At 38.5% G+C, this 144,179-nt stretch overlaps 2 protein-coding genes across 3 annotated transcripts; one reads left to right on the forward strand and one right to left on the reverse strand.

Annotated features, from left to right (window-relative positions):
* Window positions 1-2,476: 2,476 nt before the first annotated feature.
* On the reverse strand, window positions 2,477-28,997 carry Nmrk1 (nicotinamide riboside kinase 1). 2 transcript variants are annotated; one of them, XM_074052069.1, is made up of 10 exons: window positions 28,770-28,997; window positions 24,859-24,922; window positions 19,948-20,025; window positions 19,053-19,143; window positions 18,615-18,663; window positions 12,721-12,868; window positions 12,574-12,645; window positions 11,533-11,642; window positions 8,667-8,750; window positions 2,477-3,374 (listed from the first exon to the last, which is right to left on the reverse strand). In XM_074052069.1, the coding sequence occupies exons 3-10, from the start codon at window positions 19,980-19,982 to the stop codon at window positions 3,355-3,357; spliced, it is 609 nt and encodes a 202-aa protein (XP_073908170.1). In that variant the 5' UTR covers window positions 19,983-20,025; window positions 24,859-24,922; window positions 28,770-28,997; the 3' UTR covers window positions 2,477-3,354. The 2 variants fall into 2 exon arrangements, with proteins under 2 accessions (XP_073908170.1, XP_020041819.1); XM_020186230.2 differs by lacking the exon at window positions 19,948-20,025 and having other exon boundaries at window positions 28,770-28,992.
* A 150-nt stretch (window positions 28,998-29,147) lies between these two features.
* Window positions 29,148-78,122, forward strand: Ostf1 (osteoclast stimulating factor 1). The gene is made up of 10 exons (XM_020186201.2): window positions 29,148-29,390; window positions 49,595-49,641; window positions 57,927-57,977; window positions 60,459-60,522; window positions 62,698-62,751; window positions 64,153-64,260; window positions 65,185-65,234; window positions 69,001-69,079; window positions 72,229-72,327; window positions 77,606-78,122. Exons 1-10 carry the CDS (start codon window positions 29,357-29,359, stop codon window positions 77,662-77,664), a joined length of 645 nt encoding a protein of 214 aa, XP_020041790.1. The 5' UTR covers window positions 29,148-29,356; the 3' UTR covers window positions 77,665-78,122.
* The last annotated feature ends 66,057 nt before the right edge of the window (window positions 78,123-144,179 follow it).

Here is a 144,179-nt window from a genome sequence, read left to right on the forward strand (position 1 = left end):
TTTCTTACTTCTGGAATTTTACACTTATTATCTTTGGACTGTGGTTGACCACCTCTTACTACAACCTCGAAAGAGAAAGCATACTGCAATGGGCCCTATGGGAAAGGCCCTTCCCTAATGTCCCATTTTGATTTTTCAGAGAGATGACAAACTGAGCGACTCACCACTGCAGAGATTTATGCTTCTCCCAGTTTGGAAGGAATCTTTCCTTGCCTCTTTCCCATTTCTGGCAGCTTCTGATATTCCTTAGCATTCCTTGGCTTTCAGATGCATCCACCAGTCTTGGCTAGCTTCACATGGTCTTCTTTCTGTGTGTCTCTCTGCGTTCTCTCCTCTTCTTATAAGGAAATTCGGCCTATCCTAATCCACTATGGCCTCACCTTAACTAATGACATCTGCAATAGTCTTTATTTTTAATCTTGAAGAAGACCACTAACTTCTCTAGCATCTGGAAGTAGAGCACATTATAATGCTCTTTTTTTGCAACGATGTTTCTGAACTCATGGGAATGAACCCATCAGATATACCTGCTTTGGTACGACATTTTGTTTTTGATGTTTTTTCATCTGTAGGTCATGCCACCCTGATTGGATCTCCAAAGCAGATACAGTGATTTTTATCTATTTCTGTGTGTGCAAACAGAAGTGAAGAGCCTTGTCCATATAGTGATTTTTTCTAAGCTCTCCTCCATCGAGGGAGACTAAAAGAACAGCTAGAGCCACAAACTGAGGTCAGCATAGTCAGGCTGTCGTGGAGCTTCTAGGAGCTCACCACTGCTCCATGCCTCATGGCTTACCTCATCAGCTGGCTTGCCTCCCTGACTAGGCTCCAAAAATCCAGAACAGAAAGCTTCATTTTCCCTGACACAGCTCTGGCCTTTCCAGGTCCCTTGACTTGCTCCCTTCAAGACAGGGAGGGAGGGAGAGAGAGATGATATATCCTGGAAGGCTATTTTTCTGAGGTTCTTTGATCTAAAATGAAAAAAAATGTATGTGTTCATGTCTGTGTGATGTTGAGATTATGACCTGGCTCCGGTCCCACCACTATCTAGCTGCATAGTGTTGGAGAGGTTTCGATTTCTGCACTGGGAAACAGCGTTGGAGCAGTGAATACCACTCCAATATTTTATGATAGTGGGTAATATCACAAGCTTGTCCTTAAAAGGTAAGCTGGTGGTCTTGGATCTCATCCATTATTGTAATGGTCTGTGCACTTAAATGTCAACCTTTAGCACAATGATATGTGTGTGTTTTAAGTCTTCCCCCCCCCATGTTTAATACTAAATGCTATGAAGCCTTTCTATGGCAAAATTCATCCTGAAGGGATTGGGAAAGTGAAGACTCCAGATGACCTCCTCCTTGTCAAATACTGATGCTACCTTTCTATGAGACTGACACGCTGCTTGCTGTGCCAAGAAGGCACTGATGGTATCTTTCTAAGTAGATTCTACAACACCATTAATGCTTTGATAAGAGTAACAGTGGCATGAAACAGTACAGAAGTGGAGGACTGGCATTCCTTATTTCCTAATTTAACTCTCACTGATAATAGTAAGCAAAAAATATACTTATGTCTTACCAAAATTGTTTGAATGGTTCCACTTTATTTCTGTTGTTCAGGGTTTTTACCCTCATGAAGGCAGATGTGTGTTCTTTTTTTTTTCTTTTTTTGTGATGCTGTGGTTTGAACTGAGGGCCTGCACCTTAAGTCACTCCACCAGCCCTGTTTTGTGTTGGGTTTTTTTTTTTTTCCAAGATGGGGTCTTGTGAACTATTTGCCTCGGCTGGCTTTAAACCATGATCCTCCTGATCTCTGCCTTCTGAGTAGCTAGGATTACAGGTGTGAGCCACAGGAACCCAGCACTTTTCTGAACTATTATTTTCACAAGTTGCAACAAGGAAAAAAATCAAGTACAATGACTCTCCATGGGGTGACACACTTCTATAGGGGCAGTGGGAGGGAAAGGAGCATTTCAGAAACTTTTAGAAATGAAGTTTGAATAATCATATGTACATTAAGTTTTTAACCTAAAAACAACTGCAAAAAATCTCCTGCAAATCATAAAAACTTAAGCTTGATAAAGCCATGGCCAGGGAAGATGTGCAGAAAAAGTTGTGGTGGACACTTTCAGTTGCTTCCCTATTTCCTCTCCTTCCTTGCTAAAAAGTCCTTCATTTTGTCCTGTGGCAACACTCCAAGGCAATGAGTGATTCATGACATGACCTCATGGCCCAGCTCTGATGGGAAATGAGGGTGCACAGAAGCCAGATCAAAGAAAGCCTTCGAGGCTCCATAAGGTTTCCAACTTTATTCTTAGTTAAGAATGAAGTCGTATAGCTGATAAGTGGATGAACTGTAACTCAAGTCTAGATTTTGTTTGTTTTGTATTTTGTGTAGTGCGTGGGACCCAAAGAACTTCCCAATTATCTAACAAAGTAGTTAGAAATAAAGAAATAAGGAGAATTGTCCAAATGAGTAATTGTTACAAAATATTTTATTAGGATTGAGGCAATATAGGTAATCTGTTATTAATAAACAAATGGTTGATCAGGATATAATTTATATTCCAGCACTGAAAGAGGCACCAAGAAGTCACACAATTCCCATATCCTGCATATGCTTTTCAAAGAAAGGCACCTGATGTTATATACAATTGAAGCAACTGCTTATTTTTGTGATTTTTAAACCACTAATTTTAAAAACAAAGAAAAAACGTGAAAATTGCTCTATTTGTAGCAAAGTCTCAACATAAGAGATACAATGGACAAATAAGAAACCTCCCACCAACAAAACACACAAAACTCCTGGGACTTTAGTAAGTTATTGATTTAGTCAATGTGACTACTATTCCTGGCATTACTATTATTTGCTGGTGGCGAGCAGTGTTAATTAAATTAAAAACAGAAAAAAATCACAGTGCATAATGTATAAGGTCAATGTATTGTAGTGCCTAATGTATAGATACATACACACACATATCACACCTGGATATACAACTGTACACACTCAATGGCTTATATATATTCTGGATGGTGATGTAATCCTTACTTCTTATGCTAGGTCCCAGTCACAAAAGTGACAATCACTGTTACAGAGGAACTGACTCACTATTCATAAGCATACTGTATCTATAGCATCCCTGGAGTGACAGCAAGTCATCCAGGTAGGTTCCTGTCCACTGGCATGGATACTTACTGTTCCACTTGCTGGGAAAACTGTGTATGATAAAAAAATAAACAGATAAAACAAGACCTATCACTGTACCACAGTAACTACTGCATCCTGATTAATGTTCTTAAGTATATTTCTTTGAGCTTCCTAATTCACCCTGGAGAAATTTGACTGGTGACAACTTTATGCTGTTTCTTGCAAACCTTGGGAATAAACAGAAAAAGAAATTATTATTTTTTTAGTGGTACCGGGGTTTGCATTCAGGGCCTTGTACTTACCGGGAAAGTGCTCTACTACTTGAGCCACACCTCCGTTCAAGAGGAAGAAATTAATCTCATTTTATGAAATCTTCACATGAGCAACAGTAAATCCAAGGATGTTAAGATTACAAGGATTCTAGGACCAAAAATGCCACTTTCCCCATAAAGAACAAAACTGGGTACAACTCCCATTCTTTTAAACCTTGTACCAAATTTTAAGCACATCTTAAGAAATCAGATATTCATCATAAACCTTGACTTTAGGGAAGGAAATACTTTGAAGACTAGGAGAGTATCACAAAGGATGGCTGGACACAGTAAATTCTTTTGTGGAGTGTTATTCTCTATGTGGGCAAAGAAGTATCATTACCTTTAATCTACCTTCTTAAATAAAGAATGCCTAGCTAAATACTTGATTTGGCTTAGGAACTCAAGGGAAAACTTACCATATTCTTACTATACAATTTATGTTGGAGAAAACACATTTTTTAGTGTAGCATTTCATCTTTGGAACAGGTAAAATGCAAAAATGATTATAGCCTTTTACTAAATGAGTGCTACTTCTGAGAATTTACCTCAGGGATATCATTCAAAAAGAATGCCAAAAACATGTAGACTTTCTTTTGCTCTTATTTGTGTGTATGTGTGTGTGTTTGTGGTCTAGGGACTGAATGAAGGGCCTCATGCATGTCAGACAAGTGCTCTACCATGTACAGATATTTTTATAGCAGTTATTTTATCAAGGTAAAACACTTGTGACAAAACTATCCAACACTGTGCAATCATATGTGAATGTGGACAATTACAGTAATTATAGTACTATTGTTTGATAACTAGAAATTATATTTTAAATTCAATGTAGAAAAATACCAACAGGAAAAAATACAAATACTTGACAATCAAAATTTTATTTTTTAATTTCATATGCCTTGATTTGGTACTTGTGGAGAGTGGATTATGAAAAGCCTATGAGAACCGGACACAAGCAAGGTGAGATGCAGCTTAATTGCTTTCATCTGTAGGCTGAGATGGGCACAGCCCTGGCCATAAACAGGGAAAAGCAGAACAGCTGCCTCTCCTAAGTTGTTTGTGTTCAGAGAAGCAGGAACTAAGTTTCTCCTGCTACAATGTCATGCCCCTCCCCCAGGCCACAGCTCCACCTTGTTTACCACTGTGTATAAAGAGGCTCTCTGAAGGAGAGCTTGGGGCTTTTGTTTTTTGCTTTGGGGCTTTTTGGTGTGGGAAGCTGAAGGGAAAAGGACTGTTAAAGAGGGGTTGATAGGAAGTCTGCCAAGAACTTTAACATAGGCTTTAGAAAAACTAAGCCAAAGAAAGAACTTTAACATAGGCCTTAGAAAAGCTAAGCTAAAGAAAACCCAAAGATAGAACTTTACAGTGCAAGTGTAAGGAATGAGACTTTAAGAGTTATGCATGTGCAGTTTGTAAACATGGCTGCTTGCAAGTCTGAGCACCAAGGCTTTAAGAAAGCTAAAGAGAGATGGGACAGTGCAAGCCTGGGGCAAAAGACTTTAAGAGCAATTAAGTTAAGGAACAGCTAAGAGAAAACATGGGACAGAGTAAGTCTAAGGAAAAGAGGTTTTAAGCAAGGTTTTAAAGAAGACTTTAGAAGCAAGGTTTTAAAGAACTGTAAGGAGTAAGGCCTTAAAGAATAAAGACAGAGAAAAGAAGCAATGAGGGTTGTACGTTCCAGCTGAGCACTCAACACACCTGACCCCACTTTCTGTCTGTCTATCCTGTGTCTTTTCTCCAGTTGCCCCCAGTTAGCCCCACTTAGGTTAGTAATAACCAGGAGTGAGAGAGAACTCTCGCTCCAACAAGGGAGGGAACAAGAAAACAGCGCCCCCCTCTAGGTACTAGGCATGTGACATCTTTCTTCTGCACTAAATGTCAATGTCAAGTCTTAGATTTCACTTCACTGTACAAAACAGAACTCAGCCCTCGGTCTTCTAAAGGCCATGACACTTAGCTTTGTTACATGGAAAACCCTATAAAGGTGCATAAATATTAAATATTAATTTAAAAATAGAAATAGGCATGGCTGATGAACCATGTTCTTCCAAAGTCTTGTGAAAGAGAAACTGATGTGAACACAGGTAATTTCTTCTTCCCTTCTGCTTTTATATTAAGTTTTGTTATAATGTTTTTACAGTGAGATAGAAATAAACATTTTTAAAGAGACCATCAGTGTTCCTAGGGACTAGGTTGCTTCATTGTATTGAGAGTAGGTAGTGATTAAATTTTACTTCAAACTTTAGATTTAAATTGGGAGTGAATTAAGTGTATAACTTCAAAGCCTTACTTTCTCAGGTTATTATTGTTTCATTCATAATTAAATTCAGTCTTCCTTATGCACTTTCACTATTACTACCTTATCACAATTATGATCTTATATACTTAGAATGAAAAGCTAGCCAGTTAGTTAGACAGGCTTACGAGATGAGAGCAAACCTGAAGAGTCATCGCTTTAAACAGCAGAAAGGCCACCCAGCCAGCTCAGGCCCAGACTCAGGGTTAAACCAGGCTGTGCTGAGGATCCTTCGGCCAGCTTTGCCAGAATACTGTGGCTGGAAGAACTAGGAAAGGTGATGGGCTACTACTATAAGTAGTAAATAACATGGTAAGTTATTTATGCAACAGAGAAACTACCATAAAGCTTGTGAAAGCAGATTTGCTTCCAATTTTATGTCTCTTCCAGTTTTTTTTTTCTGTTTCGTTTTTATTTTTATCCATTATCTAGAGCATAAATCAAATAGCCTTAAGTGGCATAATTGAACACTTTTTCCCTGCATCTAGGATTTAGGTAAGGGAGGAGGAAAGGGAGTCACAGGTGTGGAGATGCACTTTCTTGTGGGCTTGTGGCACCCATCAGAACATACCAGCTATTCTTAGGCCTTGGAACAGATGGCAAAGGCAGGATTTGGAATGGAATACAGTGCAATTTACCTGAGCTACACAACCAACGCTCCCTTTATCTTTATCAGCACATAGATCACATGGCTAACTCTAATGTATGACTTAAATCACTAAAGGAGGACTGGACCTGTGCACAGGCCATTATTGAGAAGACAGAGAAGTACAGGTGTCCAGCAGCTGAAACACCCATGGAAGCCTCTCACTGGGGCCAGAGAGGGGAGATGATGGCTCTCAGATGAGTGGCTCTGGCTCAGAGGCTAACATTCATGAAGGCTAGGACCCTCGTTTCCTCCTACCACTTTCCACACACTCATGCTAGTACCTTGAGCTTTGCTATGGGAGTCCTGCCTTCCATCAAACTAAAAGATCGCAGGGGTGGGCAGTTGCATCTGGCGATGTTTATTAGTTCTACTTGCAAGAAGAAACTTTAAAATGGTCCTAAAATTTTTTTCAAAGGGGATCTTGCCTACATGAAGGGCTGATGTTGAAACCAGGAGCATTCAGGATCAATGGGCTGCCTGGCAGGGCTCAGTCCCCTAGTCAGGGAGGAATTTATTGAAGACATAGGCTATCTAATTCTTACTGAGACATCCATGACATTGAATTACAGCAGTGGCTTCTCACCAAACTATTGTAACGGTCTTCACTGTTGGAGTACCTTATGCTGTCTTACCTTGACCCAGCTAATATTTTTAAGATTGCATTTTGCCTGTATTAGCCACAAGAATCTCTGGCTTTTTTGTTTGTTTGTTTGGTAAGACAGGGTCTTGTCATAAAGCTCAGGCTAGCCTTGAGATCCTCCTGAGTTCTGGGATTACAGATATGCATCACCATGCCCAGCAGAGTAATCATTTCAATTCATATGGTTCAACTCTAACAGCAGCTAGATGTCCTCCCAGCATGCTTTTTCACTTTTCTTCTTCTAGTTTCTACTAGCTGCCTGCCTTCTTTTTGTGAATTTTTCTCTCTTTTTTGGAGGTAATGGGGCTTGAACTCAGGGCCTCATGCTTGCTAGGCTTGCTAGGCAGGTGCGCTATCACTTGAGCCACTCCACCAGCCCTTAGATCAGAGGTCTTACATAGGGTCTTTAATCATAAGATACAGTGATCGATGACTTAGTCACAGCCAAATAGAGTATGCCATCTCCCTTGCCATGGCGACGTCTTTAACAAGTCATGTGATTTAAGAAGGACCAATCTAAGTCTTCCCTGGGTCTTTTCAGCAGAGCCAAAATAGAAAATTATTTAAAAAAAACCCTTTTTTGTGTCTGGGAATATGGGTCAGTCATAGAGTTTGTGCTTAGCATTCATGAGGCTCTGGGTTCAATCGCCAGCACCACACATACACAAAAAAACAAAACAAAAAACTACTTAAGGTAAAGAATTCTATACCTTAATAACATATAAATAACATATGAATCCCTTAATACATATGAATAAATTCTTTAATAATATATGAATCTCCTTGTACTCAACACTCAGATCCAGCATTTATCCATTTAAGGAAGGGCTATCTTTAACACTCCTGCTGAACCTAAGGATGCTGACAACAGATTATTATGACTGTGCTAAGAGTCTGACTTCACTGCAGCAGACCCCTGAGGACACTATTTGAGCTCCTTAATGCAGGAGAACCTGAGTCACTACCACCTTTGTGCCTTCTTTTTATTTATGCCAGATTTAGGTGAATTCCTTTCTCTCATGAAAAGAGCACTCTAAGAGGAAAACCTCAAAAAAATAAGAAATGTTTAAAATCTTGTGTTTATTTTTGAAGCATTTCCAAAACAGAAATCTTAAGGAAAACATTTAAGGGAATAAAGGAAAAGGGAAGCTCTAGGTATATTAAAATAGTCAGCATTTTGGGTATTGAGGGGGGGAGCGGGAGGGGGTGGAGTGGGTGGTAAGGGAGGGGGTGGGGGCGGGGGGAGAAATAAACCAAGCCTTGTATGCACATATGAATAATAAAAGAAAAATGAAAAAAAAAAATAGTCAGCATTTTAATTTCACTCTGCCAAAAGGATAATTTCAGGTCCATTGGCTCAGCCATCTACTAAAATTTTAAACTAAATAACATAAATATCACTAAGAGCTGAAGCAAAGGGTAAATATTTTCACAATTATAAAAACCCGACAAACAAAATAATCAAGTCTTCCAAATGCATACTGAATCTCAAAATCTGAATTATTCTCAAAGCAAAGCATGAATAAATACAATCACTCCTCATTAGCATTCTGGGGTATATAATGAACTATTTCCTGGCTCCTCTTCCTCTAGCATCCACTTTGATAGGATAATACGTACCTTTGTGCTTTGCTAGTTCTTGTATTACATCTTCATACACTTGTGAAACGAGGGCCTCTTCAGATTTTGTTCCATCTAGGTAAACTGAGAAGAGGGAAAAATGGCAGCTGAAATGCCTAACAGGCTTGCTAATAAAGGATGCTTATTTGGGCATCTGGCATCTCTTGCACATGCCAATACTTTCAATCAAAGGCTCTAGAATCATAATCTAAAAAGAAAAAGCAAATAAAGAAGCAGATCAAAGTCAGGGATAATATGTCAAGAAGTTTGGTTTGTTATAATGAAACCCACCAGTTGGTCTGAACATTATTTAAATAAAAGAGAAGGAAAGAGGGAAGAAAGAAAAGTGGAGTGACACTGTACACATGGCACTTCAGGAGACTGAACGGTGCCTGACACAGAGTGACTTGAGCAATTCTCCAACTCATGCTTCTTAAACCATGCATGGTCTGGGCTCTGTCCCAATGTACTGAATAAGAATTCTCAGAAGATACAGATTTTTAATAAAATTGGCAGAGCAGTTTTGGAGAAAAAGTAGAAATTACTTGGGATAAAAGAAGAAAGGAGCTTCTAGTAAGAAAACAGCACAGGTAGGGAGATCAGAGAGTAAGGGAGTATTGTTAAGAAATGTGGATGGCTAGTAGGAGGGGAGGCAGGAAGAGTATAGATGTGAGATTCTGAAGCCCTGGTGCCCTCAGTCTTCAGGAGCCTTGGTATCTGGCTATGTAGGTTTTGTCCCAAAGACCTGGAAACTGTAGAAGGGAGTTCGGGCAGGAATGTGGTTAAATTTGCATTTTAGATGGAAGGGGAGAAAGGGTTTTAAGAGGAGGTCCCTGCACCCAGTTGTCCAAGCCAGAGCATTGTGCACAGCTCCAACAGAGCCACCCCAGTGGAGGCCACCACAGGCTCTCATGATACAGACCTGGCCCCTTTATTCTGGGAAGCACGTGAGTTTTGAGTCCTCTGCCTTATTCCATCTTCTCTGTATTCCAGTGCTGGCCTCTGAGGGCAGGCCCACATGACCTCCAAACCCATCCATTTCCATCTCTGGCATCTCAATGTCATTGCATGCAGAACAGACTTGCATCCCTGCCTCACACACTGCAAGTCCTGCACTTTTCTTTGTTTTCTGAATAACTCCTGCTAGTTCCTGAAGCATCTGTCATCTTTGACCCCTCATTCTCCTAGACCCTCCATGTCTACTTCATCACCTACTTCCACTGAGTCCACTGCTGCACCCCCTAAATCCACCCTCCACACAGCCCAGGCTCTTAACAGGAGAATCTGTTCAATCACGTCCTGTTTAAAACCTGTCGGTAGAGAGCATCCCACTTCAGAATATGATTAAAGTCCTGACCTGGATTCTTGGCCCCTGCCTGGGTCACCTGCATCAACTCTGTCTCTTGGTCTTCTCTACCATAAATGCACCTGTCTTTTTTGGGTGCTGCTCAAAACTTCCTGTGCCAGGCCTTTTCATGTGTCCATCCCACTGTCCAGGGTGGTCCTTCATTCCTTATAACCCACCTCCTTTTTTTTTTTTTTTTTTTGCAGAGGTCAGAAAGATTTTATTTGTAGAGGCGAGAAGAGAAACACTGCATATTGAAGAATGCAGGGGAACCCGGAACCAACCTCCTTTTTTGCAGATAAACTCATTAGAGATTGGTTTAAAAGTGGCCTCTTTGAGGAAGCCTTCCTGGACAATGGACTTGGGCACTTACTCTAGGGAGAAGACCTGCTTGAGCAACTTGTGTCTATTTAGTTTTGGAGGTACAGGGCCTTATGCTTGCTAGGCAAGCACTGTACCACTTAAGCAATTCCTCCAGCCCTTTTCATTTTAATTTGTTTTTGAGGTGGGGTCTTCTCCCTAGGCTGGCCTCACACTGTGATCCTCCTACTTATACCTCCTGTGTAGCTAGGATTACAGATGTGTATCACCATACTTGTTTGTTAAGATGGAGTCTCACTAACTTTTTGCTGGGCTGGCCTAAAACCATGATTCTACCTCTAGTTCCTGAGTAGCTATCTGGGATTCTAGGTATGAGCCACCTCTCTTGGCACAGCTTGCATCTTTAGTGCTGCTTCCTGGTAGAATTTTAGGTGCATGAGAATAGCAGAGTGGGCACTGGGTTTGCCCTACTCTACTCACCTGCTATCTCCATGAAAGGTATTCAGTTAATGATGGGTGGGTGAACAACCATCTAGAAGTTGACAAGTTTTGACAGAAGCCACAGAGAAACAGAAGCAGCAGAACAAGTTATGGAGGAAGAAGTCAGAAGTGGTGGCTCATGCCTGTAATCCTAGCTACTTAGGAGGCTGAGATCAAGAGGATCATGGTTTGAGGTCAGCCTAGGCAGAACAAGTTTGTGAAACCCCATCTGAACCAATAGCTGGGCATGGTGGTGCCCACCTGTCATTTCGGCTACACAGAGGCTGAGATTGGGAGAATCAACATTAGTTGATTAGTCCAGAAAAAACAAAAATTTCATGAGACCCCATCTCAATGGAAAAAGATGGGTGTGGTGGTGTACGCCTGTCATCCAGCTATAGCAAAAAGCATAAAATAGGAGGATTGTGGTCCAAGCCCAGTCAGGCAAAAAAAGTGAAACCCTATCTCCAAAACAACCAGAGCAATAAAGGCTGGTGACATGGATCAAGTGGTAGAGTGCCTGCCTAGCAAGCATGAAGCCTTGAGTTCAAACCCCAGTACTGTCAAAAAAAAAAAAAAAAGGGCTGAGGAAGAAGGGAACCCAGAGAGTTCCTGCATGCAGTGTGTATTTATAATTCTCTGTATGAGAAAAAAATGTCCCAAATCCTTTGAGGCAAATGTCAAGAAAAGGTCTTGAATGGAGTGAGGAAAGGCTCTTACCAATCTCCCATGTGACGTCATCCTCCACTTCTTGTCTGTGTTTCAGGTACATGGGCCACACATGGCTGTCAAAGTACCCTGGGGGGTCTGGAGGCTCATAGACCCTTGTACTACCAAAACAGGGAGGAAAATTTACATTGATAGAAACACACAATTAATAAGGCAAAGTGATTAACAGCCAGGATACTGAGAAAATCAAAGATGAAATCTAAACAGGATTTAAGACTACTTGTTTTAGACTCCATGGCACTTACAAAGACAATAAAATGAATTTAGTTCTCCAACTGAAAAATTAACTTTACAATTCACTACCATTCAGAATGATTTTTTTCCTCCCTCTAGTGTTTTATAAAAGAATTAATAGTCAAGCATCAGTGTAAACAGTAATAGAGACACTGATAAGGATGGATTAAGTACTAACTACTTGGTGTTTTTTGTGCCCTAACAGAATACAGACCCACTAACTTAAAATCATTATCACCATGGAATCACTTCATTTGAGGATTTAGAAAAAAATGAGTTGAATATGTTCATTTGAGGCCCTTTTCTTGTGTTGGTGGTACTGGAGTTTGAACAAGGGCCTCAAGCTTGCTAGGCAGGTGTTCTACCATTTCAGCCAAACTCCCATCCCTATTTTGTTTTAGTTATTTTTCAGATAGGGTCTCAAGTTTTTGCCTGGACCAGCCTTGGACCTTACCTATGCCTCCTGCATAGCTGGGATGATGGGCATACATCACATGCCTAGCTTGTTGGTTGAGACGGGGTTTTGCTAACATTTTGCCCAGACTGGCCTTGAACTGCAATCCTCCCGATCTCACCTTTCTGACTTGCTGGGATTAAACCATCAGACCTGCCCTACAAGGCCCTTTTCTTAGAGAAGCACTGTGCATTATTCCAGATGGATGACAGTTTAAGGAAAACGTGCTCCTGTGTAAAACAGTTAAAGCTTGCTTTTTTTTTTTTCTGTAGTAATAAGGCTTTCTTCATTTTGCCTACATTTTGTCTTTTGAAAACTAACAAAAAGATGATTTCAAAACTCACCTCCTCCTCTTCTTACACTCCTCATATGGAATGGTCAGAAAGTAGCTTCTGTTCCATATGGTGTCAAGTGGCCTAAGATAGCAGCACATTTAGTTCACAAGACTGGTCCCTGTTGGCTCAGGACAGTATCAGAGTGGAAATGCTTACTTATAGTTAAAAAGAAGGAAACCTTCAATGATTAAAATGGGGATGTCACCAGCACTTCCTTGGCCTGTTGGTCCCACAGGGTGTCCTGGGCTTTCCATCCAGCAGGAAATAGCTGACATCATTTGTTCCATGTTAAGCGCTTCAAGCACTGAGATAAACATATAGGAACATGAAATCAATACAACAAAAAAATGTGATGCAGCTTTTTGTGATGAGGGTATATCCAGGGCTTTTAATATGTATAAAATAATACCACTTTATTTGCCCTTTAAGACCTCTTATAAACACATACTTTAGATAATCAACCTAAATCAAACATTGATAAACTGGTGTGTCTGAAACATTTTTTTATTATTATTGTTGTACTGGGGGTACACTGTGACATTACAAAAATTCTTACAATGTATTGAAACACTTCTCTCATGGAAAAATTCAAACATGGACAAATGTAGATAATAAAGCTTAATGAACCCCACGTTCTATTTCCAGCTTTGACCATCATGGATCCATATCTAATTTTGCTTTATCTATCATTTCTACCTTCTCCTGACTCTACAAGAAATAAGACAAAATATAGATGAATCTGAAATATAAATGACAAACTGTGAAAAATATCTCTAATGTATTTTTAATATCCGAAGAGCTCTATAAGAGACACAAGCAGACACAAATGTTATTTTAAACTCTAAAATGTGTATCTATCCCTTTTGGGCTTAGAACTGTGACTCTAGAAAAATAGCCTATAAAGTTGGTCTGAAAGTGTGGACTTCAGATCAGACCTGCAAGCATATTGGAAATGCAAATTCTCCACCTCTGTCCAGGACTGCTGAAGTAAATCCTCTGGGTTCAGAGATTTTTTATTGAAAAGGTTCTAAAAGTATGGATTCATTCACAGACTATTTAGATTTTCTCTTTGTTATGGTGTTAATTTTGGTAAGTGCTATTTTTCCTGGAAATTGGCAATTTCATCAAAGTTTTAAAATTTGTAAGTGTTCATAAAATCCTCATCTCATTAACTGTAGGATCTGTAGTCATATTTTCTTTCTTGCTTTTGTATTTGTAATTTGTGCCTTCTCTCTTTTTTTGATTGATTTGATCAGTTTTGTCTAACCCATTTGGAGGTCACTCGTTTCTTGAAGCTATCAGTTTAAGTCTCATATTGAATTTGAGGTTTTCCACTACTACTTCTTTGGGTACTTTCTCTTCTTATTTTAAAACTCCAATTATATGAATAATAAATCTTCTGTTGTTGTTGTACATTTCTGTTCTTTTCAGTTTTCTCTCTGTTGTTCAGAGTAATTTCTATTATTTTGTTTCCAAGATCACTGGCTATTTTCTGTCACATTTATTTTGCTACTAAGCTCATCCAGTGAGCTTTAAGATTTGTAATTGTATTTTTTAGTTCCAAAATTTCTACTTGGTTCTTTTTTAACATTTTGTATTTCTTTTTCCTTTTTTTCTTTTTGGCAGTGCTGAGGTTTGAACTCAGGGCCTCATGCTTGCTAGACAGGTTCTGTACACTGCAACCATGCCCCCAGGCCTTTTTGCTTTAGTTACTTTGTGGGTAAGATCTTGTGTTTTTGCCCAGGTTGCACTGGACTTTGATCTTCCTATTTATACCTCCTATATAAGCTGGGATGACAGGTTTCTGCCATCATGCCCAGCTTTTATTTACTGAGATGGGGTCTGGTGAACTCTTCCAGCTAGTCTAGCCTTAAGCCACAATCCTCCCAATCTCTGCCTCCCAACAAGCTAGGTATGAACAACTGCATCCAGTATTTCTTTACTGAGACATTCTAATTTTTCCCATTCTAAGCATATTTGTAATTGCTTGTTGAAGCCTTTTTATGACAGTGCTTTTTCCTTGTCAGACAATTTTGACATTTGTACCATCATGGTACTGGTAATCAAGCGACTTGGTATTTTTCTCATTCAAGTTAGATTTTCCTGGTTCTTGATGACAAAGGGTTTTCAGTTGTCTTGGAAACTTCAGTTCATTTGCTTTAAGGCTCTAGATACTATTTAATCTTTTTTTTTTTTTTTGTAGCCATTTAGTCTATTGAGGTGTAGTATGCAGAATCAGGTGTGGCCAGTCACTCTGCTGAGGTGTAGTGTGCAAGTTCAGGTGGGGGGGGTGTGGATTTCAGTTTTCCACTCCTCACTCTGCCTCTTTTGCCAGGTGTGGGGGCCTCTGTGGATGAGGCAGAGGTCAATCCACCCTGCCCTGCTGGTGCTGGGTAGGTCTAGAAGTGTATCTTCTCACCTGGCCCTGCTAACACTATGAGGGGAGTATGATTTTTCTTTTGTGTTTAGCTAGAGTAGGATGGGTAGTATTTAAAAGATATTCTATTTTGCTAGTCCACCCTTTTCTGGTCCTTTGATTATAGGAACAGGTTTCATGGTACTTTTTTGTCTCTGTGTATTGATGGTTCCATGTTGCATACCTCCCCTGCACCCCATCCTTGTACATATGGGAGGCAAAAAGAAAACTCACAGCTCACAGTCATGTCATTCCTTGAGTACCAAGGTCCTTAGTCAACTCACTGTCTTCTTTTCATCTTTCACCTTTGCTGTTTGTTGTATTGTGTCCAGGGGTTTTGATTGTAAGGGAGGACTAGTGAGAGATGGGGCTGATTCACCTTGGCTACAACTAGAAGCCCTACGAGTTCTGATAATTTTTGTTATTATTCAGTTAAAACATTTTCTGTGTTTCATTGTGATTCATCTTTTGATCCATGGACTATATAAGTGTTTTGCTTCTGATAAAATATAATGATGATTGGGACTTGCTTTAAAATACTGAAGGAGAAACTGGGTGAGGATATAGATGAAATAAAATTGGTCAATGGTTAATAATTTTTAAAGCTGTGTGTTGAATTCATGAGAGTTCATTTTACTTTTCTGTCCACTTCTGTTTGAAGTTTTCTTTAAGAAAAAGTTTTAAAAAGTGCTACTTAATTTTCAAACACTTGGGAATTTTCTACTTACCCTTTTATATTGACCTCTCATTCAGCTCACTTTGATTACACAGAATCTCTGAATTGCTTCAATCCACTGAGAATTACTAGGACTTGCTTTATGTCCTTGCATATTGTCTATTTGAGCCAACGTTCCATATGCTTTTGAGAAACAGCTCTGTCTTCTTATTGTTGTTGAGGCATGTTCATTAAGTTTGTTAACTACACTGTTTAAGTAGTATAACATTAATAATGCCTTCTGCTAGTTCCATACGAAAGGTGAAATTTGGACACAGACACACAGGGAGAACACCAATCAAAGATGAAGCAGAGATCGGGGTGAGGCAGTAGAGGCCAAGGATGATAAGATGACAGCAAACAACCAGAAGCTAGGGGAGAGAAAGGCCTGGAACAGCTTCTCCCTCACAACCCTCAAGAAACCAACACAGCCAAAACCTTCATCTCAGACTTTCAGCCTCTGTAACCATGAGAAAAACATTTCTTTGTTTGCGCCATCCAGTATGTGGTACTTGTTAATTCTAGCAAATAACTGTACAAAGGAAGTTCACCCAAATTCCCCACAAAAGTTATGGATTTGTCCATTTTCCCACTTAGTTCTGTCGATTTGTACTTAGTGTATTTTGATGTTACTAGGTACATATAAATTTAAGATCATTTTACCTTCCTGTTGATTGACCAATTTATCCTTCTTTATCCACAGAAATACTCAGACTTGAAGCTTACTTAGCCTCGATCCTCCAGCCTCCACCTCCCAAATGCTGGATCACAGGTATGTGCCACCACACCAAGTAACTGTCTGTCTTTCTGTTTCCTCACATGTAGGCTTATCTCTTTTAAGAAGCTTTAAAGAGAAATTCAGTCTGGCACTCTTTAGTGTATTTTAGTTCATTTAGCTAAATATAGCCACTGATATATTTGGGTTTAAATCTATCACCATATTTGTCTATTTGTCAATTACCCTTTGGCTTTTTTAATTGCTGTTTTTTATTTATCAGCTATATTGTAATGATCCCATTTTCTCTACAAATTTGGTAGTCACAGATTTTTAATCTATTCTTTTAGTGGGTATGAAGATGTTGACATCAGTTTGACTTACTTTAATTTGCACATTTACATGAAAAGTTCAAATTTTTCTTAGAGATATATTTCCTGGAGCTACGTAGGGATACCCAAGCTCATGCCATGACCACCTTAAGGTCTCTGAGACACAGGATTCATCAATTTATACTTTCACCTACAGTGCATAAGGGCTTTTGTTTTATTTTTATTTATCAATTTTTGGTGGCACTGGGGTTTGAACTTGGGGTCTCATGCTTGCTAGGCAGACACTCTATCACTTGAGCCACTCTGCTAGCCTGTGGTTTTTTTTTTTTTTTTTTTTTACTGAGGTCATGTCATGATCAGATAATTATCACTCTCTACTCAGCCCTAAAGAATAACAAACATCCACACTTAGCCATTTACTAGAAACTCCCCACTTGGCCTGGAAGAATGACCTGCCTTTAATCCATTATCTCAGAAGATTTTCCTGCCCAGCAAACGTTCCTGGGACTTCTCCCACTAACCTCCTAGAACCCTAGTCTGTAGTGGGTTTCTGGTGCTGGCTGGATACTCCACTTTGCCCTGTGCCAGTATCTGAGCTGTCTCCCTCCTATCTCTTCTGTGCCTCTTTCAGTGCCACAGGTAGGAATAATAATTCTTTGTCAATAGTTGAAAACTTTTTTTTTTTTTTTTTTTATGGTTTCACTCTTTCTTTGTAAAAATCTTTCTCACTTTCTTTTGGACAAGAAAACAAGGGGAGAAAGTTTATCCTCCTAGTGGCAACAACTCAACGTAAGAATGCAGTGTATTAAGGCATTCTTCTCTCTTAAAACTGTCACGTGTCTGTAAGAACTGTTACATAACATTTTTCCTACAAGGTTATCCAAGTTAAAAATAAAGAACATACTTTCATGACTTTTGAAGAGCGCTCCCTCTGTTGCTCACCTGTATAAACACTCAGTGATTACTCTGTTAATTGTGAAAGTGAAATGGTGAAAAGACTTAGCCAGAGGAAAGCCATGTCCGGAGAAAAGCCATTAATCAGGTGCCACCTTAGTTTAAAGCTGAAAGGGGTTTATGAAAAATCTGATTCCCATAGACACTAGGAAAACAGAAGGAGCCAAAGCGGGATGTGGATAAATGGTTGTGTTGACTGTGTTCACTTATGCTTCACAATGGCAACTAACAGCCATTGTTTCGCTTCTGTACCTGGGCTACCTTGCTTCGTAATGATTGTTGAACATGATTTTTGCCTTTATAAACCCTGCTTAAAGTCAGAACAGGGATGACCTCTTGGTGGTTGTGCCTCATTTGACTCTTAACAAAAGTTAAGAAGACCATTAAATATAATGCAGTATATTATCACAATATTCTCTTCAGGAAAATAAATACTTTCTGATGGACTTTAATCCTTTGGCTGCAAAACAGTGTTACCTTGGGGCAAGGGAATGAGGTAAATCCATCAGAAAAACATTCTCAAGCCTTTCTAAGCAGTGAAAAGAGAAAAGCCTCCAGGCACTGTGGACATGAGAAACCTGCCAGCCTGAAAGCTTTGTGTTTGCTCCACGTGAAATACTCTGGTAGGGTGGGGTGGGGAGGGGCAAGTACAGTTAGTTAAGTATGTGCTGAGGGCAGGGATAGCCTGGCTTTAGAAGAAAAAACTATCATCCCAATGTTCTCAGCTTGAAATATAAAACTGGAGAAAATACTTGATTTATTTAAATACATGAACATAAGTCAGAAGTCTACAAAGGCACGTTTAAAGCATAGCAATATATTTAAACTCATTTTAAGACTGCCTTCATAGGGCGTGAAGTTTGTTGGGTTTGAAAAAGAAAGTGAACACAAGCACGTTTTACAAGTTAATCTACTTACCATCATACTGCAAAAATCCATTCTTATCTGTTTCTATCTCAGATTCTGGCTGAAAAAAATAATACGATGCCAATCAAAGCAGTGTGCAGGGAAGAAATCATGCAATTCTAAAGAGGATTAAGTCTTTAATCAATGCTTTGCATCAAGATGAAGATCAAAGATCAGCACCACTGGATGGCGCCCTCTACTGGCTAAATACCATTATCACACTGAGTCTACAAAAAAGGCACCTTACTCAATATGTTTTTGAGACATAATTCAATTAACTGCCATCAAAATTTCTTTGGTTGAGTCAGGGTCTGGCTATGTAGCTCAGACTGGCCTTGAACTCTCAATCCTCCCCGCCTCAGCCTCTTGAGTGCAGAGATTTCAGTCGTGCACCACCATGCCTGGCCATATTAAACATCTTTTGCTAATTATCCCAAGATTTATTCTTACCTTGAAGAAGTGATCCTGAGATATGACACTGCAGTTTGGCAGGAATTTCTGCAAGTTCTTAGCCAATGTTGTCTTCCCACCATTTGTCACACTGACCAAAGAAAAGATAAAAAGTACCAAAAAGGAGAAGGCATTAAAAAACATGGACCATTTTAAAATGAGCTTTTTAGAAAAGGATATGGAGAACAATATTAAGCTGTTTTAAAATGAATTCTTTCATAGATACTGCTTTTTCTGCTGGTAAAACCACAGGCACTGGCAGATATGCTGTACTAAATGGTAAGAAATAAGCCTGGAAGGATGGAGAAAAGAAACTACTGAGTAAGTGAACCGGATACCATGACTTGAAAAATACAGATATTGTGTTGGAAGCAAAACATTTTTGTCTATGGAAAAAACATCTCAGAGGTCAACATGCAACACAGAGAATGTGAGTAGCACATGTTAGAGCAAGTATATAACTCTGCCTACAGTGGTTGTGGTTGTTTTAAGGCACCATGGAAAAAACAAGAGGAGTGGCTTTTCCAAGCCTGTCTGCCACGCATTCACATCTCCTGTGTGATGCCTTCTTTCCCTCTCTCTGCACCTGGGGCTAAGTGGGAGGTCCACTGTCATTTATCATGTCAGGTCAGCTATTTGTCTCCCCTGCTTGGACTGTAACATCAAGGAGAATGAGCACCTGACTAACTCATTACCTTGGGGGAAAAAAGACACTATTCCACCATCTCACCAAATGTCCATAGTACAAAACTCCTGACTGAACATCTATTTGCAAGAACCTGTGATTCATCCCAGATGAGATCAACAGTACAATGTTTATGATCTAGAAAAGGGAAAATGACCTAAAATTTATGCACCAACATTGTGTGTTGTACATAATTCAATTATTACCTACAAAGTAGAAGGAACTGGATTCACAAGATTTTCCATTTAACCTTACAAGATCCAGTTGGGTAGGATATGGACAATCTCTCTGAAAACAAGAAAAAGCAGGTGGGTGTTACCCTATGTATCAGATAGGAGAATATTTTTATGCCTTTTTCTTCTTTAACAAAAAATGCCTGGAGGCTGGGCATGGTGGCACGTGCCTATAATTCCAGCACCCAGGAGGCTGAAGTAGAAGGATCAGGAGTCTGGTGTTTTTTTAATTTATTTTATTATTCATATGTGCATACAAGGCTTGGGTCATTTCTCCCCCGTGCCCCCACCCCCTCCCTTACCACCCACTCTGCCCCCTCCCTCCCCCTCCCCCAATACCCAGCAGAAACTATTTTGCCCTTATTTCTAATTTTGTTGTAGAGAGAGTATAAGCCATAATAGGAAGGAAACAAGGGTTTTTGCTGGTTGAGATAAGGATAGCTATACAGGGAGTTGACTCACATTGATTTCCTGTGCGTGGGTGTTACCTTCTAGGTTAATTCTTTTTTATCTCACTTTTTCTCTAGTTCCTGGTCCCCTTTTCCTATTGGCCTCAGTTGCTTTTAAGGTATCTGCTTTAGTTTCTCTGCGTTAAGGGCAACAAATGCTAGCTAATTTTTTAGGTGTCTTACCTATCCTCAAATCTCCCTTGTGTGCTCTCGCTTTTATCATGTGCTCAAAGTCCAATCCCATTGTTGTGTTTGCCCTTGATCTAATGTCCACATATGAGGGAGAACATACGATTTTTGGTCTTTTGAGCCAGGCTAACCTCACTCAGAATGATGTTCTCCAATTCCATCCATTTACCAGCGAATGATAACATTTCGTTCTTCTTCATGGCTGCATAAAATTCCATTGTGTATAGATACCACATTTTCTTAATCCATTCGTTGGTGGTGGGGCATCTTGGCTGTTTCCATAACTTGGCTATTGTGAAAAGTGCTGCAATAAACATGGGTGTGCAGGTGCCTCTGGAGTAACCTGTGTCACAGTCTTTTGGGTATATCCCCAAGAGTGGTATTGCTGGATCAAATGGTAGATCAATGTTTAGCTTTTTAAGTAGCCTCCAAATTTTTTTCCAGAGTGGTTGTACTAGTCTACATTCCCACCAACAGTGTAAGAGGGTTCCTTTTTCTCCGCATCCTCGCCAACACCTGTTGTTGGTGGTGTTGCTGATGATGGCTATTCTAACAGGGGTGAGGCGGAATCTTAGTGTGGTTTTAATTTGCATTTCCTTTATTGCTAGAGATGGTGAGCATTTTTTCATGTGTTTTTTTGGCCATTTGAATTTCTTCTTTTGAGAAAGTTCTGTTTAGTTCACTTGCCCATTTCTTTATTGGTTCATTAGTTTTGGGAGAATTTAGTTTTTTAAGTTCCCTATATATTCTGGTTATCAGTCCTTTGTCTGATGTATAGCTGGCAAATATTGTCTCCCACTCTGTGGGTGTACTCTTCAGTTTAGAGACCATTTCTTTTGATGAACAGAAGCTTTTTAGCTTTATGAGGTCCCATTTATTTATGCTATCTCTTAGTTGCTGTGCTGCTGGGGTTTCGTTGAGAAAGTTCTTACCTATACCTACTAACTCCAGAGTATTTCCTACTCTTTCCTGTATCAACTTTAGAGTTTGTGGTCTGATATTAAGATCCTTGATTCATTTTGAGTTAATCTTGGTATAGGGTGATATACATGGATCTAGTTTCAGTTTTTTGCAGACTGCTAACCAGTTTTCCCAGCAGTTTTTGTTGAAGAGGCTGCTATTTCTCCATCGTATATTTTTAGCTCCTTTGTCAAAGACAAGTTGGTTATAGTTGTTTGGCTTCATATCTGGGTCCTCTATTCTGTTCCACTGGTCTTCATGTCTGTTTTTGTGCTAGTACCATGCTGTTTTTATTGTTATTGCTTTGTAATATAGTTTGAAGTCAGGTATTGTGATACCTCCAGCATTGTTCTTTTGACTGAGTATTGCCTTGGCTATTTGTGGCCTCTTGTGTTTCCATATAAATTTCACGGTAGATTTTTCGATCTCTTTAATGAATGTCATTGAAATTTTGATGGGAATTGCATTAAACATGTAGATTACTTTGGGGAGTATCGACATTTTTACTATGTTGATTCTACCAATCCATGAGCATGGGAGATCTCTCCACTTTCTATAGTCTTCCTCAATCTCTTTCTTCAGAAGTGTATAGTTTTCCTTGTAGAGGTCTTTCACATCTTTTGTTAGGTTTACACCTAGGTATTTGATTTTTTTTGAGGCTATTGTAAATGGAATTGTTTTCATACATTCTTTTTCAGTTTGCTCATTGTTAGTGTATAGAAATGCTAATGATTTTTCTATGTTGATTTTATATCCTGCTACCTTGCTATAGCTATTGATGATGTCTAGAAGCTTCTGAGTTGAGTTTTTTGGGTCTTTAAGTTATAGGATCATGTCATCTGCAAATAGGGATATTTTGACAGTTTCTTTACCTATTTGTATTCCTTTTATTCCTTCTTCTTGCCTAATTGCTCTGGCTAGGAATTCCAGTACTATGTTGAATGGGAGTGGAGATTGTGGGCATCCTTGTCTAGTTCCTGATTTTAGAGGGAATGGTTTCAGTTTTTCTCCATTAAGTATAATGCTGGATGTAGGTTTGTCATATATAGCTTTTATAATGTTGAGGTACTTTCCTTCTATTCCTAGTTTTCTTAGAGCTTTTATCATGAAATGGTGTTGGATCTTATCAAAGGATTTTCTGCATCTATTGAGATGATCAAGTGGAGGAGTCTGGTGTTTGAGGCTAGCCTGGGCTACCTAGTGAGAACCTGACTCAAAAAAAGAAAAAAAAAACAAAGAAAGCCTGTAAACCACCTTGAAAGTCCATATTTTCAAAGTTTTGGTTTCAATTAGTTAAACAGGGGTAACTTTATTACAGTCTGAACAATCTGGTTATCTTCTAAACTTACCTCTTTTGTTAAGATCATGCAGTTGGACTAACATTAATTATATCCCATCTGAGACTTAACTGGAGCCAATGAGAAATAAGTGCTCCTTTTTTATGTGATTCTTATAAGAGATAGGCTAGGAGACAGTAAGTAATAGAGGAGAGGAGAAGAAAAAGCATTTAAAAGCCCAAGCCTGGCCAAGGTATAGCTCAGAGGTACAGTACTTGCCTAGCACGTGCAAGGTGTTGGGTTTTATCTCCAGCACCACAAACAAGACAAGACCAGTGAAAGTCTGAGCCTAGGATCTACACTTGAAACACAGCCATCCTGGTCAGGTGACACCTTGGGACTCAGCCCTTCTTCCTCCTGAATCTTCATGACCTACTTCCCACTCACATGCTATCTAGTCCAAGGGGAAGAGTCCCTAGAGCATACTCATCCTTGGATCTGAGGAAGGAACATGAGTGACTATTTGGTACATCTCCCATCTTTGTTAACAATATCCAAACATATGTACATCTCCTGGTTTGGTTATTTTTTTATGTGTCAGGTAGCAAGAAGACCCAGCTTATTTGGAACATGACAGCAGGCTAGGGAGAAGTTAAAAAGAATGTTTCAAACTACTCAAACAAGGGCAGAATCCATTTTGCAACAGGTTGGTAGCAATATTCCCATATTCCAGTTGAGGAAACTAAGGACTGAAAAGTTGTTTACTAGCTGGGTGCTAGTAATTCTAGCTACTCAGGAGGCAAAGAGCAGGAGGATTGAGCCAGCCCCGGCAAATAGTTTGCAAGACCCTATCTCGAAAAGACTCTTCACACACACAAAAAAGGGATGGTGAAGTGGCTCAAGGTGTAGGCCCTGAGTTCAACACCCAGTACTGCAAAAAAAAAAAAAAGGTTACTAATAAAACTTGTTCCAGTCAAAGACTATTAAGTGATGGAGATAGGATACAAAGTCTAACTCTAGCATGGATCTTTGAGAATCTGATGGAGGTTATAAGTCCTTTCCTCAGGGGCTGAGGGATTGGCTCAGCAACATGCTCAAAGCCCTGGGTTCAATACCCATTACCAAAATGAAACAAACCTACTTCTCCCCAAAATGAGTATCTTCACATATGTATTAAATATTTGGGAGGTTCATGGGTCCCTAGAATTCCTCCAGAACACCTTGCAATCTCAGCTGAATGACAACTTCATAGGGCAGCAAGTGTATAAGCACACAGGACAGCTGTGGTGCAGTGGGTCTGGAGAAAAGATGGAAGGCAGGACAGAGGTCCTTGCAGTTGGGCATGGCAGGGGCTTCACAGAATCAGCAGCACTAGATGAAATCATGACACTTGCTAAAGAAATAGTGGGAAGGAGGCTTTCTCAGGGAGTTATAGGTATTACCTGATGCACAAGGCCAGTTTCTAGACAGTGGGCACTGAATTGGAACATTGAGAAGAGGGCAATTTTATTTACACACATGAAAAAGGAAAGTCAGACTGGATCCTGTAGTTGACTGTATGATTGCCTCCCCAGGTTCCATGCTTCTTTTTGAGGTCTACTTGGGGCTGACTCTACTTTCAACTCCACAACAAGGCCCCGCTGGCCTAAACCAATCAATGCAATCCCATCCCTTTTGCCATGGTGGCTGAGGGTATATGTACCAGGCTGGCCCAGTCAAAGGGAGATCCATGACCTAGAGAAAGAGAAATCACTTTTTTCCCCTTGTGACATGCTATAAAGAAGCATGAAATCACAAGAGGCTGCTTATAGTCCCTTGTGATCAAAAAGGAGGACAACACTAGGATGAATGTAAACAAAGGAAAGCAAAGAGAAGAGAAGGAAAAACTGTCTTTGGTGACACCGCTGAGCTTCTGAGTAGTAGAAGCTGCTTCTCTTTCCCCCACCATGTCCACATGAAAACACCATTTGGAAATCTTGAGTATCTTCTGCTGTTTGTAGCAAAACTACTTACCCACCAATTCCAATGACAAACGTTTTCATAATTAGCGTTAAAGATCACGTCTTCCTAATATTTCCTAAGATCAAAGAAAATCAAACACATATCATTTAGAAGTCTAGAGAGGAAAAAGAAGGAGTTTTGATTAAAAGTGCCACTTGAGGGGGGAAGATGACAGTGATGGCTGGGTTACCCCAGCCCCACATACCCCTGTTGTAAGAGAGCTTCCTGCCGACCTGTCACTGCAAAGTGCCAACAGCCGGTGTTGGCTAAGATCAACTGAACTGAGGAGGTCCTCATGGCCAAGCTCATACCTTTGAACTATTTTGTTTCCAGGGGTGTGGAAAGATTATGAGGTCATAGGAAAGTTTCAGACTTTCCTTAGCCAGGTCACCTTTGCATCTTTGACCTGCAGATTCAGTGACCCATTATGGTAGTGCAAAGCTGCCAACTACTCTTTCTTGGGGGAAGGGATAGGCTGGCCTTTATTCTAAGATGGTATCTTCCTTGCCTGTTTGTGACAAATGTTTGTTTTCTCTTTGAAATTATGTTGTCAGATTGGTGCCTTCACTTAGCAAAATAAAACTCATAAAAAATTTTCTTACTGGGCACTGGTGGCTCACACTTGTAGTCCTAGCTACTCAGGAGGCAGAGATCAGTAGGATCACAGTTTGAAGCCAGCCTGGGCAAATAGCTCAAGAGGCCCTATCTCAAAAAAAAAAAAAAAAAAAAATCACAAAAAAGGGTTGGTGGAGTGGTTCAAGGTGCAGACCCTGAGTTCAAACACCTGTACTGTAAAAAACAAAAAAACCCAAAAATTCTCATTCTTTTAAGGCTTGGTGGGTAATGAAGCACCATTTGAAAAGGGGGCCTTGGGAGGTGATTGAATCATAAGGGCTCTGACTTCATGGATTAATTCATTGATAGATTCATAGCTTAATGGGTTATCAGGAGGTGGGGCGGAAGCTTTAGGAGGTGGGACCTAGTTGGAGAAGTAGGTCACTGGAGGTATGCCCTTAAAGAGCATATTTTGGCCCTGGTATTCTCTCTCTGTCCTCTCTCTCTTCCCTTCTCTCTCTCTCTCTCTCTCTCTGCCACTGTGAGGCAAGCTGCTTTGCTCTACTACATACTTCGTACCACGATGCTCTCCTTCACCACAGGTTCAGAAACAAGTGAATCAAGTGACAATTGGAATGAAACCTCTCAAACTGTGAGCAAAAATAAATCTTTCTTCCTTTGAGTTGATTTTCTCAAGATAATTTGTCATATCAGTGGAAAGGTGGATAATACACTGATCCTCATCTATTTTTTGATAGTTCATTATACTATAAATTCTTAAGCATGGTAGACATACAGTCTTAGAAATCACTTAGTCCATCCCTGCATTTAGCAGAAGTAGAAACTGGCCCAGACTGGAATGACAGAGCCCGAGGTCATACAGCTAGTACACAGAAAAGCCAAACTGAAACTAAATCAATTCAGTGAACATCTTTCCATCACTCCCATCTACTGCAAAGCTCTTTATTACCGAAAGCACAGAAAGGATGTTGTATGTGTGCTAGCTGAATTGATGTATAATTGATGATATTCTTATTGCATTATTGATGGGGCATATATCTGCTAGGCACAGGGAACAGAAAGGACTACAGGTCCCCTATCTTAAATGGTACATCTGTGCATACACATGAGGCTACTTGTATCAGTTACATAGCATGTAAATAATGAGTGAGTGTGGGTATAGCTCTAGAAATAGTATTGAGAGTTACTTGGGTGGAAACTCTTGCAATTCAGAAACGAAGAATGAGATGGAGTCAAGAACCTACTTATAAAATCCTTCAGGTGGGAAGTGGAATCCCACAGTCAAATGCAAATTTTTATTTGTTTTTAAAAATCAAAACCAGCACCCCCAGCTCTGTATCAGTTAGCAGTCTGGGCCCTGTCCAAGGCAGCGGTTGGGTATATGGTAGGTATATCTCATTAGCAATGAGCAGGTGACAATGTGGGAGGGGGTAGAGAGCTGGGATGTGTAGAAACAAAGCAGGTGGATGAGGTGGGGAGTGGGTCTAGCAATTCCCAACACCATCTATTCAAAAGCAGCGTTGGACGCACAGGGCATATTCACGGGAACGCCAAGTTTGGGCCTGGCACTATTGACCTCCACATCACATGCTATTTATCTCATTGTCTGCTGCCCTCTTTGAAAACCACTTAAAAACCAAACTTAAAAAGTTTACAATCAAGGGTTGCCAGGCTTCAAATAAATGTAGCAGCAGACTTTATGAAGCAAATATAACTTTGATCAACTACAAACTAAATTATATGATGTCTCCAAGGAAACTTTCTGAACTTTCCAGTATCATCAACTCAGGACATCCTATCACAAGGACTTTTTCTTTTCTTTTCTTTTTTTTTTTTTTTTTAAGACAGGGTCTCATTATGTAGCCCAGGCTGGTCTTGAACTTGAAATCTTGCCTCAGTTGTCTGAGTGCTGGGAATACTGTCATGAGCCACCAAGCTTGACTTCTCTAAGGCATATGTCTTTTGCGCTCATGGAATAGTTACCCAGTTTATTTTCCCAGTTAGGATGGGGACCAGTATTCCCTTCCATTTCCCAGTGTGGGAGGCAAGCTTTCTTCCACAGCAGAGAGCATTTGCATATGGGGAGGAGAGCAGATAGGATAGTCAAGAGCAAACTCTAAATGACTCATTCTAACTTTCCTACACTTTTGTTTTACCCTAAATAAAATGTTGGGTCTTTTCTTCATAATTGGCATATGTTTTATGGTTATTATTAAACATGGGGCATTTTGGGTTCTAAAACTACAGAATGGTCCCATGGGACATGTCATGAGTCAGCAGATGCTCACACAGAAATAGCCTGAAAGACACAACTGCAAACAAAATGTAGTTTTCAAATGCATCTAAAGAGCAGTCTGATATTTTAAAAAGAGACTATACAACAGGTTTTCTTACTATTCTTACACAAAACAGGGCAGTCTCTTCCTACTTATGTAATCTTGCTCTCTTTTTGTAAACACAGAAATCTCCTAAGGCTAGAGTTTCTGACAACTTAATCCATGCCCCTTCTTTATTAGTCACTTTTTTTTCTTTTATTATTCATATGTGCATACAAGGCTTGGGTCATTTCTCCCCCCTGCCCCCACCCCCACTTTTTTTTTTTAAACCAACCTCTAGTAGAAACTTCGAGGTTTCATTTTAGGTAAACAGTATTTTCATCTCAACTTTTCTTTCCCTAAATATACAATAGGTTTATAGTATTGACTATGACATTTTGAGTTTATACATGCTGCCTTTCTTGTATGCTCCAACCCTATCCTCCCATGAGACTCAATCTGCTAGGTCAAGGTTGGGCAAACAGTAAAGTGCCGAAGAGTAACTATTTTCGGCTTTGTGGGCAGCTGCTCAATTCAGTGGTTGGACCAAGAAAACAGCCACAAGATAATACATAAGCAAACGAGCATGACCATCTTCTAATAAAACTTTATGGGCACTGAAATCTGAATTTCATATAATTTTCACATGCTGCAAAATTCTATTCTTTTGCTGTTTCGTCAGCCATTAAAAAAGCAGAAAAACAAAACAAAACAAAACCCCAACCTCCCCAAAGTTCTTGGAAGGCAGTACAATGAAAACAGGCGGCAGGTGGACTGTAATCTGCCAACCCCTCCCGTGAGGATCACGACCTGAATCTGTCCCTTCCTGGTCACTTTTCCCAACAAATGCGTGATCTCTTGGCGGTAGCACTTTAGGGATTACTTAGGCCAACATGAGCACACGTCCCGCCGGGTTTAGGGGCAGAGTCCCCATAGCGCTTCCCAGACGTAACCAGGTACAGGCTGCAGCTCAAGAATCCTCTGGAAACATCTCCAGGCCCCAGCGAGGCTGCACGGTGCAGACAGACTCACCTGGGGCCAATTCGATCTTCCCAACCAAAGCCGCAGAGAAGGCCCAGCGCTCGCTTGTCACTAAACGCGCCACTGACCGCCGCTAGGTATGGGGTTCCAGTCCCCATTGGGTCGGGGTGGGGCGGGGCTCCGGCGCGCAAAGGTCCGCGCGCACGCCCCTGCTAGGCCCGGCCCTTTCCCGTCGGGGGCGCGCATCCAGGCCGTCCCTAGCGCATCCAGGCCGTCCCTAGCGCCCCCGCTCTGCTCCCGCTGGTTCCGCCGCCGTGCGCGCCACCCGCGTCCCCGCCGCGGCGAAGCGGCCATCCCGGGAGCCAATCAGCGCTTGGGGAGGTGGAGGCCACTTCCTCGTCGTCTCGGAGCGCGCTCGGGAAGGTTCGGGCGGCCGCGGGGCGGGGCGGGGCACTCAGCCGAGCCTCTCGGCCTGAGTCGGCGCTTTGCGCAGCCGGGGGTGGGCGCAGCTCTTTGGAGGCCGGCGCGCCCCTTGTACCCCAGACCAAAAGGAAACTTTGGGGTGCCCGAAGTGCGAGCTGAAGGGGTGATCGTTGACTTTCGGTGTGCGGTCTCTAGGAGCCGCTCAAGGAAGCGAGATGTCGAAGCCGCCTCCCAAACCAGTCAAACCAGGTAAGAGCTGCGCTTGCCAGGCTCCCGGCCGCCGCGGTACCCCGCGCCTCCTCTCCACGGGCAGGGCGCACCGGCCATCGACCCGGCCTCGTTTCGCATTCGGATGGGAGCTCGGAGCCTGGTGGCTTTCGCTACAGAGGAGAGATTGCTTCTGATAGCAACAGCATTTCGATAATTTTTTTTTTTTTAAATCTAGTTGTAAAGGAGTTGTCTTTGAGTTTGCAGCATTTGACATTCGCCGCAACTTTTCGCCGGGGGTGATGGTAACATCCCCCTGAAACTTTCCGGGAGGACAGGGCCATTGATCTGTCTTTTAAAAAAATGAAATAAATATGTCTTGAAATGGTGTTCAGCCACTTCCTCTTTTCTCGGTGTGTCACTGTCAAGTTAGAGTTCTTGACCCGCCACCGCGAACGGGAAGTGCGCTGCTCGCTGGGTGGGGTTGGCTAGCTAGCCTCTTTCGGGGCTTTTAGGGAGAGGAATGTTTGAAATTAACCTCGGGATCTTGGGGAGAGACTTTAGGGGAGTCTGTACCCGTGCTCCTGGGGACACAGAGTAATCTCGGCTGTGACTATTGGGGTGTCACGTGCAATCCACGTCCTTTGCCTCTGCTCCGGCGATGACTGGCGTGCAGAACTTGTAGGGGCGAGAAGGCGGCTTTCCTCAAAGCGGTGCTCTTGGCTGATACTCCTCGCTCATTTTTTACTCTGCAGTTCGAATATTTTCTGTGATACCGTGAAACAAGAGAATTTAAGGGGACAGATGCATTTCAGTTCACTACCGTAATAAACGCTTAGGTGCATTCATTTGGATATGTAGGTGATGGTGGGAAACGTAGGAAATGGGAGATCCGATGACTGATGAACTCTCAGGGTTTTTTTTTCTTCCCATCTCGGGTAACTTTGGTATTGCAATGGCTGATACTTAATTCGTTTGCGTCGATGTTGAAGTAACTTTCGTTGGGAGATAAATTTTAGTGATTAAACTTTTCTCTTGATTTTTCAAGCTTGTCAACCACCAAAGCTTTCCTAATTGTCCACCTTTCTTTGCGATCGCATAGTGGCAAGATTGAGTCCCCGTTTTTGGAAATAATGTACGTATTCACACATGTGAAATACTTACCGGGGACTTAAATTTTGATCGGCTGCGTGTGAAGGAAGTGGCTGAGACTGGCTCCGTCTTAAGAGGAGGTGGGGCGTGGTTAGGGGCTGTGTTAAATGTGGAATCTGAGAAGTTCGTGATTAAAATGTGTACGTATGAGGAGGCAGCTTTCTGAACTCTAATATAAGTCAGGACCTTAAGTATTCAACAAAGCTTAGTTGTTCTTTGATGGCTAAACAAAGTTTTATTTTAAAGAATGTCCTGGGAGGCAGTGTAAGGGGTTTTCATCCCTCCAGACACATTAAGTGAAGTCTGTGTCACAACCGTAGGGTCAGGACAGGAATGTGTGTGCGTGTGTGTGCGTGCGTGCGCGCACGTGATTGTGAACGTGGGAATTCATGCACCCTTGGGTGTGGTTTAGGGATCATCCTGTTACCAACTGGGATACACTACCAGGAACCATTTTTATTGTTTGACCACTTGAGCCACTCACCCAGCCCTTTTTTGCTTTACTTATTTTTCAAATAAGGGCTTGTGTTTTTGCCAGGTTCTGGCCTTCACTGCAGTCTTTCTAGCTATGCCTTCTTCCACATATCTGGGATCACAGACATGAATTACCACACTCAGTTTATTGTTTGAGATGGAATCTTCCTAACTTTGTTGCCTGGGCTGGCCTCCAACCATGATCCTCCCAATCTTTACCTCCTGAGTAGCAGGGATTATAGGCATAGACCACCATACCTGGCCCTGCTATTTGAATTTTACTTTAACACCACACTAATTTATAAATGAGACCCAAACATAAATAAGGTTACCATAAAGGTGGGTGGGAGGTGTAGAACAGTGTTAGGGCTTTTGTCTACCATATATAAGGCCCTGGGTTTGATCCCCATCAGTGAAAAAAACTTTTTTTTTTTTTTTGGTTTAAATAATTTACAATGACAAATATTAGTGTCACTCAGACTTGAAACTATGTGCTGGGTAACTTGAAAATAGAGGTGTCCCACATTTACTGTGAGGTGAGCACTACTGGTCTCATCCCTTCTACATGTTTAGTTTATTCACTCCTCTCAACAACCTTATGAGGTCACTACCATTTTTGGTCCCATTGCACAGGTGGGGAAATAAGGCACAGAAAGGTTTGTTAACTTGTTTAAAGCCAGCAGCTGAGTGGTGGTGGTGGGTATACCAGGTAAGTTTAGAACCCAAGTGGTCTGACTCCAGAATCTGTGCACTTAGCCAAGATGCCATAAGTCATAGGTAACCATTCAAGTGAGTGGCCATGTATATGTCTTAGCTGATGGGCAGGAAGTGGAAAGGAAGGGACTTCTGGCTCTCAGCCATCTCTGGTCACTGTGTTTGGGATGGTCACCCCCTAGTTGATGCAGCAAGAAGAGTGGTGCTGCATTTTATTTTATTGTGCTGTAGGCAAGTTATATGTGTGAAAGATCTAAAGCAAACTTGGAATTGGTGAGGGTATTATTTAACTTTTGGGTTGTTGCTTTGTTTGTACCCCTGCTTCATCCCAAAAGACTTCTAAAATACAAATTAAATTTGATCTAGAGAGAGAGAGAAAAAAAGAAAAACCCAAAAGATAAAGCAAGGTCATGTAGAGGGAGGAAAGAAAGATCAGGGAAACCAAGAAGACGTTAGCTTGCAGGCATGTGTGTTACAGGTCCTATGAAGTTACTGAAGGAGGCCTGCTCATTTGCTTCTTAGTTTTATGCAGAGAGAAGACCAATTATAAGAACTCTAGTGCTTATAAAATTAAAATGTGTTACTTACTTTGAGAAGTAGTTACTTTACTGGTACTGAGATCTGAGACACCTTTCCCCCTGGGTTACCTTAAAGTGTTGGCACGAACTGGACATCACTACAAAAAATGCAGAGGGACTGTTTTCGTGGTGTTTCTTACAACTTTTTCTGAGGAGTCTAGCAAAACAATGCAGCAATGGGCAATACTGAAAGGAGAAGAGCTAGGTTGGGGTGGGGTGGAGACAAAGAACTTACAGGAAGATTTTAGTAACAAGGGACTTTAAGCTGTCATGTAGGTTAATGCATATTTTAAGGGGGACCAGCATATGCCCAGCAAGGTGACCACTCATAGAAAGGAGGCTGCCCAAGCAAGTCTGATTGGATGCTGGAGAAGGAACCCAGACACTTTTGCACTGTCCTGTGGATCCAGAATTTGTTTACTAAGCATTTCTTAATACATGTAGCTTATATTTCAGATGCAAGGGTTCCAAGGAACAATAAGATAAAGTCTCATTCCTGAGGACCCTGAGTCAATTAGGGGAGTTTATATATCTACAGATATTATCATAGATCATCCCATATCTACAACTGATTGGCTGATTTCCAGTTTGGTTTCAAAAAAAAAAAACATCTTGTAACCCAAAATAAAAGAAGTATGTTTTCTATTAGAGAAAGTTTGCCACATACAGTATAGGTAAACAGTAAATAAATATATTAATTAAAATATAAAAGTCATCTCTCTCATTTGGTGATGATTACAATTTATACTTGGTTGAAAATTCTTTTAAGTTTTTTTTTTCTGAAAATCCATTTCATTCAAAAAAGAAAAGAACAACAACGCTCCTCAAAATGCTGTCTCACCTTCAGTTTTAAATGTCTTGCTGTTGGTTAGTGTATGTTTCTGGTCATCTGTACAACCTCGCTTGTGTTCAACTGAAATACCAGTTCTTTCAGTTTGACTGCCTTGCTTATTAATTTTTTTCTTCAGCATCATTTTTGGCCGTTCCAAGTTTGCCAGTGAAACTTGCTCCTCTTAATTGTTAGAGGACCCACCACGGAACTCTTGTCTACTATGATGAGTTGCATTTCCAGTTCTTCAGCTTATTCTTTATGGGACCCATTTTCCTTCTTCTGAATCAGTGCTGCTTCTCAGTTTTATAGGGTACTCATGTTCTCAGCCACCCCCAGGAAATTAATTAGGGGAAACCTACAAAGCTTGGCAGACAATGCAAGGCAGAATTTTGGTTCTCAAGAAAACTTTTAGAGACTGTACTCACACACCTGATATAAGTATGGGCCAAAGGATACCTAATGCAATTGGACCTTAGAATCATCTCATTTTAGGCAGGTTAGATAACAGTCCATTGTAGTTGGAACATGATGCCTGACCTTGGCTATTATTGATTTTGGTGGTGAAAGTAAAGCAACATAAATATTTCATGTGTCTTTTGAAAATAAATTCATGGAATTTAGAAGAAGCAAATGTCAGTGTTCTGGGTTCTTTTGTTAGTCATAGTAAAAACATCGTAAAACTTCAAAGAAATCACACATATGCTGCTTTTAAATAACATTTTAAAGAAGAAAAGGTCTTCATTTAAAAAGATCTCAATTGTGTAATCTTCCACCAATAAGTGAGTTAACCAAAGGTGAGAGTATGGGTTTGGCTTTGAAATAGGCATATGAATTGTTTTCTCTCATTGACGTGATAGTCCATTTATACCTAATAGCAGGATAACAGTCTTAAAAAAAAATCTGGAAAACCCCAGGGTAATGACGATGGTAATCATTAACATTTATTTGCCCCTATGTGCCAGTCACAGTTTTGTATCCTTTAATTATTGACTTCCCAATGAGATGAGTCTTAATATGCCTGTGTTATGAATGAAGTGGACATAGTTGTATTCACTTGCTAATGGATAGGTGAGCACAAGATCCATTTAAAAAAAAATAGAAGAGACCATTTTTAGTGGGCTGATGTGTGAACTGTTCAGTCAAGATTCTTTGTCAAACAAATTGAAGGATCTGGGGGAAAATAATAAATATTAGTACCAAGAAAACTTCATGGTTCTTTTAAACACCCACAGGATATTCCATTGTACTTATTTAGCCTGATTGTAACTAATATACATTTCAGTTGTTTCCAGTCTTTTGCTACAACCTGGTTGCAACAGCCTTGTTTTGCCTTCATATGTAAGTCCATATGATTAAGTCCTGGATGGGCTTTGTTGTATTAGAGGGTAAATGTACTGCCATATTGTACAGTTCCAAATTGGTTGTATTGGTTAGTCTTCCAACCAAAATATGCATGCCTTAAGCAGAAATCTTACAACACGACTGATTGGAGATATCATCCAAGTGTGTCCTGAGGACTGAAAAGCCTGGGGCAAGGAGCTTGGGGAAGTTGAGATGACCCATAAGAGAGGTCATTTGAGTAGGGTCTTGGATGCTGAGTAAGAGTTTGATGGGCAGCAAAGGGGAAAATCATTCAACTCGGGCAGAAATGAAATAACACATCCTCCTGTCAACCCTGGGGTGACTGCATAGGTGCTGAGCATTTCTGAGAAGCCAGGAATAGGTAGGTGGTGCTCACACATGAACTGGAGAATTTTTTTTTTCTGAATTGACATATTGAAGTTCTAGGGTCCTCTGAAGGCTTCTCTTTACTGGGCTCTTGTCCATTTCCTGATTTTTTTTTTGTTGTTGTTGGGGCTAGGGTTTAAACTCAGGGCTTTGTGCTTACAAAGCAGGCAATTCACACTTGAGCCACGCCTCCAGTCTGTTTTACTCTGGTAATTTTTTTTTTTTGCCGGGGGTGTCTTGTGAACTATTTGCCAAGGCTGGACTTGAACTGTGATCTCAGTCTCCCAAGTAGTTAGGATTACAGGCATGAGCCACAGGTGTCCGGCTCATTTTCTGATTCTTAGTTGGGGTGGGGTCCCTCATGTCTTGACACCTGTTCTGGTATGCCCTTTTGACTGGCATCTGGACACCTGCTGCTCAATCTACCTTTATTTATTTGTTTATTTTGTGGTACTGGGGTTTGAACTCAGGGCTTTGCACTTGTTAGGCAGGTGCTCTACCCCTTAAGCCATGCCTCCAGCCCTCTATCTGCCTTTAATCCTTGTCATTTGTCTGTATTCTACTGCTTAGGCACATGCACATATTGTTTGGATATGTGCCTTTTTGATGTACTTTCATCCTACAGTGTGCCTGGGTCTCTACCTACTCTTGGATGGGTTTCTGCTCCCTTGCCTCTTCAGGCCTCATATTTAGCAAACCTGAATAGCATGATCAACTGTTGTTTCCTTTGATGTGGACACCTTAAGGTCCTAGGGCCACTTGACCTCTCTTGCTCAGAACTGTCACAGTTTTCCTCACTCACTTTGAATGGAACTTGGTTTCCTTTCCTTTCATTTCCATGGGGCCCTGAGAATGAATTCACGCCTTCTCATTTGATGAACAAATTCACCTTCAGTGTTTAAGCGATCATTGATTTATTGAAGTTCACTTTCCCAAAGTACTTACATTAAAATATAAGGTAATAATAATAATAAAAAAACAAGATTCCAAAAGGAATTCCCTATTTAAATGAATGACTCTTCTAACAATAGGACTTTAAGCATAAAGACTGTCTCGCACACAGTGAATAGTCTAGATTCAAGCTATGAACTAGAGGAAGAGACTAGTAATAGTAATGGAAAGAAAAAAAATTAGTTTTAGGATGAAGCTTTTGTCCCAATTTATAAATTAACTTGAAGGTGACCTTGATTAATTACTAGGCCACTCTGGGCCCCCAGTTTCTTCATCTTCTAAATCTGATTCTAAATCTACTTCATTGCCTTTCAACTAATTTCTCACATTTCTAAATAATTTCATTCTATGCTGCTTGCCATGGATGCCTGGAACATGTTAAGTTATTCCCTACCCATCTCCCAGATGCTTCCAGTGCTTAGCACCATGTGGATACAAACATGGGGGATTAAACTCTCTAACACTCTTCCTAAGTCCAGATTTCTGAGAGAGACAGGTGTGTGGGGGAAGTAAAGAGGGAGACGGGGATGGGGATGAGGGACAGGGCGGGCACCTAATGCATTAATAATTAGGTCTGATCCAGTTTCACTAAGGCACTGGCTACATGGGGCAGTGTTGTTTTATAGCTGATTGGACAAAGAAAACGTGGGGTGACCTTGCAGGAGTGTGTCGGGGCACCATATGCACAGACTGCAGTGAGACTGTCACACCTGTGGCTGTTCATAAAGGGCCCTGGTGACAGTGAGGATTTTTATGATTGGAAAATGTAAAGTTGATTACTCAGTAACATCAATTCTGGAGACCTGAAATCTAGGAACATATCTTTTGGTAGTTTTGAGAAATTCTCTGCAAAATATCATTCTGAATCCTCCTTTCTTGAGAACTTGTTCTTCCCTGTCTCTTTGGGAGGTGATAGTTTTAAGTCGTGGATTCAAGGTGAGAGTTTGGTTTATAGCAATTGTCAAATTTGATTCCATGGAAGAGGGTTTATAGCAATTGTCAAATTTGATTCCCTCTGACAGAGGGATGTTAAGTCATCTCCTGAAGATTCTCCACCTACCTACTACTATGCCATTTTTGTTGGTCCTATGCAAGAAATCAAAAGCTCCTCCCCCCTTCCCTGGGACCAACACTTATTTATTCTTAGAGATTCTGATATACTGGCAATTTTAAGGACATAAAATTATACAAATGAGAATAAGTTTTATTGCTTTGGCCTTAAAATTCAAAGTAAAACAATTCTTTTCATAGTTAAAATCATCATAATACTTGAGTATTAATTTTCCGCTAACTAGCCTTAAAACAAAAAGAACCACAATTTGTTAGGACAGATGGCAAAAGATACCAGGTTACTTCTGCATGTGCTCAGTGGATACAGAAATAGCAAATTCCTATGATTATTTAGAAAGCCTACAATTTAGATGACCACCACATGCTGCCAGGAGCAAGCCAGGGCCTCTAAGAGGGCTGACTTTTCCCTCTTCTGTCCTTAAGGGTGACGAGGTCATTTTCACTGTCACCCCATTCACATCTTACACAGCAAATAGTACTGCAGGATGGGGTTTGGGAGGAAGCCAGGGGCATTCCTAGAAGTTTAAGGGCAAATTCCACTCTCTCCATCTTCTGTCTCCTCCTACCTCTGTCCCTTTGCTCATAAAAAGGCAAAATCATCCTCTGGGTGTCCATCAGTAAAACAGTTTTTTTTTTGTTTTGATAACAACAGCCTATGAGCTGAGTGCAGCTTCAGGTGACTGGCCATGGGCCTTGAAGCGGCCCAGAGGTGAAGTACTGCAGGTGTAGGATACTCAGGGGCGTAGTCACTACCCTTCCCCTACGAGACCCTGAGAAAAAAGGTGACTTCTACCAGAAAGGTCCTGTAATTTACCCTGTTCTAATTACAGTCCCCAGAAAACCACAGCATTTCATTCTTCTGGCCTTGTCATTCTCTGGGGGAAATCCTGAAGGACTCTGTTCCCTTGGGTGCCTCTTCTCTCAAGTCTGAGCTGCTTTGGGAAAATACCTCTATACTTGTTTAGGTTGAGATTCCAGAGTCATTTGGACTTTCTGAGTCTTTCCGGACCCTCCTAACTTCTGTCCAGTACCTCCTTCCCATACATCTTGACTTCAGAACTAGGACTACCTAGAGCAGAACCTCACCACCTTGGGCATCTGCTGCCACGTAGCCAGGATTGAGTGAGCAGGGGGACTCCAGGTCTGGCCCTGGAGTGCCATGGCACGTGGAAGCATCTTGTGTGACGTTTTGAGGGTCACCATGCAAGCCTTGCTGCTTTTATGATGGGAGCGTGGCCTTAAGAAACACAGCAGTAAACTTTTGAAGTAATACTGTTGGATTTCAGAGAAAACGTAATCAGGGAAACAATTTCTAGCTTAAAGGCTGTTGTTTTAATGAGTAGATGATGTTTGAAGGAATGAATCCTTTGGACATCTTGCTGGGTTCTTACAGATGGCTTCTCTGAACCATTTTCCACTTTTTGGTTTTGTTATTGTTTGAGATATGGACTTTTGTAGAGTCTCTTGGATGTGCTGCATAAGTAAATTTGAATCCTTTTGTTTTCTGGATGGGGATGATTTAGTTTTCAAAGGTATTGCTGATTCTTTGCTCTCTATGATTTCCTCTTGTGATTTTTATGTTTTGTACACATCCAGATTTGTGTTATTATACAAGAGTTCTCCTTTTAAGTAGAAATAGTAAAATATTCCTAGCTTCAGATCTGGCCTCACTGTATCTATGGAGCAGCTTTGATTGAGCCCCTGGCTTAAGGTCAGTCCTCTGTGTCTAGTGATTCTTTTCTTTTTCTTACTTATTCTGTATGTCCTTGTTTCTCTGTCAGTCTGAAAGGGTTCTGTGGTGTATATTGAACATAACTTTCAGCTTTATGTTATTTTGCTAGGATGTGTCCTTATAGAGGGCTAAGACTAAGGCGAGTTAAGGTATATTCTGAGAGCATTTCGTTAATGCTAGTATACCACATATGTAAATCTGAAAAAATTTCATTTAATTTCCAAGTACTGGTTATACACATTCATGTATTAAATGTCCCTGACTGGTGTTTTTCAAATTATGATTGGTGACCCAGGAGAAGGACTTGAAGTCATGAGGAGGAGCCTGCAGAAAGGAAGGGGGTGGGGGGGAGGAGAGAAGAGCGAGGGGGAAGGAAAGTGTATTTCCTGGGTACTAATGTGAAGTATATTTCTTCTTGTGGCCTTTTAAAAAAGTTTCAGAAGGCACATATAGGTTTAGGCTGGCAAACTTTTTACTGTTCTCCTAGCAGAGGAAAAAGAATTGATTATACATACCTCCTTCTCTAATTAAGGATTTTATATACCATACTCAGTCACTGGAAATTCTATTGAAAACAGCTAAATGACAAAGCTTAAGTTCAAAATTTAAAAATAAAAAGGAGTTTAAGAAACCTCTAGCCTATGCTTCCCCCTATCCTGGTGCGGGGGTGGGGGTGGGGGGGGTGGGGGGGTGAACTCCCAGCCTAATCTTTCATCATTCTCTCTACCCCAGGTAGCAGACCTTTTGATTTACTGAATGTCTTTGACCTACCTTCCTGACCTCCAGCCCCTCTGTGTCTTTCTTTGGTCTAGTACTGCCCTACCTTGCTTCTCTTTGTGTCTTTGAACGTGTAGAAGACTTTCCTGGCTGTGTTCACTGTGTGGCCTGTATTCTGTTTTGAGTGTTCTTGCATTGCAGGGACTTATCTCTCTGATATTTTTTTTTTTTTTTTTCATGGCAAGTTCAGGGAGAAAAAGAGAACAAAGGAGGATTCATATTAATGAGTCCTCTGCTGATAAACAAAATGCAAATAACTTCTGAGTTGCCTTTAATAGGGTGTTAAAAGAGAATACATTTTCTTAGGTGTATGTGGAGTTCCTATTCACTGTAGGCTATTTAGGAAATAAAGAAGAAACAAATATGATTCATAGTTCTACCACCTAGAGATAACTTTAATTTAGTGCTTTCTTGCAGTTTTTCTTGTGTGCATATTTTTGTATAGCATAGCTGGTTAGATATTATTACCATCTTTTTTACATGCTAACAAAATATAAAGCCAATTAAAAAAACATGGCAAACCTTTTAAAATTTGTTATTATAGTAACCTGTATTTCAGCCTTTCTGTTTTTTTTCTATGGATAATTGATCATAGGCTTAAAAAATGACAAATTTAAACTCACATTTAATACCTTAGTAGCATTAAGGGCCATAATATTAGATTCTATGTTTTGATTAGCAGAAGTATTCAGGTATTTCTGCTGCAATATTATAAATGATCAATTCCCTAATACACAGAACTAAGATTTTGACATTTGTGTTTCCAGTGAGGATGAAGATACACAAATAAGTCCAAATAATGTAAAAATGCATAGTAATTAACAATAGCTGCCATTTGTAGGCACATGCAACGTGTCAGGGACTGTACTTGATATTTCATATGCATTGAAGTGTTTAGTTTCAGAACGCCAGGATTAAAAACTCAGAAAGCTGAGTGGAGTCCAGTGTTGATCCCACACCTCAGTGCATCCTGAGGGGACCCATGGCCTCAGGGTAAGCCTCTTCCCTGCCCCTTCCCAGTTGTGTGGATCTGGACTAGTTACTTGCCTTCCTAACCTCTGTTTTCTGAGCTATAAAATAGGGTTAATATATTTGCATCCCAGGATTGTTTGGAGGGTGCAATAAATTGCTGCAAGTTAGTACTTTGCATGGTAGGGCCCTTGGCAATTGTCTTGTAAATGTTAATTTAGAAAGGTAATTTCATTTTGAATGAAACATGTTAGTGTGTTAAGGGATTTCCTATCTGTAATCTTGGATCTGTAGAGGCATTTACCTGGTCAGTCATTTCAGATGGGCTGAGGGAGGCCCAGCCATCACAGATAGGTTTTGGAATCAGTATGAAGTACATTTAGAACTGTACTCCTCACACTGTGGCGTAATGTCCTGTTTTTGTTTACTTTTCTTTTTTTTTTTTTTGTCTAAATTGTTACTTTCAGGAAAAGGGGACCATCAGATAGGGATTCTTCTGTTCAAGGACAAACTGTAATATTTGAGGCTTTGGGCCACATAAAGCCTGTTGCAAATTCTGGACTTTACCATTATGTAATGCAAAAGCAGCCACAGACAATATGCAAATGAACGACTGTGTTCCAATAAAACTTTGCTCAGGGACACTGCAGTTTGAATTTCATATCATTTTCATGAATCATCAATACTATTTTTTTTTTTTTCATTTTCTCCCCAACTGTTTGAAAATGTAAAAGTACTCTTAGCTCATGGGTTGTATAAAAGCAGTCATTACTGTCATGGGTCAGCCCTTGGATTTATCCTGCAGTTCCCTTCTCCTCTTCCCTCCCTCCCTTCCTCCTTCCTCCATCCTCCCAAGTACTGCAAAAGTTTTCTTCCATTCTTGGACAAGGTCTTCTCAAACTGACTGAGAGTCTTTAGGAGCTTTTGCTCCCTGTCTCTAATGTTTAGTCAGTCAAGACATAGTTGGCAAAGAGGCTTGTCATTTGGAACCCTACTCTTTGGGACTTTTGTGTTACATAGTTAAGAAATAAAAATTGCCAGCAGGTATGATCCCTTAGTTTGTAAAAGTAACCACATTTTTTGAAAGGCACTGAAAAGAATAAGCAAATGAAAAAAAATGGATTAGAAAGGCACACTGTTAATAAACAGAACCCTCTTGTCAGAAAACACACAGGCTACTGTTCTTAAGGAGTCTGCCATTCCTGCAGCTGAAATCAAGACACATTTCAAATTCTTGGAGTTTTTTTTTGTTTTCCCTTCCCCTTTTTCTTTTTGTTTGATTGGATAGAGGAGGTGGCAGGGAAGAGGTGGTGTTAGAAAAAGAAGAAATAAAAATGTCATGTTCATGGTCTCTTCTATTTGATATGCAAGTAGAATTGAGTGAATTTGCTTTAATGAACCCCAAAATACAAAGAAGTGGGAAGAAATTTATTTGTTATATTATTCATTACATCCACAGCTCTTGGACATTGCTGTGCACCAAATCACATTGTGATTTTTTCTTTCCAAAGATTACAGCCTCTCTTTTCATTTTCAAGAGCAAGTGGGCTTTTGTGGAATGACACACATAGAAGTCTGAGCCAAGAAGTCTGTTCTGAGCTAATCACCTCGTTTATGGGTGTTGGAATCTATCCACAAAGCCCAGGGAAGGACTGTGTTGGCCCAACAGAACACAGCTGTTTCCTTTCACCTCAGGAATCCAAAGGATGGCCTTGACTCTTGGATACCATCACATAGACTCTTGTTTCGTTTTGAACAGAAAGCATGCTGTTTCATTGTGCATGTTTAATAGAATAAATGTGCCTTGTAGAAATCACATTGATTTTCACTTACCCTGAGGACTTTTTAAGGTAGTGACATTTTCTTTTTTTCATGCCCACAGGGTATAAATTAATATTTCTTTCATTCTCTTAGACAAATTTGAGAAAATATATGCACATAGTAAATCCCTATATTCTCCCTTGATCAAATAATTCTCTTCCTCTAATTCCTTTTTTTGAAAACTCTAAAATTAGTTGTACCTTTCTGCTTTGGGGGAAAATTGGAAAATATTGTTTTTTTAACATAATAGCTGAATTTTGAATTTCACAAAATAGAAGAAAAATTCTTTGTAGAGTCCTATAGCAAATCCCTAATTTTGTCATCTAGTCTAGAGCAGTGACTTCTAATTGTTTTTGGACTTTGATGTTCAGTAAGATAGATGTAGTATGTAAAAATACATGTACACATGCATACACAAGCTAATAGGGGTACAAGGAGTTCACTTTAGCCTTACATTTCTTTCAGAATCTGTCACTCAGCCTTGGCTGGCTAGCCAAATGAAGGAAGGCCCACTTCAGTGTCATGTCTGACATACTAGGATTTCTGCCTAAGCACAGATTGTAGGTTTCATAAGTAACTCTCGTGCCTAATTGTAGTAGCTGCAACAGTAATGCAAAAAAGCATGCCGCTTAGCTATGTTATGTTAACATTCATTTTTAAAACTAATAAGTACTCTAAGTATAACTTATTCTAAAGATGTACTTTCTATATTGTGATTTATATTTTGTGCTTTGTTTATTCAAATTCTCTCCATCTGAAAGTATAAATCTATATTTACTATTGGAAGAGTAAACTATTAAAATTAATTATGATTATGAGGCTGTGAACTTTATGTATAAAAATCATTAAGGAGTAATCACATCATCATTTCAATAAACGTAGAAAAGGCTTTTGACAAAATCCAACAATGCTTCATTATAAAAGTTCTGAAGGAACTAGGAAGGATCATACCTCAATGTAATAAAGCCTGTATATGGCAGATTGATAGCCAGCATTGTTCTGAAAGGGGGAAAAACTGAAAGCATTTCCTCTAAAATCAGGAAGGAGACCAGGGTGTCCACTCTCACCACCTTTATTCCACCTAGTTCTTAAGATCTTAGCCAGAGTAATAAGGCAAAAGAAATAAAAGACACGAATTGGAAAGAAAAAGTAAAACTATCTGTTTGTAGATGCTGTGATCCTATACCCAAAACACTTGAAAGACTCCACCAGAAGACTCTTAGATATGGTAAAAACTTTCAGCAAAGTACCAGAATACAAAAATCAGTAGCTTTCCAGTGCACCAATAACAGACTTGCTGAAAAAGAACTCAGGAAAACAATCCCCTTCACAACAACCTCGAAGAAATAAAAAACCTAGGCATAACTTAACCAAAGATGTTAAATACCTCTAAAAAAAAAACCCCCCAAAACTACAAAGCACAGAAGTAAGAAATTATAGAAGACTTTAGAAGATGCAAGGATCTTCTATGGTCATGGATTGGCAGAATTAATATTATTAAAATGACCATATTACCAAAAGAGATCTACAGATGCAATGCAGTCTCCATCAAAATTCTAATGACATTCTTCACAGAAATAGAAAAAAAGCAATCCTAAAATTCACATAGAAACACTAAAGACCCTGAATAGCCAAAGCAATCCTGAGCAAAATGATCCCAGCACTCAGGAAGCTGAGGCAGGAAGATATTGAGTGGAATCTCGGGGAAGAAATAACAAACAAAAGACCACTTAAAAGTAAAAGGGGGACTCTTAGAAGATAAAGGAGAGAGAGTATGGAGAATGGGAAGGTGATAAGAAAGGGTAACAGAGGGGGGAAATACATTATCTGAAGTACATTATATGCATGTATGGATATGTCATAATGAAGTCCCTTTGTACAACTAATATACACTAATAAAAATGTAAAAATTATAGATAAGGAAATAATGTTAAGGTAAGTTGCTAGTGATTCTGAGAAGTCATTGTATTCTTTGTGGGATCCCTTTCCAGGAAGTCACCTGATAGTTGTCCTTAAGCACATCTTAAGCACAGGAGATGAAGAGGAGCTAAGCTTTGACCTCAGTTTCTGTTGCACAGGAAGGAAAGTTTACTAACATACTGGCAACATCACCACAGGCAGTAGCTGTGCTGGCACAGCTGGTGCAAAAATGTCTTGCCATTTCCAGACTTCTTTTATGAAAGCTTGTCTTTAGTTTTGTGAAAGTCCCATCAGGCTTCACTTGATAGTGTCAGGAAATTATGGTTCTTGCCCTTTTACATTAAACTTTAAAAAGGGGTCTACTGGGATTTGTAATAAGCTTGTAATCATCTAATTAATCTTTTGAATAAACTTCCCGATTCATTCTAACTACATTCCAAGTAGTTCATTCTGTGCATGACATTTAGTATTACTAACTAAATAATAAACTTTAATATTTGTCCATTTCTGAGTATGCCAAAATGTATATTTGATAAATTTCTAAAATAAATATCCATTTATTCATCCATTTGTCCTTTCCCAATGAAACAAAATTTTCACAAAATCATAATTGCTTCTACTAACCACAGTGTGCTATGGTTTTTCCTGTCCTATTTAATTAAATAAAAAATCAGTTTCACAGTCTACTAATGGGTCACAACCTGCACTTATAGATGCAAGATTCACTGTTTTCTAGGAATAGTGAGACAGTTGAGGAAGGGTTATTTTAGTATGTGGCAGTTTGGTTCTGAAAAAGATGCTGGGGGTGCTTGCTTCAGCAGCACATATACTAAAATTGGAACAATACAGAGAAGCATGCAAATTCATGAAGAGTTCCATGTTTTTTGGACATTGACTTAGGAATTAATAACAGAAGACAGAGCTGGAAAATACGTACAGTGTGAGGGGGGAGAGCGTGAATAGAGGAGATGAAGGTGAGGGGAGAGATGGTGGGGGCTATCTAACCAATGTACAATGTAAGGCTATTGGAAATTGTTATAATGAGTCACCCCTGTATAATGAATAAATAAAAAATTTAAGAAAAAGATGCTGGGTAAGGTTTCTAGTTGTGTTCTTTTCTGAAAAATGCAATGGAAATCTCAAAAGTATGTTAGACTTGTGAAAAGTGAATTAATACTACTGCTGAACAATTTTCTATAGTAGCTGTGCTAAGTTTATGCTCCCACTAGCAGTCTGAGAATTCCAGTTGTCCTATATCTTTATTAACATTTAGCATTATCAGTACTATTTTTTTTATTACAGGTTGAGTGTCCCTTATCAGAAATGCTTGGAACTATAGAAGTATGTCAGATTTCAGAGCTTTTCAGATTTTGGAATATTTGCATAGATTGTATTTGACTGAACGCTCCTATCCTGAAAACCCAAAATCCTAAGTGCTCTTTCTGAAATCCAAAACTTAAGTTTAAACTTTATTTTTTAGAGCAGTTTTAAGTTCACAGCAAACAGAGTAAAAGGTATAGAGAGCTCCCACACACCTCTCCCCACCAGTGGCACATTTGTTACAATCAGTAACTGACACATCATTGTCACCCGTACTTTACAATAAGGTTCACTCTTGAACAGTCCATGGGTTTGGACTAATGTTTAATGGCATGTATCCACCACTATCATATCATACAAAGTTGTTTCATTGCCCTAAAATTCCTCAGTGCTCCACCTATTCATCCCTCCCTCCAACCCCAGGCACCCACTGATCCTTTATCATAGTTTTGCCTTTTCTAGAATGTCATTTAGTTGGAACCATACAGTATGTAACCTTTTCAGATTAATTTCTTTCACTTAACACTGCATGTTGAAGTCGTCTCCACTTTTTCCCAGGCTTGTTAACTCATTTCTTTATAGTGCTAATAGTATTCTATTGTCTGGATATAACATAGTTTATTTATCTCATAGCAAAGCATTTTTCATTCTAGTCACCATAGTATGTATATATAGTTAATCACAGCCAATGTAAATGAAGTCCATCTAAAATAGCTCATGCTTCCCAGCATTTGTATTTATTTATTTATTTTGCTGTGTAGACCAGGCTGGCATCAAACTCAGATCCTCTTGCCTCTGGAGTACTGGGATTACAGACATGTACCACCATGCCTGGCTGCTTCCTAACATTTGGAAGGAGAAAATCAGTGAAGCAGTCAATCTAATTATACAAGTAGCTGTGGTGTGGTAATTTGAGTTCTCATTCCTCGGGTAGTTTATTGTATGTCTGTCCCCATATAATGAGCTGTCCTTGTGGTTCTCTAGAAGCTTCTCCACCCCTCCAACAATAGAGAATAAAGCAGATTAGAAATTCTACATTGGTCATCTACATGCTGTTTTGGAGCCTCCGAGGTACACTAACACATACCCCTGAAGCAGAAATTTCTCCTACCCTTTGCCTGTGAAAGACCTTGTCCCAGATCCCCTCCCTCCACTTTTACCCTGCCTCGATGCAATGATCAAAGAATTTATTGGAGTCTGGAGCCAGCCCTACTCCAGAGAAAAATACTGTGTCTGGCTGATGAAAGTAGACTCCTTTTTAGGGGCCAAGTGGCGTTGGAGAGAAAAGGCAAGGGCTGAGGGTGGAAAGGAGGCAGCAGCTACCTGCTGTTGCTGTCGTGGGAATTTGCTTCCCTTGTTATGTCTAGAGTCTACCCCTGCTTAAATCCTTCCTACTGTACTGTTCACATGCTGCTGATTCATGCAAGATTCACCTGAAGCATCAGACAAAAGGTTGGGCTTCTTTCCAGGGTGATTTCAGTTCATTCCCACGGTCTTCTCTGCTCCCTGTTCTCACTTTGTTCTAGATAACCAAACTTGGGTGAGAAAATGACCAAGCTGAGAAAGCCCTAAGAAAGCATCTCATTTAGTCTCTGCGTGTATAACAGCACAACTACTTTATATTTAAATAAATTTGGAATGAATCAATCCTGTGCTGATGACCTATTAGGTTCCCTGTTATTTTTCAGATATCTGCCAGGAAGATAATATAGACACACAGAGCTCCCTGATTTCTTCCCCTTGACATTTTCTGTAAACCTGTAGACCTACAGAACATTGCTCAAAGTAGAAATATATATGATGTAAAGTGATCAGTAAATGAAGTATTGCTAATTACTGGAGAATATCCAGGGCTGTTCAGCCATAATCATGGAAGTCTTCTATTTTTCTTTTCGATACTTTTTATCAAGATCTTTTTATAATGCATGTTATTCCTTTTTGTGTTTTCTTTCTTCTGTTTCTTTCATATCCTCTGGCTGTTTCTATTGTATTCTTTCATTTCTAGTTAACTCAGTTTTGAGAATGGAAGAAATTAAGGCCCTGAATGTGAATAGCACATTGATTAAAAGGGATCTATAAAAGGCTACATTCCCAATATTGAGCAATAAAAAGGACCACGTATGTGAAAGTATTTTCTACAGTATTTCTACAAACAGAATGTTCTTGTAGCCCAAGGAACTTCCTGCTGTTCAATGTTTAGTATAAATTGAAATACAAGTAAATTTCCCACTTGCTTTTCATCATGAACATTAAGTAAGATTGTCACAAGAAACGTAGTTACGAAAATAAGGTTTAGTCACACATCATGTGTTTGTTTTCGAGTTCTTTAATTTTTATTGATTTTACCTAAGCCCATTAAGTTGACATTGAATCTCCTTTGCAAAATTAGCCACACAGCTCATCATTGTCATTTCCTCAAGGATCTAGGAAGTTGCATCACTATTGATTTTGGTCGCACATGGACTGCTGCCTGTTTGACTTCTCTTTGGAAAGTTCGAAGCAATCATGATAACTAATCTCTCCTGGCAGAGAGACAATGGAGTCAGCAGAAAATATTTCTCCTGGAGGCTCCTCCTTCCTTTTGATGTTTTCTTTCTCCAGATGGGTTGTGAGTGTGGATAAAAAAATGTCCAAACCTCCTCCCTCCAAAAAGCACCTTTTTTTCAGCCTGTGAAACTTCCCTCCTCCCTATCACCTGCCCTCCATGGTAGAACCAGAGAGATATGGCACTAGAATTCAGATTGCAGAAGGAGTGTTTTCTGGTAGTCATCCCAAGTTACAGGGGATCTGAGTCAGATGCTATCTGAAAAACAAAAGCAAAAGGGCTTAGGGCATGGCTCAAGTGGTAGGGTGCTTGCCTAGCAAGCCAGTAATGAGAAAAAATTCTAGTTCCTTAGTCAACAAGCCACATTTCATATAGCTACATATGATTAACAGAGTTATCCATCATTTTGTGAAGTTATATTGGACACTGTTTTTCTAAACTACTAGTTTTCATATTGTTTTCAGGCATACTTTTATTTCTTTCTTTATTCTTTATTCATCCATATTTTACTTATTCATCAAATAATTGCATTTCTATTATGTGCCAGGTTCTGTGCTACGTGGACTTGGAGGTCTCATTCATCAACCAACAAAAATGCCTGTCCTCCCAATGCTTACAGTTTGAGTACTCACTCTTAATTAATGCATATGTATTTATACATATGTGTATTACATTATTCTCTGGTAGTATAAAATATGCTCAAATTAGCATAAAAAGTAAGATGGAAATCATTTCTGAAATAGGTGTCGTGTATCCCACTGTGGAGGCTAATGTCCTGTTTGATGGTCTTGTTTCAGATGTCATCTCTAAAGGGCCTTCCAAGGCACAAATGGAACTGTTACCACCTTTTCAATTGTCCCTCTATTTTGATGTTTTCCAAATCAGTTTCATGAAAGACCCCTTCTTTTTTGTATGTGTAGGTCCTATATGACCTACACATATATGTTTGAGTTTGTATTTATGTTTAGCAAACGTGTGTTTATCCTGAGTGCCCAGTAAGTGCTGGGAAAATGAACAAGTTGGGATTCTTATCCTCTGATGGGATGGGCCAGCAGATGAGTGGGTTATGACAAAGAGTGTTCAGGAAATGTGGCAGACAGGCATAGAAAGAGAGGGATTGCTTGGTAGAATGAAAGGCAGCACTCCTACAGTCCTCTGTGCTTGGTCATTGCACCCTCTTTCTGTTTTGGGATTTAATGGAGTCATGGGTTTCTCCTGCATGTTTTATTTTTCTCTTTCATTTTCCTCCATGGTATTTTTTTAAGGCAAATGTAAGGTGCTGATGGATTTAAGAATTTTAAACTGGTATAGATTGTCATGTCAAGTAGCTTTGTTGTTGTTAAGATGCTCACTTTTATATTTTTAAACTTAGATGCTTATGGTAGACGGGTCCATTCTACATAAAACAGAAACTAAATACAACTAATTAGGTAACTCCTACTGTTAGGAACAAGCAAAGTCATCCCATGAGGTGTGTGTTTATTCTTGCATTCATTTAACAAATATTTTAAAAATACTTCCTATGTGGAAAGGCACTTAACTCAAAATAACTTTCTCTCTTGAGTTTTTAATTAGGAAATTCTGAAGGAGATAATGGATAATACTATTTTAGAACAAACTTAGAAATGAAATAATTGATTGGATGTTTTTCTTTCCTTTTAGGGCAAGTTAAAGTCTTTAGAGCTTTGTATACCTTTGAACCCAGAACTGTAAGTATTCAGCTTTCAACTTTAGAATTGACATAATAATCTGTGATTTCATTTAGATTCTTCCTCTGGTTTAACTGATCTGTCTTTTCTTAATACAGTAGGAAATTCACAGGAATGAATGCTCAGTCACTTCCTACTGCTGACCCAGTTGGGCCAGCTAAGCCCCCCTGTTGATTTGTAAGTCCTGAGTCTGAAGGTCATATACTGCTTCTCCTCTCACAGTGACACTGCCTGCTTTCAAGTCACCAAGTGACCTATATATAAAGCACAGTGATCCTGTCTTAGTCATCCTTTCTGTGATTTATACACTAACCTTCCCTGGTTCTCCCCTTGACCCTCCAACCTCAAGTTACCTCAAAGTGGCCAACCTCCTGAGGCAGATTTTTATATCTCTGCCGCATACAATTTTTCCATTGTTAGGGTTTCTGGTGTCTATCAATAAATCCACCCATCCATCCATAGTTAAGTGAGTGCCTGCTATGTGCCAGACACTGCTGTGGGCCTTGGGGATAGGGCAGCAACAGTGGGAAGGACTCATGGAGCTTGCATACCAGTGGGGAGAGACAGACAGTCAGCACACAAATGGATGTGACTTTCAGGGGCTAAATGTTGTGGAGAAAAGTAAGGAGGGTACTAAGCAAAGAGGTTAGTGGAGGGCTGTATTATTTTCAACATGGGTGCCCAGGGATGGCCTTTCTATAAAGGTGACAACTGAAGGGGCAGTGAGGGGACAGGGCACATCAAGTACAAGCCACAACTTTGTGGATTCTAGAAACAACTGGAGAACATTGTGACCTGGAAAACCACGAACGAGAAAGAGGATGATGGGATATAAGTTCAGAGAGGCAAGGTGGAAAGGGTAGGCAGATCAAGGAGTTCGTTGTGGATCTCATTTGCGTTTTGCTATGGATAACATGGGAAGCAATTAGAAGGTTCTGAGCATGGGAGTGATAAGATAGTGAAGTTTTAGAATCCCTCAAATTGAAGCACATTTCAATTTGAGGTTAGAGGGTTTTAATATAGCAGTGAGTAATAGTGGAGCAAGGGAGTCCAGATAGGAGGCAAAGGAGAAGGAAAAAAAAAGAAACCATTGACTCTTCTCTCTTACACGAGAGATTAGAGCATTCTCTTGTGGGCAGCCAGCTTGCTGCCAGCTTCATCTGGGTTTGCTCTGGGTCCTGCTGTGCCTAGAAGCCCTGCAGGATGCGGCACAGAGCATGTGGCTCTCAGCATTGATTTACTGTCATTTAGTTAGGGCCTGCCTGCAAACCCCCAAATCTGTCATTTACTTAATCTCAAGGCCATGGTTCCTCATTAGAAAATGGGAATGCTATTTGCCATTTTACAGTAGAACCCCTCTGTGGTTGTAGCATGAGGTAAGTACTTAAAGCCCACCAGCTGATGAGTGCCAGTAAATGCTAGCAATTAGTACAACTAGTACAACTAGTAGGAGTGTGTGTATAATCAGATGAGCTCTTCCAAGACTTCAGAAAAAACTTTCTGGAACAAGAAAAGGATGGGTGGTCATTTTATATTTTCACCAAGAGCTTCCAGCGATACCTCCTGTGTTGGAGAAGGTGGGGGTGAGCAGGCGCTGTTTGCTGAGGCTGTCATAACACAGTGTCATAGACTGATTGTCTTAAGCAACAGAAATGTATTTTCTCAGAATTTTAGAGGCTAGAATTCCTAAATCAAGATGTCGGCAAGGTTGATTTCTTCTGCGCCCCCTCTCCTTGCTTGTAGTTAGTTACCTTCTCTTGTGTCTTCACATGGCCTCTGTGTGTGTCTGGGTTATATTCCCTTCCTACAGGACACCAGTCACAGTGTACTGGGGCCTGTCCTATAGACCTCATTTTAACTTAATTATCTCTTAAAGACCCTACTCTGAATATACTCACAATCTGATGTATTAGAAGTTAGGACTTCAACATCAGAATTGGGGAGGAGGGTGCAAAAGGCCATAACAGATAGGGAAGTATGAGACCCAGAATTGTCTTTAGCCACTGCTCGCAGGAAAGGCTAACATTTCATACCTCAGATTGTCCCCACCAGTTGTTTCTTAGGTTGCATGACCCCTGAGCTGGATAGAAGTGGGGAAGGACAGGTGGTCATCACCTGTGCTCCTGGTCTACTCCCTGAAGAGACTGGTCTCTCCTGCCTCCTTGACTCTAGAATGAAAACTACATTTACTTAGTTTTGAGATTGAGGGGACGCCTGGTTCTTTCTCCACTGTCCCTCCAGTGTCTTTAGTTGACATCATCCTTGTCCTTTCCCAGTGACACCTCCTCCCCTTCTGATTCCTCCTGACCTTATATCCTTACTCACTTCCAGCATGCAGACTCTACCTCCCCCATTCCACCTGTTAGACTGATATTCCTGAAATGTGGCTTTGGTCCACCACCTCTAAAGATATTTATTTGAATAAAGAGATGGTCTTCCATAGTCCGGCCCCTCCTTCTAACCTTCTTGGACCATCCAGGTGAGATCTGACTATAGTAGAGCCCATTTCTGAATCCTTCCTGGGCCTACAGCATTGCCCCTTCTAAGCTCACATGAACTACTTCCTCTTCCATAAACACTTCTCTGACTACTCCACCTAGATGTGGGCTTCCCCTTTCACCTCTGACTTACACTTGGTTTTTCAGCCCTACACACAGTGTAATCTGGGGAAGCAGAAGAATGCAGGAGTTCAGAGACTGTGCCAGCCTTTAAGACCTGCTCCTTCTCCTTAGCAGCTATGTGGCCTTGGGGAAATTACCTGACCTCACTGTCTCAGTGTTCTCAACTGTGAAGTGAAAATAATAATAATCTCATAGTGGGAATTAAATGAGATTATGTATAAAGTTGCTGTTACCATTAAGGACTAATTATTACTGTTCAAAGGAGTAGTGGTTGTTACATTTAACAAAAATTGATTGGTTGATGTATTGATTAATTTACCTTCAATTCTGCTCTGGGATGGAGTTTTTCCACTGCTTTGAAAAATTCTTAGTTGTTATTTAAATGTACAGGAGAAAATACACATTTAATTCATTCAATTTTTGAAAGTGTTCTATATTTAAAGTATGCTGGTTATTTTTTGCTACACTGAGGGGTTGAACTCAGGGCCTCACACTTGCCAGGCAGTTGTACTGCCACTTGAACCACTTGATTATTTTGGGGATAGGATTTCACTTCATGCCCAAGCTTTCTTGGACTGCGATCTTGTACCTGTGCTTCTGCGCGTATAGCTGAGATGAGAGTGGTGCACACCGTGTCCAGCTGGTGGCTGAGATGGAATCTTGAACTTTCTCCTTGGGTTGCCCTTGAACAGTGATCCTCCCAATCTCATCATACTTGGCTGACTGTGGTTTAGTTTTTTTTGTTTTTTTAATATTTCTGGTTTTAAGGATTCCTGACTGTCATCAGTAATGACCACCGTAAGCCCATTGCTCTATGCTCCTCCCTTTTTTCCCTTCCCTCAATTCAGATATTGACGGGTCAGGTCTGGTGCACAGGTACCCTCTACCTCCCACAGGCCTTCGTGAGTGGTTAAGTGCCCATGCTGTACCTGTTGTTAAATTTTGAATATCATCCCAGAGCTAGGTTCATTTATATTTATTTCTGAACGGGAATTTCTGTTGGGCAATGCTGGAAGCTCAGTATGGTCTTTTTCTCTGTGACTGGTGGCCATCTTCTCTGGAGAGACAGATATGCCATAGCATGTTGCAAACCAACCTGGCCCTCTTCAGCCCATTAGGACCAGGCAAGACTGAAGGATTGAGTTGGACTCTGAGGGATCAACATGTACAACGCCCTTAGGAGGCCCAGGTCCTGTTTTTAATTACTAATCCACCCTCAGGAGATAGTGACAGTAATGTCCAGCCTGTCTGATGATGCACTGAACAGGTAGAGCACGAGGCAACCGTGGCTCCAGGTTCTTCCTGCCAGCCCATTTCTCATCTGTCTTGCTTAACAGCAAGGTATTCCTGACATCACCCAGCCCTATTTGGTTCTTCAGTCTGATAAAGTGTCACACAGAGACCTGTGTGGAGTGGACAGACTAGTGTGAAGACATACTGATGGGGAGGGAACAGCATTTCCCCTGTGCTGGACTTCTGAGTGTTGGCCTCTGAAGGGAAACCAGCTGGAATCTGCTGGGCTACATGAGGTTTATAGCACCAGGTGTAGAGGAAGGAGCTCTAGAATAGGAATCCAAACTCTGTAGCAGGAGCCCAGCCCTGTTCCTCACTCTGTGACTTGCAGCAAATTCTTTCAACTTCCCTAGGTCTGGTTGTGAAATAGAGATTATACCCATGACCCAGCCCTGCCTAACTAAATGAGGCCAAGTATGCTTTGCAATAAAAAGAGCTGCTGTTGGTTTTGTTGCATGCATTACTAGGAACTTATTTTTTTCCCCTGATACTGCACTGCATTATTGGCAGGAAGTGGGGGGCATGAAGAATGATAGATATTTTCCAAGACCATCAGCTTTTAACATAATCATGACACCAGGTTGACAAATAAAGGCTGTGCATTATGCTTCTGTGTGAGAGAAAGCATAGGTGGGGATTAAGAGCTGGAACTGTATTCTGACTGTCACCTGCATTGTGACCTTGGACATGCTTCTTATTTAAATGTGGCAATAAAAGTAGTACCACTTCATAGTACTATAAATTAGTTCAAATTTGTAAAGGTCCAGATCAGTGCCTGGCACCGTACTAAAAAGTGTTGAATGAAAACATTTGTGGAGAATTTGTTTTTCCTTTTTATTAATTTTTGGGGCTTTAGATAATCAAGTCTGAAAAATCTCAAAAGTATATCACAGTTTTTCCCAACTTTCCATAAAATATTATTTGCATAGAACCAACAAAAAATTAATGCCTTGGGAATTATATGTTACCTAGAATATACGGAATAGGAATGAGAATGTGTTATCCAGTCTATACTTGTAGCTATGACAGCCAGCAGCTTTTTTCTTCTGATACCTTGTGAAAGGTTCTTCAAGGAGAGAGGAAATGAATGTGCTTAAAAATCAAGACCAACCAGGAACTAGAGAAAAGGTTAGTTTGAGAAGAATTAATTTAGAAGGTAACACACATGCACAGGAAAGCAATGCATATCAACTCTGTATAGCTGTCCTTATCTAACCTAGCAAAAACACTCAGTCCTTCCTATTATTGCTTATACTCTCTCTTCAACAAAATTAGAGATAAGGGTAAAATAGTTTCTGCCTGGTATTGAAGGGGTAGAGAGGGAAAGGGAGGGGGCGGGGGGGGTGTGGTTAAAAAAAAAACCAAAAACCAAGACCAAGCTGGAAATAGGGAGGCTTACTTCACTGAGTCACCATTCGCCATTTTCTGTTCCATGAGCACAATGCTAGGAATTTGAAAGTAGATCCTCATCAAACAGTTTACATCAAGTGCCCTACTGGGTGCTTTCTTAATAGAAAATGTGAAAATTATAGGTAAAATTTGATTTTAAAATCATGAAATTACCTTGTTGTCTGTATTGCCCCCAGCAGCCTGAAGAATTTTGTAGACTACCTCCTTAGGCACATTAGAAAAAAAAAACAACAACCCAACAACAACAACAAAAAAAACCCCACTTCTTTGGAAGAAGATATTTTAGGTAGTACATTGTGATCTGGAAGCTATTGATGAAAAGAGAATAAACTGACCCATTGTCATTTCTCAAGATAAAAAAGATAGTGAGACCTTTTTCTATGTGGCTGAAATCCACTCCTATGGTGGCCTCAGTTGAAAAAACACTCTGTAGGTCTGTGGAGTAGTTCAAGTGGTAAGAGCCTCTGCCTAGCAAGCAGCATGAGACTCTGAGTGCAAGCCCCAGTGCCTCCAAAAAACAACAAAAAATCACTCTGACTTAATGGGTGGCAGAGGCAGATATCACTATTGACAGCTGCCATTCATTCAAGTCTGAATCAGCACTGAGACTGGACTGATGAGATGCTTTACCAAACCACAGACACTAAAAGTCTTAGCTGGTTTTGACTTTATTCCTTTTTTAAAATTGAAGTAAAATTCATGTAACATAATATCAACCATTTAAAAGCAAACAGTGGCACATAATATAGTCACAATGTGTGGCAACCACTACTTTGGGCTAGTTGTAAACCATTTCATTACCTCAAAATAAAACCCTGGATCTAGTACCTATGAAGCACTTACTTCCCATTCCTCCTAACTTGATTTCTTATTTTATGCAAAACACTAATCATGGGGATATTGTATGTGTGCATGCATGTGAGATTGTGCTTTGTGTTTTTAAAGTTATTTGGTACTTTTTCATAATGTCTTTTGGTGTCAAGGGTGAGTGATTTTCTTAAGAGTGGAAATTTAGACTGATTGAACTTTTGCAATGTTAGAAGGAAGCTAAAACTGGGAAAGGTATCCGCTTAACGTTAAGTCTCTGAGGCACCAGTTGAAGAAGATTCTTTGCAAGACATAAATGGCAAATACAGAATAAGAATGGCCCAGCTCAGCTCTAGGATGGGAAAGATCTCTTCAAGGTATCAGATTCTTATAAAGCTCCAAGAAATGCAGACTTACTCCATGCCTTAGTGCCTTCTAAAGGAGAGACAAAATCAAATGGTGTTACGATTGCTAGTGAATGGGGCTGGGGGAATAGTTCAATGCTAGGGCACTTACCTTGCATGTGCAAAGCCCTGTGTTCAATCCCCAGTATCACACACAAACACACACACACACACACACACACACACACCCAGATTGTTAGTCTAGATAACCTTCCTGTTCTGGGGCTGGCCACCGAGTCCAGCTGGGATGCTGTGGTGGTGTGCGAGTCCTCTAAAGCCTATCTGAGAGGGATCCAGTTTGCAGCAAGTATTAAAGGAAATAGTTGATTCCAGATCACTTTCTATATCCATCAAGTGTTTATGGTAATATTGGTCATCCATCATCAAAACATTTTAGAGACAGATTGGAGACAATCTAAGAGACCTTTAATTTCTTTTCTCCTAAGTACTTATTTCAAATAAAATTACAATGCATTTCATCAAGTCTAATAGGTTTAAGTAATTTTGTTTAGTTTGTACTACTCTGTGGAATTCTAGTCTCTGTAAATCAAAGTATAAATACAACATGCTTTAAGCAGTTGTCAGCCATCTTGGAAGACATCATTATTATTTACTAATTTTTACACATAAAAGATCTGTGTCTAAATATTTATGTATTGTGATTGTTTGTTTCAAGCATGATATGTAGTTGATATGGTCTTCATTTATATTTGGGGGAAATAGTTATAATAATAACATAAATTACTAGTGCTGAAACATACTTACTTGCCCCAGTCTGCTGCTCAGAGGAGGTAAATAGGTGGAGAAGTGAATGGGTGAAGTAATTTGTTATACTCACATAATTTTTATCTGTAACGAATAGTAACCATAATGAGAAATAGCAAAACCTTTAAATTTATTAGTATTTAAACTAGTACACTAGTATTGTTTAAACTAGTACATGTTTATAATGGAATGTTTGGAAGATTTTTTAAGTATATTGAATGCATAATTGTGATCTTATGTGAAATTTTGTGCCCTACATTTTTCACTCAGCCTTAATAATGTAAGCATCTCCCAATATCTGAAATTCACTCTTTATAGTCATTGTCATTTTTTACTAAAAATATCATGTTGTTATCAAATGAAGGAGAAAGATGTTTAATTAAATTGCTAGCTTTATTCAGAGTTTATAAGACATCTGTCTAGTACAGGCCAGAGTGCATATAGAGTAGGTAATTAACCTCTTACAGCTGCTGTAATCTGTGAGCTACTTCTTCATATCTTAGCTCTTTAGCCTTATTAATGGCTGAAGTATGGGTAATGATTTACACACATAAAATGTTCATTCTTTCTGAACATGAAGAGTTTAGATAATGGTTCTCTTAAAATAAGCAAAAAGCAGGTGTTGATATTTTTCAAGGTTTTAATTCTAGATATTATATTTGTCATTTTGTGGAAAATCTATATATCACATTTTAGAATTTCTATAAGAAAAATTTTTAATTAACATTCTATTTTGATATTTTATGTATATATATACATATATGTACTTAAATATAAAATTCTTTGGAATTCATCATGGGAAAAATCCAGCTTTCTATTCATGTACTAATTTGTCAAGAATGTTTTGTTATGTGGTTTATGTGCTAATTTGAATATATAAGCAACATTGTAAGGATACTTTAGAATTTGGAATTATATAATTACAGAAATCATTATATTCTAATTCATGAAAAAAATCACATGGAGTCCAACTTTTTTCTTTTAGCCAGATGAATTATACTTTGAGGAAGGTGATATTATCTACATTACTGACATGGTAAGTCCAGCTAACATTTTGTAATACTACCATTGTACTAGAGATATACAATATAACTTTTATATAGCCATAAAATTGTAAAATTATCCAAGTGTGTATGTACATTGAATACATATACGGGAGTCTGTTGATTTTAGCACTATTTATAGCAGCATAAGATTGAAATGAAAGTAGCACTTTGGTTTATCAGTAGCAAAAATATATGAATAAGTGTTAGTATAATTCTCAAATGGAACAGTATGCAATGATAAAAAAGAGTGGGAATGTGCTATTATGGAGTAATTTAGTGAAAAAAATGCATATTGTATGGTTTCATTTATCCTTCATTTGAAATAAAAAATGAAAGGGTGAGTCATTTTTCTACATGGAGGAAGGGAAATAAATATACAGAAGAGACTTTAAAAATTACACTTTGTTTTGAAGATTTGTCTTTGGAATCATTCAAGCTTTTACATAGTTATAAAATTAAGTAATAAATAAGCAATCCCTAAAAATTAAAAGCAGAAGGAATCAAGTGACCTTAACTCAGTATATGAGCTGGTGATCAAATGACCTGTAAGTTGGCATAACCACACAGAGGACATATCCCCAGTGACTTTAAAACTAGGCAGTTTGAGTAAACATCCCTAGTAGAATGCATGTACAGGACATGAAGAACAACAGCAACAAAGAAATAAACTTGATTATGATCCGGTTGGGGAAGTATTGGTATCACCAATTCTGAGATGTTGCATATGTGTTGTGGTTGAGGTCAAATGAGTCATTATCAGGGTGGTGTTGACTTTCAGTACGGGAGGAAGGATGCACAGGTGTAAGATCAGCAAGGTTAAGTAGAAACTCAACAGTCCTTATTTGAATTGGAAGTATGTTGTATTTTGTCTATTCTTGCTCTTTTCTTTGAAAGGGCCTAAAAAACCCCCAATAATAGTGTGTTAGATTTTATTAAAAAGAACAAGACTCCATTGAGAAAATGTCTAGAACTAGGTCTAGGACAGCAAAGGTACAAGATTAAGCCAGAACAGTTTGTTGCTAAACACAAGAAACTCCTAGAATGTCTCAGTCACATTGGAAAGATGTAGGACCTAGTTTGAAGCAGCTTCCCCTGGCCAAAGAGAGGAAAATTTGAACATCAATTAGATCAACAACTCCCAAGGATTGAAATACATTCATGATGTTTAAATTTATGAGTTCCTAATGTTACCTGAAAACAAATACCATTGGTAGTGTGAGAGAATGCTAGGGAATCAAATTTTTACTTAGGAAAAGGATCAGAATTTATTCTGCCTTTTCTTATAAACTTTGTCCCAGGGTAACCCAAGAGTTGGTGAGGGAAAGTTTGCCTTTAAAGAGATACTCTAGTTATTTAAATGAAGAAGGAGTGATAGATTGTCCCCATTTATAACTCTATGAAATAATGGATCCAGAGGACGATCACCAATGCTAACTGATGTTACAGAAACAGAGACAACACACATTATGTGTTTCCTTGTGAGAGAAATCAATATGGCTGATGAAATATAGCCTTGCCAAAAAATTAGAAACTGAATCTAACTAAGCTGCTAAAACTGGCTACCAATTTATAGGGACAGAGGAACATGTTTGATTATAACACAGGTATGTAACAGTCAAAATCCAGATTGAAATTTTATAGAGCAAACAAATTGGTTTCTTCAACATACATATTGCAAGAGGTAAAAAGAATGTCAAAAGGACCTTTAAATTAAAGAGATGTAAAGAGGCAGCCCAGTCATATTATATGGTCCTGATTTGGGATCCCAAATTATGGGGCAACTGAGAAATTTTGAGTATTGACTAGATATTTGATGACGTTAGGGGAATTATTTTTGAAAAAAAGTTAAACTGTGATATTGGTATTGCATTTATCTTTGAAAAAGTCCTTATCTTCAGAGATACATATTGAACTATTTGTAGATGAAATTAATATGCTATCAAAATTCATTTTAAAATAGTCCCAGGGGAGAGGGAGAGGGTGTGGGGTATATTCGAAACAATATTGGTCTTGAGTAAATAATCCATGCACTTGGGAAATGGTTTATTATCTTATTCTTTATACTTTTGTATAGATTTGAATTTTTTTCTGTAATGAAAAGTTACCCAAAAGATGAATGTAAAATAAAAAATCTTTAGAATCCCTTCACCTTCACAAAGTATCTCAAAGTTAGAAGAAATTAAACTCTGGACAAAAAGTCTTGTAAGTGGTATAAGCTAACGTAATTTTTCCCTTCTTTTTCATATTCTCTCTGATTTGTTTGGTCATTGAGGCTCTGTGATGGAGTCTATTTGATGCTTATATACTTGTAATTTAGTGGTAAGGGAAACGGGTCCTCACAGTGAGAGTGTGAGAGAGCTTGATAAATGTGGGCAGGGCCCGTGTACACTTTGTAGTACAGGTACACCCTGGGAACCAAGCGGTTTTAAAAGTGATTTAGTACCATTTTGATTTACCCCTTCTTTCACCAGAGCGATACCAACTGGTGGAAAGGGACCTGCAAAGGCAGAACTGGGCTAATTCCAAGCAACTATGGTAAGTGTTGTCAGCATGGCTTTCCTTTAGTACACTATGTTCATTTTCAAGATCTGGTTCCTGAGGCCTTTATCCTTGCAGCTGTGGCTGAGAAATCAATGGAGTCATTGCCAGTCTAGGTGCCTATGAACACCAGATGTGCTTGGGCCTGACTTCCTGGCTTAAGAGAATGCATTGTATCATTTTTGAGAAAACTCAAGGTTTCCAAGGAAACACTTATGGTCTTACTTCATTCAGCTCTTAATACATTCTTAAAATGCTGTTAAACTAAATCTCACAGATTGTTTCTTAGACTAGCCTTATAGTTTGTGATGAAGAAGCTCAACTTTGTTAGTTCATTTTGGGACAGTGATGTTCATTAAATGCTTATCACAGCAGTTAGAGGAGCTCCAGCATTGAGTTGAAGCTTCTGTCACAACACTGTTTCCAATTGGAGGAGGGACAAAACAGACAAAAACAGTTAAGTAGAAATCAGTACCATCAGAAGAGCACAGGACTGGTAACAGTGTTGTGGGTTTTCATGTTGTTTTCCACTTTTTTTTTTTTTTTTGAGACAGTGTCTCATTATGTAGCCCAAGCTGGCCTCAAACTCATGATCTTACTGCCTCAGCCTCCCAAGTACTGGAATTATAGGAGTGTACTACCACACAGTATTGGGATTTGAATTCAGGGCCTCATGCTTGCTTGGCAGGTGCTCTCTCACTTGAACCACAGCTTCCAGCCCGTGGCTCTTCCATTTCTTAATAACAAGGTACCTTAGATACCTAACTACTACCTCTGGGATTCAATTTCCCTATCTGTATAATGAAAGGTTTGGATTTAGATTACTTTTGAGATCCCTTTAAAATTTAGTATTATGTAAATCTTTAGATTGATAGAGACGGCATCAGGCCTAAGTTCCCAAGTACCAGGGAGGGACTTAGAAAATGTCAAGGAAGGTCCTTCAACACTCTGGGTATATAGAGGTGAGGACTAAAGCCTGGAGCCCAGCACAGGGGTCCTGCTCACCTTAGTCTTAGGACAAGCTCTTTTTGGTTCTTTGCCTAAAAACCACTTTAAGTAGTCTTACAACTTTTCTGAGCTCCACCTGGCTCCTTTTTCTGTAGGAATTGTGGAACCAATAATGAGCACCAACTGAGCAGTGAAGCAAACTTGTATTCTTGACCAAGAATAGGAGAAATGGGAGATAAACTAGAAAATCAGCTTCTCACCCCTTAGGGATCAGGAGATTATCCATAGACAATAAAAAAAAGGGTAGTAAAGAGGAGGAATATTCATGTTCTTCTTGGAAATGGTGGGGTTTGTGTAGGCATTTGGGTCAAGTTGTGGCTATAGAAATTGTCAACTGGCATGGCACTGGAGAGGGTACCATTTCTCATGCAGATGACATTGCAAGTCCTGGGTTGCCTGGTGATCTGGCAGCCATCTTGGATCCAACCAGTTTCAGAGGGCCTCCCTGGAGAGGAAATTTGGCTTCCAGGCATCCTGTCCTTAGAGATAAACAAGATTAGGGCAGGGTAGAAATTCATCTAGGTCACCTAGGCAGTACTCAGGGTGACATTTGAAACCCCAAATATACTTTTTAGTGTACTCTGTCTCTGCCAATGCAGTGTCCTGTCACAGCTCTTCCATGGTGGTCCTGAAGTCACACTTGAACCACAGCCTTCCTAAGGGTCCTTCTAGGACCAGGGACACACCTTGCATAGGACAGGTAGGAAGGCGAATTGTCCTTTCTGAACACAGAAAATATTTCCCCCTCATTCCCTCCTACTTGTGTACACACGGGATTCGGGATAGTTTTCAAGTATGTTCAAAGTAGGGCAGTTTGCAGAATGTAAAAATGGAGCTCAGATGCTGTCTTTTGCAGTTTGGTGACTAAGTTTGTCTGTTTACTAAATACTGGAGTAAATCCCTGGGTTGGAGATTTGTCTGATTTTGTTTGTATTTCCAGTTAATTGCTGTGTTATTGCCTTTCTGGTTTCATTGAACACACAATTCAGCTTCTTTTAAAGGAGGGACTATTAGTTTAATTTTTCTGTTATTTTTTTTTATCCGCATTAAGTAAGGAAGGTTGTATTGTCTAAGGCCCTGACACTCGTGACCTTGGGGGACTGTGGGGTGCTGGATTACTATATGCTCTCAACACTGGGTTTACATTTTGTATTATTAATCTAGTGGCCGAGCAGGCAGAATCCATTGACAATCCATTGCATGAAGCTGCAAAAAGAGGTAGGTGTGATTTTCTATTTTTTTGATGAGGGATGTAGTACAGTTAAATGCAAGGATTTTAATTATACAGTCTGACAAATTTTGACAAATGAATCCACCCAGGGAAATATCTAGAACCTTTCTGTCACCCCAGAATATTCCCTCATATACCATCCCAGGAAAATCACTACCTCCCCCAGAGGTAACCTCTGCTGACCTCTGTCACCTTTAGAATGTAATAGTGATTTTAGTTTTAAAATGTTAGTCGACAAACACTTTTGAATTCTTTACCTATCTGTGCTCAATGGTGGAAACAGACAAGTGGAAGGAGATGGTCTAAGACTTCCAAAGGCCAGAGTCAGGCAGGGGAGACATATATGTAACTAGATCATTAAAATATGGGATGGCAAGTACAGCAATTAAAATGTGTTTAGTATAGCCAAAGTGAGGAACTGGAGGGCAGGAACATGGCTGTGTTCTGGCACTACTGCATTTAGGAGAGTGTTGATATAGGAAGGGTCAAATAAGTCTGGGTGTGAGCAGCAGCCATTAGTCTGAAGAGAAGCCATGGCCAAACAATGGTGGACATTGTCCTGAGTGTTCTTTCCTCCTGTTGCTCAGCGGTTCTCAGGTAGACATCTTGACTGTGAAAACTGCAGGGATGCTTCTGGCATCTTTTGGGTAGAGGCTGGGGATTGCTAAACATGCTGCTGGAACAGGCTCCCCATCAAAGAATTCTCCAACCCCAAATACCCATAGTGCTGCTGTCAGGAGGCCCTGTTCTAGATAATGGGACATTGTGGGAAAGCCTCAGTGAGTTCCAGTTCATTCTGTTCTAGGGCTTTCAAAATCTCAATGTGAAAAAGGAAAGCATGGGTTTAGAACTATTAATCTGACATTTAAAAAATCCTTTGTAAATTAGGTACTTATTGTATTAGCTTGAGAACTTTAAATTAATAGTTATACTTCAGCATATAAGAGCAGTAGCTTTGAGTAGCTTATTTAGTATTTCTTCTCTTATAAGAATTGAAAATGTTCTTTAAATATGAATAGAAATGTTTCTGTTTGTAATTAGGTTTGACTGGTTTGCCTCCTCCCACTAAGGTTCAGAATTTCACAAAGAAAAAGAACATATCTATCTATCTATCTCTCTATATTTTTTTACAGAATAGAAATAACTTAAGTAGACCTGTTTAGACAATTCTTCCCATCCACCCATTAAAAATTGATGTAAATGCTTTCCATTAATAAACTGGAAGTCAAAATGTACCATAATAAATGCACTGGTGGACAGGTCTTAATTTAAGACTTGCTGATTAATCCATTACAAGTAGAAATTTATGAAGGATGAAATTGATTTAAAAGCAGCACAAAGAATAAAAGCCTCTTTCTTGTGTTTTTATAAATGCAAAATTCTTTCAGGCAACTTGAGCTGGCTGAGAGAATGTTTGGACAACCGAGTGGGCGTTAATGGCTTAGACAAGGCTGGAAGCACTGCCTTGTACTGGGCTTCTCACGGGGGTCACAAAGGTATTTCCTTTTGTTTGTTATTACAAATTTCTGTGCTGCTGAAAATGTGTGTCATGTAACGGAGCCAGATTGACAAAAATGAAAAAAAAAAAAATAGTGTTGGCTACTCTTTTTGAATCCTTTAGAACACCAGCCAGAAGCCTTGCACTGGGAGTTTTGTAGAACAGGGGGTGAATGCAGCTGGCCAGTCTCACTGCACACACAGGCCTTTCACTTGAAAGGCTGGAAACTTCCTTTCCTCTCCCAGGCTTTTAAAGGTTACCAGAAAAACAGTAAAATGAAAACAAACCCACTAGCTAATCTTACAGAAGGAAAGCACAGATTTGACTCTTCTTAGTTTCCCAGAATATACTTTTATTCCTTTTTAAGCTTTATGCAAACTGTTAAATTTAGAAGAAAGACATTGTCTTGGGTTTGCAATTCAATTGATCCTTGCCCTGTTATAATGAGTAATAATGACAAATTGAATTTCTACATGTATTTCATCTTGGCTAAAAATCTACCACCCCACTCTCCACCTCTCTACAAACACCTGAAATAAATTCAACAACAGTGAGGAAAGCAGAGTCCAAAAAATTAAGTACCATAGCCAAGGGAAAATTCGTGACTATCTCTTCAAAGAAACCTTATTTTAGCTAATAAACATGTTAGTTTTTTTGAATACTTGTATCATAGCAAATATAAAAATATTCCTGTATTAGATGTCACATGAAAATGCAAAAACCAAAACTATTTGAAAAAAATTTTTCCTGTAATGTACTTTTTAGATTCTTTAGTTTTTCTGCATGTAAATTTTGATAAATTTGTTTTAAGAATTTTCTTAAAGATCTTCCCAAAGGATCATCTCTTTCAATATTATTGTGCATACTTATATCAGGTTTTACTTTTCATTTTTAAGAAATGTCTTTTCTATTTGAATTTCAGATATAGTGGAAGTGCTATTTACTCAGCCAAATATTGAACTGAACCAACAGGTGAGACTGCTTAGGATGAGAAAACCATTAAACACACCTGCCCTTGCTCTCTTTGGTACCATGTGGCTTGTGGGCACGTACAGTTTTTAATCAAACTACTGTAAACATATAGATTTTTGGTTTTGTTTTTTCGTTTTGTGGTACTGGGGTTTAAACCCAGGACCTCACACAGCCTAGGCAAGCACCGTATCACTGCACTACATCCTTGGCATTGAGCACATAGTTTCTTTTCTTTTTTTAACTGGGGCTTGAACTCAGGGCCTACACCTTGAGCCACTCCACCAGCCTTTTTTTGTGGAGGGTTTTTTCCAGATAGGATCTCGTGAACTGTTTGCCCAGACTGGCTTTGAGCCAGGATCCTTCTGATATCTGCCTCCTGAGTAGCTAGGATTACAGGCCTGAGCCACAGTGCCCAGCTAAGTACATAGTTTCTTAAAACTATTATTATTGTATTAAGATTCAAATTGTACAAAGCCCTGAATACCTTCCCCACTCTTCCTCATATTGCTTTCAGCCTTTAGCTCTCTCTTCTTGTCCCTACCTTCGGGTTTCTGGGGAGTAGGTGTGCGGAGCTCTCTGGTCACACAGCATCTTCACAGGTATTTTGATTTCCTGTTGGGTTGGGAAAGATTTCAGCTTATCGTCTGCCCCAGTTCTTGTTTTCTAGTGCCCCAGTCCCCAACCATCCCGCTTCTGCACCTCCCAGTGTGTCTTATTTAGTTATGTTTCTATATGTTGCTTACGTTATTACTGCTCTCTATGCAATGATCACTGCTGGTGTAACTTTTTTTGTTTTTGTTTTAAGTATTGACTTCTGTTTAGCTTTATGCTCTGCTGATATACTTTTATAAGATGCACAAGATAATCAGTGACTTTTTTCTTTCTGGACTCATACTTTCCAAAGCCCCCCATCTTCATTCTCCAGTCCAAGATACCTGACCTCTTCTTCCCTTCCCCTCTCTGCTGTATTGTATTCTCAGTGTTCTGGATCTCTTGTCTTCCATTGTCAGAGAACATCTTCAAAGAGATGAGAAAGAGGAGGTTGAGATTATTCATTTGTCAGATCACAACTCTAGGTTGAAAATAATTTCCTTCAGAATTTTGAGGGCATGGCTCAATGGCATTTTCATTCCTGGCGTTGCTTTTGAGAGGCTTGATGTCACTTTGATTTCCGTATTAGACAGTTTTCTGTTCTAGTGAAATATCTGAGGCCAGTTACTTTATAAAGAAAAGAGGGGACTCGAGGGCATGGTGCTGGCGTCAGCATGCTCTGTGTGAAAGCCTCAAGGTGGATGGCATTATCATGGTGGGAGCCTGTGAGAGGGACAGAGCACATTCCCAGATGGGAAGCCAGAGAGAGATTGGGGTCCCACAGTCTCTTTCAAGGGCAGTGCCCTCAGTTGACTTATGGACCTCCCACTATATCTGTGTTAGACTGCTTTCTGATACTGTAACAAATGCCTGTGATATTTAACTTACAAAGAGGAAAGGTTTATTTTGGCTTAGTTGGAGGTTCAGTTGAACCTCAGCAGTGATCAGTTGGTCCTGTTGCTTTTGGGCCTACAGCAAGGCATCATGGTGGAGCATGAGCAAATCTGCCTCACTTCATCACCCAGAAACTACAAGAGGAATGAGAAGAAGAAGAAGAAGGAGAGACTGGTTTCTACCCTTCCCTTCAAAGTTACTCTCTCCCTTCCCCTCCGCCTCAGTGACCTAAAGAGTTCCCACTTGGCCCCACCTCCCAGTGGTTCCACCACCTCCCAAGAATGCCACTGTAGGGACCAAATCTTTACCACAGGGACCTTTAAGGGGTAAGTAAGGTTCATACTGTAGCAAGACCTCGCCTCTTAAAGGCTTCACACCCCTTCCACTGCCTCCACTTTGGAACAAAGCTTCCAACACAGGGACCCTTAGGAGACAAATGGTAACCATATGCACATTCTAGCAATTCTCATTCCTTATGTAAGATCTGCTTTTTTCCTCACTAACGGTCCTTATCTTTGAGGTTCTAAAATTTTATAAGGATGTGCCTCAGTGTTATTTTTCCCCTAGTAATTGTAATGACATCTTTCAGCCTAGAAAATTTTCTTGTGTTATTTCTGATGTAGTATTTGACTATTTCTTTGTTCATTTGGTTCTAGAATGCCCATAGTAAGACGTTGGACCTGTTGTTTTGAACCTTCATTTTGTTAGTTTTTCTCAGAGGTTTCTTCACGTTTATCATATTTTATTTTGGCTTTCTTTTTAATTCTCCAGAGCTCCTATTTAACTTACTGTTGCTGTGTGGAAGACTACCAAAGCTTAGCAGCATTTATTATTTCCTGTAGGTTAGGATTCTGGGCATCAGAAGGTTCTCTGCTCAGAGTCTCACACGTTGAAGTTCAGGAATTGGCTGGAGCTGGGTTCTTCTTCCAAGCTCACTCAGGTTGTTGGGAGATTGAGTTTCCTTCCCCTCTAGCACTGAGGACTTCAGCTTTTGGAGGCTTCTCTCCTCCATAGATCCCTTACAACATGGCTATCTTCATTCTTGTTTAAGGCCATGGGAGATGTCTCTCTGCTGCTTAATTTTGTGTTGTTTTTCTAATAAGGCCCAACTGATAAGGCCTGGTAACCCATAATAATCTCTCTTTTGGTAAACTCAGTCCCTACTATCTAGAAGTCTAATTATGGGAGTGACAGCTCTTATATTCTCTGCCCCACCTACACTCAAGGGGAGGATTTATTCTGGGGTATATAACAAGGGACAGAAATCTCAGTGGCCATCTGAGAATTCTGTCTACCGTAAGCTCTTAGTTTACTCTGTTAGTTTTAAATATCAGCTTTTTCTTGTTTCATTATGTATTATCACATTATATTTCTCTGACATATTAATTATAGCTTTTAAAAGTGTTTTCTGTTATTTACTGTGCCGTATCTTTTCCTCTGGCAGCCATTTATTTTGTTTGGGCTTTTCTTCAAATACTGTAGACCTGCCTCAAATACCCATTCATTTGTAAATGTGATTGGAAGGTATGTGCACTTGGCGGGCTTTCTGGCTGGTGGGCTTCCTAGCTGTTGTTATGAGACAATACCCAGGTGCTAACATAAATACCGCCTCCCCCACAACCGTGGGGGTATACACTGTCACCTGAGAGGCATCTTGCAGTCTCCTGCCTGTGTGTATACCCTTCACTGCACACATTGGGGCCATAGGGTGGGTAAGAATAGCTGAGAGAGGGGACTTGCTGTTCAGTTTAGGTATTTCACCTAACTTTTAATGTTTTAGTTTCTGGCCTCATTGTCACCTTCTCTTGTACCTGTACATGAGCTTGGAAACTCTCAGCTTAATTTCTCAACAGGGTAATTTTGCCATCTTTATGGGGCTGTCTTGCAGCAAGAGGGTCCTGGGCTCTCATTGTTTCTTATGTATATTTTCAGCCAGTGCCCCTGTTTCCACCCCATACCTCATTCCCACCCCAAAGTCTCCAGGAATCTCAAATTCACAGTTCTTGCTAGGTTTCTGTGCAAGTGAGTTAGCTTTCTCTGGTGTCTCCCTCTGTAGGTGCCTGCATTTCAGCTTGTGCTCCACCATACCTGTTTTGTTTCTCCGACCTTTCCTGTCTCCCCAAAGTGACTCATCTCTCATTGCTTGAGTTTCCTTTGCTGTTGTCTTTGGAATTTTCTATAGTTTTGTTCTAACTTTAGGCTATTATATTATAGTTAAGTTAAGGTCTCCAGTCAATCTACTCCCTACTTTTAAAATGTCACTTTCCCTCTCTTACTGTAGAACAAGTTGGGAGACACGGCTTTGCATGCTGCTGCCTGGAAGGGTTATGCCGACATTGTCCAGTTACTTCTGGAAAAAGGTAAAGTTTGTGTTGAATTTATCTGGCTTTTGCTTGCCTTGAAAAATAGGCCATATCAAATTATACCATTTGAGATCGTGGGAAAAACAATAGTCTCCTTATTTTATTATTTTTATTTACTTATTTTTGCGGTATTAGGGATAGAACCCAGAGCCTTGTGCGTGCTAGGCGAACACTCAACCATGGAGCTACATCCTCAGCCCTTAGTCTCCTTATTTTAAAACGGATTTTAGCCTTTATTCTGTCTATATCACAGAGCTATTATTATAAAATGAAATTATTGGGATTTGCTTATGTGATTTTTTTATTATAAATAAAACCTGACAAGCTTTAAAACTACATGTATTACTTTAAAAAATAACATACTGTGCATATCTGCAAGAGTATAAGGCCTTAGAAGGAAGGAGTGTGTGTAAACAGGTTTGGGAGGGATCTCTCTAAGCTGTGTGGGTGACGTTGCTGAGGCAAGAGAGCCTTGACAGACAAGGAAGAGGCTATGGCCGCAGCGTCTTGCCTTATGCTGAGCAGGTGCCAGAGATATGGGAATGACTGTTTTCAGAGGAAACATTGTAATTGTGGGCTAACCATTCATCCATTCATGTGTCCCGTAAATATTAATTAACCCTTACAGGCATCTCATCCCACACCACACCTTCATCCTGAAGGCTATAATGCAGTATGAGTTAGTCCTCAAGCCACAAGTCCTGAATCAGCCATCATCAGGGATTCCTTCTCTTCCCTTCTCTACTTTTTCTTTCTTTTTTTTTTAAGATGTAGTATAGGCTGGCCTTGAACTCATCGTCCTCCTGCTTTAGCTTCCCCAGTGCTGAGGTTACAGGCATGTACCAAAACACCTAGCACATTATTTTTTCTTCTTTTTTTTTTTTTCATTTTTCTTTTATTATTCATATGTGCATACAAGGCTTGGTTCATTTCTCCCCCATGCCCCCACCCCCTCCCTTACCACCCACTCCGCCCCCTCCCTCTCCCCCCACCCAATACCCAGCAGAAACTATTTTGCCCTTATTTCTAATTTTGTTGTAGAGAGAGTATAAGCAATAATAGGAAGGAACAAGGGTTTTTGCTGGTTGAGATAAGGATAGCTATACAGGGCATTGACTCACATTGATTTCCTGTGCGTGGGTGTTACCTTAGGTTAATTCTTTTTGATCTAACCTTTTCTCTAGTACCTGTTCCCCTTTTCCTATTGGCCTCAGTTGCTTTAAGGTATCTGCTTTAGTTTCTCTGCGTTAAGGGCAACAAATGCTAGCTAATTTTTTAGGTGTCTTACCTATCCTCACCCCTCCCTTGTGTGCTCTTGCTTTTATCATGTGCTCATAGTCCAATCCCCTTGTTGTGTTTGCCCTTGATCTAATGTCCACATATGAGGGAGAACATATGATTTTTGGTCTTTTGAGCCAGGCTAACCTCACTCAGAATGATGTTCTCCAATTCCATCCATTTACCAGCGAATGATAACATTTCATTCTTCTTCATGGCTGCATAAAATTCCATTGTGTATAGATACCACATTTTCTTAATCCATTCGTCAGTGCTGGGGCATCTTGGCTGTTTCCATAACTTGGCTATTGTGAATAGTGCCGCAATAAACATGGATGTGCAGGTGCCTCTGGAGTAACAGTCTTTTGGGTATATCCCCAAGAGTGGTATTGCTGGATCAAATGGTAGATCGATGTCCAGCTTTTTAAGTAGCCTCCAAATTTTTTTCCAGAGTGGTTGTACTACTTTACATTCCCACCAACAGTGTAAGAGGGTTCCTTTTCCCCCAAACAACCACTCCTTGATCATAGCTCAGACCTGCAGACCTGTGTCTAGGTTGCACTGTCTGTTCTCAGGCATCTGCTCCGTTGTAAGAAGGAGGTCCTGAAATATATCTTAGGCTCCTTGGATTAATAATTCCAGGGCTGAAGGTACACAGAACATGGTATAGGATTAGTGGTGTGACTATTTTTTTTTTTTTTTTTGCCTTTAAGTACTGGGACACTTACTATGTTTTTAAAGAGTTGGGGGAGAGGTTGAAAACAATGTGTAAATTGGTAGAAACTCTGATTAAAAACCATTAATTAGTAGGGTTTGTTTTTTTTTTTTTGGAAGGCAGCCTGACAGTAGGTGGCAGAATTAAAAAAATATTTCTATCTTTACCTGTCAGCACCATTTAGTAAATTATCCTCTAAATATTCATGTGAACAAAGATGTTGTTCAAGGATGTTCATTGTAGTATTTGTGATAATGAAAATTAGAAACAACTTAAGTGACTATTAATGAAGTAGTGATTAAGTAAATTTGGGGGCAGCCACAAATGGAATACTTACAAACATTTAAATATGTTGAGTTATATGCATACTGCCAAGAAAAGAGTACCATTATCTATTGTTAAGTTAATAAAATAAAATTACAGACCCGTCCATGTAGTCTTATTTTTATCTCCATGTTTGTATGTCTGTTGATGCATTGATACACATAAGGCGGATAAAAACTCAAGCCTATTTGATAAGAATGGCCACCTCTGGAGAGGGTAGATCATGGGGAATAAAATAAGACTTATGTTTTTGTTAAGTATGTGGGATTTTTAATCTTTAACAATGCAAAAGAGAATGGATTCTGATATAATTTTTACCACAAAGTCCAGGAAAAAGTGGATAGAAAAAGAACAATAAATTGGGGAACAATGAATTGCTTCTGGGCTTTATTGTGTGGCCATTCTGCTAATTTGCTATATACTTACAGATAAAAAGGATTACCTCAAACTCAACCCAAATAGTCTTTTATAAAGACTCTCTTGAGCAGAAGAGACAAGAGGACTTAAGCTCCCAAAACTGAGGCACATGTAACAGGGTCTGTGTAATGATTTAGGGTTTATCAAGGTGTGGTAAGCCCCTCGTTGAAAGGGCCACATGTAATCCTGTTGGGACTGGAAGGAAAAGGCTCTTTTAATGGAGCATAATTTTCACAGGCATAGCAACAAGCTCCCTGATGAATGATGCCAAATGCACTGTCTTCAAAAAGTTTAATTCTGGGCCAGGATTGTCCACTCATTAGTTTTACCAAGAGTGATTAGTGTGATGGAAAGAGAATTGACTGCTGTACAGTCTTCAAAAACTCCTGATTTTCTTTTCTTATGTTGGAAGGAGCAAGAACAGATTTAAGAAACAATGAGAAGAAGCTGGCCTTGGACATGGCCACCAATGCCGCCTGTGCATCTCTCTTGAAAAAGAAACAGGGAACAGGTATTTATTTAAAATTCTCTTTTTTCCTCTTATAACTAATACTTACCAGCTCACTACTGGGAATATTTTTATTTTCTTGGCAAGCTCTTTAGATGATTCTGTGTTTGACTATATATCCTCTAAAATAGAACACCCTTAAGCAAGCAGAAATTTGAAGAAAGATATGGATCTTTTACCATGTCTTTTTTTTCCTTGCAATCAATTGCTAATCATTTTGTTTTCCATGATAGTCCTTTTTAGAGAACCATCTTCATTCCCTCATTTCAGATATGTCCTTATGACATATCTGGTCGTGGCTAAGTATTTTTAAGTTGAGCATTCAATAGCTCCATGATTGTATTTTGTTTCTAATTTAAATGAGGGTATCAGTAAATTGTAATTAAAATTATTGTAGACTTTGCTAAACATTCTGGAATTTATTCATAGAATTGTGGGTGGGTTTTTGGGGGTACATTTTACAGATTTAGTTTTTGTTGTTATTGTTTTCTTGGTGGGACTGAGTTTGAACTTAGGGCTTCGTGCTTGCAAAGCAGGCACTCTACCATTTGAGCTGTGCCTCAAGTCCAAAGGATTTTTGCAGATTTAGTGTTTTTGGGTTTTTTGGGGTACATTTTAAATGGGTCCATTGTGACATTTTCATCCATGTATATAATGTACTTTGATCCTATCTATTCACCTGAGGGTGATTTTTAAAAGCAGAGTTTAGGTATATATTATTAAAGACAAAAATATCAGTGTGTGAGAATATATGTGATAAAATAATGAAAAGCTTTTGTGATTATTTGGAAGAAAGGTGTTAAAACGCACTTGAGTCATTCATGGTTACTGTTCACACTGGCTCTTTAGGTGACCTCTTGGTATACAGCCTCTTGAAGGTGTCCCCCTAGATTCATACTAATGAATCCTGAAAGACTGTGCCTTGAATTCTTCTTTCCTTATGTGTCTCTTTTCCTCCTTCCCATTCATCAACCTCTTGGCCCATGCCAAGCCCAGAGAGGTGAAAAAACAAAACAAGATAGAAAAAGATTTGGACAGAGAGGATATTAAATACCCCCCCCACACACACAGTTCTTTTTTATTTCTCAAGTCTTACTTATTGTCTTATGTTTGGCAATTGAATACCACTGTAAAGTCTAAGCCAATAACTGATACATTATTTTCACTACTTTCTAAGAAGAAACTGATCCAATAGGAGGCTCCTTTTTTTTTTTTTTTGCAGTACTGGGGTTTGAGGTCAGGCATTCACGCTTGCTGAGCAGATGCTCTACCACTGAGCCTCCCCCTCCAGCCCATAGAAGGCTCACTTCTTGCAAGTCCTTTGCTGCTCATCATCCAAACCTCAGTATTGCGTTAGAGGCTAAAGTATAGCTGATCCATATTAGTAAAGAATCACCAAAAGGACTTTTGAGGAAACTAATTTCTATTATAAAAGCAAAGAACATTTAGTTCCTTGTTTGGTTTTGTACTTTCACTCAGGACTTCATGCTTTATAGGCAGGCTTCCTGCCACTTGAGCCATGCCCCCATTTCTTATAGGCTCTCATACTTTTTGCCCTGGGCTAGCCTCCTTCCTACCTATGCCTCCCATGTAAGCTAGGATGGCAGGCATGTACCACCAAGTCCTACTTGTTCCCTTGTTAACTTGAAGGCATTATTATTATTCCTTTCATAGTTCTTGACCTGTGAAATTGAATACTGATTACTTTTCTGTTTATATCAACTTAAGCAAATTCAAATTAATATTTGAACCCTGAGAAAACTTACTTCTTCCTCAGGAATTCCTCATTTTATGAGAAGAAGTAAATGTTATTCTGTCTCATGTTCTGTCCCTAGCAGAAGCAACAAAATAGAGAGAGACCTTTTAGTCCATCAAAAATAATAAGCAGCCCCCCTCTCTTGGTTTGCCCAGGGAGCCTTCCAGAATTATTCTCCTTAGCTTCCCCTAAATTCCTACCATTGGGCTCTTCATGAATCAGTAGTGCCTTTTGTCTTTTGCAGGTATGTTTTTGTTCCTTTATTTTCCTTTTGCACTTCAGTTCAGTTACAGTGTAAACCATTCATCTGTTTGGGATTTAGTATTTAAGTCATGAATGCTCCTGGCAGAGCTAGTCTTTCTTAAATTAATGATTCATGTATGGATATGGGTTCTGTTAAGGGAATGAGAAAGTGTTTATCAGCTGAGCTGGTACTGCCTGGCCACATTTTATTAGAAAGCCATATTTGGAGCTTTGTGGGAGAGACACTTTTGCTTGAGGTCCACCTCCCACTCCTTACTGCTTGATTGGGTTAGGAAGGAGGACTGTGGCCTAACTTCCTTTCTCTGACACTGACTTCCTATTGCTAGACAGGTACTTTCAAAACATCTCTAGTGAGGAGTAAGGTTTCTTAGGAGCTGAGCTATGTCTTCTGCATGCTGTAAGCTTGTTCATGATAGGCAAAGAAGTTATCAAACCTCCTCATTCCCTGGAGAAGTGAACCAGAAGCCTCTTCATGAGAGGTGGAGCTGGAGAAGCAGGTAGAAAACTTCTCTTTCTGTAACCTTTGTAGAAGAGGTCTGGGAGGTGGGGAAAAAATGGAAATGAGGAAAGAGATGTCAGGAATGCTGATGAGAGATGTTGGCCTCACACAAAGGTGGGAAATGGAGAAATATAACTCATCACTTAGCACTTTGCCATATGGAAGTTTCCAGAGAAAACTGCCTCAGAAAGGCTAGTGGAATGGCTCAAGTGGTAGAGTGGCTCTGCAGCAAACACGAGGCCCTGAGTTCAAAACCCTGTGCCAAAAAACCCCCAAAAAACTGCCTGAGAGCAGTTCATGAAAGGAAGGAGGCTGGGTGTGGTGGCATGAATGTGTAATCCCAGATATTTGGGAGGCAGAGATAGATGCATTGTGGTTGGAAGCAGAGTTAGCATGAGGCCTATCTGAAAAACAGTAAAAGCAAAAGGACTGGGAGTGTGGCTCAAGTACTAGGGCATTTGAATTTAAGGCCCTGAGTTCAGTCCTAGTGCTACAAAAGGAAAGAAGAAAAGAAGAAGAAGGAGGAGGAGGAGGAGGAGGAGGAGGAGGAGGAGGGAGGAGGAAGGAGGAAGGAAGAAAGAAGGAAGAAGAAGGAGAAAGAAGAAAAAGAAGGAGGAGGGGGAGGGGGAGGAGGAAGAGGAGAAGGAGGAGGATAGCAGAATAGAAGAGAAAGGGCTTTGCTAGATGTCTTTGGGCTTTAGCTTAGAAAACTGGAGGAGGTCCTGTGGCCAGTGGAGTTTTGAGGAGAACAAACTATATTCCTCCCAGTTCTCTAGAAGTTCTCTCAAGAATGGAGAATGGAGAATAATACCATCAACCTGGAGACTTCTTGTAGTTTAGGAACTGCTCCCTGTCCTGCTCCCCTTGTCTTCTCTCTCATACACAAGTTAAATCAGTTCTACCTCCTTTGTACTAGTCTTCCCTTTCCTTTTCTTTTTCTCAGTAATCATTTTTCTGAACCTGTAAAGATGAAGATGCTTTAAAAAAAAAAAACCTCCAATACATTAGCATACTTAAAATTAGCAATAATTTCTTAATGTCATCCATATCCTGTTCCCCAAATTTACCACTTTTCTCACAGAGTTGTTGCTTCTATTTACTTATTTATCTTTCTTTTTAATAGCTTAAGTCAGGGTCCACATCTGGTCAGTTTGTGAATTTAGAGGTAGATACACCTCTAAATTTATTTTTTAAATCAGTGTTTTCTTTCTGTCTTCTCTTTCCCCATTTTTAACCTTAAAATTTACTTATTAAAGAAGCTGCCTCAACTGCCTTTAATTCCCCAGTTCAGACATTGCTGACTGCATTTTAGTGGTGATTGTCATGTCCTCTGTCATTTATGTTTCTGTCAATCAGTGTTAGATCTAGAGGTGTAATCTGATTTAAACTCTATCCATCTGTCATCTGTTCCTTCTTAGTGGTAGAGAGAAGATTATTTCACAAAGAATGTCATATTCCTCCATCAAGGAGAGACACATAGTCTGGTTGACCCTCTTCCTGTGCCATTAGCATCGACTGAAGGTCAATGTCTAGCTCTGTTATTTCACTAATAGATGCAAAATGGTGATATTCTAATATAACAACTCCTTTCTCAGTTCTTAACAAGAACATTCTATAAAGAAAACTTTGCCCCAATCAACTATTCGTTTATCCAGAGGAATAGCGTATATAGCAATGGTAAGATAAATGCTTGGATTTTGCCCTTTATTTGAGATCTTTCAAAATAATGAGCTGGTTCTTTACCAATCTTTGAAGAGACTCAGATGAGGGTATCTACTTGATGTCTGTTGAAATATTTGAGGCTTGTTTTAATCTATTGTGGTTAGTAGCTTTACTGATTGTCCTTATTTGACTAGTGGAGGGCTCTTTAGGTTGGGTCTTTTGATCCATTTTCACATGAGGCTGTCTTTGATAGGATCCTTGCTTTATGACATGATAAAGGTTTTAGGTCTGTCTCTTACATTGGGAACAGTCATCTCTCCAGTGAGCTCTGGGGATGTGGTAGTTAGAGACTCTGATCTGGGTGTGATGTCCTACATTAATTGAGCTCTAGCAGTGTGTCTGTATTTACATTCCATTTCTCCCTTCATATTATACTAGGGCAAGCTGTTGCTGTAAGAACTTGACTAGACAGTTGAATAGGTAACAGTTAAAGATCAGCTGTCTTCCTTTTGACCCATATTCAAGGTGTATTTACCATTTGTGGGGTCCTGCTCTTTCTATTGAATTAAAAAAAAAATTCAATCTTTTGCTACTGAGCCAACTTTATTTTCAGTGTTTTCTAAAATGAAACTGAAGCTTCTGTGTTTTCATTCTTTTTCTTTTCCTTTCTCTGTGCCCCAGTTATCTTTCTGCCCAGTGACACTGCGTTCAGGTCAGGGCTCAGGCTGTGGGCTGCCTGGGCCATGTGTGCATTTGTCATTGAACACCAATGTCAGAGCAGAGTGGCTGCTGACATGTTTCATGTTGGTCGTGGTGCATGTGACTGGTCGCTTTGTGTTAGAAATAAACTAACGCCTAACGCGGCTTTACTCCTCTGCATGAGGAAGGATCCATAGGCAAATGGATTTGTTCACCTCTGCAGTAGCAGAGACTTCATAGTTAAGCTAAAAAAACAAAAATAAGAAAAGATCTCAGGGAAAATACAATTCCTGGGTCAGAGAGAAGATTACAGTTTGCTAAATTGTCGAAAGCTTTGAAAGGAGGAAAACTTCTGAGCAATTTCTAATTTCTTTATTTCACTTTCCCCCTCTTCCTTTTAGATGCAGTTCGAACATTAAGCAATGCCGAGGATTATCTTGATGATGAAGACTCAGATTAATTCCCTTCTGGAGCTTCAAGATCTAAAACTTCTTTTGCTTTTGCCATTCCAAAACCTTGTTTTTGCCAGAAGAGTATTGGTAACTGTAAAAAGAAAAGAAAAGAAAAAAAAGTATATATGAACATGGTGGTATTGCACTGTGATTGAGTAGAAAGAGTAAATGAATAATTTGTACCTTCAGTTTGCCAATAAGTGACTGGATACTTTGTTGTATAAAATACATTTATATTCACCAGAGTAGAACACGAAGAGATTATTTCTATTTATCAAGCTAAAGGAATTTTAAGAATTTTTTTCTTTAAAAAAATCAGGATTTTTTTTTTTTAGTTCTTTACCTCAAGGATTGGAATATTTTGAACGGATTTTTCAAGGGGGGAAATGCTTATTATAATAAACCAAAATACTTAACAGAAAATTGTCAGCTACTCTGACAAAAATAAACATTTTAAGAGACTGTTCCTTTTGTCTGTTTTTGTGGTAACACTTATTGCTGGTTAATAAAGCAAGCCTTTTATATATCAGGTAAGAACTGATTTTTGTTTTTAATATACAAAATAATATATAAATATGTTTTGTATTTATTAACACAGAAGAACTATGACAGCCATGCTTATTTCCAGCTTCCTGTGTCTGCATTGATTGATCAAGATAGTAATCAACAAGAAGATGCCTATCATCTAGTAAAATAAATAATTTGAATAATTATGGAATGTTCAGTATTGTATCTAGGATTATATTTAGAATGAACTCCATAACTCATTACCGTTTGCTTAAGACTTGAAAAGTTAAAATTTTGATTTTCTCCAAAAGAGATGTCAAGAGCCACAAAACTATTTTTTTCCTCTCCCCTACCCCTTCTCTTCCCGCCCCCCCTCCCCCTCCAAAACTTTTTTTTTTTTGCATGGATTTTTTTTTTCCTCAAAGCATGGGTCAAGCTCATAATGGTTCCAGTTCTTTTGCAGAATCAGTTAACATTGCAGACAGCCTTCTGTAGCAATGACAGCACTTGATTTGTGATTCTAATTTTGTGTTACTTTAGTGATGATGTTATAAAAATGACATGCTCACTGTTATTTGCCTAGATTCTAGATTCTTGCCTAGATGTATATTTGCAAGACTTCAGTGCAATTTAAAGTAAAATGCATTGGTGAAGAGAAGGAAATGTTTGAAGAAGGAAGTGGGTTAGCTCAGGAAATGAATAACTGCCTCTAGAGGAGCTTCTTCTGTCTGACTAGTCTTTCTCTCTGTGGGTCTTGAGAAAAGATATCCAGAGAAGCTGGTTTAAGGTCTTTCAAATTTCCCAACTAAACTTTAGTAGAAAGTAATCTGTATAGGTGTTGACATGAAACACTTCTGAAACTATATCTCTTCCCACAAAAACCATAAGGATTTTTCTTTAAAATGTAGCTGTGCTGTGCTGTAGCAGAAAGTTTGTGGAGATTCCTGTAACTCTTCTATACTTTGTGTCTGTAGGTAATTGAACACTTAACTTTTTAACATGGGCAGAGATAATAAAGTTGTATAACTAAATAACTTTTATAAAAATACTATGTTCTCGATTTACATGAATTATTTATGTATTTAGGAGTAGAATAATAGAGCTTTATTGTCATTGTTTTTAATATTACTGGACGTAGCCAACTAGCTTTTTTGGGGGTTAGGAGTTGTAAGGGGAAAACACAGGTATGTGCATGAATCTTTGGTAGAACAGGACAGCTTGTTGTAGAAACTCCATGGGAAGTTTTTTCTTCTTATTTACTTAGCCTAGATGATCTGAGCTTTTCTCTGAGATTAATGCTGAACTCAGCAACAAAAATCAGGTCTAAGACTTGTCTCATCTGACTGTGCAAGGAGGTTTTGTTCTAGAAATGACTTTAGAGGTTTTGCTGCAACCTGAACTTCTGACAGTCAATGTGACCTGAACTCCTTCCTAGCCATTGCATCCTTTAGACAGAAAACCTTCCAGCTTCTTGGGAGTGGGAGTTTGGTCCAGCTGTAGGCTCAGAAGCTTCATGCAAATTCCCATTTTAGTTTCCTTTCTGGGGCTGGTCTGTTGCAAATTTTTTGCTGTTGCATTGCCATGCATTATAGCTGTCAGCTTCTGGACTTCCTTAGTAAATTCTCACTGGCTCCTTTTTTCAGTAGATTAGCTGTGCTGTTATTAACCAAAGGGTTTTTAAAAAGGAATTGGAAATAATATTAAAATGAAATTTCATATAATTTTAAGCTGAGCCAAATGTAATGATTTTCATATAATATTTCTTTATAAATGTTCTTTTTTTTTTGAGACATGCTCATCCTAAGCTCAAGATCCTGCCACAGCCAGTGCGTGGATTACAAGCCTGCACCACCATACCTGGCTATAAATGTTCTGTATAATGTAGAATTTATGAATTACCTTTTTTTTTTTCTTGTTTGGGAGCACTGTTTCTCATTTTCATAAGTGACTATTTTCTTTCTGGTAGGGTGTAGGACATAACATTTACATCCAATCATCTGCATTGCCCTACTGTCCTTGATTTCGTGTTTTTTTCTCCAGCTTTTTATGTTGCAAATATATACATAGCAGTAATACACAGAGCAAAAATACATTATACAGCCAAACTTTGAAGTATTTGGTTACTGAAATTTGAACTTTTGGTTGGAGAAGTAGTGCAAAAGATTCCGTGACCCCTATTTTAACTGCAAGTACAGCTTGAGTGAACAGTTTTCTTAACTCAAGGGAAAATTGCAGATCATAAATTTATGGCTTCTGTCTCTTTATTTCTTAATAACATGCTTTTACATCTGACCCTCCCTTAAAATGACATAAAATTAAATAAAACTACCATTTATTAAATGGCTGTCCTGCCAATTCCTGTGTCAGGCACTTTCACAGACATGATGTCATTTGATTTTTATAGCCAGTCCCAGTGGTGAATATTAATGATCCTATCTGTTTGCAGAGAAGCTGAGGCTTGAAGAAGTTATGGAACTGGCTCAAGGTTGCTCTGCTCAAAGGTGGGCATGTAGGTCGGTTGGACACCTGAGTCCATGCACCTGTCAGAGGTCACTGTGCATATTCTGGCAGCAAAAAATCTGCATAAATAGACCAGCTCCTTCTCCAGCTCAAACCTTGATGTAGACATCTAATAAATTCTGCACATCTGCTAATCAATTGATTGTGTAAGCCAACCTTAAGAGCTTTTAAAAAACATCTTGGGCTTTTTATTTCCCTAGAAAAATTTTGGCAAAACTTTTTGGTTCCCAATAATCCTAAGCAAATATGATTTAATGAAGCAGGTTTTCCCCCTTATATTCCCAAAATTTCCTGTTCTGTGCATACATCATATTAAAGGACAACCCAGAATGGCACCTGTTTGACTTACTTGGAGTTTACGTGGCAGAGTTCAGCAGTTACCTGGGATGGTCTGAGCCCCTCATGCATTTCTGTGTAAGCCTGGAAATAAAGGTATCCTTGGGAAAGGTCAAGGAGCATCTAATCAAGGCTGGTGACTGGTTGTAGGCATGAAGGAAGCCTCACACTTCCCAGGCACTTCTGCTATTGCCTTTCACCTCGACCCATCTGCTTGGATTTCCCCGGAAGCTCAGCCTCTTGCTTAAAGTTTGCTTTGTCTGCAGATTGGGAGCACTGATTGGAGGCCAGGTTCTTGACTGAGCCTGGAAAGGAAAACTGGGGCAGTCCAAAGGAACACATTAGAGAGAGTGGAAGCAGGAAGGAAAGTGGGAGAGCAGCAGAGAAGTGGTCACCTTTGCTAAGTTACTCTTAGTTCTGTAGAAATCATGAGAACGCTTCAAGACATGTGGCTTCAAAAGTATGGGGTCAAAACTCTGGATTCAAGTCTGATTCTGCTGGGTATTGGTGAGTGAATGTGGACAGGTTCTGTAAACACTTAGATTACTTGGCTGAAAATGGGAGAAGGTGAAAATGCCTACAACCTAGAGTTTTAAAGGATTAAATAAAATGATCCATGCTAATGACTTTGAATAGTGCCTGGCAGGGTGATTGCTCGATAAGTGTTGCTTATAAACTTATAGTCATGAGCCAAAGTCAGGAACTTTTCATTAAAAACAAATTTTTCTACATAAAGGTCACCTATGATTTGCAAAGTTACCATTATTGGGAAGAACATAATTTCTTAAAAATACTTGGAAAACAATTGAAGGGCGATGATATTTCCTTCTAGTCATTTAGGTGTATTTTTAAGTACAGGTTGTTTTTTTTTTTTAAGTTTGAAAAGTAGTGCTACTCAATTCAACACCAAAAAATATGGAATGCTTGTATATAAGTTTAATAAAATATGTATAAGCTGTATATGCTAAAATGCAAATTTCTGATGAAAGAAACCAAAATAGTCCTAAACAAATTATACTATACTTATGGTATGGAACATTTAATATTGCTAAGATGTCATCTGTGACCAAACTCAACTATATATTCAATGCAATCCCAAGAGAAACCCTAAGCATTGACTTTTAAAAATCACAAAGCTGTTTCTGAAAATTACAGGAAGGCAGATTAAAAGTCAAATTAATTTTGAAAAAGAAGGGAGATTCAGTTTTTGAGGCATTATATAAAGCTATAAGAGTCCTGGTTTTATAGTATTTGGCAAAATGATAGATACAAAGATCAATGGAACTGGAGGCCAGGAAAGACCTATGTATGGATTTTTCACAAAGATGGGATAGCAATTCAATGTTGAAAGGATTATTGGATGTCCAGATGCAAAAAAAAGAGACCTGGACTTCATACCTTATAAAAGATAAACTCAAATAGTCATAGTCCTAGAAGTAAAACTTGAACACAAAATTTCTATAGTGCCAGATTAGGCAGAGTTTTAATATCTGAACCCAGTAAACACAATCCATTAAAGACAAAAATTGAACTTCATCAAAAATTTTAAAACTTGTGGTAGTGTTTTTGAATATTAGGTTACTTTTATGAGTTATAGGCAAAAGTTATATAACTAGAAAAGACCTGATTATTGTTACTAAAATAATTCAAAGAACATGTGAGGAAAATGGCTCTCTACTGTTTCAGTTTTTTGTTGTCACTTTGAGTGGTTTTGATGGGCTTCAAAGTGTTTGGTATGTGCTGATTTCTCATCATAGGGGTCTTTGGTATTATCTTGCTTTTACATTATTTCAAAATTGAAATAATCTAATTGCTTCCAACAGATAAGCTTTACAACTTCATGTTTCCTCTGTAAGGCCTAAGAATTTGATCTCATAGTGTCAATGTGATATAGACAGGAAATGTTACTCAGAAATTAAGTATCATATAATCTGATGTTAAACAAGAAGGTGAAAGAATAAGAACTAAGTTGAGTATTTTATCATTCCCCATTCCAGAAGAACTCCTGAGGCAAGAAGATGGCTTCTTGCTCTAGGAGTAAGTCCAGATGTGGAAGTGTGGCTGTTTGGAAACAAGGTGGCTTGAAGGATCAATTAATTGGCTGAAGCTAGAACAGCTCTGGATAAGTCAGCCCTGAAAGGCTCTAAGGTAGAGAGGTCATCTCTGTGACACCAGAGCTTAGGAAAGCCTGCCCTGCTGCCCTTCATTTCCTATCTGGGCCCCTTGTTCTCCTTGATATGGCCTCTTGCTTGAATAGAAGGTGTCATAGCTGTATCCATTTTTTAAAGGACTCCATCAAAGGCCTGATTTTTGAGAACCTCAGATCACAGCATAACCCACTGTGGTTCTGTGTCAACTTTTTAGTATGTGACAGAACTCAGGCATCATGGGCAGGACACAGGATGAACCCCTGCACTTAGTCTTGGAACTGGGGTCCAGATGGTTGTCTCAGGGTGAAAGGCACTTGGGAGTTTTCTAGTTATAGCCCAGCTGAGTACACGAGTGTGGTCTGGTGTGGTCAGAGGTTTTCTCTGGCTGGATCTGCAGATTTGCAGCTGGCAGGGCTAAGAGCATTGGTATTGTATGAATTATGTGCTTTTCACATATAGTTTATGCTTTTGCCACAACTTAAAAAAAGTGTGTGATGTTAGTTAATCTCTTTTCTCTTTCAAAATCAGGAACCTAGCTAGGTGTTGGACACCTGTAATCCCAACACTTCAGAGACTAAGGCAGGAGAATCACCAGTTCAAGCCCAGTTTAAGCTACATAGCAAGCCACTGTCTCAAAAAAAAAATCAGAAACTGTCCTATCTCTCTATTTTTCATTATTAGTTAGCAACAGTTTTTTCTTTAATATTATGTGAACTTGCTGATTATTAATACTACTACTACCTCAGCATTTATTTTTATATATTTTTGGTTTTATGACAAAGGGTCTTGCTATGTAGCATAGGTTAGCCGGAAACTCTTGATTCTCCTCCCCTGCCTCCAGAGTGCTGGGATTTTACAGGTGTGTGCCACCCCACCCGGCTGAAAATTGTTCTTAAATTTCGTTCTTGCAGGCCTTAGATACTATTCATTCAGTCCAATGCACTGCCCCTCTCCCTCTGTTAGTAGCTAGAGCTTGAGGCACCAATGTGACTTTCTGAAAGGAACATAAGTTAATGACAGCTGATCACTAAGCGAGGAATCAGATACTAGGGATCTGAGATAGTTGTGAGGGTGTTCCTGTCTAGATCATGTTGCTGTGAGATAGATCACTTTCCCACCCTAGGCATTTTTCCTTCTGTGAATTTGCCAGGTACTTGTATTCAGCCTTCTCTCCCCACACCCTTTTCTTTCTCTTCACACAGGAGAAATGGGAAGGGCCTGGTCAAGTCAACATTTTTTCCTACTATTTCTCTCCTGATAAATGTGAATATGGTTAATCTGAGAAGAAGTTGAAATGCTAACCAAAATGAAATTTGAGATGATAGAGTTTATTACCCATGCTTGGTGGTTGTCCCTTTTTACTTCTCCTAGATAAATAGGAGTTGAATGTCTCGCATCTTGATTGTCATCTGAGTTACTACAGTAACAAGATCACTAAATCCTGGGGACTGTGTCCAAGCACAGAATATCAATGTTCATTGTGTTTGTTTTGTGTTCAGCTGTAAGCACAAGGCTTTTTTATGTTTAAGATGCATCCTTGATGGGCAATTGTGCGTACCCATAAGCTCAGAAACTGGAAGCTGAGGTGGGAGGATCGTGAGTTCATTACATAGTGAGACACTGTCTTAAAAAAAAAAAAAGGTGCTTCCTTTTTAAATAGAAGAATAAGAACTAAATTGAATGATTTTACTTAGTATTTATGAAATATCCTGGTCATTCAGACTCACTGAGGAATCCTAAGACTGACACAATTACGCAGGTAGTGTTTCAGTGAATACTTGAGGCTATTATGAACCGAGAGCCCAGTAAACTTTGTAATGACTTCAAATAAATAAGAATAAAAGACTAGTTTTCTTTCCACAATCATTACTGATGTGCCCTGACTATTTTAATGGTTTGCATATATTTTTATTGCAATGTTAATAATGAATTTATACCAATGCACATAAAATCCCATTGTGTTCAGATAAGTTTTCTGTTGCATGTGATTATGGTTTGAAGCTAAAATTGCAACTATATACATCCTGTACTATCTAATTTTCCCTTTTTTTCACATGCTGTATAATAAATTTTATTATCAGTGTAAGTCATGATCATTTCTCTTTCAATACCATTTATTAAGAGAAAAGTCAATCCTCCTATCTTAAAAGTTGTTTAGTATTTTTCTGTGTTGTCTCTTTTATAAATTCATGGAGATTCTTTTTGCATTTCTCTACCAATAAGGACTGTTTTGGTCATTATTTGAGGCTTGTCCATCATTTGATCTTTTAAGAAACTGGATTACATCATGATATTGAACAAAATATGTTTAAGTTTTTATTTTTAGGCAGCTTTATTTATTGAGATGTGGTTTATACATCTTAGCATTTACCCAATTTAAAGAATATAATTCAGTGGTTTTTAGTATATTCACAAAGTCATGTAATCACCACCTAATTCATTTTATATTTAATTTAACTTTTAGTTCTGGAAATAACCATATAACAAAATTTATCATATTAGACATCTTGAAGAAAACATTTCAGTAGTGTTGACAGTATTCACATTGTTGTGTAGCTGATGACTAGAACTTAAAATACTTTGAAGTTTGAATAAAATTTATTTCCTTACCATGGACCAAAAGGCCCAGCCTAACCCTCTGCTATCGTCCCTCATGGCTGATGGCCTTGCTTCCTCCTTTGCTGGGATTGAAGCAGTCAGAGCAGAAGGCCTGCTTCCTGTCACCTGATCTCCCTCCCTACCAAGAGTGTATGTATGCACTCTGCCTTCCCATGCAGCACCATCCATAATCACCCATTGCGCAAGTTTTCTCTCACCTACTCAAGGGTACCAATTTATCCATTGCTCAACATCCTTCCTGTATCGTCCATCATTTTCTCTACTGGCTCATTTCCATATTAGATGATAAATGTTATTATTTCATCTTAAAAAAAGACTGCATCTCAACCTCATTTCCTTTACAATCTCTCTTTTTTTGTGTGGTACTAGAGTCTGAACTCAGCCCTTTGCAACAGCGTCACACTTGAAAAGTAGGCGCTCTACCACTTCAGCCACACCTCCACCCATTTTGCTCTGGTTATTTTAGAGATGGAGTTTTGGGAACTATTTGCACAGTCTGACCTTGACCTACAGTCCTCCTGATCTCAGCCTCCCACCTCCCACGTAGCTAGAGTGAGCCACCAGTGCCCAGCTCACAATCTATCTTTTATCCTCCTTTTTCAGTCATGCTTCCCAAGAATTTCTATTCTGTCCGCATTTCCTAACCATTGTCCCTTAAAGCCACTCTAGTTATACCCACCTTCTGCAGTGACTTCCACTTTGATAAACCCCATGATCTGTTGCCAGTTCTCATCTTCTTTCCTCATCAGCAGCATGTGACACGTTGGTCCCTCTCTCCTCCTTCCACTGTCTGCTTGTCTACACTGTCCCTGTTGTACTGATTTGCCTCCTTCCTCCCTGACTGCTCTATCACACTCTCCATTGCTGCATCTTCCTCTCAGACTGCTTAAGGCTGGGGTGCCCCAAATGTACAACACTCTTTTGCTGATTTGTATCCTATCTCATGGCTTTAAACTACTTTTTTCTTTAGCTTTTTTTTTTTTTGTTCTTTTTGGCAGTATTGGGGTTGAATACAGGGCCTTCCGCTTGATAGGCAGGTGCTCCACCATTTGAGCCATGCCTCCAGCTTTTTTTTGCGTAGCTATTTTTCAGCTTGGACTTCATGTTTTTGCCCAGGCTGGCCTAGACTGAGACCCTTTAATTTATGCTTCCCATGTAGCTGGGATGACAAGTGTACACCACCATGCTCAGCTTGTTCGTTGCAATGGGGCCTTGATAACTTGAGGCCCTGGGTTGGCCTCAAATCACAATCCAATCTTTACCTCCTAAGTAGCTGAGATTACAAGCATGAAACACAATGCCAGGCCCCTAAAATACCATTTCTATGCCAGGGAGTTCCCATATCTCTAGTGCTCACTTCCAAATAAGCATCATACGGGTGGGCTGTTTGTCTCTTCTATTCATTGATGTACTCTCCTAGGATATGACCTGGCCCATAACCCTGCTCAGTAAACATTTGTTGAATGGACGAGTGAGTGCACTGAAGTCCATGTAGAACTTAGAGTCTAGCTTTAAATTCTGCCTAGATCGGCTAGATTTATTTGCAGAATTTTGTAGACTACAAGTCCTAGTTTTATATTTTGCTTAATGTTGAATTTTTGAGGTAATGAGGTGCGGGAACTAGTTCATAGGGAGAAAAACTGCTTTCATGAAATAACTTGTATTTATGATTTTTATGTTTTAATTATTTTTATATAGCTTACATTTTGTTGCATTGATATCTAGATGCTTTGGAGGAAAAAATTAAGTCCAATATATTAATTTTTTTAGGTGGTACTGGGGTTTGAACTCAGGGCTTCATGTTTGCTATGCAGGAGCTCTGCCATTTGAGCCACGCTGCCAGTCCTGTTTTGTGGTGGGTGCTTTTGAGATAGAGTCTCTCAAACTATTTGCCTGGCTGACTTTGAACCACAGTCCTCCTGATCTCTGCCTCCCAAGTAGCTAAGATTACAGACAAGAGCCACGGGCACCCAGCTTATTAAATCTTCTAAAAACTGTTCTTCTGAAAACAAATTTTTACAAATGAATGTGTATATGTGTATAACTTCCTTCTTTTTAAAACAATTGCTTTGTCCATTATTTATTCACTTACTAAATCTTTAAGACCTTTTTACATCAGCACACAGAGGGCTTTCCTATTCTTTTTATGGCAGCATACTATTCTATTGCACACATGTACAATACCATTCTTATTGACTGATACTTAGGTCATTTCCAATATTTCATTACCACTTCTGTGAATAGCTATGTACCTGTCACTTCATATATGTGCAGTGTCTTTGTAGGGTAAATATCCCAGAAGTGATCAGAGTGTGTACTTATGTAAATTTATACAATTTTGCCAAATTTCCATCCAGTTCACTGAATTGTGCTGATTTAACTCAAGATTTGAGAGGATGTGAGTTTTTATCCAGTATTTAAAAAAATAATAAAAGGCATCACATTAGATTTGGGGCATACAAGATAGATAAAAGGTGGTATTTATGCTTAAGGATATTTATTTTTGTTTTACAAAAATTGGACTAAGATCTAGAAGAAATCATTTAGTCCAGGTCACTATAATGGATTCAGGATTCATAGTTTTTCTCCTGTTATTTCACATTTGTGATACAGTTTATAACTTACAAAGGTATCTCCAATATAACCAGAGCAAAAATGGATTGGAGACATAGCTCATGCAGTAGAGTGCCTTGCAAGTATGAAGCCCTGAGTTTAAACTCCAGTCCCACCAAAAAAAGAAAAAATTCACTTACAAATATTCATTAAAGCAAACCAATATTTAAATGAATTGTTGGATAAAATATAATGATCAATAGCCACATTTCATCCTTTTAGGACTTTGTCTCTAAATCTGTGGGTTTTTTTTTTTTAAGATTCCTTGTTCCTTCTTCTGATATGTCGAGTTTTTAACCAAATATTATCAATCCTATGTCCAAAATGATATCTCTCACTAACTGCATCAGTTGGTTTCCATTACTGTAACAAAATGCTTGAGAGAGTCAGCTGAAAAAGAGGAAAGGTTTATTTTAGTTTTTGGGTTTGGAGGTTACAGTCCATGGTCAGTTGCTGCTTTTGCATTCTTGGCAAGGCAATACATCATCATGGCAGTGCAATACATCATCATAGCTACTGAGAAGCAAAGAGAAAGGTGAAGAACCTCGCATCCTACAACCCCTTTAAGGACACACCACAGGTGACCTGAGACCTTCACTAGATTCCACCTGTTGCAGGTTCTACTACCTTCCAATAGTTCCTCGGGCTGGGGATTAAACACATGGTTTCTGTGTTAGTTATTCTTCTCCTTGGTGTGACAAAATACCAGATATAAATAACTTAAAGGAGAGAGGATTTATTTCGGCTCCTGATTCAGAGGGTTCAGTCTATGGTTGCTTGGCCTCATGTGTTTGGGAAGAACATCATGGCAAGGGAGTGGTTGACAGAGGAGAGTCTTCACTTCAACGTGGGCAGGAAGCAGGCAGTGAGGCTTACAGGAAGGGGCCAAGGCAAGATATGGCCCCAGCGATGTACCCCTAGTGACTACTTCCAGCTAGGACCCTTCTCTTGCTCTTTTCCACCTCCCAATAATGCTGTCATAAAGGGATTGATTAATCCATTGACGAGGTCAGAACCCTCAGTATCCAATGACTTCCCTAAAGCTCATCAGCTGGCAACTAAGCCTCAATACATGAGCCTATGAGGGACATTTAATACTCAGACCATAACACATGGGCATTGAGGGTACACTTACCTAAACCGTAGCAGAGGTCCATTCCTTTCCATTCTCATTGCTACTGCCTGGATCAATAAGGTGGGGTTTATGTCCTTGGTCTTGGGGTACCATCTAAATGGAGGTTCCTGGAGAATAAAATAGGCTTAGAGATTTGAGGGTAAGTTTCAGGTAAGAGAAAATATAGTTAGGGACAGCCAGCATTGTAACAAGGAAGATATGCCCCATGCTTGCAAATGAGGCAAAAACTTAACTGGTAGGCTAACAAATGGGTGGGAAGAGGACGAAGACGTGGGCAAGGCAAGGCCAGCTTTGAATGTGAGCTCCAAGGCATCTCACAGTGTGTTCCAGCGGCTTGGAAGGCTGTGCCATATGAATGGCTGGTGCCCTAGCTTCACCAAATTCCTCATCCTAAGGGTAACTAAGCATAATTCTGTCCCACTCCCTTTCTGTTCCTTTTCTTCCCGCACTACTGGCAAGACAATCTTTCTTAAGTTAGCATTTTTTACATGGAGTGATAATTTGCCTTTTGTGATTCCTGGAACTGATGCCATGCTTCTTCTCTGAAGCATTTTCTGCTTTATCAAGCAGATGTTATCTCTTTCTCCTTGAATTTCCTGTGACAGTTGCTATTTTTACCTTTTAGTTATCCAATATCAGGTATTTTGTGCTGTACTTATTTTGTGTTTACTTTCATTCCTTATTTCATTGACTTCTTTGATGATAGGGTCTATCATTACTTTTGCCTTAAGATAGCACAGTGCATTCCATATAATAAGTGCTTAAACATTTTTTAAAATTGACTTCCTTTTTTCCATGCACAGTTCTACAGATTTTAAAAGTGTTAAATAAATGTATGGATTTGTGTAATCACCAAAGTAATCAGGCTACAGAACACCCAAAATAACTCCCTGTGCTATCTTGTTTAGTCAAACCCTCTTTGTCATTCATCCCTTGGCAATCACTGATCTGTTCTGCATTCCTATAGTTTTGTTTGTTTCCAGGGTGTCACATAAATTGACTCATACAGTATGTAATCTTTCAAGACTGGCTTTTTTCACATATCATAAAGCTTTGATATTTAAATTTCTTGTGTGTATCAATAGTTCCTTTTTAATGGTGGATAGTATCCCATTATACGAGAGTAGATATTTGCTACTGAACATTTGGGTTGTTTCTAGCTTTTGACAGCTTTCTGAAAAGCTGTAAGTAAGGATTTGCATGTAGGTTTAGCTAGTGCTTTTTGAATAAGCAGATGAAAAAAATGATCAGTATAATTTCAACCACATGATCTTTTAAAAATTTTTGTTATCATATTACTGTTGTACTGGGGATGCATTGCAACATTTACAAAAGTTATTACAAAGTTAGTTAAATTCAGCCCTACATCATTCTCCTTTATCCCTCCCTTCCCCCTTTCTTAGAATAGTTTGAACAGGTCTCATTTTTCCCGTTTTCATACATGAGCACACAATACTTCCACCATAGTCACCTTTCTACACCCTTTCCTTATATCCTCCCCTCTCCCACTGGTGCCAACCCCCAGACAGGACCTGTTTTCCCTTCCTGTTTTACATTTTTGAACAGAGACATTTCTGTTTAGGATAGCTCTACACAGAGTTCCATTATGACATTTCCATGTATATATGTATTATATCCCAAATTGTTGCATCCTCTCCATTTTTCTCCTTTCTACCTTAGTCCTCTAACTACATGGTCTTATGAGCTGCCATATATAAACAAAATTTGTGATAAGTCTCATTGGAGGCATAAAGACATACATATTATATATTATATTAATAAGTGGTATATATAAATGTTATATATACAAGTGGTAAGTATGTATACATATGGTAAGTAGTAAATATGTAAGTATACATATATACATTTATATAGTATATAAATATATACATATATATACACATACAGTAGTTCTATTTTTTTTGAGACAGGGTCTTGCTATGTAGTCCAGATTGGCTTTGAACTTGTGATCCTCCCTGTCTTGGCTTTCAAGTGCTAGGGTTATTAGGTGTCAGCATGCCTGCCCTTAGTAGTTCTAAAGTAGACGTACGAACGTTTTTTTCTCTCAGATTCCAGAGGAAGAATTACTTCTGGCTATTTGTGGATGTGGGTGTGGAATAATCAGTACTATTTGGATTCTCAAACAGTATTTCCTACACAAAGACTTCATACCATAAATCAAGGAAATGTATAAGCTTGCATGAAGACTGGTGTATTTTGTGATGTATATAGAACTGATCATTTTTAAATGACCGACAGCTGTTTTCTGTGATTCAGAAATACAAAGAATTTCAAATGCAGATTTCCTAAAATGTCACTGTAGATAGTCTCAAAAATTTCAAATAGAGAAAGGCATTATCAGAAAATTTGAAGTGTATAAAACATTCTGATTTCCTCTTTCACTAACAGAGAGAATTGTAACCCATAGAGAGAAGTGTAGAAGAAAATGTTCTCACTTTAGGGAGCGCTGAGTTTCAGAGCTGGGTGAGCTACAAACTGGCTGGATGACCTTAATCTATAAACACAGGTTACGGAGAGAAACCTGTGTTTCTCTCTACAAAATTATGAGTTCTATTGGCTACCAAGTGGGACTATATGACTTCAGATCGTGAATGTAAAATGTTTTGTGACATAAAGTTCATTCAATAAATGTTGCAGTCCTTCTGTCTTTTACATACATACATATTTATTCTTTCGTGTCTGGTTTATTTCACTTAGCATAATGTTTTCAAGGTTCATCCATGTTATAGCAAACATCAGGACCTTGTTACCCTCCCCCCAACCCCCACACACACTTTTTTGAGAAAGACTCTCACTATGTAGTCCAGGTTGGCTTTAAACTCATGATCTTCTTGCCTCAGCCTCCCAAGTGCTGGAATAATAGGCATGCACCACCACATCTGGCTCATTCCTTTTTATAGGTGAATAATTTTCCATTGAATATACATATCACATTTTGTTTTCTGTTCATTTATTGATGGACGAATGTGTTATTTCCACCTTTGGGCTATTATAAATAGTGTTGCAATCAATACTTCCATACAAGTATCTGGTTGAGTCCCTGTTCTTTTGGATGTCTACTTAGGAATAGAATTACTGGGCTATTTGACAACTCCATGTTTAGTTTTTGTTGTTGTTGTTTGTTTGTTTTTTTGTGGTACTGGGGCTTGAACTCAGGGCCTTATGCTTGGTATGTAGGCGCTCTACCACTTGAGTCACTCCACCAGCCCCTATATTTAGTTTTTTAAAGGAGCCACAAGAGTGTTTTCCATTGCAGCTGTGTCATTTTCTATTCCACTAGTTTTGTATGAAGTTTCCAATTTATCCACATCCTTGTCAACCCATAGTTTTTCCACTTTTAAATTGCGGCAGTCCTAGTAGAGGTGAAGTGGTATTACATTGTGATTTTGATTTGCATTTTTCTAATGACTCAAGGTTTTGAATATTTTTATATTCTTCTTGATAATTTCTATACATCTTTGGAAGAATGTCTATTAATGGTGCTGTCCATTTTAGAATTCAGTTGTTAGTCTTTTTGATGTTGAATTTAGGAGTTCCTTAATATATTCTGGATATTAAGTCCTTATCATATATAGAACTTTTAAATATTTCCTCCCATTCTGTGGGCTATCTTTTCACTTTTTTGATAATGTCTTTTTGATGCATAAAAGCTTTTAATATTACAGATGGGTGAACTTGTTCAAAGTATACTGTATATGTATCTATGGAATTATCACAATGAAATTCCCTTGTGTTATTAGTGTATGGTAAAAAAAACTTTAAAAGGTTTTCAATATTGATGAAATCCAATTTAAGTATTTTTTTGTTGCTGTGATTTTTGTGTCATATCTAAGACTCCATTACCAACCAAATCCAAGGGCATGAAGATGTACTCCTGTGTTTTCTTCTGTGAGTTTTATGACTCTAGATCTTTTTTAAGTTAAGTTTTGTGTATGGTATGATATGGATGTCCAGCTCCATTCTTTTACCTGTGGTAATCCAATTGGCCCAGCACTATTTGTTGAAAAGCCTGCTCTTTCCTCATTGTGTAAACTTGACATCCTTGTCAACAATCATTTTGTTATAACTTTGTGAGTTTTTTCTCTTTTATTTTCTGAATTCTCTATGCTATTCCTCTGATCTATATACTACCCTCCTACCAGTATCCAACCGTTTTGATTACTGTAGTTTTGTAATGAGTTTTGAAATTGAGATGTGTGAGTTCTCTGATTTTATTCTTCTGTGTCAAGATTATTCTTTTTTTTTTTTTTATTTTTATTTTTTTTTTTTTCATTTTTCTTTTATTATTCATATGTGCATACAAGGCTTGGTTCATTTCTCCCCCCTGCCCCCACCCCCTCCCTTACCACCCACTCCACCCACTCCCGCTCCCCCCCTCAATACCCAGCAGAAACTATTTTGCCCTTATCTCTAATTTTGTTGTAGAGAGAGTATAAGCAATAATAGGAAGGAACAAGGGGTTTTGCTGGTTGAGATAAGGATAGCTATACAGGGCATTGACTCACATTGATTTCCTGTGTGTGGGTGTTACCTTCTAGGTTAATTCTTTTTGATCTAACCTTTTCTCTAGTTTCTGGTCCCCTTTTCCTATTGGCCTCAGTTGCTTTAAGGTATCTGCTTTAGTTTCTCTGCGTTAAGGGCAACAAATGCTAGCTAGTTTTTTAGGTGTCTTACCTATCCTCACCCCTCCCTTGTGTGCTCTCGCTTTTATCATGTGCTCATAGTCCAATCCCCTTGTTGTGTTTGCCCTTGATCTAATGTCCACATATGAGGGAGAACATACGATTTTTGGTCTTTTGAGCCAGGCTAACCTCACTCAGAATGATGTTCTCCAATTCCATCCATTTACCAGCGAATGATAACATTTCGTTCTTCTTCATGGCTGCATAAAATTCCATTGTGTATAGATACCACATTTTCTTAATCCATTCGTCAGTGCTGTGACATCTTGGCTGTTTCCATAACTTGGCTATTGTGAATAGTGCCGCAATAAACATGGATGTGCAGGTGCCTCTGGAGTAACAGTCTTTTGGGTATATCCCCAAGAGTGGTATTGCTGGATCAAATGGTAGATCGATGTCCATCTTTTTAAGTAGCCTCCAAATTTTTTTCCAGAGTGGTTGTACTAGTCTACATTCCCACCAACAGCGTAAAAGGGTTCCTTTTTCCCCGCATCCTCGCCAACACCTGTTGTTGGTGGTGTTGCTGATGATGGCTATTCTAACAGGGGTGAGGTGGAATCTTAGTGTGGTTTTAATTTGCATTTCCTTTATTGCTAGAGATGGTGAGCATTTTTTCATGTGTTTTCTGGCCATTTGAATTTCTTCTTTTGAGAAAGTTCTGTTTAGTTCACATGCCCATTTCTTTATTGGTTCATTAGTTTTGGGAGAATTTAGTTTTTTAAGTTCCCTGTATATTCTGGTTATCAGTCCTTTGTCTGATGTATAACTGGCAAATATTTTCTCCCACTCTGTGGGTGTTCTCTTCAGTTTAGAGACCATTTCTTTTGATGAACAGAAGCTTTTTAGTTTTATGAGGTCCCATTTATCTATGCTATCTCTTAGTTGCTGTGCTGCTGGGGTTTCATTGAGAAAGTTTTTACCTATACCTACTAACTCCAGAGTATTTCCTACTCTTTCTTGTATCAACTTAAGAGTTTGGGGTCTGATATTAAGATCCTTGATCCATTTTGAGTTAATCTTGGTATAGGGTGATATACATGGATCTAGTTTCAGTTTTTTGCAGACTGCCAACCAGTTTTCCCAGCAGTTTTTGTTGAAGAGGCTGCTATTTCTCCATCGTATATTTTTAGCTCCTTTGTCAAAGATAAGTTGCTCATAGTTGTGTGGCTTCATATCTGGATACTCTATTCTGTTCCACTGGTCTTCATGTCTGTTTTTGTGCCAGTACCATGCTGTTTTTATTGTTATTGCTTTGTAATATAGTTTGAAGTCAGGTATTGTGATACCTCCTGCATTGTTCTTTTGACTGAGTATTGCCTTGGCTATTCGTGGCCTCTTGTGTTTCCATATAAATTTCACAGTAGATTTTTCGATCTCTTTAATGAATGTCATTGGAATTTTGATGGGAATTGCATTAAACATGTAGATTACTTTGGGGAGTATCGACATTTTTACTATGTTGATTCTACCAATCCATGAGCATGGGAGATCTCTCCACTTTCTATAGTCTTCCTCAATCTCTTTCTTCAGAAGTGTATAGTTTTCCTTGTAGAGGTCTTTCACATCTTTTGTTAGGTTTACACCTAGGTATTTGATTTTTTTTGAGGCTATTGTAAATGGAATTGTTTTCATACATTCTTTTTCCGTTTGCTCATTGTTAGTGTATAGAAATGCTAATGATTTTTCTATGTTGATTTTATATCCTGCTACTTTGCTATAGCTATTGATGATGTCTAGAAGCTTCTGAGTAGAGTTTTTTGGGTCTTTAAGGTATAGGATCATGTCATCTGCAAATAGGGATATTTTGACAGTTTCTTTACCTATTTGTATTCCTTTTATTCCTTCTTCTTGCCTAATTGCTCTGGCTAGGAATTCCAGTACTATGTTGAATAGGAGTGGAGATAGTGGGCATCCTTGTCTGGTTCCTGATTTTAGAGGGAACGGTTTTAATTTTTCTCCGTTAAGTATAATGCTGGCTGTAGGTTTGTCATATATAGCTTTTATAATGTTGAGGAACTTTCCTTCTATTCCTAGTTTTCTTAGAGCTTTTATCATGAAATGATGTTGGATCTTATCAAAGGCTTTTTCTGCGTCTATTGAGATGATCAAGTGGTTTTTGTCTTTGCTTCTGTTAATGTGGTTTATTACGTTTATTGATTTTCGTATGTTGAACCACCCCTGCATCCCTGGGATGAAGCCTACCTGGTCGTGGTGGATAATCTTTTTGATGTGTTGCTGAATTCGGTTTGCCATTATTTTGTTGAGGATTTTTGCATCAATGTTCATTAAGGAGATTGGCCTATAGTTCTCCTTTTTGGAGGTGTCTTTGCCTGGCTTTGGGATAAGTGTAATACTGGCTTCATAAAATGTGTTTGGCAGTTTTCCTTCCCTTTCTATTTCATGGAACAGTTTAAGGAGGGTTGGTATCAGTTCTTCTTTAAAGGTCTGATAGAATTCAGCAGAGAATCCATCAGGTCCTGGACTTTTCTTTTTGGGGAGACTCTTGATTGCTGCTTCAATTTCATTTTGTGTTATAGGTCTATTCAGGTGATTAATTTCCTCTTGGTTCAGTTTTGGATGATCATATGTATCTAGAAATCTGTCCATTTCTTTTAGATTTTCAAATTTATTTGAATATAGGTTCTCAAAGTAGTCTCTGATGATTTCCTGGATTTCCATGGTGTTTGTTGTTATCTCCCCTTTTGCATTCCTGATTCTACTAATTTGGGTTTTTTCTCTCCTCATTTTAGTCAGGTTTGCCAGGGGTCTATCGATCTTGTTTATTTTTTCAAAGAACCAACTTTTTGTTTCATTAATTCTTTGTATGGTTTTTTTGGTTTCTATTTCGTTGATTTCAGCTCTTATTTTTATTATTTCTCTCCTTCTATTTGTTTTGGGATTTGCTTGTTCTTGTTTTTCTAGGAGTTTGAGATGTATCATTAGGTCATTGATTTGGGATCTTTCAATCTTTTTAATATATGCACTCATGGCTATAAACTTTCCTCTCAAGACTGCCTTAGCTGTGTCCCATAGGTTCCGGTAGGTTGTGTTTTCATTTTCATTGACTTCTAGGAACTTTTTAATTTCCTCTTTTATTGCATCGATGATCCATTCTTCATTAAGTAATGAGTTATTTAGTTTCCAGCTGTTTGCATGTTTTTTGTCTTTACTTTTGTTGTTGAGTTCTACTTTTACTGCATTGTGGTCAGATAGTATGCACGGTATTATTTCTATTTTCTTATATTTGCTGAGGCTTGCTTTGTGCCCTAGGATATGATCTATTTTGGAGAAGGTTCCATGGGCTGCTGAGAAGAATGTATATTGTGTAGAGGTTGGATGAAATGTTCTATAGACATCTACTAGGTCCACTTGATCTATTGCATATTTTAGATCTTGGATTTCTTTATTGAGTTTTTGTTTGGATGACCTATCTATTGATGATAATGGAGTGTTAAAGTCTCCCACAACCACTGTGTTGGCGTTTATATATGCTTTTAGGTCTTTTAGGGTATGTTTGATGAAATTGGGTGCGTTGACATTGGGTGCGTACAGATTGATGATTATTATTTCCTTTTGGTCTATTTCCCCTTTTATTAGTATGGAATGTCCTTCTTTGTCTCGTTTGATCAATGTAGGTTTGAAGTCTACTTTGTCAGAGATAAGTATTGCTACTCCTGCTTGTTTTCGGGGGCCATTGGCTTGGTAAATCTTCTTCCAGCCTTTCATCCTAAGCATATGCTTATTTCTGTCGGTGAGATGAGTCTCCTGTAAGCAACAAATTGTTGGATCTTCTTTTTTAATCCATTTTGTCAAACGGTGTCTTTTGATGGGTGAATTAAGTCCATTGACATTAAGTGTTAGTACTGATAGGTATGTGGTGATTCCTGCCATTTAGTTATCTTAGTTGTTTGAAGGTTTGATTGTGTGTACCTAACTTGATGTTACTCTCTACTGTCTTGCTTTTTCTTATCCTGTGGTTTGGTGCTGCCTGCCTTTTCATGGTTAAGTTGGGTGTCACTTTCTGTGTGCAGGATCCCTTGCAGAATCTTTTGTAATGGTGGCTTTGTGGTCACATATTGTTTTAGTTTCTGCTTATCATGGAAGACTTTTATTGCTCCATCTATTTTGAATGATAGCTTTGCTGGGTAGAGTATCCTGGGGTTGAAGTTATTTTCATTCAGTGCCCGGAAGATCTCACCCCACGCTCTTCTTGCTTTTAATGTTTCTGTTGAGAAGTCTGCTGTGATTTTGATGGGTTTACCTTTGTATGTTACTTGTTTTTTCTCTCTTACAGCCTTCAATATTCTTTCCTTAGTTTCTGAACTTGTTGTTTTAATGATGATATGTTGTGGAGTAGTTCTATTTTGATCTGGTCTGTTTGGTGTCCTGGAGGCCTCTTGCATTTGTATGGGAATATCTTTTTCTAGATTTGGGAAATTTTCCATTATTATTTTGTTGAATATATTACGCATTCCCTTCGCTTGCACCTCTTCTCCTTCTTCGATGCCCATGATTCTCAAGTTTGGTCTTTTGATGGAGTCAGTGAGTTCTTGCATTTTCTTTTCACAGGTCTTGAGTTGTTTAATTAATAGTTCTTCGGTTTTTCCTTTAATTACCATTTCATCTTCAAGTTCTGAGATTCTGTCTTCTGTTTGTTCTATTCTGCTGGATTGGCTTTCCGTTTTGTTTTGCAGTTCTGTTTCGTTCTTTTTTCTGAGGTTTTCCATATCCTGGCTGTTTTCTTCTTTATTGTTGTCTATTTTTGTCCTGAGTTCATTTATCCATTTATTCATTGTGTTCTCTCTTTCACTTTGGTGTTTATACAGTGCTTCTATGGTTTCCTTTATTTCTTCTTTTGCTTTTTCAAATTCTCTATTTTTATTGTCTTGGAATTTCTTGAGTGTCTCCTGTACATTTTGGTTGACCCTATCCAGTATCATCTCTATAAAATTCTCATTGAGTACTTGTAGTATGTCTTCTTTTAAATTATTCTTGTAGGCTTCATTGGGTCCTTTGGCATAGTTTATCTTCATTTTGTTGGAGTCTGGCTCTGAGTTTCTGTTCTCTTCATTCCCCTCAGGTTCCTGTACTAATTTTTTGCTGTGGGGAAACTGGTTTCCTTGTTTTTTCTGTCTTCCTGTCATTGTCCTTGGTGTTGTTACTGTCCCTGTACTGTGTGTAATTAAGTATTTTCTAGCTTGTAATAATAACAATGGTAATATTGAGAACGGAAGAGTGAGCTGAGATGGAAAGCAAGAAGTTAAAGAAAAGGGGAAAACAAATATACAGACAAGAGGGAGAAAGCAGAACAAGGTATCAGACAAGAGAGTTTCAAAGGTATAAACAGGGAGTGTTAGTGTACTAATCGACAGTAAGGTGAACAGACAATAGAGAGACAGAGAGAGGATTGAAAATCAAAGATAAAAAAAAAAATAAGTATATGAAAGTAATATCTATTTATAAAAATGAATTAAAATAAAATGGAAAATAGGAAATTAAAAAAAAAAAAAAACCCAAAAAACTTCCAAGTTTATATGCAATGCAATTTCAGTCTTAATAATTTGGATGTCCGTCTTAATCTCCAGTCCTGGAGTTGGTGCCTCAGATGTTGTTCTGTAGTTGTCTCATCAAAGGGGATGCATAAAGTAGAACAAAACTACACTCACACACACACAGAAGAAAAAATAAAAAAAAAAAGAAAAAAAAGCCCCACCAAGTGTCCCCAGTTCAAATGCAATAGTTTCAGTAAGTTTTTCGGCTTGCAGGTGTAATTCGGTTGTTCTCTCATCAAAGGTAGGGAGAAAAAGAAAAAAAAGCGTCTGGAGGCAGTTCTGAGAGTGGTATCTGCAACTGTGGCTTGCCTGCCTGCTGCTCTCAGCCTGTAGCTGGCGGCGTTATTTATGCAGATCTCTGGGGTGAGCTAGCGCTCACCTGGTCCCACAGGCTTTGTTTGCTCAGAGTTCTCCTGTGCGGGGGAGGGGGGCCTCTGCTACAGGCTTTTCCCTTTCCAAGCACTGGGAAAGGCGACACTGCCCAGAGTTGTCAGGCCTGCGTGTTTATTTACAGTTCACGTGGGAAGTGGGTCCTCCCTCCTCTCACAAGCGTCCCCGCTCCTGGTTGCTGGCGCGCCCCGCTCCCGCCAGAGCCTCTCCGGCCCGCCCGGCTCGTTTCTTTACAGTCCCGGGAAGGATTCCCTTCCCCCAATCTTCAGCGCTCAGGGCGCCCCACCCTCTTTCCAGCGTGTCTTAACTGTTCTTATTGCTTAGTACTCAGTTTCTCTTTTTTTCCCGGGTGGAGGTCAGTCTGTCCAGGGGGCTATGCTGCTCTGGCCCAGGCTTGTCTGTGGGGGAACCGCGGTACCGCGAAGCTCACCTGGTCCGCGTCTTCCCAAGCCGTGTGGGCGCCGGCCACTGGCGGCCCGGGGGCCTCCTCGGTTCTCCGTTTAACGTGAAGTGGAGATTCTCTGCGCCGGCTGGAGATGTGGAGGGGTCAAAGTTATGCCTTTTCTCGGTGATTATGCCTGCAAAGTGTGTCTCCAGCGTCTCTCCAAGATTTCACTATAGGAGGCTCGCTTTCTGCTTCCTACCTCTAGCCGCCATCTTGGAATTCTCCTCCAAGATTATTCTTTGGTGATTGAGGACACATTGAGACTCCACATAAATTTGAGGCTCAGCCTTTCCATTTTTGCCAAAAAGGCCATTGGAATTTTGATTGAGATTAATCTGTGATTTGGTTTGTATTTTAATCATAAAGATATCAAATCTCAACGACTTTAAGTCTTTCCATCCATCAGCATAGGATTCCTTTCCATTTTTTAGGTCTTTTCTTTTTTATGATGCCTTTATCTGGCTTTGGTGTTAGGACCACACTGGCATTATAGAATGAGTTAGGAAGTATTCCTTCTCATCTATTTTTTAGATGAGTGTGAGAAGAGAGGACATTAATCCTTCTCTAACTGGTTGCTGACCAGTCGTGTTTGCTGTACTTCACCAGTGATGCCATCTGCCCTTAGATTGTTCTTTGTTGGAAGGTTTTCAGTTTTATTGATTCAATCTCTTTTGCTACAGGTCTGTTAAGATTTTCTTTTTCATCTTGAGTTGGTTTCAGTAACATAGCTAATTTTTTTCATTTCTCCTAGGTTATTCAATTAGTTGGCATACAATCATTCATAGTATTCTCTTATAATACTTTTTATTTATGTAATATTAGTAATATTCCCTTCATTACTGATTTTAATTACTTATATATATATTTTTTTCTTTGTTAGATGTATCCAAAATTTTAGTTTAGGAGGTTAGTTTATTCTTCTGTTTATAGTTTCTAAATGTATAAAGTTAAATTATTGATCTGAGATTTTTTTTCTTCTTTAAAAGTACCTGTTTAAACAATAAATTTTCCTCTGAGAGCTGCCTTCACCGAATCCCACATATTTTTGGATATTATCTTTTCTTTTTTGTTTGTCTCTAAGCATTTTCTAATTTCACTTGTGATCTCTTTCTTGAGCCACTGGTCATTTAAGATGTTGTTTAGCCAGATGCAGTGGCTCAAGTCTATAATCCTTGCTAGATGGAGATAGAGAGGCAGAGATTGGGAAGATCATGGTTCGAGGTCAGCCTGGCAAGAAGTTCACAAGACCCCCATCTCAAAAAATGCCTTGGCATGGTGATGTGTGCCTGTCATTCCAACTATGCAGGGAAGCCCAAATAGGGGTATTAGGATTCAGGCTGGCTTGTGCATAAAGTGAGACCCTACCTCAAAAATAACCAGAACAAAAAGGGCTCAGAGTGTGGCATAAGTAGTAGAGCAAGTGCAAGGCCCTGAGTTCAAACCATAGTACTGCTGCCCCAGATCATGATGTTTAATTTCCCACATATTTATGAACTTTTAGGTTTTCCTTTGCTGTTGATTTCTACCTTTATCCCAACATTGTGATCAGAAATGATACTTTGTATGACTTCCACCTTTAACATTTATCAAGACTCATTTTGTGGCCTAACATATACTCTATTCTGGACAATGTTCCATAAGCACTTGAGAAAAATATATATTCTGCTCTTGCTGAGTGAAGTTATATATGTCTGTTATATGTAATTGGCTTACACTGTTTCCTAAGCTCTCTAGATCCCTATTGACCTTTTGTCTATATGTTCTATGCATTATTTAAAGTAGTTTATTGCTGAACTGTTTGTCCCTTCAATTCTGTCAATTTTTGTTTCATATATTTTGGAGATCTGTTGCCTATTGGATATATTTATAACTGTTATGTTAATCCTTTATCAACATATGTCTTTTTTAGTCTCTTTCTCTGATTTGAGTTAATATCAAGTTAATTTTAATAGAATACAAAACTCTGCTACCATACAACTTTTCCCCTCTTTCCCTTATGTTGCTGATGTCACAAATTACATCTTTCCAGAATATGTTTCCAGCAGCATAGATTTATAATTTTCATGCATTTATCTTTTTAAATTCTGTAAGAAACAAAATGTAGACATTTTATTTATAAATGGAATATGCAAACCAAAATTACAGTCATATTTGCTTACAGTCTTTTGGTATTTACCTATATCAAAGATCTTTATTTTTTTATATATGGCTGTTTAGTGTCCTTTCATTTCAACATAAGGAATTTCTTTTAATCCTGTAGGGCAAGCCTAGTGGTAATGAACTCCTTCCTCACTTGTTTATCTGGGAATGTCTTAATTTTTCTATTATTTTTGAGGAAAAATTTTGTTGGCTATAGAACTCTTGGTTGACAGCATTTATTTATTGATTTATATATTTTTTCCTTTTAGGACATTGAACATCTTACCCCACTATCTTCTGGCCTACATGGTTTCTGATACTTTCTGAACTCAGCTGCTAGTATAGTTGAGGATCCTTGTACCAAAGCATTGCCTCTCTCTTGTGCTTTCACGAGTCCCTCTTTGTCTCTGTCTTTTGACAGCTTATTATAATGTGTTTTAGTGTGGGTCTTTTAATTTATCTTACTTCTAGTTGATAGAGCTTATTGAATTTGCAGATTCATGTCTTTCATTAGATTTGGGAAATTTTGACCATTATTTCTTCAAAAATTCTCCTGCCCCTTTCTCTTTTCCTTTTCAGATACTTATACTGCATATGTTAGTCTTTGAATGCTGTCTCACAGGTCCCTTTGGCTCTGTTCACTTTTCCTTATTTTTTTTTTTTCTGCTCCTTCAACTCAGCATTTTATTTACCCTATTTTCAGGTTTGCTCATTTAAAAAAAATTTCTGCCTACTCAAATTTAGTTTTGAACCACTCTGTTCTTTCACTTCAGTTATTGCTCTTTTCAGTCTAGATTTTTTATTTGGTTCCTTTTTATAATTTCTGTAGCTTTATTGACATTTTCATGGTTTTTTACACATTATTTTCCTTCATTTCTTTATGTTTTCCTTTAGCTCTTTGAGCATATTTTAGACAGTTGTTTAGTCTTTTTCTGGTAAGTCTGATGCACGGGTTTCCTCTGTTTGATTTCTGTCGATTTATTTTGTTCTTTTAAGTGAGTTGTAATTGCCTGTTTCTTTGTATGCCTTACAATTGTTTCATTGTTGAAAACAAATATTGGAATATTCTAATGTGATAACTCTGGAAATCACATTCTTTGTCTTTTCCAGTGGGATTTTTTTGTCTTTTTTTTAATTGTTACAGTTTGTAGTGCTATTTTAGCAAGTTTTTCAAATTATTATTACTTATTCCTTGTGAAGTCAAAGTATTTGTTCCTTAGCTTGTGTTTAGCTAGTATTTTGACAGAGATTTCCTTGAATGATGGGATCTAAAAACAAAACAAACAAAAGGAGAGACATAAAATAGGAAAAAAAACCCCACCTCTCCTAATTATTATAGGTTGGCTCTGTGCCCTCTTTGCACACTCAGCCCAGCTAATATTTAGTCTAGGAATCAACCCTAGGTGAAAGTTTCAGATCTTCTCAAGTCTTTTCTCTGCATTTGTCTTGCCCTGAGTGTGCATGTGGCTTTTTTCTCCCCATTTTCTATCTTTTTATATGTGCTTTAAAAAAACTTTTTAAATCATTTTTACGTTTACTTACATGTGTACCCATTGTTTGGACCACCTCCCCCTAACTGCTCCCCCACCTGGCTCCCAACAGAACCTGTTCTGTCCTCTTGTTCTCTGATTTTGTTGAAGAGAAAACCTAAGAGATAATAAGAAAGACACAGGATTTTGCTACTTTGAGATAAGGATAGCTATACAGAGAGACTCCTAGCATTGCTTCCATGCACATGTGTATTACAACCTGCATTGGTTCATCTCTACCAGACCTCTTCACTATTTCCTAGTCCCCTTCCCATAGTAACCTTGACCAGTTTAAGATTACTATATTTACTCCTCTACAGTGAGCACATCAACCACATTCAAGCAATCCCTGTTCCTACAGATTATAGACATAAAAAAATGCAGTAATATTATTGGACCTGGGTCACACACTAAGGGGAGTTTGTATGTGGCTTTTAAAAATCCTGGTATGCATAATTCCTTTTGAATATCCTAATTTCCCAATGAAATTCTCTCCAACTTTTGCTTCAGGCAGCTGATGCCAAATTTTTTCCCCAGCATTTGAGTGTTGTTATTTGCCTTGATTATTTTGAGGCACTGCTTTTCTGTCCTTATTTTTGAGTTAGGAAAAAAGAGGCTGTTGCTTTGCACAAGTCCTTCAGGTAGACCACAGGAAGGTTAGAGTAAAGTAGACATACACAGTTTGTGTATAAAGTCTACTCCCTCCTGAGTCAAAGAAAAGAACCCTACATTGGGAACATAGGCAGACCAAACATGCTATAAAATTGTCACCAAAGTTTCCTAACACTTTCAAGCTTCTTTTCTTCATTCAGCATTTGTTTGCTAACATTCTGACTAAGTTACTTGTTTTTCAGTGTTTCTATGGGAAATGAGAGCTTGGAGGTGCCACTTCACCATTTTGCTGATGTTGCTTAGTGCACACTTAGCTCTTCTATTAGACCATATGATCTAGGAGAAAGAGCTGTGCTCAATCTTTATTGCTTTCTTCCTCTCAGAATTTAGTGCTAAGCTTTGTGTGAAATTGGATTCAATGTATGTTCGACTTGAACAAAGATGTACTCATCAAGTGCTTGACTCTCAGTATTAAGCCATTTATTTATTCACTCAATGGTATTCATTGATCTCATCTGTGTTCAAGGCAATATTATCATTGAGTTATGGAGACTTTCCTTTCTAAAGAAGCTAATAGTTAAAGAAAAGCAACATGTTGATTAGTGTGGGGGTTTGGGGGTGGGGTCGGTTGTTGGTGGCCTCTTAGATAATGGAAACTTGAGAGTAGACTTTGGAGAATGATAGAGACACAAACCCCCCTGCTCTTCCTTACTCATGCCTGGACCCTTTGACCTTGGAGAAAGATATTTGGACATTCAAGTTGAAGAGGGACTTCTAGTTCTCCAATTTGTGGTTGGTTGGAGCTCATCCTACGTGTTTAGCTTTGGCTTTGTGGCTTCCAAAATTTATTTCCCATCTCTCCTTCTGGTCTGACTTTCTAAAGTAAGGATCTTCTAAAACCTTATTTAATGTTTCAAATTTGGGTGGATATATCTTGAAAAATATTCCCTGTATGCATAAAATTTAACTATCTTCAGAATAATAGCAGAGAAATTAAGCTACATTTTATTTTTTTCAGAATAGTTAGCTAGTCAAATCTTTTTCTCATCAAAGGTTTTAAGAATGTTTGTATGCTTGGAGAAGACTTTTGGTTTTGAGTTAATTTGTCTTTCATATTCAGGTTATTATATAATAGCTTACAAATAAAGGACAAAATAAAAAGTCATTAAACAAAAGGTCTTTGAGATGAACAAAAAAAACTATAATGCTATTACAGATCTTAAATTTTAAATGTTGACTCTTGAAAGTCAACGGTGTCATCTGAATGGAAAATAAATTCCACACACTTAGACAAAATGAACAAAAGGGTATTTGTGAAGTTATCAAAAGAATGGAAGACTCAGAATGATTTTTCTTTTGCACAATGATTTTTTTTTTACACAAAGGAACCATTAAGGTCAGTTAATAGCATACAGTTATTATTAATGTAATAATCTTAGATTCAATATTGTGCCTAGGGAATTTATAATTTAAATGATCAGTTGAACAAAGCCATAGAATACTGTTCTTTTGTAGATCATTTTGACTGGGTTGTCCTGAACCAAAAGCTGAATTTTAGAGGGTTTATTGCATGGCTAATGGTGTGCTCTATCAGAAAAGCTCACCCATTTCTTCATTCATTCTCTCACTCAACAAATATTTTGGGGGGTACCTATTGCATACCAGGGATTAGTGAAGAATCAAACTAACATGGTTCCTGCCTTTTCATAAGGCAGGAACTATTTAGGAGATAAATAGTAAACAAGCAAACACACATCATAATGACTTATGGTAAGAGGTATATATAAATGGACCAGGTGCTATGTTAGGGAACAACAGTTACTTGCTTCAACTGAGATGGCAATTACAGATTGTAGAATTAAAATGAGATTAGAAATATGTATGAAAGTAGCAAAATGAAATCACTAAAGCTTTTTAAAAGGATAAGGTAGGAGGGAGAGGGGTTAAGAAAGAGTAATGTATATGGGGTGAATTTGATCAAAGTTCCTTATATGCATGAATATAAATGTCACAATGAGACCCTTTTGTTGAATTCATTTATGCTAATAAAATTTTTTTAAAAAGTAAACTGAGATTGGATTAGAATGAACTCTCCAGGCAGAAGAGGAGAGGATGGTGATGCCTCCATATCCAGAAAAGGGATGTGCCTCCAAGGTGGAAAGAACTTTCCACTTAAGATAGAGAAAAAAGGTGAGTGAAGGAGAGAGAGCCCTGAACATGAGACTGAAGAGTTAGGCAGGAGCCAGATTACGATGGTCAGTGCCAATTCTTGAACTGGCCCATAGTGGGATAAATGCAGAAACTGAAAATAAGCACTGAAAGCATTTTGAGTGATTTGATAGTGTAGTTTTATATGTGTTCAATATAATAAAAAATTAGATTTATATTTTTTGTGGTTTCATTTTTCTGTTATTTTTATTATATCTTATAAAAGTATCCATCAGAGAGGGATTGAACTTTAAAAAATACAAACTGGTTCTTTACTATAGGTAATTTGAGGTATTGCCTTATAGGCCCAGTATGAAGTTAAATTTTCTCTTAAGTTCAAAGGGAAATCATTGAAAGTTTTATGTTCTAGGACTTAGTTGAATTGATTTATTTTCTAAGCCACTATGGGGCTGGTTCAGCTAGTACACATGTCAAACAAAAGACTCTCTTGCAGATGAGAAATATATTCCCTAGGTATGTTATTGGCATATGAAAAGGAGAACAAAAGTAGAAAAAACGTTAACAAGAATAGAAAGATAACCTCTTAGAGGGAGTAAGAATTGATACCTCCACTGTTACTGCTATTGAGTAAAAATTCTGTAAGCCATGTCCTTCTTGAGCCTTTTGTGTGTGAAGAGGGAATAGGGAATGTTAACACGTGTTAAAAAATAAATTATTTTTCAAAAGAGCTACAGTGATTTCCAGATGAATAGTGGGTTGAGGTTGGTCATGATGACAATGGGAAGAACTGTGAGAAAGACCATTGCAGTGCTCAAGATTGGTCCCCTTAGGGCTGTGGCTGTGAAAATGTGGGTAGTGGGTTGATTATGGATAGATTTTGTACATGAACTCAACAGATCTTATTAATATAGACTGGACATGGTGCAGTGAAGGGGAAGCAGGAGTCAAAAGTGATGCTTGGGTGTCTGACTAAATAGCTGGCTACATGGTGATGTGCCACTTACTGATACAGAGAAGATGCAGAAGTGACAAATTTCAGGGGGCAATGGGAGCATGAGGGGTGGTGTGGGTAAAGAGCAGAATCTAACTGTATTTTCTACATATTGCCTTTAATGTATGTGAAATACAGAATAGAAATGTCAAGTAGCAATTGGATATTTTTAGCAGAATTCTGCGAGGAAGTCTGGTGTCAAGATACACATTTGGGAGTGAACAGTATATAGATGGTGACATGGGAAGAGAATAGTAACCATTATGGAGCTTAAGGACCCCCCTATGTTTCGAGGCAATCTCAAGAAGGGCCAATGAAGGAAACTTGGAAGGAGTAGATTGAGGGAAAGGAGAATATGTTCTCCCTCAACACAAAAAGCTTAAGAAGGAAAAAAAATTAACAGATTTTTTTACTCGACAGCCATAACAGTTGAAGTATTAATTTTTACTCTTTCTAAGAAGTTATCTCTCTATTCTTATTAATGTTTTCTTTTTCTACTTTTGTTTTCCTTTTCATGTGCCAATAAAATGCCTGGGGAATATATTTCTCATCTGCAAGGGAGTGTCCTTTTTGATCCATGTACTAGCTGAACTAGCTCCATAGTGGTTTAGAAGATAAATCAAACTCTTGGATTTTCTGAAACCAAGAGAGGAAAATGTTTAAAGAAAGCAAGTAAAATGGAAAAATGCGTGAACAGCTGCTGAAATAAATAAGATTAGGATAGAGGGAAGTCACTGGCTTTGGCAAAATGGAGGCCAATGATGACCTCATAGTTAAGATTCCAATTATCCTCCCTGTAAAGATAGAACATTTTCCCTGTAAGAATGTGCAGATGTGATCTTCAGTCTTGTGATGATCTCCCCTAGCGACTGAAACCCTCTTCCAGCTGAAGGGTATAAACACTCCTGTTAAAAAGCCAGTAGAGTCTCTTCTCTTGTCTTGGTACACCTAAGACAGTTTTGCAGGTACTGAAGAAATTGCTACTGAATTCAAAGTTCCTAACAGACACACCTACTTTTCTTCTGCTGCAAAATAGCATACCTGTGTGCCAACTTTCCTATGCTCCCAAACCTGTGAATGTCACATCACATTGTATCTAATTCCTGTATATCTCCATTTGCATTTGTATTGCAGCTAAGGCCTTTTGTCTTAACACAAATATGCAGGTTCTGTAGGATGATTCTTCCAAAAATAACTCTATAGCTATACATAATACAATTGCTGGTAAGAGTTGCTTCTCCCTGAAATTCTGCTGGATGGGTCTATTGAACTTCAAAGCTGTTGCCTACCTAGGAACAAATGGTTAATAGATTATATTAATTAGTTATAGATAATATTTTTGCATATGTGGGTTGTGTAAGAAGTCAGAAAAGCAGGAAGCAACTTTTATTTGGATTAAGTTAATGAATCCCAGAGTCAGAGGACACTTGGGCATTACATAAGCAGCCTGCCCCTGAACTATACTCTCAGAAATCTTCTGTAACATCTCTACCAACTACTGTTACCATGTACCTTTCCAGGGAATGGAAGAGTGATGCTTCCTAAAGCATCTCACTTCATTTTTAAACAATGGTGAAGGGAAAAAATGTTCATTTTTATTAAATCAAGACTTCTACATACTGACTCAAGCTTATTTTTATTATTTTGGGATTAAATATGCTTTTTCTATCTGACAACCCTTTACACACACACACACACACACACACGTTTTCTTTAAGATATTTTTTACTGTCAGTCTAAATCTTCTGTCATCCCTTTCAAAAAAATGGGTCTGTGAAGTAATTGGTATTTGTACCTCCTCTGTCAAGGCTGAATGCTCCTCTTCCTACTCTCAGGCAATCACCATTCATTTAGCTTTATCTCACAGAAGGACAGTGAAGAGTGGCAGTTGGGAAGAGAGGAAAAGGCTTAACCTCAGCTTTGACCTGGAGTTGTCTCTTGCCATTGCAAGAGACAACTGGTAAAGGATGGGCTGGGTGTGTGGCTCAAGTAGAAAAAAACCTGTTTAGCAAGCTAAAGGTCCTGAATTCAAACTCCAGCACTGCCCCCAAACTAAACAAACAACAAACAAACAAACAAATAACAAAAGGGCTCAGGTTGTGGCTCAAGTGGTAGAGTGCCTGCATAGCAAGTGTGAAGCCCTGAGTTCAAACCCTAGTACTACCCGAGAGAGAGATGGGGGAGAGAGAGAGAGAGAGACAGAGACAGAGATAGCTGGTGAAAGGAATGTGCTTTGTAGTGTGCTTCTTCAGCAATCTGGACACAAATGATTATTTTTAAAATGTTTCAGCAAATTCTAGCTTTGCTTCAACACATACATGAGGAAAACTATCATTTGCAACTATGGCAGCTATGATTATTAAAGAAGCCTGAGAAAACATAGCTTGAAGAAATACAGGGGTATTAAAAATGACAAATGTTCTATCAGGAAATCAAGACATAAGCTTACTTTATGTTCCTCTGCTGATTTTAGGAAACAGAAACTATCTTGTGTCCTATATTCTGTCTAGCAATAACCAATGATTATAATAGCTTACAGTGTGGTGGTTACTGTATTAAACACTTTATATGCATGGTACATTCAAAATAGTCACAGATTCTTTTCCACTCCACCCAGTGAAAGGTGGAGTTTAGTTCTCTTCTCTTGAATCTATGCTGGGTTTTGTGACATACTACAGTAGCAGGATGCCATGCAGGTGATGATCTAGACTGTGAGGCTGTGTTTTATGAAGTTTCCTAGTTAGTAGGTGGTCAGGGAACTCAAGTAGCCCTGTGGAGAGGTTCAATAGAAGAGGAAGAGTAGCCTCTGGCTGACTACACTTGGTGATACCCAGTTGATAGAACCAACCTGCCAGGATTGGAGTGAGCCATTTGGAAGTGGATCCTCCAACCCAAAGGAGTCACCTTAGTTCATTCTTAGTGGATCAGAGATGAATGTCCAAACAAATTGGTATCAGATTCCTGACTCACAAAATCATGAGCAGAATAAAACTGCTATTTTAAGCCATAAAATTTTAGGATTATTTGTTATTTGTTAGGTAGCATCAGATAACTGAAGTACATGTATTAACTTATTTAATTCTTACAATAACCCTACCAAGGAGGTATTATTATTTGTGATAAAGTTGTGACCCAGAAGTGTTAAGTAATTTTCCCAAGATCCTACAACAAAGAAGCCAGGAAAATGGGAACTAATCAAGGTCTGCCTGACTCTAGAACCCCACTTCAAATGTCTGAGCTTAATTATAATGTAACCTTACAATTTGGATCAGTTAACGTGAAAAAATAAATTTGTGTTGAGTGTGTTGGACCTTTAGTTTTTCAGAATTGAAATAGTTTCTTTTATATCCTAGGATCATGATATTTTGTAGATAGATAAGAAATTTTGGAGACACAAGAAAGTAAGCATAGTTACTCTTCACTGATGTAGAGATCACTGATCCATATTGGCTCTATGAGTCACATCTGAGACCACCGAGGAAAGCACCAAGAGGCTGTGGATAGTGAGAAATGGAACAGATACCACAACTTGCAACACGGTCCCATAGCTTGCAAAACAAACTGTATCAAATCATGGCATGCCAGATAAACTCTGACTCTTAATACCAGTCATTCTGGCTCCTATGCTAAAGACTACAAATTTGATCTAGTAACTGGACAGGAACTTCTATCTTTTAGAGATAGAACCCTTGATTGTTCTAGCTTATCATGCTTATAAATTCTGTTGCTGCCTAGACCTTTCTCATTATCTTCTGCCCTAAATCTACACTGTGCCAAATATTTGTCCTCAAAACTCTCTAATACTTCTCCTTGTGACTCTACTTTTGGATGTGCCACAGTTCTCACAGGTGTATTTTCCTTGCTCCAAGAAGTAAATACACCTAACCATTTTTTGACCATAGGTTTGTCCTGGTGATGTTTGATGGGTAGATTTTAATGGTAGAAAAAAGACATGCCTAGCTCAGGTGACAGAAAATTTAAAATAAGACATCATACCTGAAGAAATATAATAGTTTTCCAGGGCTAAGACTAAGTGGCTTAAAAACCAGAAATTTGTTTGCTCACAGTACTGAAGGCTGAAAGTTCAAGATCAAAGTACTAGCAGGGTGGTTTCTTCTGAGGCCTCTCTCCATGGCTGGTGATGGCTGCCTTCTCCCTGTGTTCTCACATAGTCTTTCCTCTATCATCATGAATCCCTGGTGTCTTTGTGTGTCCATATTTCCCTTTCTTCTATGGATACCAGTCAGGTTGGATTAGGGCTCACCAAAATGGTCTCATTTTAACCTAATCACTTTTTCAAAGGGCCTATCTCCAGACATACTCATGTTCTAATGTACTAGGGATTAAAACTTCTAAACATGACTTTGGTGGCAGGAGGAAGAAACAGTTTTTCCTATTACAAGGAAGGTAGACATTTGGGGCTATTTCAGGTGGATATACTGGTTTGGACTTATGGGTATTGGAGGTGTTGTCTTTTATTCCTTGATGCTCTACTCTGGTCATGCAGGTAAGTGTGAGTTAAACCTTGACCAACCCTCCATCAGCTGGAGGATGTGACATGGATGTGAATTGTGAGGAAAGTCTCCCTAGGTAAATTTTGTGGAGTAGATATCTCTACTTTCTTCCCAATCTGACATATAGATGGACAATTCACCAGTACAACATACTTGTGACCAGTTCCTGTCACCCTCAGGCAAGCTCTAACTACCCTTTTCTTTCTCAATTAACAAAGCATATCAAATGCAAGTGCATGAAAATGAGGTTTTATAAGGATCTGGAGACCATCCTAATTTACATTAAAAAGGAAATTTTAAGCTCAAGTATTTCAAATCCAGCAATTTGTTGTCTGGGTGTCCCCATATTCTCTAGCCTCAGGAAATTGCTTGTTCCTTTAATTCCTTTAGAATTTCTTCAAAATGAAGACGCATGCTGCTGGGAATCCAGTGTGCTCCCAATATGCCCAGAGACTTCTGTTTCTTCAGATTGCAACCTGCCTTAACCTTGTGTCCTGAATCCCCACTCTCCACACTGCATCCTGGCTGCCATGGCTCCTGTACTTTTTCCACATTGCTTTACTTCATGCATGTCCTCATTAACCCAAAGTGCTACTCATAGAAGCCAGTTGTACATGGCAGATTTCAATGATTTTTTTTTTTTTGCAGTCCTAGGGATTGAATCCAGGGCCTCTATGACTAAAACCACACACCCAGCCTTTCATTGAGGTTTCTTTAAAAAAAAAAATCATAATTGAAGACGTTTAAATTAGATTATTAAAAACCATTATCCTGCAAATTCATGGGCTCTTTTTGTGGTATTGGGGTGAGAACTCAGAGGGTAGGGCTTGTGAGGCAGGAGCTCCATGGCTTGAGCCATGCCTCCGTCCTCTTTGGTGCTTTTGTGGAGAATTTTCACTGCAAATTCTCTCTGTGAGCTACTGTTTCCTGCTGTTTTCCTGAGGCTTCTCTCTTTTTCCAAATCTTCTCTTCCTTCCCCTACTGCTAGAAATGCAGTGAACATCCCCAAGTTTATGACAAGTGTGTTCAATACTTTTAAAAGTCTTCTCCTGACCACAAAGAGAATCAGCAATCACCCCACATCCCCAATTCCCTTCACAGCTAAATGTGGAAGAATTTTCTGTTTTCCTTTCCTCATTTCCATTCACTTGCAAATTCACTTCAGCCTAGCTTCCACCCCAAGCCTTTCTTTTTTCCATCACCATTGACTGCCATCTTGAAAGATTCGTCTTTTCTGTCTTCATTCTTATTCCCCACCTATGAGCTGCACTCAAGCCAGGTGATTAATTTTGTCCCCTTAAAACACTCCTGTCCCAATTGACTTCTGTTTGTCCCCAGGTTCCATAGAAGAGATCATGCATGCTCATGTTTTCTCTCCCTCTCTCCTTCTCCTCCTCCTTTCTTCTCCTCTTCCTCCTTTCTCCTCCTCCTCCTCCTTTTTCTCCTCCTCCTCCTTCTTCTTCTTCTTTCTTCCTCCTCCTCATCCCCTTCTTCTTTCTCCTCCCCTGCTTCTCCTCCTCCTCCTTTTCTTCCTCCTTTTCCTTCTCCTTCTACTCTTCCTTCCTCCTCCTTCTTTTCCCCCTCCTCCTCTTCTTCTTCCTCCTTCTCCTTCTCCTCTTTTTCTTAGCAGGGTCTCACCCTGTATCCCAAACTGTCCTTGAACTCACCATCTTCTGCCTCAGACTCCCTAGTGCTAGAATTTTAGGCAGGCACCCCCATGCCTGGCTGCTCATGGTTTTCAATACCACCAAATAGATGATTCTCAAACTTATATTTCCTTTCTAGACTTTTGACTTCAGGCCCACAATTCCAAATTTCTCCCTGACTTTTCCACTTGAATATTCCCAAAATAACCCAAACTTGATTTATGCAAAACCAAATTCAGGATCTTTCCTTATTCACACACTCTAATGCTTAACCTTTCCTATCTTAATGACACTTCCAATTCTTTTATCTAAGTCAGAAATCTAAAATAATCCTTGACTTCCCCCTCTTCTTCAATCCATTGTCAGCTCTTGTATGGACCTTCTCACTGAAACCTGTCTACTTACCACCAGACTGGTCCATATTACCTCATCTCTAACCTGTCTTTTAACTGATCACTGCATACCCCATATCCATTTTCTACCTCACCCAATCAGCTTTATACTCTCAACTCTCATCTCCTTTGACAAATTCTCATTTCTTTTTCAGAGCAACAAAAATTCTTTTAAAAAGCTCTGCTTGCTCTGACCTTCACCCTTCCTCTTCAGCCTGTTTTACAGTTCTCTTCTTTTGTTCTTGCTGTCTCTGACCTCACTTTAGTCCTTTCTGCATGCTGTGCTCCCTACTGCCAAAGGCCATGTCTACCAAGAGTGTTTATTTGGCTTGGAACCCTTCTTTTCTTTGCTAAGTGTTTGCTCACTTATCCCTCTTATTTAAACTAAATCAGCACTACCTGCTGTACAAGTTCTCCCATAGCATCATGTCTTTATCATTTTCTTCTGGAGGTCATACAGGGATTAAGGTCATGGACTCATTTGTATACACATCCTAGATTCAAGCCTTATCTCTACTATCTATTAGTTCTACTGACATTGGGGCAAATTTTTAAAACTCTCTATGCTTCAAAGTTCTCAGTGATAAAATAGGAATAATGATGATGATGATGACAGTGATAACCTTACCAGATGATCAGTATCTAATACTGTTGAATTTTTATAATTATTTGAATAATTCTTTGATTAGATAGCAAGATCACATTTTTGTGTTATCTATCTATCATCTATCTATCATTTATCTATCTATCTATCTATCTATCTATCTATCTATCTGCCTGTCATTTATTTAAATTCATCCCTGTGCCTGGCATTGTATCTGGGACATTATAGAATTTCAATAAATATTTTTAGAAAAAATGAAGTGACCAGAGTATAATTCCAGCATTCAGGAAGCTGAGGTAGGAGGCTCACAAGTTCCAGGCATGCATGGTCTATAATAGTGAGAACCTATCCCAATCTCCCTTTCCCCCAAAAAAGAGTAAATAAAAATGTTCTAGAACTGTGAGTTAATAAATTACCTACTCTCAGGAACTCTGATAGATTAACACAATACATATTGACACAGTTAGTTTAACTTTCCCCATAAACTTTCCGCATTATGGTATTTTATGTGACTCTCAAAAGTGTGTGTGTGTGTGTGTGTGTGTGTGTGTGTGTGTGTGTGTGTGTATTTCAGTTTTTAAACACTTTCAGGGAAAAAAATTCCTTCCTAGATTCTTTTACTTTTATTTGGTGGATTTATTCTGCTTTAATTTTGATTACTGATCAATTTGGACTAATTTCTACAGTCTCATTTTGTACATTTTTTGTACTATAAGCCTTTTTTTTAATGGCTCATGAAAGTGTATGCTTTTTATATTTTATTGTATTGATTAAATTATCTTTATTCCCCTTTTCATCTGTAATAGTTTGGAAGTTAAATATTCTACTTCCATTATTTTAAAGTTTACTTTTAAATTCGTACAGGTTTGGTTGCTTTAATGAACTATGAGATGCATAATATCCTTCATTCTCTTTCCAATGATTTTTGAATTTAACTCTAATTGACTTCTTCCACATGTCATTACTGTTTACTAGTTCAGTTCCTTTGTTCTTATATCCCTACATTAGTCATTTTTATATGGGTATTGTAGAGATAACAGTGATAATCACAACTGACTGACCCTGGAATCTTCTTCCAGATTGCTGGACAATGAGCAAGCTGGAACCTCTTACTCCACCTGGGCCTGGTGGGAGACAGGGAGGACTACACTTGTAATCAACTTCATATAGAACCAGAGCCCACTAAAGATCTTGTGTTGGGCAATTAGCACTTTCACATTTCCTAAAGAGCACCTGTCATGTTCATCTATCTGAGGCCAAGCCAAAGTGTTTCTCCCATGTAAGCATCCAAAAAAAAAGAGTGCAAGATGAGGTGCTTCTCCCTCCCAGAGCCTGGTCCCCTAAGGCAAGCGATGCTTCTCAGCCCAGGTACACCCTTCTACTGAATGCCAAGAGAGTGGAGCTCTGTTCTCTCCTTTACTCCACACCCACCCAATATTTATTTTGATTTAGCATGTTATCAGTGTGCTTTACAATGCTGCTGCTTCTGTTCTCTCTCTCTCTCTCTTTTTTTTTTTAAAGATACTGGCAGTTTTATTTCAGTATATTACTATAATTGTTCTACATTTTGATGAACTACTGTTAATGCCTTACTGTGTTTAATTCGTTTATAAAGTAATCAATTTATCTTTAAACATTTTAATTAATATATGATAGTTTACAGGAAGTTTCACTGTAACAGTTCCATGAGTACATATGTTATACCTGGGTTTTGTTCATCCCCTCCATTAATCTCCCTCCTACCCTGCCAATGCTTTTATATACAGTGTTTCTTTTGGAATTCAGTTTTCTTTTTGCTGAAGTACAACATTCAGTAGCTATTTCTAAAAGCTATGTGTGGCATCTATAAATATCTGTATTCTCCTATGGGAGTGATAATTGTCAGTATATAGGATTTTACGTTCCAAATTCTTTTCTTTCAAATCTTTGAATATATACTTATTTGTTTCCTACCATTTTCTGTGATAGGTGTCTGCTTATTCTTTATTACTTTGTATATCACTTAATCTTTTCCTTTGTGGAAAACTTGACTTTTTCCTCTTCAGTTGTGCATCAATTATTTTTTTAAAGCTGTCTTATTCTTAGTAACAGTATCTGTAAATTTATGCATTTGATATCTCAAGTATATCTATTATGCCCAGATTAATATGTAGTGACTAAAATTATAAGTGCTCATCCATAGACTACAGGAAGTTGTGGGTGATGCAGCAGAAGCAGACAGTTTAGCCCTATGTCTCTAGTTGTCAACTCACGAGTACTTCTAAATGTCTCTGTCTTTCTGTTTTTCCTAAAATCTCCTGGTCTTTCCGTAGGTTGACTTTGTGGGGCATAGTCCATAGACTTGAAAAAATAAGGATTCCATTCTAGGACTGCCAGTGTGGAGATGCTCCATTATCTTTCATGACTTGTACTGTCCATCTTCTCTGGTTTCTACTGGGATTCGCAGGGGAATATGTGTATTGATTTGCTAGGGTTGCCATAGCAAAGTACCACAAACTGGGTGACTCATTCAACAAAAATTTATTTTCCCACACTTCTGAAGTTAGAAGTCCAAAAACAAGGTGTCCACCAAGTTGATTTCTGATGAGGCTTCCTTCTTGGCTTGTAGGTGGCCATCTTCTTGCTGTGTTCTCATGTGTTTGTCCCTGTCTGATTGTTGTCTGTGTCCTAGTCTCCTTTTCCGATGAGGACACTAGTTATATTACATTAGAGTCCACCCATATGACCTCAGTTTACTTTAAGTACTTCTTTAAAGACCCTATCTCCAAATACAGCCATATTCTGAGGTACTGAGGATTAGAATGTCAACACATACATTTTGGCTGGAGGTGGGAGAGCATAATTCAGTCCATAACAATAAGAGTTTATCTACTGACAGGTTAGGATGATTTAAAACAAGGAAAGTATTATTTTTTGACTATAAATATTAACTCATATTAATTGTACACATTAATGTTTACTCTCTTACATTTCCATACATACATATATTATGCTTTTTCCCCTATATCATGTTTTAATCTTATCCATCCTCCTTACTACTCTCTCTTGTCCTCTGCTTTCTCCCCCATCCCTTTCCCTCTTCTTCCTCAATAATCCCTCTTCTCCTTTTATCTTTTTTTTTAAACTTTACTTTAGAGAAAAGGGGGAATCATGATGTAGGAGAAAGAATAAAATGGCAACTGAAAGAGACTTTTCTTAAGATTCAAGAGGACAGTGTCTCAGGAGATGGGCTCTTCATATGAATACTCCCCCAGATTCCCTTCTTTCCATGATGTCTTCTGCCCTAAGTTCTCCTCTTATGAATCCCTGGAGAACCCTACACTAACCACAAGGTCTCATGCCTGCCCCAAATCCACTCTACACTTTCCTCCTGCATGTTATCAAAATTACATTTTCTTTTGGTCTGATGATACTACTTTTCTCATTATTCAGCTTCTCTACAGACTTGGTCTCATGTTTCTACTTTTATTATTTTAATGGCATTTGTGGAGGGAAGAGAGGTAAATGTGTGTACTCAGCTATCTTGAACTAATTGCTAATTTTCAAAGTGAAAAGAGATATTAGGATTAATATTATAGATAAAGAAATTTCAAAGTGTTAACATTTTCATAACAGCAAAATTCGTTATATCATACTTAAGGATTCTGATTTGATTGATAGTTTTATCGCTTGTACTTAACACATCATTTTCATTCATTTTTATAAACTATGAAGTTTCTGAAATCATTATTTTAGGCAATAAAAACCTTATTCTTTAGAAAGTCTGCATAGTTATGGTAGTGGTCTTGAAATAGTTTTAATAGATTCTAATAAAGTAAATATTCCAATAAAATATTATTTCAATGTCTGTGCAATAATATGGGAAGAAGTTGAACTATGGAGGAAAAAGATTGGAAGTTTGTTTGTTTGGGTGTCTCATTTAGACTTCTATAATATCTGACACAGTACTTGTTCCATGTATGTTTTTTAATCAGTAGGCAAGAAAAATGATGCTTTTATTTTTTGCTATCAGTTCCCATATTGGTCACTAGAGGGCACTGGTTGCAATGGTTAGAACTGCTAAAAAATATATGCCCCTTTTCTTATCTTGTTATGGAAGTTTGTAGCATTAATTGCGAAATCAGAGCTGATCACATTTTTATGCACAATATTATTGTAATTTCCACCTGAGAAAGGGAGCCTTGTTTTACTCCTTTGACTTTTCTGATAAAACAGAAATGCAAAGTTTCTAGCCTAAAGGAGACTGTAAGAAGAATTGAGAAGTAATGCAAGCATTCATTCTTAAGGAATGGTAGGAAAGAGAAAAGATTAAGTAGTAGGAAGAGATAGAAATATATGGCAACCAGTGGATAAAATTAAGCAAAGGGAGTGACCAAGACCACGAAGAGGAGGAAATGAAGAGAGTGCAGGATTTGTGTGATATTAAAGGAAATGTCTTTAGATGTGGAATTTCCTCATTCATTTTTCCTCTGTGAGTTTCTCAAATTTAAGTGTTATAGTAGATTAAATGGTGTTAGTTAGCTTTCTATCACTATAAAGAAATACTTGAGATAATTAACTTAAAAGAGAAAAGGTTTATTTAGCTCACTGTTCAGGAGGTTTCAGTCTAAGATTAGGTAGACCTGTTGCTTGGGTCAGAGGTAGAATGGAGTGGCAGATAAGTGTGAAGGAGGAAATTCTCACCTCATGGCCAGGAAACAAAATAGAAAGGAGAGATGAGGGTCCCCTAATCCCCTTCAAGGACATGCCCATAAGGAAAACCTCCCACCAGGCCCTGCCTCCTAAAGGCTCTACAACTTTCCAATAGCACCACCCTGGGCATGAAGCCTTTAGCATGTCGGCCTTTGTGGGGGGGATGCTTGACATCCAAGCTCTGTAGCCTCCCCAAAAGATATGTCCTCAGAACCTGTAAAGGTAAAGGAAGGGGTGTCTCTACAGGTATAACTTTTTTGAAATTAATTTTCTTTTTAAATGACAAATAATAATTGTATATATTTATAAGGTACAGTGTGGTAATTTAATACATATATACAATGTGTAATGATCAAATCAGGATAATTAGCATTTCCATCTCCTGTATATTTATAATTTCTTTGTGTTTGGAGTCTTCAAGCTCCTCTCTTCCAGTTGTTCATAAAATATAGAATAGCTTTTCATAAATTTAAATAACTGATCTAAAGATGATATCATTCTGGATTACCAAGTGGACACTAAATCAATGACAAGTGTCTTTGCAAGAGGCAGAAGAAAAGACATGGACCCATAGAGGAGAAAGCCATGGGAATATAGAGGCAGACATAGAGTGATGCAGCTCCATGGAATATCAACAACCTGGATCAGGAAGAGGGAAGGAATAGGGGGAACCTTGGAAGAGAGTAAGAGCCTACCAACACACTTTTTTTTTTTAAATTATTGTTGGGTTGGGTGGGAGTACATTGTCTGCCAACACCTTGATTTCAGACTTTTATTATACATATTTGGTGAAGTAAATATTCGCCATTTATCTTAGTTTGATTATGTAAATATTGTTCACAGCATTATCATAAAGTGTAGGGTAATTTTGAACCTGGCACCAATGATTCACACTTGTAATCCTAGCCTCTTGGGAGGTTGTGATCTAAAGGATCTTGGCTTGAGGTCAACCTAGGTACATAGTTTGGGAGACCCCTTCTCCAAAAGAACCAGAGCAAAGTGGATTGTAGGTGTGACTCAAGCAGTAGAATGCCTATTTGCAAGCTTGAAGCCTTGAGTTCAAACCCTCAAAAAAGTATAACATAATTCTGTTTCTTTTATATATATATGTGTGTGTGTGTGTATATATTTTTGATGGGGATTTATATATATATTAAAGCTATACATATATATACATATAACTTTTTGTTTTCTCTAGAGTCAGTAATTGCTGTCTTTTTTTTTTTTTTTTTTTTTTTGCAGTACAGGGGCTTGAACTCAGGGCCTACACTTTGAGCTACTTTACCAGTCCTTTTTGTGTGAGGTATTTTTTGAGATAGGGTTTCACAAACCATTTGCCAGGGCTGGCTTCGAACTGTGATCTTCCTGATTTCTGTCTCCTGAGTAGCTAGGATTACAGGCATGAGCTACTGGCACCCAGCTGTTTTTATTTATTTATTTTTTTTAACGTGTATTTGGCTTTCTATTTGCTGTCATTAACTCTTCCCATGGTACTCTGACAGCACTTTCACCGCCCGTTCTGTGTAGCCACACCTGATCTATTAGTTTCTTCCTCCACTGGAGACAACTGTCTCTGAGCCTTTCACCCTGCTTCTTCAGACTGGATTTGCATGGCAGCCAATGAGAAACCACTTCATCTAAGCTCTCCTCACCTCTCTCTTGTGTGAGACCCCTTGTGTATGGATCTTGGGACTTCTTTGGTTTCCTTCAGGAAACAATGGTTGGGAATTAGAATTTTTGAGGATATCTTGTATTCTAAAAAATGTCTTTGCACTGGAAGTATGTCTACTTTGCAACCATGAAGCCCTGAGTTCAAGCCTCAGCCCCATCAAAAAAAGAAAAAATATCTTTACCTCATCTTTTGCTTGATAATGTGGGTGTGAAAGAATTATAAATTGAAAATATTTTTTCATCAGAATTTTTTATATATTTTCCACCCTTTCCCTTTTGTTTTCTTTTGTTCTCTGTACTCTGAGGATATTTTTAATCCTGAAGTTTTATACAAGGTCTCTCTTTCTTAATATTAATTTTTGGATCACCTTTTTACCCCTGGTGTGCTGAACTTTTCTGATGACATGTCTTGGCAATTTTGGGATATTTGGTAGTTCTTTTTAAACTGTAGATTTGTTTTTCTCATTTTAGGAATTTTTCTTCTATTTTATATTGGTAGTTTACTTTTCACTTTTTTTTTAAAATTTTATTATTCATATATGCATACAAGGCTTGGGTCATTTCTCCCCCCTGCCCCCACCCCCTCCCTTACCACCCACTCCACCCCCTGTCTCTCCCCCCCACCTCCTCAATACCCAGCAGAAACTATTTTGCCCTTGTTTCTAATTTTGTTGTAGAGAGAGTATAAGCAATAATAGGAAAGAACAAGGGTTTTTGCTGGTTGAGATAAGGATAGCTATGCAGGGTACTTTTCACTATTCTTTATGGTCTCTTTTTCTGAAATTCTTATTATTTACATCTCAATAGATGCTCTAATTTTTCTGTTCTTTTTACTTCTTTCTAATGGAGATTTTTAAGCATAATCTTCCAAATGTTCTTTTGCATTTTTATTTTACATTTTGCTTATCTCAGCTTTAATTTCCATTTATTCTTTCTTAGTTTCGAATGCTCCTTTCTTTTAATAATATCTTGTCTTGTTTTTTATGGATGTTAAATATTCTGTATTTTTGGATGTTGTTAATTATTGCTTACAAAGTTTTGGATTCATGTTTTTGCATTACCAGTGTTTCCCTTAATTCTACTTTTCTACTTCAGTTTTTAATTTTAGAGGTGTGCCATTTACCTGTTGTGTTTAAGCTGAACACTTGCTCTCCCATACTTGGTTCGGTACTGCAGTGTCTGGGAGTCTGCAAACTATATTTTCCGGGCCCCTTTGATGCCTGGCATCTTCTTAGGTTCTCTCATTAAGATGCATTTCTGAGAGTCCAGAAGTGGCGGAGGGGTGGGGAAAGGTAAGCTTTCTGCTTCTGGTTTTCACAGGAGAGGAGAGTTGGTCCCATGGTAGGGCTTGTGGAGTTGAGGCAACTCCCACTCCAGGGGTGGTTGAGTAGCAGTAGTGTTGGTGTTTCCACTTTTGTGTCTGGAGAAACCTTCACTGCCCAAGGCTCTCTTCTCGTAAAGAGGATGAGGGAAAATGAAATGCTCATTGATTTGCTGTTTATGAAGTTTACATCCAAACACATTTCCTTTTCATGAAAACCAGTGCCAGAGGCAGTCAGGGAGAAATAAGTTAATCTTACCAATTCTGACTTTATATGAACCTTGTCCTCTTATTGCTGGATAATATGGATAAATTACATGAATTACCCCCCCCCCGCCACACACACATTTTAGCTAAACTTTCAGAGGGAGAAGTCGAGATAACTTGTTGGATTCAAAAGCATCTACAAAATCTTGCTTATTTATAACACAGCATTCTGCTTGGCCAAGACCTATGTTTCATCAGAAAAATGTCACATCTGAATTGGAAATATGAATTTGAAGCCAATTATTTCTTTGAGCTTGAAAACAGATTTAGCCCTACTCTTTTAGCCATGCTAGATTATATCTTTCAAAGGCCGTGGAGTCTTGCTTCAAATTACCTTTGTCACTAGGTTAATTTCTGCTTCTGTATGTAAGGAGCTGCCGAGGTAACACATGTGCATGTGTGCACATGAGTGTATGTTAACTGTGTAACATGATTAGTGGAGAGTACTGTGGCTCTATGGCTCACCAAAGGGTTTTTTTTGCCCTATATTAATTACCTTTACAAGTCAATAAAAGGATAAGGAACAGTTTTTCTTTTACTTGGTTGAGCAAAGAAAGTTGGAAAACTCTTAATGAGGGTCTAACCTACAGGCATTGAGTCATTCAGAAGGGATTTCTAATCTAAGCCATGAGGACAAAGGAACTTGCACACAGGGAAGTAAATTTTTTCTTGACATTGTCTCCAAAAGCCGCGTTACTTAATAAACTGTCAGTCAATTACTATGAAGTAAGAATTGCATTAGCTTGAATTGAACATAAACTTCTACGTGTTTGTTTCCATGTTCATACAAAGTCTATGGACAGCAAATCTAGGGTGAACCAATTCTCCTCAATTTGGCACAGGGAAAAAAATTAATAATAAGGGAATCAGAAGAGTCAGGAGCTAGCTCCAGATAAAAAGGCTAATGCTGTAATATGAAGATACTCTTAGGAGACTGAGTCACATGAATGTTCACTCAGAATATTGTTTACAGAAATAAGATCTGAAAAAAAATCACTAAATTTCCAGCAATTGAGAATTGGGTAAATAAATTATGGTATATTTACGTAATGGAATTCATGTAACCATTTAAAATATTCCTATGACAATAAAGGAAATACAAATTAAAACCACGCTAAGATTCCACCTCACCCTTGTTAGAATAGCCATCATCAGCAACACCACCAACAACAGGTGTTGGTGAGGATGCGGGGGAAAAAGGAACCCTCTTACACTGTTGGTGGGAATGTAGACAAGTACAACCACTCTGGAAAAAAATTTGGAGGCTACTTAAAAAGCTAGACATCGATCTACCATTTGATCCAGTAATACCACTCTTGGGGATATACCCAAAAGACTGTTACTCCAGAGGCACCTGCACATCCATGTTTATTGCGGCACTATTCACAATAGCCAAGTTATGGAAACAGCCAAGATGCCCCAGCACTGACAAATGGATTAAGAAAATGTGGTATCTATACACAATGGAATTTTATGCAGCCATGAAGAAGAACGAAATGTTATCACTTGCTGGTAAATGGATGGAATTGGAGAACATCATTGTGAGTGAGGTTAGCCTGGCCCAAAAGACCAAAAATCGTATGTTCTCCCTCATATGTGGACATTAGATCAAGGGTAAACACAACAAGGGGATTGGACTATGAGCACATGATAAAAGCAAGAGCACACAAGGGAGGGGTGAGGATAGGTAAGACACCTAAAAAATTAGCTAGCATTTGTTGTCCTTAACGCAGAGAAACTAAAGCAGATACCTTAAAAGCAACTGAGGCCAATAGGAAAAGGGGAACAGGTACTAGAGAAAAGGTTAGTTCAAGAAGAATTAACCTAGAAGGTAACACCCCCACACAGGAAATCAATGTGAGTCAATGCCCTATATAGCTATCCTTAGCTCAACCAGCAAAAACCCTTGTTCCTTCCTATTATTGCTTATACTCTCTCTACAACAAAATTAGAAATAAGGGCAAAATAGTTTCTGCTGGGTATTGAGGCGGGGGAGAAGGAGGGGGCGGAGTGGGTGGTAAGGGAGGGGGTGGGGGCAGGGGGGAGAAATGAACCAAGCCTTGTATGCACATATGAATAATAAAAGAAAAAGGAAAAAAAATATTGCTATGAAATCATATTTATTGGCATGAAATGATGCTTTCATATATAGATTTACTTTATATGTGAAGTAAATATATTTTCCAAATTGGCTACTTAAAAGTTACACTACTTTTCAGATAACCTTAAAAAGTTATTTTTCACTCAAGAAATATTTCATATTTCATACTTCATATAACTTATTCCATAACTTAACAGTATGGTTTTAGACTAACTGTATTAATACAATTACTTAACCAATTTCCTCAACACAGTAGTTTATAATCACATAATATAACATGGAACAGTTAAATTGGGCACCATTAGGTGATTCTAAAATACTTGTTTTGTGTATATTCACCAAACAAGTGGAGTCAAGATAGGGCATCTCTGGGTAGTCTTTCTGATCATTACTACAAACTGAGTTAGCCTTTCCTATGCCCTCAGGCACTCTAACTTTATTTCTCCTTTGGGTGAAAAATAATAATCACAAGCCCCCTCAAATTTAAACAGTTGTTAAAGAAAACGACGTGTAGGGAAATTGTCTTCCAAAAGAGCAACTCTCTCATGACTCTCCTCAACCAACAACCTCTATCGAGATCCTTCTTTCATATTGTGGGAGTACAATAAATCTTCATTGTACTTTAGACAGTGCTCAAACCATATTCAGATGCCTTCAAATATTGCTATCTATTGCTTACATAAATTTTTTTTGTTCAGTCAGCACTGTGAAAATGACTTGGGTATCGTCGGTTTGGAATTAAATATAATATTTTCATTAACATTAATTTTACTGTTTTTTCATTTAGCAAGGTTTTCTAGAAGTTAAACACAGGATAGATAGATACATAGATAGATAGATAGATAAATTATTAAATTAAATAAAGCAAGTTGTAACCAATGGGTAGCAAAACAAAGCAGAAATATATACATGCACATACGCATAGATAATGAGTTAAAAAGATATTTTGCCAAATTGTACCACGTGATTGTGTTATTCAATGATAAATGATTTAATTTTACATATTATATCTGATTGCTTTGCCTCTTTCCTTCTTTCTCCCTTCTTCCCTCTTCTCCTCCCACTTTTATTTGATTAAGAAACAAGATAATATTTTGAGATATAGACTGAAATTCCCCCCAGTAGGTTTTGTATCTCTGCATCAGTCTGAGGCAGTATGAGATTCATCTTCATGCCATGAGAACAAGCTGACAGAGAACAGATTGTAAATATAAGAAGAATCAGTTCTTAACTTTTGTGTTTTTGAAGTTAAGAACTGGGAAGACAAACAGTTTGGAAGACTCCATGAATCTAGGAGCCAATTCTTCTGCATAAAGACAGGGGAATGTCTACCTGGACCTGGGAAGGGCAGAAGAGAATCGGAGGGAAAGAGAGAAGGTGATGGATCTTGCGTGGGTCACGTTCTAGGGCTTGGAGGGAGGAGGGAAATGATAGGATCTTCCAAGACATTTGGGGATTTGAAGACTAGACCAGGACTTCTCAAAATAACATCAATATTATATAATAAGATCTTCTCAGTTTTTGATTGAGACCACGTCACTTTGTGTGATTATTGGGAAGAAAAGGGGAGGGAGAGAGAGAGAGGGCTAGAACTTCCTAGACTCACTATAATCTAGAGATTTGTATTCCAGCAATAGAATGGTGAGGGTCTAGATTCTCTGATTATAATAATGTATAGAATATTATTATCCCTACATCACAATAATGACAATCACTATTATAATACACAGAGATAATGTCTCTGGAATTTCCCTGGTGTCAGAATGTCTTCACAGTTTCTTTCAAGTCCTTTTGCAAACAAACAAGAATAACAGCTTTGAAAGTTCAGAGACTCACAAGGTTTTGTTTCTATTAGAACATAACCTCAACAAAATATACCAGTCTAGTTACATATGAGGTTGAAATGTGACTTCATTTCCTACCTGCCAAATGGCCTAATTTAAAAAATAGCATTGCACAAATAAAGTATCTCTTTATGCCTTCTAGTAATGAATTCTGTCTTGCTTTTTACATCTATTAAAAAATTACAACACAAGGGTAAAAAAAATGTGAATATGCATTGACCTTATTTCTTCTTTTGTTTTGTTTCCATTTATCTCCGAGTTTATTTTTCTAATCTCTGTCCTTATGACTTTAATGAGAGTCCTCTTTTTCAGGTCTTCAGCATGCTTCTTCTCACTGCTAAACCAGTCCCTTTTCTGATCTTATCTAACTTATTTTCCCATTACAAATGACCCTATTGCTCAATCCCTCTTTTTTCATTTTCCCACCTGCTCTGTCCATTATACTTTTTTTTTTTTGGATTTTTTTCTTCTACTCTTAAAAATCCCGAAGAAGTTTTCCTCTTCACTTTTCTTAAAGATTGATGGTCTTTTAACTTGCATCCTCTGCCTTTTGTTTCCTTTTCATTTATCCTCATTCTTTTCCTGAGAAATCTAATCTACTTTCAAGGCTTTAACTATCATCTATGAGCTGATTGTTCCCAAATCTTCAGCTTTTTCTCCTGAACTTCAGACTTAGATATCTGATGTGTACTGGGGGTCTCCACTTGGGTGGTCTGTAGTCCCCAGACTCTAGATATGTGAAATGGACCGCATCCTCCCACAGCCTGTTTCTCCTGGCCTCTCTCAGTGACTGGTGCTCCAGGACATCTGGATGTCTTGGGGCCTCATTTGACTCCTCCCTCTCCCTGACCCCCCACCTATATCATTCCACTCAGGCTGCTATGAGAAGACACCACACTGGGTGGCTTAAGTTACAGAAATTTATTTTCTCACAGTTCTGAAAGCTGGGAAATTCAAGATCAAGGTGCTTGTAAATTCAGTTTCCAGTGAGAGCTCTCTTCTTGGTGTGCAGTTAGCTGCCTTCTTCATATGTTATTACTTTGCAGAGAAGAGAGCAGAGACAAACTCAGAGAGACAGAAAGAAACGGAGAGATATGGAGAGTCAGAGACCAAGCAAGTTTTCTAATATTTCTTACAAACACCCAAATCCTACCAGATTAGGATTTCACATTTATGACCTAATTTAACCTTAATTGCTTCCTTAGAGGACTTACCTCCAAATACAGCCACACTGGGGGAGGACAGGGCTTCAAGAAATCAATTTTGTAGAAGGACATAAATATTCATTCTATAACATCATAAATCAGTCACTAAGGATTCTAAGTCTTCCTAATAGTATTTAAACCATCCACTCCGCAATACTCCTTCAGTCATTAATTTAGTTTTGGATACTATCATCTTCACCTGATTCCCTACAACAATTATCTTTATATGTCTCCCTGATTCCAGTCCACCCCTCTCCCACATGGTCTGACACTACAATAAGTGCAAATCTGATCACATTACTCTTTGAAATCTTTCCAATGTCCCTACATTATTCTCACCCCTGACTTTTGTGAACTAGGCCATGCTTGCCAGTCAGCCTGCCCAGCCACATCTCTTACTACTCTGCACCTGTGCACAGTCCTGTAGCCTTTCAAAAAAAATCCAACCTTCCCAAGGTACCACTCTCTGTGTTTTCCCACATACCCCACTGTACTTTCTGCTGGAGCAGTGGTTGTATTCTGCTCTTCTCTCCTCTCTTTTCTTCTCCCCAATCATTCCAGAGTTAGCTAATATTTAATACTCTCTCAAGTCTCCCTGTTGATGACACTTTTTCTGGAAAGCTTTCCTACCCTCTCAGGTTGGGTTGTGCTTCAACTACCTGCTTCTTTCCTTACCCATGGTCACTCCTTCCTGTGTCCCCAGAGTCTAGCACAGAGCCAGTTTTCACTCATCAAACTTCTTTAAAAAATGGATGAATACATCTCAGCTAAACTTTAGGCAAGATAGTCCGTCAGATGGTTATACTCCCCCCCATTTCTGAGGGAAGATGCAAACTACATTCACATTATATCCATAGGCTTTCCTGTGGAAGCCAGTGTGTGATGTCACAAGCCAGAGCTTCATGGGGTAGGTGGTAATGGGTGTGGATGTGCGGGGGTCAGATCAGCCATGGTGTAGAGAGCAGTATGCTATTCAGACTTTCACTAACAGCTCTCCGTCTCCATGCACAGAATGGCTACAGGGCTGGGGTGTGGCTCAAGTATCACCCCCTTGTTCCCCCCAAAAATAATATTTGCAAACCTGAGTGATATTTAAAACATTCAGCAACTGCTATGACTATATACAAAAAGGAGTAAGAAAGCAAAAAATACACTTCTAGTTCCTTAATGAAACCATTATTAGTCAAATTACTTTAATAACTTTCTAATTATTTGTTAATTTTGAGAAAATATTTTTTGAGTTGTCACTGATTAAATAATTCTTCTTTCTGAACCATGATTCTACGTAGACAACCACATCAAGGTCTTTTAAGGACTTACCTATTAGTTCTGCTATAACTACCTGGCAGGGACCTGGGAAGCCCATGTCCTGGCCTCTTCAGTAATGGCAGCACCAAAGTGCTTGCCCACCACTTACTGTCACGTCCCAACCCAGACCTACGTAGAGCAATACGACTGTTGCTGTTGCTTCCACCACTCCCTGGGTCGCTAAGGGCTGCCCTCAATTGTGCTGTCAATGATTGCAGTGGCCTCAGCAGGTAACAAATCCTAGAATGGTGATGACTTAGCTAAGGTATCCCTGTGGAAAAGAGCTGCCAGCAGCCTAAGGCAATGGCATTTGATAGGTGAGGAGGGTTTGAGCCTCACGTCTTTTCTCTGCTCAAGAACCTTTTTCTTTCCAGGAGGAAATAATTAAATACATATCCTTCTGCTTGGCATGGGGGCCCTTGGTAGTACATGTGGGTCTGCCTTACTGCTGACATCCTTTTGCCCTGTGTTGCAGACAACTGGAACAGTCTTGTTCTTCATTTCTCTCTCTCTCTCTTTTACCTCACTCCTTTTCTTGCAATGTTGCTTTAAATTCTCTCCCTCTCTCCTCCCTAATTCTCCCCATTAATGTTCCATCCTTCCTTCAAGATTTGAATGACTCCTGTTAGTTCTTATGAAGGGAATCCTGAGTCCTCCAACCAGTTTGTGCTTGAGCTTCTCTTTAGTACTTCTCTTAGTAACCTCAACCCTACTAAACTTTATATTTTTACATTGTAATTTGCATGCTTATTTAAAAAACTACTCTTAGTTTTCCTAAATTGATGATCATAGAAGGAAATGTGTTCTGCCTATCTTTTTAACCCCTTTAAGATCTTAGTCCAGCGCCTCATGTAATAGATATTAACCCTTTTGGTGGGATTTTTAATTATTTTTATGTAAATTCATTAGTGTTATAAACGTACTAATCGTGGTTACCAGAGGCTGAGGTGGGGAAGTGGGGCAGAGATTGTTCAGTGGATGCAAAGGTGCAGTTAGCTAAGAAGAATAAATTCTGGTGTCCTATTGCACAGTAGGGTGATGAAGGTAACAACATTGTATTGACTATTTCAAAATAGCTGATAGATAGGATTTTGAATGTTCTTACCACAAAGAAATAATGTGTTGATGGATATAATAATTACTCTGATATGATTGCTATACAATGTGTGTATATACTGAGATACCACATTGTATAATTGTACCATTATTTTGTGTCAGCTAAAACAAAATAAATTAGAGAATAAAATGCAAAAAAACAATGCAGAGAAATCCACAATGATCAAAATATCACAATTTCAAATAAAGGCAGGATCAGAAATAATGCTTTTTAAGTAATGTGGGATACCTAAACAAATGAAAAAAATCAAATATTTGGTTTTAGCCTTGGATTTGACTAGATAAGAATAACTTTAAAGTTCTTCCTACCTAGAGATTCTGGAAAATTATGTACATTCATATGGGAACTTCTAATTCTGTCCTGAAGAGGGCAGTGATACCTAAGCAAAAGAGAGACTTTCCAGGGTTATTTTCATTTATCATCATTACCATCACATGGTGGGGGCATTGCCAGAAAGGTGAAAAGTTTTTGCAATGGAATTAAGGTGTGCTGTGCAAACCTGAAATAACACCGGTGCTGGAAGATCAGCTAAATTGTATAAACTGCATTACATCTAGCTCTCATTTTAATAGACTCTTGCAGATTTAATTTGAAATGTGTCCAAATCCAAGGCTTTCAAGCCATGAAGCCATGAGGTAAGGGGCATCCCGTAATTATTTCTGGGCAGTTTTTGGAAACAGCTGTGGTTTTCTCTTCACTCCTGCTTTTCCTTCTTTTAATATTGGAATTGGAGCTTGGAAGGAGAGCTACATGATGGAGAGAGAAAGACTCACTCATTTCGAGATGGAGAAGCTGATGCAGGAGAGGTCAGTTATTTATTTGTTAATTCACTTGTTCATTCATTCACTCTCTCCATTATCCAAGGATCTCACAAGCATGTATTATCTATGACATGACAAGTACTGTGGAGGCAGCAAAATAGACATGATTAACATAAATTCCAACGTTCATCTTTCATGAACAACTACTTGTCAACAGGAAGTAGTTGCAGAAACAGATACTTGAGTTAAGATAAATTCAGGTGCAGAACTTGCTTGAACAGCAACTAAACAGGTCCTCATTTATTTATTGCTGAGTATTTTAGACTCACTCCCGGGCCTAAAATATGAAGTTTAGCATTTGGCTTTTATTTGATGTAAAATTTGGCATAGTGTTCCATGGGTACATCATCAAATACATTCTTTGCTGAGCATCTAAGAATCAGGAAAGAAAGGTCAGTCCCTAGAGAAATTGTCTAGCACACAGTTTGTAAAGTATGTCCTGGAAAACTCTAGAGCAGTGTTTCTTTGGTGCGCTCTGTGTCATCTACATTAAACACTTTGGTGACTCTTGAGCATGCTGAAGAACCCCCAGGGACTCTTCCCTTTGCCACTGCTAGCTCAGCAGTGAGCTTTAACCACAGCATGTCTTTCTCTGTTGTATAAACTTTATGAGGTATGAGGTTTTGTCTATTGTGTTCACTGCTGAATCCTCAGTACTTTGGTACATAGTAAATATTTTGACTAAATAAATTCATGTAAATTATTATATCAATTGGGTTTCTACCTCAAGTTCATTTTGAGAAAGGCTTTCTTTTTTGACAGTTCTGGCATCTGAATGTAGGGGCTTGTGTTTGTTAGGCAAGTGCTTTACCACTTGACTCATGCCTCCAACTCTTTTTTCTTTAGGTTGTTTTTCATATAAGGGTCTTGTTTTTTATCTGGGGCTGGCCTCAGACCTAGATCTTCTAATCTTCCTACCACTGCCTGTCACACAACTAGAATCACAAGCATGGTGCCATCACACCAGCTATCTTTAAATTGTGATCCTTCTGATATACCCCTCCTGACTAGCTGGGACTATAGATCTAAGTCACTGCAACTGGCCATTTTGATAAAGGTTTCTAATGCTAAAAAAACATAAGGGCCTAGACCATGGTTTGGATCATCTTCTTTCCTTAAGGATGGAAAACAAAGATTGCTGAGGGTCCTCAGATTTATGAGTCCCTCTTAAATATTTACATTAGGAATAGAACCTATTATAAGTACATTTTCAACACCAAGTTTCCATTGGATTCTAAATAATCTGTTAGGCCTAAGTATTGGCCCTGGATTTAATTCAGTACAGATTGTGATTTATCAAATGCCAAGTGTCAGTTTCTGTTGAGCTAGATTTCCCATCGAGCTATCATGACTTGTGGACAAATCTCTTAATGCCTAACACTCTACATTCAAGTTAAGGCACAGTGGTGATGTGACTTGTTGTGTGTGGGTGTTTGCATGGACAGCATTGGAGCCCTTACACTTGAACTCTTACTTTCAATTCAGTGGCATTTCTAGTTTTTATTAGAGAGAGTCCTTGCTTTTGTGACTCCTACATCTGGAAGTTATTCATTCATTTATTCATCACATATTTGCTCTCTATGAATAATCAGACTGAGCATCTCTGTCTATGAGTGCCTTTGTTTTTCAGTTTTACAGATACAATTGGCTAGTCTTTATTTATGGGAAGACATGTACTAGTTATTTTAAAATGAGATCACTGGGTTTGTATGGGTGCATTGCTAAAATTCAAGTACTTGGATAGAAAAAGTAGAAAAGAGGTGGTCTCTTATTCCTAGTTCCTTCTTTTCACTGGAAGTAGGGATCAACTTAAAAAAATAAGAGAGAGAAAGGATGTAAATTGGAGACTGAAATTAGGAAGAGGATAGGAGGAAAGGATGGGAATAGTATGGAGGAAAAACAACCTTCTTGTAGATTACCTTTGACTAGGTTCTCCCAAAAGCAGATGGTGAGCTGAGGATTTGGGTACAAGCAATGTTTTGGGAAGTAATCCCAGGAAGCACCGTGAGGAAGTAGGGAAATGATATAGGGAAAAGTTATCAGAACTATTTTCATCTCCCCTTAAGGATGGGTGGGATGGATATCTGAAAGCCACGCTGAACACAGAGAATGCATCTTTCTGCCCTTGTGTAGTCAAAAGATGCTCTCAAGTGAAGGACACCAACAGGAAGCTCTAACAGTAAAGCAAAGCATGCAGGTGACTTCTGATAGGTGGAGAGGGTGTGGTTTTGAGATGATGCCTGTATATGTGATGGTTACTTTTGTGTGTCAACTACAGGGTATTTTTGGTGTCACCTACAGTGTATTTTTTTTCCCTTTCTTGTTGTGATGGTTGAGGGTACATTGTAGCATTTACATAGGTTCTTGCAATGTATCAAATGTATCATGCATGACTTCACTCCTTCTCCTTTCTCCTTCCCTCCCCGATTCCTGGAGTAGTTTCAACAGGTATCATTTTTGCATTTACATACCTGTATACACATTTTTTTGCACTGTATTCATCATCCAACCCCCTTTCCCTGACACTCCCCACTCTCACAAGTGCCAACCCTCCTGCTGGGCAGGACTTGTTCTGCCCTCCTGTTCTCCAATTTTGTAGAAGAAAAAAGAGAAAAGAAAAAAAATACATGACATTTTAGCTGTTTCAGATAAAGGTAGTTACACAGGGAGTTTCCTTTTGATATTTTCATGTGTGTATGTATTATAAGCCCAACTTGTCTATCTCCTCTGATTTTCTTCATTCTCTCTTAGTCCCTTTCTTATGGCAGTTTCAGTCGGTTTAAGATTTCTATATTCATTCTTGTATAGTGAGTATATCAACCATATTCAACTTCTTTGTTTCCCTACTCCACCTGTGTGTGACCTCCCCTTAGTGTGACCAGTGTTTCTTAATATTGCTGCAATTGTATTAGTTCTATATTCCACATATGAGAGAGAACATATGGCTTTTGGCCTTCTGAGCCTGGCTAACTTCATGTAAGATGATGTTCTTCAGTTTCATCCATTCACCTGCGAATGACAAAATTTCATTCTCCTTTGTGGCTGAATAAAATTCCATTGTGTATAAATACCACATTTCCTTAATCCATTTGTCAGTAGTGGGGCACCTTGGCTGTTTCTATAACTTGACTGTTGTGAATAGTGCTTCAGTAAACATGGGTGTGCAGGTGCCTTTGTTGTAAACTGACTCACATCCTTTAAGTATATCCCTAGGAGTGGTAATGCTGGATCGTATGGCAGGTCTAATTTTAGTTTTTTAAGAAGCCTCCATACTGTTTTCTATAGTGGTTGTACTAGCTAACTTTCCACCAGCTGTGTGTGAGGGTTCCTTTTTCCCCCATATCCTTACCATTTGTTGTCCTTTGTGTTCTTGATGGTAGTTATTCTAACAGAAGTAAGGTGGAATTTTAATGTGGTTTTGGTTTGCATTTCCTTTATGGCCAGGGATGGTGAGAATTTTTTCATGTGTTTTTTTAGTCATTTGAACTTCTTCCTTTGAAAAATCTCTTTTGCCCATTTCTTATTGGGTCATTGATTTTTTTGGAGTTTAGATTTTTGAGCTCCCTTTGTATTCTGGTTATTAGTTCCTTGTCTGATATGTAGCTGGCAAAGATTTTCTCCCACTCTGTGGATGGCCTCTTCAATTTAGAGACCATTTCTTTTGTTGTGCAGAAGCCTTTTAATTTCATGTAGTCCCATTTGTCGATCCTTTCTCTTAGTTGCTGAGTCACTTGAGTTTTACTGAAGAAGTCCTTGCCTATGCCTATTGCTTCCAGTGTATTCCCTGCTCTTTCCTGTACTAGCTTCAAGGTTTCAGGTATGATTTTAAGGTTTTTAATCCACTTTGAGTTGATTCTAGTACAGGATGATAAACATGGGTCTAGTCTCAGTTTTCTGTAGGCAGATAGCCACTTTTTCCAGCAACATTTGTTGAAGAGACTGTCTTTTCTCCATCATATGTTTTTGGCACCTTTGTCAAAGATTAGGTGTGTGTAGCTGTCTGGATTCATATCGGGTCTTTTATTCTGTTCCACTGGTTTCCATATCTGTTTTTGTGCCAGTACCATGCTGTTTTTATTACTATGCTGTGTAGTATATTTTGAAGTTGGGTATTGTGATACCTCCAGCATTGCTATTTTTGTTCAGTTTTTGTTTTTCATGATCTTTTGTACTTCAGATGAACTTTAGGGTTGATTTTTCAGTCTCTGTGATGAATGTCACTGGGTTTTTGATGGGAATTGTGTTAAATATGTAGATCGCTTTTGGTAATATAGTCAGTTTTTACTATGTTGATTTTGCTAATCCATGAGCATGGGAGATTTTTCCATCTCCTGTAGCCTTCTTTTTCTTTCCTTAATGGTTTTTAGTTTTTCTTGTAGAGGTCATTCACATCCTTTGTTGCTGTGGCTCCAGTGATGAAATTGGTTAGTGCACAGTACTTATACAGCTCTTATTCTTGATGGTTTTTGAGCTGGAACCTCTGTTCTCCCTGGCTGCTATCTTCTTCCACCTGAGAACCCTGTAGACTTACCAGGATCCATAATCATGTGAACCAATTCATCATAATCTCTCTCTTTTTCTCTCTCTCTCTCAACTTGTTGGCTCTGTTTCTCTGAAAAAATATGTCTAAAACAGCATGCACACACTTGACTTTTTTCTGTTTAGGAATGAAAATAGTAGCTACTTTTTGACAAAGAAAGCAGAATGTGTTGTGTTTACCTTCGTACTATGAAACAGACTGGTGTTCTGATAATTTTTCTGAAAGTCGTAAAGCGCTTACACTTAAATAACTCTAAACTTTTAAAACCAAGTAATATAATAGACAACAGTGTTCTAATTTCAGAAGCATTCAGTTCTGCAGGAGAGGGTTATACAATGGTACAGATGTGTGCTTTGTTTTCTTGTTCTTCTGGGATCCTGAATATATAAGCTATAATTTTTTAGAGTGGTTTTATCTCACAGTACATTCTGTCCATGAAACACATTACTGTTGGAAGTGTGTTTGGTCTATCCCTGTTTACTGCTACCCAGAGTAATTATAATTAAAATGAATTTACTATTTCCTAGCAAGTACTGGGTACCTTAGTCTTATCTTTGATTCTTTTGGTTTCTAAGTCTCTGAAAAGAATTCTTAAGAATAACTCTGGATTCAAGTTGGCAAAATAATTGCATTATTATTTACATAGTCTGAATTTCTCTGTTTCATATACTGCAGTGCTTTGCTACATGTCAATAATTCTGTTGGAATCCTTGAATCTGAAAAGGCTAAGCCTGATAAGAAGCATTAAATATGATCATATTTTCTACATTAAAAAACTAATTTTTAGAGCATCAATTTGTATGAAGCAAATAATCAGATTATTTTCTTTGTCTCTCAGTGTTTCCCAGATGGAACAGTCTATGTAATAGTGTATTGTGCAGCTTGAGTTGGATGTACATCAAAATCATTAACTCACTTTAAAAGTTCCACTGGGAAGATGAAATTAAGTCTTCAAAGATGAATTTCAATGAGGTGAAGCCAAATATGTGAGAAAAAGCATTTTTTGAGAAAATATTTATTGACAATATCTAAGATTCTTGTGTTTCTGTCAGACAATCTAAAGCAGAGAATTAGTGATGGAATAGATTATTAATTAGGAGATGAAATTGGGAAGAGAATATTTATCCTCAGCTGTCCCTAGTTTATTTGTGACATCCTGTCTATAATTAGAAGAATAACACTTGCTGCCTTTATTAATTAAGACTGTGGGATGTAAGTGACAGAAATCCAACCTTCACCATAGCCATGCTATAAGATGTTTTAAGCTTGAGAAAAGGAACAAGAAACTTGAAAATTGTCAAGATTCTTAGTCTTCCCTTTGATTTCTCTCTGTATATCAGCTTTGTGCTTCTTCCCTTAGTAGTACAGACTGGCTTTATCCATATGGCAGGTCATCATCGACAGTTCTCAAGATTTACATTTTTAATTTCACTTACTGGAAAGAATTGGACTTAATGGACAAAGACATAAGTACTTATGAAACACACACATATACTCACAACTCTCTCCAAATTGAGTGAAGACATTCATAATTCAGCATGGGATCGGACCACTCATCTTTGGCTAAGGGCTGAGGCACCATCACTGAGTCCCAACTCAAGCCAGGCAGATTTTTCCTGGGGATTTGCATATGTTATCTTAATCATGGAGCTCTTTTAAAACAAGCCTTCTTTTCCAGATCAGGCATGAACAGATTAAGTCACCCAAAGTCATCCTGATGATGAATGCTGGACCTTGAATTTGAACCCCAACTCTATTGTGTGTTTTCCTCTATCATGCTCTACTAAGTCATTTTTTTGACTAGATGACATTTATAACACAGCTTGATCAGCAATATGCCCTGTTGTCTGTTAGGTGCCTTCATCTTTCATCTCATTCACAAAATGCACAAGTTTCAAATTCAGATAAGTGTTACTTAAGACAATTAGCCAGTCTCACCCAGCCTCAGTAACTAGAGATGTCATGAATTGTGGTTTTCACACGAGGTGCTCAATTCTTTCCTTCAGTAGTTCATTGTGTCTGACACTGTTGAATATCACCTGAGCTCTGAAAATGGCAATGGCTTTGTATTCTGGGAAACTTGCTACAGAGAACCACCCATTCCCATATGACTTAAGTAAGACTTGCTGTCCACACTGGACTTTTCTCATGATTTTGTAAGGCTCCCATGCTTACCTGTGACAAGGCCAAACATAGTCTTTCCAATTTCCATGCTTTGTCTTATGAATGATTAGCTGAACTGTTTGTCCTCCTGAAACTATCTAGACAGAGATCAAATACAATTGAAGAGACCGAATAAATTTAATTTCCTTATTTGCTCAGTCTTACTTTTGATAAGCCAAATCATTTTGAATAAGTAACCTCCAGTCTCTCCTGGCCCACTAGGCAAAAACAGTTCATGTGTATATGTGTATGCTTGCATGCTTGTGTGTGTGAGTCAATGCCCTAAAAGAGACTTTGGAAGTTATACTAACTATGAATAGCATACTTCAAATTTACAACAGAAGAACCCTATTCTCAGTCTGTATTGCTGCTACCATTGTAGATCCAGGTGTGCATTGGTGCTCCATAGAAGAAGGAAATCTCACCATTCTTATTGCCATTAAAGATTCATGTTGGGGAACCAATATAGTTTTATGTCTGCATACATCCAGTTTTTCTTTCATTTTGGGTGAACTTATCCCATTCATATGCTCTGAGTGTTGTCCTGACACCTGTAATAGTTGGAACCTTAATTAACTAGAGTACTATGAGGCCCAATTGCTAATTCACATTCTCTAATTCTCAAATTCAAAGAAGTAGCAGTCTAAAAAAATGTAATTAATTGCAGACAAATGATAAGTGGAAGCTCTCAAAGAATACCTAAGGGAAGCTTCTTAACATACATATATATAAAATATCTATATATTTAATATATTATATGTAATAAAAATTAATTATATAATATATAAATTTATAGATTATAATAAATAACATATGACATATTATATAATACATATTAATATATGTATATATAAAATATACACATATATAAAAAGTATGTTTTATATATATATATGGAGAAAGAGAGACATGGAGAGAGACAGAGAGTCAGAGACACTGGGAGGCTAGATATTATATACTGGGGCTTGAACTAAAGCTTTCAAGCTTGGCAGGTGCTCTATCGCTTCTGTCATACCTTGAGCAGAAAACATATTCTTTTTTTCCCATCCATCTCTTAGTCACCCAAAAACTTTTCAGGTGACAGATTGTTTCTTCCTTCATTTGCACATACTCAAGGACACAATATGTAAATATATGTAGTGTTTGCATCTCCCATCTTGCTCACTCAACTTTTGGGCTTTGCGGATATAGAACTAAGGTGAGCAAGAACTGAAAAAGCCAGTGTAGGGTTGAGGTTTATGTATGGAGAGAATAAAAAGAACAGTGATTAAATGACAGTGGGTGTGCAGGTTGTGTGTGTGTGTGTGTATGTATGAACAGTAGAAAATCACAACCTCTATGTAACTCAGTTTTCTTTATACAGAATTTGTATATAGCAAATTCCCAGGAGCTACCTGATATAGAATAATAGCTTCCAACTATTTTTTAAAAGTCAGTGGAACTATCTTTTAAAAAAGGATTTTTGGGGGGCATGGTACTGGGGTTTGAACTCATGGCCTCAGGCTTGCTAGGCAGGTGATTTACCACTTGAGTCACTCTGCCAGCCAAAAATGGGAAATATTAAGTGAAATTTTGATAAACAACATAAAACTTTGAATAAGGAGCCCAAATATCTGTGTGCTCTGGGGAAGAGAACTTGAAAGCCAGTTAGAAATGCTAACTCAGTGAGAGTATATGCTGTTAATTTTTAAAATTAAAAAGCAAATTATCATTGATTTTTTTTTCTTATTATAAAGGCAACATGTGTTTATTTGGGGAAAACTGAAAATGTAAGTAAGTACAGAGCACTCATAATCTCAGCTCCAGCAATGAACTTGATTAAAAATGCGGTTAACATTTTCCCATATATTCACTGATTTTTAAGTTTGCCAATGTTTTAGATATTAAATGTCATGGATTTTTTGGTTTTGGTTTATAGAAATAATCACACAGCACCATTACAGGTTCAAAAGTGATCTTCTGTACTGTTATAGGCACATTAAAATGTGATCTCCAGGTTATTGAAAAATTGACTTCCCTTTGAGATATTTTTTCCTTAGGGTTTCCTGTTACTTGTCACATAAAAGGTAATGATCTTTTTCCCATTTCTTATACCTGAGTAAACTCTCTGGCTCCATTGGATTTGGTTCATAAATACCTAAGGAAATGAATAATCCAAATAGTCTAATTAAATTGTGTTACATTCTGCTTCCACTGTCGGAAAGTATGGCACTGGGCTTCCGGGTGGCAGGGACAAAGTAACAGGTTCAAAATGACTCCAAGGGCCTTGGGAAATCTCCACAGTTTTATAAGGGGCTGACATTCTGAATGAATTAAGAGGTTATTTATTTATTTATCTTCTCCTGTGGATTCTGTTTAGTCAATCTCTGACATAAATCTAGGACACCAAGAAAATGGGGCTGACACTGGGCTTTGAGATTAACTATGAAATTAATTCACTCTTGTTTTGCATGACTCACTTGCACAGATAACTGAGAATTACACTCCTTTCTTAAGGAAAGAATAGTTCTGGTTTGGGGATGATAAGAGGCATTGATGAAAAAAGGAGGGATGTGCAATTTCTAAGCAATGCTGTCTTTCCACTTCTACCTCAAGCAGTTAGAGCAGAGAGAGTACAGGGTCCACTGTAGCAAAGTCAAACTGCAAATCGTTTACTTGCCTTTAAAAAGTGCCAAACATGTTCTGCTTTATGTTTTAAACTCTTGACCTATGATCATTATCACATAAGAACTATATCAATTACCATAACTGTAATTGCATTGCTTTTAATATTATCTAGAAAATCATGCACATTAATAGTGGAGCCTTTTATCTCTGTTGAAGAACAATTAACTCCTAAAAATTTATTATACTGTGGAAGTAGATGATTTTTTGTTTCATTTCTGTGTAATAGAAATGCCAGCATTGAAGTACCATTTAGAAATTGTTTTGGGAAGAAATACATTAAGTTTCTTCAACAACAAGATCTTTAGTACAGGAATAATTTTGCATTATAGAAATGCAAATGCTCTCCCTTCAGGATTAATGTGCTTGTTTCTTGACTGATGATCCACCTTTTTATCTGGTGAGGGTGTGATAAGCCCACTTCAACTACTTATAATATGTTTTGTTTTACAAAGCTTTATCTTCCTAAGCTATTTCATTTTGCCTGTGGGTTATAACAGCTTAAAATCATTATTTTAGTATCTGGAATTGATAAGAGCAGTCTGAAAAGAAAAACAGCATTGTTTGCATTGTATTTCCTTTTAGAAGGTAATGGCTGTAATAAGACTGAATTCATATATGAATTAATCACATTGCCTGCTTAGTCTTTCCAGAGAATTTCTTATTTTGAACAATGTTCCAAACACCCCCCCCAATAAAAAAATAAACTCTGTAAACTTGTAGGTACTTGCTTTTATGTTTTTGGTGGTAATATGTTTGCTGAACAGATAACGACTACCTTTGTTGAGGGCCACCATGCTAAAGCAATATTTTTAGAAGGTTCTAAATATAAAGCAGGTTACTGATTGTTCATGAGTTTCCAAGGCCAAATACTGGTGTGTGTTTCTTTTCCCTGTTACGTAAAAAATTCTTTTTTATTAGTGTATATTAATATATATTTGTATACATGCACGAAATGTACTTTGTAAAATTCTCTCCTTTTATTACTTTTATTTCCCTGTCCCCCTTTATACAATTTCAAATGGATTTTGTTATTCTATTGTCATTTATGTGTATAAAGTACTTTGATCATATTCACCCCCTTGTGTCCCTGTCCTTCCCCTCTTCCCCTTTCCTCTGGCTCCTATCCCCAAATACACTCCCCCCACCCATTTCTATGTAACAAATAAAATGATCCTTTTCTAGGAATGGAAACAACAGACAAGGCCTTTCTTTGCAACTGTCTTTTTCTATAGATTTTTCTCCTTTTTAGTAACCTTTTCCCTAACTTTATTTTCTTTCCTAGATGGATGTATTTTGGGATCTTTTCTCAATCTTTTGTTCCATGAGAAATAAGCATAAACATGACCACAGATGATCATGGTTGACTTGATAGTATGCTTGAATATAAAGTTCATGATATAATGAGAGTTTTAAAAATGAAGGGAAAATTCACATCAAATTAAATAGCCAATTTCTTTAGCACTTCAGTAGTATTGGGTACACTCACAATGTGGTGCAGACACCACCTCTACCTAGTTCTAAAATATTTTCATTATCCTAAAGTGAAACCCCAGCAATTACTTTCCATCTCCCTGCCCCAGGTAACCACTAGTCTGCATGCTGTCTCTGTGGATTTACCTGTGCTTGGTATTTCATATTAATAGAATCATAAATATTTGTCCTTTTGTGTCTGGCTTCTTTCACTTAGTAAGTTTTTTTTTCTATTTTTTTGGTGCATAACTTTTATTGTGAGCAGATCCTCTTTCCTTACAAAGTTATCAAATGCATCAGCCCTAGTCTTCCAAGTGTCAGTACTAAGCCCAAATAACAACTTTAGGTAGAGCAAAATTAAGAAAAAAGCATATTATTCTTAATTATTAAATTATTCTTCAACAACTGAATGGGGTCATGGGATTTATATTCCATGTTCTCTAACTATATTGCTAATTTAGGTCATTCACCCAAAAAGTTTTCACTGTGTGCCAGATATCTTCACAGCTTTTTAAAGCCCTAGGAGATGCTGAGATGAATAGCATAAATATTACAAGAAAAGTTAATTCTGATATTGACATGGTACCTACAGAAAAGTTGTTAATTATGACTAGTGGGTTAGAAGATAAGGGAGAGTTTAAGTTGGGTTATGAAGGAGAAGAAAAATGTTTTTTAAGAGTATTTTAATGGGTTTCATTGTGACATGTCCACACATGCATGAAATGTGTGCTGATCACTCTCATCCCCTCACCCTATCTTCCCTCTCTCTGACCCACTTCCTCTTCCAAAATAGCTTCCCCTTCTACTTTCATGACTTTTTTCTAGATTACACAAATGAGCAAAAACATTTCTTTTACTAAGGTTTTGAAGGTTCATCTATATCATTGAATGTATCAGTACTTTATTCCTTTTTGTTGTTGAATAATATTCACTGTATGTATGTAACACGATATGTCTACCCATTCATGTGCTAATGCTTGTTGGGGGTGCTTTCATCTTTGGCTGTTATGAATACTGCTGCTGTGAACATGCATGTACATGTACATGTTGTATTCTTTTTTTTTTCATTTTTCTTTTATTATTCATATGTGTATACAAGGCTTGGGTCATTTCTCCCCCCTGCCCCCACCCCCTCCCTTACCACCCACTCCGCCCCCTCTCTCTCCCCCCCTCAATACCCAGCAGAAACTATTTTGCCCTTATTTCTAATTTTGTTGTAGAGAGAGTATAAAAAATAATAGGAAGGAACAAGGGTTTTGCTGGTTGAGATTAGGATAGCTATACAGGGAGTTGACACATTAATTTCCTGTGCATGTGTGTTACCTTCTAGGTTAATTCTTTTTGATCTAACCTTTTCTCTAGTACCTGTTCCCCTTTTCCTATTGGCCTCAGTTGCTTTAAGGTATCTGCTTTAGTTTCTCTGCATTGAGGGCAACAAATGCTAGCTAGTTTTTTAGGTGGCTTACCTATCCTCACCCCTCCCTTGTGTGCTCTCGCTTTTATCATGTGCTCATAGTCCAATCCCCTTGTTGTGTTTGCCCTTGATCTAATGTCCACATATGAGGGAGAACATACGATTTTTGGTCTTTTGAGCCAGGCTAACCTCACTCAGAATGATGTTCTCCAATTCCATCCATTTACCAGCAAATGATAACATTTCGTTCTTCTTCATGGCTGCATAAAATTCCATTGTGTATAGATACCACATTTTCTTAATCCATTCGTCAGTGCTGGGGCATCTTGGCTGTTTCCATAACTTGGCTATTGTGA

The sequence above is a fragment of the Castor canadensis genome, chromosome 13 (genome assembly GCF_047511655.1).
Source record: "Castor canadensis chromosome 13, mCasCan1.hap1v2, whole genome shotgun sequence".
In the NCBI taxonomy this organism is placed as follows: domain Eukaryota; kingdom Metazoa; phylum Chordata; class Mammalia; order Rodentia; family Castoridae; genus Castor; species Castor canadensis.

Excerpts from the sequence above, each read along its gene's own strand:
- Nmrk1 (XM_074052069.1), bottom strand. The coding sequence starts at position 19,982 with ATGGAAAATCTTGTGAATCCAGTTCCTTCTACTTT. Across the intron at positions 19,144-19,947 it reads AATCCAGTTCCTTCTACTTT|TGTGACAAATGGTGGGAAGA; the intron begins GTAGGTAATAAT and ends TTCTTTGGTCAG. Across the intron at positions 12,869-18,614 it reads TGGATTTTTGCAGTATGATG|TGCTTGAAGCGCTTAACATG; the intron begins GTAAGTAGATTA and ends TGTTTATCTCAG.
- Ostf1 (XM_020186201.2), top strand. The coding sequence starts at position 29,357 with ATGTCGAAGCCGCCTCCCAAACCAGTCAAACCAG. Across the intron at positions 29,391-49,594 it reads TCCCAAACCAGTCAAACCAG|GGCAAGTTAAAGTCTTTAGA; the intron begins GTAAGAGCTGCG and ends CTTTCCTTTTAG. Across the intron at positions 72,328-77,605 it reads GAAAAAGAAACAGGGAACAG|ATGCAGTTCGAACATTAAGC; the intron begins GTATTTATTTAA and ends TCTTCCTTTTAG.